The sequence below is a fragment of the Archocentrus centrarchus genome, chromosome 24 (assembly GCF_007364275.1).
Source record: "Archocentrus centrarchus isolate MPI-CPG fArcCen1 chromosome 24, fArcCen1, whole genome shotgun sequence".
Taxonomy (NCBI): domain Eukaryota; kingdom Metazoa; phylum Chordata; class Actinopteri; order Cichliformes; family Cichlidae; genus Archocentrus; species Archocentrus centrarchus.
In genome coordinates, this window is record NC_044369.1 from 23,485,106 (window position 1) to 23,629,284 (window position 144,179).

Here is a 144,179-nt window from a genome sequence, read left to right on the forward strand (position 1 = left end):
AGATTGGATGATATTGCTTCTTACAATTAAAGCATAATTGAGAATGCTGAATTATTGATCCATCATAATTGAGTTCTCTTCATTTGATTTGTATGAGAAACTAATATGATGCACAGAAAATACAGCAGATTTGACTAAATTGCCTGAGAGTATTTGAGTTTAATCCAAAGATCTATAGCGTTTCTACGTGGCCTCCACTGGCCACTCAAAGGCATAAATTACAAGTGGGACAGGAGCCTTCTATTTAAATCAGTTTAAAATCTGAGATAGCTGTCAGCAGATAAAATTAAACCATGTTAAGGAATTGGATGAGGCACATTAAAATGCGTACATAAAATGATTCTGCACAATAAGTGCCAATTTAGTCCATGAGTTTCATTCGCGCAGCAGACAGACAGGGCATCTGTACCAAAGACTGACAAGTGGATGCAGCTGGTGGCCTATGGCCCGAAGCATCCACATTATCTCAGACGAGGGTTGTTAATGTTGGGCTGAATGGAGCCCCTTTTGAGATACAAAATAACATTCTGATTAGAAAGCCAGGAAATACACATCTGAAGAGCCGGAAATTGTCACAATGCAGAAACGCGGCACATTTGGCACAGTCTCAAGCTGGGAATATAGAGGGGTAAGATCTTAATGAAGGGATGTGCTCTATCAAACGCATTGAGGTTTCTCATATAGTTGTGCTGTTTATCAGTTTCCACAGGATATGTTCTTCAAGTTAAAGTTTTGTGAGAAGAAAATAAATTGCTGCACCCTAGTTTTAGGTTTCCAAAGATGATTTGTTTGGCTTAAAAAATGTTTCGGAAATCTAATATTTTCCAAGGGAGCCATGTGACAGGCCTTTTGGCATTTTAGCTCCACCAGCATTTTACACCTTTCCTTGTGTTTTAACCCAACAAAATGTTGCAGTGATTATTTATCGTTAACAAAGTAAAACTCTGCGGCAATGTAATGTACCTACTGATTCACAGAGCAAAAATAATTGCAGCTGGACCAGCTTTGACAGTTGCTTAAAATTTCAGGTTGAGGGATCCACCTTTATCTGCTTTAATGTGCTAGCAGCTGTGTATTGTTACCTCATCATGTCCTGATTGGTCAGGACAGGCCACTTGCAACATTTCAAAACCTTTGACAGGGAACCAGTGGCTGTAAAGCTGCTCATTTAACATGATGGGTGTTTGGCTTGCCTTAGGGTAAGTGAGAGGCTGTATATATATATATATATATATATAATTATTTATTTATTTATTTATTTTTTATAAAAGTTGGTTTCTGCCAAGTTGCTGTAGTTGAAACTTTTTTCTGTGTCAACAGGGCTTTGCTGTTTGTCATGCTGACTGGTGCTGGTTACAGCTACCCTGTAAAGAGAGGTGAAAGTGCAAATGCTTCCAAGTTTAAACTACTTCTCAAAATCTGCTTCAAAGTTGTGCTAATGACTTCCCTTGCTGTACAGGTAGGGATCCTGACACCACCTCCACCAGTGGTTACTTTAAAAATCCTGCTTCTGATTCTTATTGGGAAGTACCTTCTGCTGTATTTGCACCTGTGTCATCTGGTTCATGGGTTGCCCCAAATTCAGATGACCCTGAAACCAGTGCTGAGAGTGGATTGGCAGGTGGCTCATACAGCTATAGTTCTTACGCTGTGCCGGCATATTCAGGATACAGTAGTGGTTCCCACACAGACTGGCCACAACCAAGTTTTCAGCTGGACTTAGATCAAGGTAACTAGTGCCAATGTGATTTAACAGTAATGTGTAGATCACTGACTGCTTTACTTGAAAATTAACTCATAATGTAAACTTGCTGCAATACTCAACATCCCTCTAACATTTGTACTTAGACTTCAACTGGGCAGTTGCACCTCCCAGCCCCCTATTTGACACAACTCCACCACCTAGCACACCCATGTATGCCTCAATAGAACCTGAGCTGTTGAGTTACAGCTATGTGAGAACACCAGGCCCTCTCCCTCCTGCGTTCCAGGGAGGTGAACTGTCTCGTATGGAGAAGGCCTATGAGCAGGGCAACTCTGAATCTGAAACTGAAACACAAGGCTTTAAGTCTCATTATCCTGCTGTTGAAGGATTTTATGATGATCTCTTTATCAATGACCATCTGCCATTAGACCTGGATGGGCTTTGGTCTGGGTACCCTTATTTGGACTACATGTTTCTGACTAGCCAGTATCCTCCAGGCACAGTCACTCACTATAGTACTAGTTTTGAACATGGGAGCGAGCACACACATGACACTCACTACATGAAGGACTATCCTGCCAGCTCCACTGATCAGCTAGTCGCAGCTTTTCCTGATGACGTTATACATTCGAGCCAGTCTGTATAGCAGCATGTTGGGAGAACTGGCTACAGCAGCTTGGGAAGTGACTGGACAGCGCCGGCCTTACAAGGATTCCACTCTCAGCCAGGTTGATTTGAGCAGCCATTCCTGGGGATCCAAGCAGGGAGACGCCGCTTCAACAATGGCAGCCCTGAGGACACGCTAAAGGCTGACTTTAATGTTGCCCAATAAAGATCTAATTCTCTAATATTCTGTGGTGTTTGTCTGTCTCCCCCTCCCCACCATTAATACAAGCATTATCTAAATAACTTGACATGGCTAAAGACATTGTAACTTGGACTGACACTTAAGCTGACTAAAGTTATGGTTTGCAGTGCACTCGCAAATTTCAGCAGAAGCACGTAAAGGCGGGGATATGAGTTCACGTATCCAGTAATGATGGAAGCCATTTAATGGGCCAAATGCTAAAAGCATCTCTTCTAACTATTTTCTACAACACCCCTAGAATTAGATGCTCATAACACTTGAACTAACGGTTCAAAGCTTTTGGGCTTGAACAAGCAGATTTATTAGAATCTTGCATTATGTGCACTTAATGGTGCACTTCAGCCCACACCAGATTAGCTTATGAACTGCAATGAATTTTATTAAATTCTGAGGTGGTCTCATGTCAAACACTAACATGGCTTTTCTCTCTGCCTTGCCCCCTCCCTCACCAAGTTGCAGGACTATGGTGTTTGTGTACCAGTACCCCTCCACCCCCTGTGACTTGTTACAAATACCTCAAATCCAGCAGAAAGACAAAAACTGCTTATCAATCTTCTGATGACTTATATCTCATGCATACATGCATGTGCAGACTCATCCAGGGGGCTGCTAGCAGTTTACCATGCTATGGATAAAGCACATTAATGAACAAATCCTCATGTCATGGAGCTACAGTTTAAACAGAGGTATTTTTCAAACAAGAGTACATCAATACCCGGTCTTACAGTGATACTGCCTGACGACATTAATGGACAGCATTCTAATTCACATAACAAATCAGCTCAGAAAGACTCTCCATTGATCTTTAATTAGAGGCAGCTGTTAATCACCTTTATGACTCCTCCGTGGCACCATAATAGTTTCTGCAGTGAAGTCACGGCAGTCTGTTCTAGCTAAAGAACGGCATCATTGGGGAGTGTTTACTGTGTTTATGTACAGCACAGCACATTGCTAATGGATCTGCTTGGAAGATTTTGACTATTTTATCATTGTGATTCTTCTTCATGAGAGAACGAGAGAGCTGCAGCTGAAACTCTGCCACTGTAACAATCTAAGAATCCTCTTTCTCTTGGGCACAGGGACAAGCAATGACCCACAGGAGAGAAATGGCAATTACCTCTAGTAAGATGTCCACTTCACATACCTGTCACAACACTGATGAACCCATCTTAAAAGACCGGCAGAGAGGGACAAAAACAAGGCGCTTTTTTTTCCCTCGGTGACCCTTCAGCTTTCATAGTCGCCTTTCTTTTTCATCTATTAAGACATGAAAAGGGTCAGACCGTAGACAGATCCATCCTTTGTCCCTCCCTCCCTCATCACTAACATAAACCCTGCCATATTCTCTGTAGTATCATTAGCCGCTGACCACTGATCTCATGAGTATAACTGTAGCTGATTGTTGGTGTAATGACTTTGTCAGCTGTCTTTGGGTTGTGATTTTTTTCTGAGTCGCAGTTTCATGATTTAAATCAGGGCCCAAATGTAGGGACCTGAACCAGTTTGTCAGCAGCTCCAAACCAGCCCAGCAGTTAGCTTTGCAGAGGGTAAAAATTACTTTTCACTGTATTTTACACCAAGAAATCTTGAAGAATGGATCACGGCACGAGTGTGGCTCTCAAAACCCATAATTTTTATTGGGGCCAGAGGGCTGAATAATTATCCATTTCACAGCTTTCATGTTGACAACTCATCTATGGTCTGCCATACTAGACCGATGTACAATGATTAAGCCAAGAAACCATGTTATTGGGACTCTTTGATTTATGAAAGTACCAAATCAGTGAAAAAAACTACACTTACTGTTGAAATAGTTATTTATTTTAAAGACAGCTGCCGTTTATCATGTGGTTTGCAAATGCATTGCCCATTAAATGTGAACATTTTACGAATCTACTGTTCTTCTTTAAGAGATAAGGAAGAATTTGAGGTGTTTTAGTCACTGGTTTTCATGCACAAATTACTGAGATCAAATTTGGCCACGTGTGAATTTTACACCGTGATTTAAATCATTAGTTGTAGGTCTTAAAGCAGGATCAATGATGGCACATTTGTGTCTGTTTGCTTAGGTATTTGGTTGCGCAAAGTGAAGGATTTGGGTTATGCAGTGTACTCAGACGTGCTTATGTGTACACCTCCAAGAAAACAACACGTAGCTTGACGGGATGGCACCGTGCTTGGTCAAATGCTGAGTGAATCTGAACTGTAACGGCGAGCAATACTTCTTGTATCAGAGGGTAAGCACTGTGTCAAAATATAGCCAAAGAAAATTCATACTTTGTAACCATATGCTGTGATTTGGCATCTGGCATCCTGCTGTGTGCATTGATGTGAAGGTGGAATCTGGTTTGACTTAACCATTTGGCAAATATGGGCCTTAACAGACGTGCATTTCAGATGTGTGACTGTAAAAAAACAGATAAAAAGCTAAAGCTCTATGAGGAAATAATTTGTCCATAAAATTCATAGATAATACACGTGTGTTATTTCTCGCATGTTTTATGGCTCCATCCTAAGATAATGTACAAGATAAAAGAGCGTTGATTTATTTGAAGATGTTTGCACGTCAGTGTGATTTCTTTTGATGAGATTTGGTCATTTATTGCTAAATTTACTTATCTGTCTGACTTCACACAGTCAATTTGAAGTGCACAAAGACCAGCAAAAAAAAAACCCTTTATTCTCACCAGAGAATTTGAATACCTTTGTGGGATGAAAACCATATCATTAAGTGCACCGCAGAAATAGAAAAGGAATCCTATTCCATTACCGTGTACATCTGCTTAACTCTTGACTTTTTTTTCCCAGAATACACAGGATGTGTACAGACCAGTGTTAAAATCTACCCTCAGCCACTGCAAGCGGCCAAATTGCCTTGTGATTAACGCACAATAAAAGAATGCGATGGCTTAAAGAAGCTGCAGGAAAAGCTGCCCAGTGAAAGATGGGTGTATGGCGCACTCTGTAATTAAGCCAGTCTGCACTTGATGAAAGTAGATCACACTGGCGGGCCATGGCTTCACAGCCAGTTTGTTTTTACGACATAATTACAGTCCAAATCAAATGAGAAGATTTAATATTGCACCACAACGAGCATGTGTCCAATGTCAACAATGACACTGACCCCCCTGAGGCAAGGTGTGCAAGTGTATGAGAGTGTGAGGATGTGTGTGTGTGTGTGTGTGTGGGGGGGGGGCAGGTCAGGCGTCAGGAAGCCGACAACACAGAAGCTTCCCCACCACAGTAGCTATCTACCTGTGTAGGTTCCTACCTGGGAGGTCTGACACCAGTGGAATTACACTGACAGTGGGACAGAAGGGAGAAGAGACGAGGAAGAGTTTGTCTGAGAAATAAAAGGACGAAGGAAGAGAGCAAGGGGACTCGACTTACGAGTGAAAGAATGGAGTTGAAGGACCGGAGGGAGAGGAAACAGAAAAACAAAGAACTGAGAATGAAAGAAGTGAGGTTATGAGCAAGTGACGAAGTGACTGAATGAAAAGAGAAAGAATCGGCAGACTTAAATATGCAGACAGCGAGGGTGTGGCTGGAGCGTAAAGATAAATAAACATTTTGCTTGACTGTGTCTCCATGGTGAGGTGTCGGCCAGTGGTTAGCAGGGCTTGTGCAGTCACGACTCACTAAGTTTGTATAGCGATAAAAACTGAATCACTTGAGGAAAAAAAAAAAATCACCGTTCAAGTGGAAAGACAGCTCACAAAAATAACGGAAACTCTAGTGACTAATTGTCAAACGATAGATTTTGGGCTTACTGTAGCTGAGGAATCCTCTGAATATAGGTTGGAGCAATTATAGCAACTCAAAGATGTCATTTCTGTTTTGAGATGGGCGCTGTTATGATGCTTGACGACATGGTTATGCTGTAAACGACCGAAACCTCCCACTGAGCGGCTTCAGAGTTTTCTTCCATCTGAAAAAAGTCTGCATTTCCTGTCCTCTAGTTAAACACTCAACACAACCACAGAGCCTTTGTTCCTCCGGGTCAGATTCTCCCAGAAGAGAGAATCATCCTAAGCCACAGCTGTTGAATGACCACGATCGACCACACTGCTTTCTGTCTTCTGACCACCCTTCTAAATTGCTCTTCCCTCTATCCATTTCTCCCTCCACCCTTCCCTGCCTCTTTCAAACTCTTTTCCCTCTTTTTCCCAAAAGCAGCCAGCTGGGCTGGATTTACTCTGGTCCCCATGTCGCAGGGCGAAGCCCAGTCTGCTCTTTGGGCGGGCAGCGTCATTTGACTGGGTACTGGTCAGGGCTGGCAGATTACTAACTGGATATCTACAGAGAGGCCAGTGGGGCCTGAGCCCTGTCATCCACTGGAAAGTAGGGTCTCTGCGGTGACCTCGTGGTTCTGTGCTGACCAAGACATGAACCACAATCCCTGCTGACACCCTGTTCCCCAAGGACGTGGTTTTACTCCAAATCGTGATTTCCCATCAACTGCTCCGCGACAGACTGTCTGTGACTGGAGGCCTCTGCCCAGTGCTTTCTAGTGAAGACGATACAACACCACCTCACTAGCAGTGCTTGTGGCCACATTTCCCGCACGAAGCTGGGCACACAGAAGGGGGCCGTCTTCTACACAAGCTTAAAAGAGAGCTTTTTCAACTCATGTGACATGTGCTATGAGCTGGTGTCAAAGAAGTGGCTGGAATGTCTCTGATTATATGGAGAGTAGCCCTATAAAGAAAGAGACAGTTCGGTATGGGCGCAAGGTTGCGCCAAAATAAGTTGTATAATAAGATGCTTAGGGCTGCAAGATGATTTACAGTTTTGCAAGCGGCGGTTCACAGCTTTGTATTCAAACTGGTTGATTCGAAAAGAAAATGTTTAGAAAAACCAAAGGAATTGCATCTGCCATATAGTTAGTGAGGTATAAACTAAGCGAATATGAACTTTGATCAATCTATTTGTATTTTATTTCAATCATTAAAAACATCTGCGGCCACAAACAATCCGCAGAGTCACGCTGTTCCAATTGTTATGTCAATAGTTATGCCATTGCTAGGATAAGAGCTGTGGGAATGTGACATCTTCTCAACATGCACATTTCTGCTGACCAGAATCATCAACATGGCACCCAGATGTCAGCCTTCAGGCACACATACACACACACACACGCACACACACACACACAGTCAGCAAAATCACAGTCAGATCGCTTCAAACGCCAAATCCATCATCTGTGTATTTGTAGCTTCTTATCTGTCAATTTAAAGAATACTTCACAGTAATAATCATATTTTTGCATTGAATCACTCGTAACTTGGGGGCATTTTGTTTTGGCCTTTGCGTGTGGCGAGAGTTGGCAGGCACTCAGAGTTCCTCCTGATTTGACTTTCTCACACAAACCCACCCTGCACAAACCTCTTTTCCTTACTTTACTCCTCTACCTCCACCCTATTGTTGTGTTTCTCCTCTCCCTTCTCGAACTTTCTCTTTGAGCCGATGCACACGCATCCTGCACGCACACCATTTCTGTTATGCTATCCAATGGCCTGGAGGCTCAAGTGAGGACAGACTTGACTGCTTTTGGCCTCATATCGAGAAATACCTGATGGGTCCCTGCACTCATGCCAAGACTCATTTATGAAGCGTGGGACTGTCAACAACTACCTTCAGAAATAAAAACCTATGAGTCACATTCATAGCATTACTCGCTATAAGAACAAAGGAGATGTACTTGCAGTTATTGCTGAAATTTAAGAAAGTGTTTTGTTTTGTTTTGGTTTGTTTATGTGCTGGTGTGGTAGCACAATCTGAAATATAATTTATCAGATTCTAATCAACATTCAGAGCTCACCATTCACCATTCTTACCCCAACGCTTGGCCAAATATCTGCAAGGCAGCAAGATTTCTCACTGACAGCATGATAGGTATTTCTTAAATTTCAACCATAAAGAAAACCATAGGAGAGATCAGGCAGAGACTGCAGACCTCTACAGTCAAAAGGGGATTGTCACTTCAGTGCAGTGATTTAAATCTGGTGGTATGGCTCTGTTCGTAGGACCTCCGTGTCCTTCTGGTCACAAAACAGAGCCGCCATCAATGACAACAGATGTGGCAGACACAGCAGAATAGGGGGACCCGGGGTGGAGGTGGGTTGCAAAGCGGCTTGCAGATGTGCAGCAACTGCAGGCAGAATAAAGCAGCTGTAATAGCACACTGTATGAGACCGGGTGCGTGTGAGGGTGTCAGCTCATGTAGGCTGGCACTGAGATCAGTTATCAGGCCTGCTTAAACTAACACTTTGGTTTCTCTATCCCATAAAAAAAAAGAAGCTTGTAGAAGCCTGTAGAAGTTTTTTTTTTATATTAGATGTGTTATAATCAGAGTACATTTGAGTGTTTTAGCATTTGAGCAGTATGGTTTTAAACATGACTAATTTGACTAATTTAGTGGGAGATTTTCCCTCCACCATGAGTACAGGAGATTGGCTTATAACTTAAAACTGGAACCAGAAAAAAGTTCAATTATGCCCTTACAGTATCGCTCAAATAATTTAACAAAAGCCAGCCATGCAGCAGTTTAACTTACCATGCCCAGTGTCATAACCCTTTTGAATACGCTTTTGTCTTCTGCTGTTGTGAGTCAGAATGCATTATCTGATCTGGCTTTCCTCTTTTTGTCTTCTATTCCAGCAATTTGACTTTTCTCCACTGCAGCGTACTTGAAAATGATCACAAGAGATGAGTCCTTGCTTTAACGTTTTACCACATCAGTAATACCCATAATCAATGACCAGATTTTTGACAAAATGCAATAAAAATATATAGGGATAAGCAAAACTTCAATGAGTCTGGGTAAAGGTCTGGGGCGTCCTGGATGGTGATCTATAAACAAATACACATAAAGACCTGAATGACTTTGACTTGAGACAAATTGTGGGTCAGAGCATCTCTAAAACAGCGAGAGCTTTTTTTCTGTTCCACAAAAAAAAACCAAAAAACAACAAGCATGTGGTGGCTGATCTTTGCAGGCAGCCTGTGAATGGCTCACAGCATATTAGGCAGGAGTGTCTCATCAATGTCGAGCCGTCTGAGCAGGGTCACGGGGGTGCTGTAGCCTAACCTAGCTGTACACCGTGCACAGGTCACAATCGCTGCCATCCAAACAGCAGCTTCAGAGACACCAATTAACCTAACATGGATGTTTTTGGACTGTGGAAAGCACAGGGAAAACCTATAAGTTCCACAGCATGAAAAAAATTTGCATTAAAGGTGACAGTAATTAGTTCCTTTTGGTTGGTGTGTGCTGTGTATAGTTTTTAAATTATATAGACATTAGTTTCAAATGTCTGTTGGAGCAATTACATTATTAAATGCTAACTCCTAACAGCAGAGATGTCTGCTGCTGCTTAGAAAACGCATGAATATTCAAATTTTAGATGAAGATTATAAGTCGCATACAGTAGTTGTTCTGCCGTGGTGCCCGAGTTAAAGGGAGAAGAAATGATTAGAGATATCAAAAGAAAATGCTTCAATCATAGAGCAATTGCAACATTTATTGAAGTGTTGGCTTTCTTGTATTGATTTTTCAACACATTACAAAAATACATATATGTTCAAAACAGCAGATGTGTACTGTTCTGAAATCACTTATTTTTTTCACAATGATGCACCCTCCTCCCCCCAAAAAGAACAAGGAAACTATTTTGTACAAAGAGTGTAAGTGAAAGTTGTGAAAAGTGAAATATGAAAATGTATTTAAAATTACATTTTAATGTGCTAGCACAAGACCTTCAACCAACCATGAGGATAAACACCAAAAAAGAAAAAGAAAAAAAAAAAAGAAAGAAAGGGAAAAAAGTCCATGAATGTCTGATAAAATGATCTGGTAAAAGTATTCCTGCACAAAACCACTGTATTCATTTTTTCTCATTTTTGAAATCATTTTATTTTACACCCGTGGAGCATAGCTTCACCAAAAAACAGTAAACTCAATCCAAACAAAAAAAAAAAAAGAAAAGAAAAAATTAGAAACAATGGGAACAAATAGAAAAAAAAATACTTGAAATACTTGAAAAAAAAATGATAACCTGGCATGATTCTGCAATATTACATTTAAAAAACTGTCCATAGAGTGAAGAAGCAATCATACAGAAACATATTCATGTAGATAAAATCCCTCCACCAGGATAATCATACAAAATCATTTGGAGAAAAAAAAACATTGGAGAAAACAATATTTTATTATCATCTTAAACACTTACACAGAGTATTTCATTAATGGCATACTTCAACACTGTAAACATATTGTAAGACTGAATGTCCATGTGTGTTTGGGTCACTGTGAGGGCTCCACTGCTTCAGTTCTACGACTCATTTTGGCTGAACTGGGCTTTCGGGGAGGGGGACGTATACACCGTGTGCGTTTACAACAGAACCTTGTTTTTTTTTTGCAGTCATGCATCAACATGTGTAGGCAAGCTGAAAGCAGCTCTTCAGGTGATCTCGCTTTTCATGTCAATTTTGCTAAAATATCTTGAACTCCCAGGTAACTGGATAGCTTATGAAGCGCTCGGCAGCCTTTTCCTTGTCGTAAAATCATAAAAAAAAAAACGAGAGGACTTTGAATTCAAGGTACAGCGTAGTTCTGTTTCTTTAAAAACAAAGTGGCACAGATAAAACCTGAAAGCAGGCCAAAAAATGGGAGGTCAGATCTTCAAGTGACAATGCTTTTGATGATTGAGATTTGCAGTAGTAAAATGAAAGACGTATTCTCAATCTCCTTTCATGTGGCTTTGCTGTCTCCCCTCCCTCTCACGCTCACTCTGTCTCACTCTGATGGTCTGTTATAAGATGTGGCGGGTAGAAGTGCATTTGGTTACAAAAAAAATACACTTTTCATATGCTCCCAATTTCATTTGAATGACTATTCTCCCTGGTCAAGGTCTTGCTCTCTCTCCCTCCATTTCTTTCTCTCACGTCTCCATTTCTCAGTTCCAATCTTTCATTTTATGCTCTGAGAATAGCCCCTACTCAAGGTCGGCCGGCCAGGCCTTAGCGCAGCTGTGCTCAAAATTATCATAACTCATTCAGCCTCTTGATACATATATATATATATATATATATATATGTATGTTTTTTTTACATTACAGATTCATTTCAGGATGAACGATGCAGAAAATAAAAAAACTGCAATCCCCAAAAGACACAAACTTGCACACTGTCTCAAAATCTGTTACCGAGAGTTAAACCCGTATCACTTTGCAAGGCAAATGAACAGGCTTCCCTTTAAAAGCAGCTCTAATACACGAATCTGAGCTAGTGAACTGTGAAAAGACGCCGTCACAGAGAGAGGCTTAGTGCGCGCCGCGCAGAGAAGAACACACGCTAACACGTACTGATACCAATTTCATCTGAAAACCATTTTGTGCACCGTGAGGGGAACACAGGAAGTCAACCTGGGTCAGAGAGAGTCGCCATGCCAGACATGAGAGGGCGATAGAGAATGATTTAGAGAGTGCTGAAGCACGTTTAGTTTAACAAATTACCTTTAAGTAAAGCACACATTAGAAGGGGTTGTGGGTACTCAGACAGTCTGATAAAGCAATAATGTATGGTAGTTACACTTAGCATATACTGTGGATGATGCAAGCAGCTGGTCTTCTGATTGTTTAGTCTTGGCCATATTTCATGGTCAGTCAGGGCTACTTTAACATATAAAAAAAAAGAATATATTTACAAACCATAAACAGGACTGTTCTCCTTCTCACATTAATCACAAGTAGTCTCAATTTATTCAACATATTAAATATGGTGGTTTTAACCTACACTGGGAATGTAATGAGCATCAGTTAAGGGTATCTCCATCAAGTGCAACCTTTATTTATGTCCTTAGTGAAGCAAGGACAGCAATACAGTAACTGCATTTTCAAATTATTCACATGCCAATGTTCAAAAGGACAAAAAACAATTCCCTGAATAAATTAATAGTAACTCACCAGATCTCTAAGGTTATGTTGGATTTTTAAAATCCAGCATATTGTTTTATTGTCAGGCTGACATTCAGTGCTTTGAGCCTGTACGAGGGAATGGATTGTAGTCCGCTGCTGCAGTTAATATAGAAAACAATTATTTTTACTTTTAAAAGCTATCTGCTTCACACAAATTTACTCTCACGTGATAATAAGCTTCCTTAAAGGAAAAAGAAAAACAGAAAATTTGTATTAAGGGTGACTTCTTTTATCACATTTTAGAAAAGAAAATTCTTTTTTTATTTTTTAGCACATTTCAAAACTAACTCCATATGAAATCCCACAAAGATGTACCTGCACATGCCAAATATCATTACAAAAATCCAATAAATACAGAAATTATTGCACAGTAGAAAGGCTCCATGGATTCCTAACTGATAAAATCCTCAGACGGTTTGCCAAGAAACACCTAGTTAGGCATTCTAGGCAAGTTCTCATTAAAGTTTCCCTTTGTTTATATTCTCAGGTGGCAGTTTCTGTGACAAGAAAAAAAGGATGAACATCAATCATTCTCAAAAAATTTTCTAGAGAGATTATCCAGCCAAGCCCCATTGCAGAAGAAAAAGTGGTTATAAGGATTGTGTGTGTGTGTGTGTGTGTGTGTGTGTGTGTGTGTGTGTGTGTGTGTGTGTGTGTGTGTGTGTGTGTGTGTGAGAGAGAGTGAGAGAGAGAGAGAGAGAGATAGAGAGAGAGAGAGTGTTTGCGTACACTGTATGCTGTATAACTAATGGTTGCTGGCTTAACTTCTGTCCGCTTGCTCCAGTTTGACCTCACTGGCCATCAAGTGTTCACCATGCCATTTCTTCATGTGTTTCTCCAGCGTGCTGTAGACACTGAAGGGCATGTGGCAGATGTCGCAACGGTATACCTCTTTTCCATATTGCCCGTGGGTCTTCATATGGCGGGTCAGCTTGGAGCTCTGGGCGCAGGCATAGCTGCACAGGTCACACTTGTAGGGCCGTTCCCCTGTGTGGCTGCGTCGGTGCACCGTGAGGTTGCTGCAGTTCTTGAACACCTTGCCGCAGAACTCACAGGTGTCATTCCTCCTCTCTTTGGAGCTTGGAGGCCTGCCAGGGCCAGGTCCCCTCAGGAGGTGTGGGGTGCTGCTGCCACTGCGCCCCGAGGCACTCCCGCCTTCCATTAGCTCCCCAGGTGGGGTGGAGAAGCGGAGGCTTCCTGTTTCTGAAGAGGAGTGCTCCGAGGAGGTGGCAAACGGCGACTGACGGGAATCAGTGAATCCCAAGAAAGGTTCTCTGATGAAGTGGCGTGAAGCAGCATAGCCAGCCAGAAGCTGAGAGTAGACATTTTCCGGGGAGATGAGAGGTATGGTCGGGGGAATCTCCAGCTGTTCTTTCTCTATCTTGATCCTCTTGTTGTTGGAGGGGCTCGGGCTAGTGATGGGGGTGGGCCGCCTCTGGAACAGCCCAGGAAAGGACTCTGCTTCAGATAGGCTGATTCTGCCATTCATCATAGGTCTCTGGTGTTCCTGCTCTACTCGCTCTCTGTCCGGTTCCCTCTCATTTTCTCTTTCTCTCTCTTCAGCCCCCTCTCCACCATCGCCATTAGGTTGTCTCTCCAAGCTCCTCTTGTTAGGGTTAAGTCTGAGGTGATTGTCCAGATGGTTGTACGGGTGCATGATGCCCACCCCGCCACTGTCATTTACTCTATCCCCGCTTGGGGGGTTCTCACTGGGAGACTGTCTCGGGCCATTTTCTCTGTTCTGTGTGAACTCCTGAGAGTCCTCGCTTAAGTTGGAATCCGGCCGACTGCCATTTCGCAGTTCTTCCTCCTCTTCCTCTTCCTCCTCTTCTTCTTCCTCCTCTTCATCCTCCTCCTCCTCATTGTCCATCCCCATTCCTCTTGCATCTCCCTCCCTGTTCTTCTCTTCACCCTCTCCCCCCTCTTCTCTATTTCCCCGTTCTGGTGAGCCAGTCATAGCCCCAGACTTGTTGTGCATATGTGTCTTCATGTGCCTTTTAAGCTTACTGGCCTGGGAGCAGGCATGATCACATAGATGACACTTGTACGGCCTCTCACCCGTGTGACTGCGTCTGTGGACGATCAGGTTGCTCTGGAACTTGAAAATCTTGCCACAGAATTCACAGGATTTGGATTTCCCCGGGGTCTGGTTCTGACCCTGTGCGTCTGGAGGGCTTGAAGAACCGTGTCCCCCCTGAGAGGTGGGTGGCTGCGGGGGATAGGTAAGAAATGCCGGGAGCTGGGATCCATGCTGGAAAAGCGTGGGACTCAGGAGGCGATGCATGGGTGGCACACGGTTGGGTGAAAGAGGAGGTGTGGGCCCACCATTGTTGGTTGTGTTGCCTGCCAGTTCCCTCAGCCGACGGGAGAAGTCCATGGAAGGGGGCTCCATGGGGGTCATCCGCATCACCCTTTCAAAGGCACTGGGGTGCTGTGACAGCAGCCCCATTTCCTCTGGGCCCAGCCGCTCACGAGGTGGTCTTGGGGGAGGCGGTGGGCTGACAAAGGGCGGTGTTGCAGGCAGCCGCGTCTCCATATAGCCCGGAGGAGGGGGGTGATCCCTGAGCTGGGGTGCAGCCATGCGGAGGAGGTGAAATGGGTTGTTGGCATCACCGAGGAAAGTGGGTAGAGGGGAGCGGGGCAAGGCGTCAGCTCCTGGGGGTGGAGGCAGAGCCATACGGGGAGTGAGGGAGCAGTTAGCTGGGTGGTTGTCCAGGTAGATGCGGATCCCATGAGTGTGTTGGGCATGCTGAAGCAGAAACCAGGCACTGGTGAAGGTCTGCTTGCAGGAAGTACAGATGTAGCTGGATGGTTCATCTTTTTCTGTGAGCAAAGAAGGGGGGAAAAAAAATCACAGTCAGTGATGAAAAAACAAATTCAAAAATCTTTTTCTTTTCCGTCAACAAATAAACAAAAGCATAATTTTTAATAAACACAAAGATATGTGGAGTTAAAGCAAATTAACTGTACATTCTGTTTGTGTCTACGTGTGAGTGTCTTCTGTGGGCTTTTGTGTGTCTCTGTGCGTATAGTGTATGAAATACATGTGCAGTCAGGGCGTGTGTCTACAGGCTAATGTAGGTGGCAGGTATTGCCCTTAGGCCATAGCATATTATGCTAATTCTAATGTCAGCTTGGCTTTAATATACAGATCCATCTCGTCTACTTTGTCATTTCCATATGAAAAAAGGGGAGGCAGCAGTGGAAAAAAAAATAGGGAGAAAAGGAAAAATGGGAGGTGGGGGCGGGAGCTGGGAAGGGGAGGTGAGATGTGAAACTAGAGAAAGAAAGCCACTCAAAAGGAAGGAAGGGAGAGACGATGTGTAAACAGTAAAGAACCAGCACTGTCTCCACATTAAATAAAGCCCGACGTCACTGATGTAATAACAACAGTAAAGTGATCTGTTGTGCATACACACGCACAGACCTATATGCCACACACTGACAAATTGGCCCTTTAAATGTTGGGACTTAATAATGCCAAATGAATCTATCAGTCACTGTGGCACGGCCCTGTCAGCCTGCTTGTGACTCATAAAAAGAGCCTTCGTAGAGATTCATCTAATTCAACACAGGCTTGCACTGGAGAGGCATTTCCACATTTCTTGTGTTTGCTCACAAACCATCTGCATCTACTTTATCATCAGTGGCTACCGCAAGTGGAGTCAAGTTGGTACGGTGGTCCCAAAGTTTGAAGCCCGGAGGGCCAAAACTAAGACAGGGGAAGTTAGTATTTCTCAAAGTTTTATGTGATCAAGAAAAGAGTCCTTAAGATGGCTGGCCACCCTTTATTATCGAATATAAAACCCACATGCAGACAGTGATACAAGCGCAGGAATATTTCCTTTTGCACTCTCCATCTCCCTTCACTCTACACCTCTGTGCGCTCGCACAAATTCACACATACACTTGTACTGTGGAGAACAGATGAGCGAAAGCTGATGTTGGATCAGTGTCTAGTACAGGAAGCTGATTTGGCGGTGTGATTGGTTTGGCTTTCCCCAGGGAAGAGAGGGTCAGAAAGAGTTAATGAGGGGCTCATTTACTGATTCTGTCTGTTTTTCTCTGCTATTAGTGGTGCTCTGGTGTAGCCATCACTCTCGCTATTTGTGTGGGGTGGGACATGACCTGACTCCTGCAACTGATGCGTATGTGTGCAAGCGTGTGCTTTTGAGCGTGTGTGTGTGTGTGTGTGTGTGCTGACATGTATGTGGATGTATTTTTGTGCTTGGATTTGTAAGTCTGTGTGTATGTGTGGGGCGAGTGGCGGGCTGCCTGCCCGTGTTTAGTTTGGCTAAGCTTCACACGGCCGCTTGGCAGCGGAGAGCTGGACAGCTTAACAGCTTGGACGGGGAGAAGAGAGCGAGAAAGGGAAGGGAAGAGGAGGAGGAGAGGGGGTAAGAAGAGAGGTGGAGGGACTTTAAGGGCCAGACGTGCTTGGCTACACACGCATGCGTGTACACACACACACACACACACACACACACACACAGACACATACACACACATACACACACAGAGGCTGTTTACATGTCCCCAGGGAACAAGTTCGGTCTATAGACTAAATAATCTCATCTACTCACAGGGATCGATATTAGATGAAAATGTGAGGTTAGGAGGAGGACTGGTGATGATTTTTCAGTGTGTTTTTTTCTTTTTTCCAGTTTTGTCTATATTGTTGTCAACACACATGGCCTCATCAGTACAACTTATCCAATCAAATAACACCAGTCCCACAACTTCCTCCCCCCAATCTCTACAACAACACATTTGCATCTTGTCATATCTTACACAGCCGTGCCATATGCTGTTAAAGGAAGCGTGGCAGCTAATAAAGTGGCAGCTGATGGCTGCTGCCTAATGACGGCCAAAGACAAATTTCATCAACTTCCCAAACAAGCAAGCTGGGGGGGTGGGAGGGGGGCACAGAGAGGGGGAAAGAATAGAAAGGAAGAAATCACCAAAGGTACACGTTTGTCTGACCGACAGTTGCCTAAATTTGAATTTTCTGCTCCTAACCAGCGGAAACATGAGCAGCAAACCAAAACCTGCAGCCTCCCTTATATGTAACATCACAGGGCACCACCTTCATGTTGCTCACTGACTACAAGGCATGCACACGCAGCTGCACAAATGAGTTATGTTGCAGACATCCTCTCACCGTTCTTTCCTCTTATATAAAGACTACCACACACGCTGAGAAGAGTGTCGCTCCTCGGTGCTCCGGCCAATAAAAGCCTTCATTAAAGAATCACGGTGGGCCGTGTCATGCTTCAGTTTGTGGTAATTACAGTCGTCTGCCTGACACACAGGCAGGGACCCGTCCACTGCTGACCGCCAAGGTCAACTACCAGTTAGAATAGTTACATTCTCCTCTCTGCGCGATCGCTGATGCTGGACCTAATCGCCCAATTTACTCCGCCACACTGTATGCACACAGACACACACGGTCTTTACACACACACGTACTATGTGTGTGTGTGTGTGTGTGCGTGTGTGTGTGTGTGTGTGTGTGTGTGTGTGTGTGTGTGTGTGTGTGTGTGTGTGTGTGTGTGTGTGAATAAGACTGAGAAGAGAGGTTAAATGAAATGGAGTCACAGCAGGATTCGGTAATGTGGTACACTGCATTTTGCTGGGTTTTTTTGTAGGTTTTTTTTTTTTGTTGTCATTTTGCTAGCAATAGCACGGTTTGTAAATGTCCTAGTGGAATGGGATTCACCTCAAAAAGCCCAGGTGTTCACTCCAGCAGACTTTCCCATGAAAGAAAGGAACACAATCCAGAACTGAGACCAGCTTAGGAGGGCAACTCTTTGTCCTGTGCAACAAAACAAGGGCTAAGGGCCAGGAGGCCTGGAGGAAGTTATTAAAACATTGGCACATGCGTGGAGCTGAGGTGGGCCAGTAATAATGCTCTCCTTCTCTCCTGGGTTGTTTTTTTTTTTTTTTACTAAACCACCAGGCCAATTAACCCAGACTTCAGGGACTAAGATCTGAGCTTTACATCAGATTTTATTCTTTCCAGATTGCCTTTTATAGCCATTATTTTGCCTTAAAAAGTACAAACAAAATGCCAGTGAAGGAAGGGGAGCCATGACATTGACTGTTTGCATATGGCTAGTGTAGAAAAGTTGGTGTGAGGCTGGTTGGGTTGACGTAGACACCAGGTGTATGGTGGAGGCATATGGAGTTGTGTTTAACTTAAGAATTCACATATTCCACCGCTCCAGCTAGTCTGATTTATATTTCAAAGCATGGGCTTCCTCCATTTACATTACACTTACATTATGAGGCCTTTATCAGGTGTGCTAATCCAGACGGACTTATAATAAGACCACAGAAGGATAACAAAATTCCACAGGCTCAGCCTTCAATAAGAGGGGCAAACAGGAGCCTCTCAGCTCCCGGAGAACAGCGAGAGGATGATAATGAATCCTCACTGATGCCAAATTAACTCTCACAAAGCTCAGGGAAGTATAATCATAACTGAAACTAAGTAGCAATGAATGCTAGTCCACCAACTTCTGGACAGCACAGAACAAAACAGCATGAATGGAGAGTGGAGAACAATGTCACTTTAATGTAGAAAAAGGATAAGCCAGTGCAGGTTTTGGTTGTTAACAAGGAAACAACTGGGGTAGAGAGGCTGTGCTATACTCGGTGTGTGTGTGTGTGTGTGTGTGTGTGTGTGTGTGTGTGTGTGTGTGTGTGTGTGTGTGTGTGTGTGTGTGTGTGTGTGTGTGTGTGTGTGTGTGTGTGTGCGTGCACTGCAGCATTCCTGGGGTTCACGTTCGCCGTACTGCTCCAACATTCCATCAAGGGCGACAGAACGCCACAGCGACAGATTTGCATACAGAACAAAGCCGCCCGCCGGCTAGGCCACTGGGACACAAACCTGCGCCCCTGCAGCCCCTCCTCTCCTCTCCCCTCCGTGCACACACTCACACTGTCTGATGCACATGCACACGCCTGCACAAGCCCTGGGAGTACGCATGTGTGCACCTGTCAGGGGTTAGCTGACACCTCTGCTGCTGGCAAAGCAGCTTCTCATTAGCATGGCTGTGATCTAGGGGTCCCCAGGGGTCCCAGCCTCCTCACCTCACCCCTTGCCCCCCCACAAACACCTCTGCTCCTCTCCTCCTCCTCCGCCTCCTCCTCACCTCTCCCATCTATCCCTCTTACTCGTCCTACTCCTCCTCCTTCTTCTTCTTCTGTGCTCCACTCCCTTTCTGCTCTTGATGGCTTGTTTGTCATGAAGTGGGTTAATCAGGAGACACAGGGCCACGCAGATCAACTGTGTGTGTGTGTGTGTGTGTGTGTCTGTGTGTCTGTGTGTGTGTGTGTGTGTGTGTGAGCGCGCATGTCTGCTTCACAGGGGATAAGGAGTTGGGACAGTAAAGTACAGTACAGCCCCTGCTGACAGTCACACATAGGTAGGTAAAGAAAGGAGCGATGGAAAGAAAGAAATAACTGGAGAGACTGCGGAGGGTGGCAGTAGCAGGCAGGGGGTAAGGCTCTCACACAGTGTGGCTGGCTCCATGCTAACTCAAACCAGCTTTAGCCTGCTAACCATATACATCTGTGTGTGTATGTGTCTGCAGCCAATATGACCAGCTGAAATGCCTGACAGCCTCAGATGGGATTTAAAGAAACAGCACTCTTTTAAAGTGTGGGGGATTGAGAGCCATGCACAAAATATTTATTATTTATTTATTATCATCTCCTTTCTTTATTTATCTCTCCATTAATCTGCATGTTTTCTCTCTTTTCCCCGTCTTTCTTTCCTGTCACGCACACACTAAGCACCTGTACAAGGTATCTGAGTACTCCACCCTGACCCTCATGCCTTTTGCTATGTGGGTCAAATGAACAATATAAGGGATCAGGTATCTCTAACAACTTTATCACACACACACACACACACACACACACACACACACACACACACACACACACACACACACACGAACACACAGACACACACGCACACACTCAGACTGACACACACACATAGACTGACTAAGTCCAGCTGTACAGCAGTGCATGAGTGGAGGAGGCTCTCATGTAGCAAAACTGAGGGAGCATGTTACTGCCATGAGGCAAGCTATCCCAGCCAGGGCACGGAGGACACGCTGTGAAAAATAACTGGCAAGACCTCTCCATCAGTAAAGAGCTATGACTTTGGCTCAGGTTCTAGGACAAAGAGGGAGAAAGAGGGAGCGATATAAAGAAAAGAGAGAATAAAAAGAAAAAGGGAGCTCCATAAAGTGCATTAGCTAAGCCCTCTGTGCCATTTCTCTAAGCCTGACTCATCGCTATCAGCTCCTAACTGGTCCCAGCGCCTGTGTGCATGTGTGTGCGTGTGTGTGCGTGCGTGCGTGTGTGTGTGTGTTTTGGGGGTCTTTGAACACACTTGTGGGGTCTGCTGTCTATCATGTGACGATGACAAATGGATGACACTCAATCGTGCTTGCGGTTGAAAGAAGATGCAAGAAAGAGGGAGCAAGATGGAGGAGAGGATTAAAGAAGAAGAAGGGAGGGAACGGAGAGAGAAAAAAAAGTGGAAAAAATAGAATTGCGCGCAGCGTGGAGAGAAAGGAAGAATTGCGCTTTGTTTTTTCTTTATCACACGCATTTCAATTTTCAGCAAAAATTACATCCACTTTAATCTCTCGTTCCATCTCCTACCCATTTTACCATGACACAGAAGCAAGGAAAACAGACAAAACATCAACTCCAAAAAAAAAAAAAAAAAAAAAAGGAACCAGCAGTGGCGTCATCACTGGGTTGAGCTGTGGGAGTGATGAGAGGGAAAATTCCGACAGAAATAATACAAAAACTCAAACCGCTTTGACAAACAGATTGAGACTGAGTTAGTGGGTTTGCACAAGGTTTGTTGAGAATGTTCTACCCTGTAAAAAAGAGCAAATAGGTCATTCATGAAAGCTGTTTTTACAACCTAAAGTTCTGCTTCCAAAGTTTAGCCACCTGTAGCATCCGTGTGAATGAATGTGTGTGTCGGTGTCTGAAGCTTTTAGGCGGCGCAGGCTTCTAAACTCCGTTAACCTAGAAAATTGAGCTTTCTAACAAACCCAAACAATATCTTTTCCTAAACCTACCAAAACAGCTTTGCCGCAATCTAATGAAACAGCAAGCGAAACTAAAAATGTGCTTCCAGACGAGACTTGAACTACATTGCACAGTCACAAGTCAGGTGTGTTGGTGCCAAATACTTTTTTACTCGTACTTTTTAAGTTTCTTAAAATGGAAAAAACTCCTGAATATTTTCATGCATTGTCTCAGACATTAGGAACAAACAGCAAACCTCACCAGTTAGTTGGAGGACTTGTTGTGTTTGCTTAAGGTTTTACATCCAAATGAGTTTCACTTATACCCACAGGGATTCTCACGCTGTCCAGAAAGTCAATTTCCTATTCAGCAGCACTAAATAACAAACTGACTTGTGGCATGTGAGCGAAATGTACATAATTAAATCAATGTACGTCTTTTCAAACAAGCGGCGTGTACTGTAAAGTGATGTGAAAATGTGTGTGTACGTTTCTCAGCTTTGATATACTGAACACATTGAAATGCAAGAGCGCATCCTTTTCCAAATGTCTCCCAAGGATGAGCCCTCTCCATAGATATGTTGCACACTTTGACTTTTACACTAGTGCTTTTGCGCCTCTCTTTGTGATGGATATGTATCTGGTGCTCTATATGTCTCTCCAGGCATATGCCCCTGCTTATTGTGTGTCTCTTGGTCCACCATTCTGTGACAGGGTGAGATGTTCTTTCAGCATTAGTAATGATTCCCAGCTGGCCTCTGCCCACTGGAGCCAAGAAGCCAGTGCTGTTTAACTAACAGCCCACAGGAAGATACCAGCATGGCCCTGAATGGAACACAAGTCCTTCCAATCTAAGATCGCAAAGGAGAGAACCTTTGTGATATAAGTTACTATTAATGCACACCTTTTCTATATGAATGATCAATTCTGGCTCCCCGATCGACATGGAGGGCAGGGGTTCAAAGGTAATATACATATTTGTCCATCAAATATGAGGCTGGAGCCTGCAAACGGTGCACTTGGTTAACAGGAAAACTCAAAACAGCAGAAAACGAGTGGCTTGGGTAGTCATTTTTGCACTTCAGCTCATATGGATTAAATAAGCACGCTATAACTTAAAAAGCTTTAAAGCTGATGGGCTTTTCTTAGATTTGTGGTATATTTGGTTTTTCCAGCACGCTCTCGTATCAGAGTCACACGCGGCCATTTTATCAAACAGGAAACAGCGCTTCGTGCCTCATTTCGGGGCCTTTTTCTTTACCCTCATTTGGCCTTTTTTTTTTTTTCCATTTGCTGTTTACTTTTTCTTCACCTTGTTGGGCTTCTTTTTTTTTTTTTTTTTAGCTAAATCTTACATTTCTCAGGTGGGTGATGTCCTTTGTGTTTAGCATTTTCTTTTGTTTGGTTAGGTTAAATCACCTGAACTATGTGGATACATTTGGGAAAACTGAGGAAGCTAAACCTGCGCTTTGAAAAATAATGCTCAACGTTACCCAAAATGCAGTTAAATGTGACGATAAAGTGTCCTGAAGCATCACAGGTACGCATGTGCCCACGTGGCATGATTTGACACCCATTCCCTTAACCAGCATGCTGAGCCACAGATGCCACTTTTTTTTTTTTAAAGCCCCGATGGCAGGATTACTACACAGGAGTGAACATGCATGGAAAATTTAACTTTTTTTTCTTTGTTTTTAGGATCTTGACAGGTTTAAATGATAAAAAAAAATTGTTCCAAAAACAAGTGAAGATGTTTTGCCTTCAAAGATCAAAGGGTGGAAAAAAAATTGTGACACACTTTTAAAATTGCATTTTTTTTCTTAAAACATTTCAGTCTCTAAATGGATGGTTTGTAAATGTGAATGTTTACTGAATGTTTTCTACTCTTTTCATTATATAAAAAAGGGAAATATTTGCTGCATGTGGTTCATGAATGAAAATGAATTACTAGATATGCACAAATGACTTAATAAAAAAAAAAAAAAATCAGCCTCTGTCTGTTTCTCTTTCATTTTTTTTCTATGTATTCATGCATCTCTCACACCTATATAAGGTCTTGTGAGCCAATTAAGGCCAGCGGCAAAATTTAAAGGTTATTTGTTGTTTTAGCTGTCGTGTCTCCAGGGGAATTCTGTTTTCTATCTCCTATCAGTTCTGCAGAACGCCTCTTTATGTCAAACCGTCTCCTGTCCCACACTGTGTCTAAAAGCATGAAACATCTTCATGCTTATGTCGTCATGGAAGCGAGCATGAAGATGTAAAAACAAGAAACAAAACTACATAATCTAAAACAAATAATCTACTTCAGTCGAGTTCTTGTCAAAACAGGATGATTTTTTTTTTAACATTTTCAAAACATTTTGTGTTTTTAAACATTGCCAAATGCATTTCATTGATTTCATACACTATACTGCCATGTGTATGAGCATTGTTTTAATTATTTCATGCTTTCTCAAGTATGAAATGCTAAAGGAATTGATGAGAACTGATTTAGCCTCATTTTTGCCAATATGAAAATCAACAGTAACATACTTTTAACACTAACAGGTTTTTTTCACTAATGTTTTAAAAGGAATTTATTTTGAATTCAATTTTAATTTCTGAAGATTACTGCTGATATAAATGACTTTAGTAGTGCCAAAGTACTCAAAATAGGCAAACTTGCTAAGGCATCTTGGAAGCTACCTTTAAGTCTCTACATAAATACATTGTTTCTCACTTATGTCTGAGCAGATAGTTGCCATCTTGCGTATGAATTAATGCAGCAGGATTTTTGTTTGTTTTTTTCCCCATTAAACTCGAGCCTTTTTGTGCTCTAACCAAATGCAGTCATTGGCTCCTGTAAGCAGGCAGGAAACGAACAGGCACAGATGAGCTGACCTTGGGTGCCTTGCTAACCTAAGACGTTTCAGGTTGGTACAGCACTTCTTCAAAAGTAAAGAATAGTCAGCATTTTCTTTGCCAGAACAGATATTTTGCAAAAAAAGAGTGTGTGTGAGTTCTGCTTCAAAATCCTGGCAGAAAAGATTTTGGGATAAATTTCAGCTAATGTCAAAGTAGACAGCGCTTTCTAAATAATGCTACAACGCTAAAGCTCAAACACAAGCTAAACGGCTAATTGTGTTCTGTGTGATTTAGACAGCAGAAAGGTGGCAAGAATGTGACTAATAAGAAAAGTTATCAAACTTAATGTTTGAATGAATTCAGTTTGGATATGTTTACTTTCAGGATCCTTTCGATCTCTCCAATCTCACTGTACATCCTGTATAATGACAATAAAGGCATTCTATTCTATTCTATTCTGCAAGATTTAGCAAAGTGGGCTGTAGTCTCAGTAGATGAGATTCAGTAGATGAGGATCAGTCTCCTTTCTATAGCGTTGACAAAATCTTAACATAGAATAATGATTTAATTTGTTTTAGCCCACATTAATTGAGTCTTTAATGCATCATTGATACCTACATCTGTTCTCTGGCAGGGTGTCTTTATCATTCTGCTTGTTTTTCCCTTTTGTAAGATTGAAGATGGAGAGTAAAACTATTTCACCCCCAGCATTTGCTTCCTAAATGCTGTAAAGTTTTGTTTCAAAGTTTCAAAATGAGCTAACGAATTTTATCCTGAAGGTGGAACCAAACGCTCAGTGAATCTTCTTAAAGTCACCCATTTATTGAAATTTCTATTTTGTTACTTTATCTCTTCATAAACTTTAACAGTGGCAGTGAAATCATTTGAGTAATTTCATATATTAGACAAATATTTGGCCAGCATTGTCACCTCGCAGCAACATGGACAGGATTCGGTCCTGCTGGCTGGGTTCTGCGTAGGTTCTCCCCCCAGTGAAGGGAAGGGCTTTAATAGTGTGGCGTACTCCAGCTTCCTCCCACACTCCAAATACATGCGTGTTAGGTTAAATGATGATTCTAAATTGGCTGTAGGTGTGCATGTGAGCATAAATGCCTTTCAGTGTTAGCCCTGTGATAGATGGGCAATCTTTCTAGGTAAGAAGCAGATAAGAGGTTAAGAAGATGGATGGATGGTTATTTTAGATGGTGAATATTTTTATCTGCACTCCATAAATATGGTGTTTTTATCCTGTCGTGTAGGTCAGCCGTGCCGGACTGCGACACTGTAGTGACTGAGTCTCCTTCACAAACCACTGTGTTATTGCCACCCTTTGAAAGTACAAGATGGCGCTTCCTGAGAAACACCTTGAAGCCCTCAGTGGAGGTAAGCTGAAGACAGAGCTCAGCTCCATCTACAGCAAGGAAAAGCTCACCACCTGTGTGCTGATGATCTATGACAGCTCCTTCTGTAAAAGAAGCTTGTGATGATGATGAGATCCTACTAAGGATCTTATCATCATCACGTGTTTATTCCATTAAAAACATGTCACTGTTTGCATCTCTCACAACGTCCTCCTGCAGCATGGTGGCAAACCAAGAGCCAGTCCAGTGATAAGTAGCAACTCAAAGGTCAAAGGTATAGGTTAACTTTGCCACTGCATGGATCTCATGACAAATGAGATGAATGATGGACTCTAATGCTCCAAAATGGTTCATGTCACTACAGGAAAAATCACAACTGTAAGCAAATCTTTTCTTTTAATATACATTTTTTTAATTTCTGGAGTTACCAGAAATTGCAGGTTTCTTGCTCACGTGCCGGCTGCTATGGTGCCCATTCAGAGTCGCTGATGTCATACCACATGTGACTCTGTCCAATGTGAACAGTATCGCTGGCCGGACGTTATTAATTTGCACATTCTTTTACATCCCAAATAGTTCGTAAGAAAGCAACGGCTCTCGGATCTGGTCAATAAAACTGAACGAGCTGGCCCGTTGCTATGTGACGCTGGCATTTCAGCACGTTTGTTTAAAACACAAGAGTCTCACAACACAACAGACCAGCAGCTCTGTGTTCTGCAAGTTAGAGGCTTTGATGAGAGAGAGCAGTATAATAGCTTTGGCTCCTTGTTGAATGGACTGTTTGTGGTAAAAAAAAAAAAAAAAAAATGTTCTTGAATGTAGCGCACACTTAAATTGATGTAAATTTTTTAGAAACAGTTCTGCGCCACTTGCTGCTTCTGTCTGCTTAAGTGTGTGCTGATCATCCGCTGTAGGGAATAAACCGACTATAGATAAGAACCTCATACAACTCCACTTCAAAGGAACCAAAGTATGCCTAACTGAGTGAAAACAGTTTACTAACTAAAGTGGTTGTTATTTTAAAAATCATGGTGATGTGTGTGAAATGAATATTGAAAAGGCTTCTGACGAAAAAAAAAAAGAAAAAAAAAAAGAACTAAATACATCCTGTAACGTTGATTTCTGGTTCTGGACACTCACATTTGCTTTGGTAGAAAATGCTGAGATTCATAGATATCGAATCATCATTCAGACTAATAACGCAGAGGAGTGATTTTTGGTCACCCGGCCCTGCATCATACCCATGACGACAGCAGAAGTTCAGAGGTATTTTCAACCCTCACAAGACTTTTCTGAGAAGTCCTGTAACCCAGGAGAGGCTGAATGCTTTGGCCATGTTGTCAGTGGAAAAGAGATGATTTACTTTTACCAGAATGCAATTGAGAAATGTGCTGGCCAGCGTTTGGGCAGCATTACAGTGCGCTGTTTTGTTTTGAGACTTTTTTTTTGGTTTGTGTTGGGCATTAAAATGTCTGAACACGTATCAAACTAATTTATCAATTTATGTATTTGACACACATCACTGGCACTAAGCATTTTTCTTCGTTTGCAAAATACACAGATTACAAATCAGTTTCCAAAAAAGTTGGAAGTTGCATGAAATGTAGATAAATGTATCAAAATGCAATGACTTGAGAAACTGAGAAATTTGCCTGTAAAATATATAAACTCATAAGCTGTGTACACAAAGAACAAGACTGAAAAGCAACACTGAATGGCAGCCCCTGCTTTAAAATTATTCTGTAATGGAAATCAACCTCAGGAATCAAACACACGGAGCTACCTGCTGTGGCGACTCCTCGTGAATAAGGGAGCAGCTGAAAGTAGCTCCTTCTTATTTAAAGGTCTTGGAGCAACATATATCCCGATAACATCTTTTTTCAGGCCCGATCTTTCTTATTTCAGCAAGGAAATGTCAAACCACATTTGCATGTATTCCAACAGCGTTACTCAGCGGCAGAGCCGGCCCAATCCGGTCACCCTCTGGAAACATGCGACACATTGTGAAACAAAACATGTGACGGGGAGGCCGTAATCTGTTTAGCAGCTGAAATCTTACAACAAGCAAGAGTCGGGAAAAAGTTTTCTTTGAAAACTGCAGCGGTGCAGAGCAGGTACAGAGAGTTATTTATGGAAAATATGCTCCTGTCCCAATGTCGAATGTGGAGCTGGCATCAAATTCAAAATGAGCATTTATAGTTTTCAAAAAGTGAAAAAAAAAACAATTCTCAAATTGTCAAAATTCAGTTTTTTATATTTACAGATGAATTACAGACTTCAAAAAGTCTGCATTCTGTTTTTACTTTAAAACTTGCACAGCATCACCAGCTGTCATATTCAGCTCCTAATGCTTCATCTCTTTAATGCTGATGTAATTACTTTCTGTCTCTCATATTGTTGGTTTAATGTTGTTTTGTGTGTTTTTGATGGTACCTTATTACAATGTATACAGCGACTCCATTTTTTTTTTTTTTTTTAGCCAATAAGCTGTGTTAATACATGGATATAACGTGTCAAGTGGATATTCGACAAATAATATCTAGTCACACATTACTGATTGGGTGATTTTCAGTGTGTCTGCACAAAATTTTTGAGCATAAGCCACCAGTTCACCTAGCACATTTTTATGAAGGGCTGAGTTTGGCTCCAAATCGCTCTCCCTCTCTCTCGTTTCTTTCTTTCTTTCTTTCTCTTTTTCGTTTTCTCTCTGTCTCTTATCACGCTGATACATTTCCTGCTCCTGGCACGGCTCCTGCATAGCTTATGGTTAAAGAAAGCTTTCATCTATCCAGTGCCTCTAGGACACACACACACACACACACACACACACACACACACACACACACACACACACACACACACACACACACACACACACACACACACACACACACACATAAACACACTCACACCTACACTCACACACACATATACAATTACTGGTACAGGCCAGCGCTGCCCTGCCAGACCACAGGCCCAGACAAGCTCCGCTGGCACCAATCACCCTGATAACATCTTAGGTTTTATTTCATTTTGGCTTGCTCTGTTTTGCTCTGGGAAAGACCGGCACATGCAAGAGGGCTTTCTGGAAAAGAATGAATTAAGCCAGTATACGGGGAGAGTGTAGCCCCTTAGCCTTGAGCAGTTAACTCCCCTGTCTTCAATGCCATCTATGGACATGACAGTGCAAGCCCTCCAAAAAAAAAAAAGAGAAAAAAAAAAGCTGATGTTTCTTCCCTATTCTTATAGATGGAAGCACAGTTTTTATAAAGTAACATAATAATATAAAAGATAATGAATAAGGCCAGAAGGACAACTGTGAGCCTTTCATCTTGAGGGTGTGTTTGCTCATAGCAGTTGAAAAAATGTGTTTGAAATATTAAATATCAATCTGTTTTCCCAGTTAAATGTTCCTTGTAGTCTGGGCTAACTCACATACATCACAGTAAAGTTTTCACCAAAAAAGTAGTCCCTAACATGTACACAGTTTTTACAAAGGGATGGAGCAATGACAAAAAAAAAAAAAAAGAAAAAAAAAAATAATTAAACAATATATTTCCATTTTTCCTTTCTTTTTTAAGCACAAATAGGAGGCTTCTCATTTCTCGTGCATTGGAGCGGAGCCATTCATCCCAGAAACCAATATATCAAACCTGAGCAAATTAAATCAGATGACTGATTCGGTAAGCGAAAAAAAAAAGAAACTACACAGTAAGAAATGAAAGTGTAAAAACAGACCTTCGCACCCAAGCTTTTTCCCTTCCCTCCTTCGTGCAAATTTTCCTGCTTACAGTAAATCGCTACTGATTATGTGAGGTTTGTGTAGCGTGTAAGAAGGTTGTATTAGTCGTATGTATATCTCAGCATCACTCTAGGAGCACTCCTGATTTATATTTAAGTGGTAAACCAACATAAAGGCAGCTTACGTTCAGCATGTGTTTGTCTGTGTCTAGTGTTCTCTGCCGGCGTAATTGCTCAAGACAAATAAGTAGATGAAATAAAAGGAATTGCACCATGAAAGGCTTTCAATATCTCTTGCGGTGAAGCAGCCTGCAAAAAGGAAAAAAAATACGACATAAACGCTGTCTCCTTATTTTCTTCTCCCAACCATCCCACCCAATCAGAGGCAGGACGCTAATAAGATAAGAGGAAAGGAACAACAGCGGTGTGGCAAGTAGGATTACCCCTGTCTGACTGGCTAACAAGCACCATCTCTTTTTCTTTTCACAAACACCTAATGCTAGCCCACTTTTCCTCCCCCAAAGGCAAACACAGGCGCAACTTTTCAATAGGAAAATGGGAGCGAAAATTTCCCCATTTATGTCTGAAAGGGGTATATGATATGTTTATACACTAATGTCTCGATGATAGCCGAACACGCGTGTGAGGATTTTATCCACATGTTTACTTGAAGGTTTCTCTGAGAAGTGTTTCCAGAGTGGGAGAAGGTTTATGTTCAAGTTCCCGTTTAGGGTCCATACACGTGTATGCTTTAATTATAAGTATGCACTGTAGATTTACTGCATTACTCATCACTGATAAAAGCACACCTGTTATCAATTGTCACCACTAGAGAAGGGGAAGCAAAGGGGGCAGCTCAAGTTCAGTCAAAATACTTTCATTACAGCTATTTAAACAAAGAACATACACACATTCACAGATTCCCACTGACACAAGACAGCTTATGCTCCATGGCGGCAAGACCGCGGAGCAAAGCTTCACTCAAACTCCTGCGTTTGTGTCGAATACCAAAGCGCCATCATCACTCTCCATGCGTATAGCAGGGACGGGGTGTGAGGTTCCTAATGCCTCTTCAGTTAGGCCGTTAAGGAGCAAAGAGTCCGCACATCTGGAAGACACAGTCAGTCAGCACATGCTGAAAGTTAGCGGTGGCGCTCGCAGTCCAAATTAGTGGCGAGTTTTATTCCCCCGCTGTGGTAGGAAAATATCAAATCTGTTGCCATATGAGTGCCATAAAGCCAGCTCTGGAGTGTTTGATGCCTTCATGTGGGAGCCTTTAAGCTGTGTGTGTGTGTATGTGCGCATGCATGCGTGTTTGGTGGGAGATGCAGGCCTTAATGGGAGATGAGAGTCACTGTATGAATTCTTGCATGCACATATGTTTTCTATGTGTGGGTGGCTCTTATCAGTTTATGTTTCTACTTTCCTGCACACTCATGTGATTGGATTTCTTTACATTTCTGCGTGTGTGTGTGTGTGTGTGTGTGTGTGTGTGTGTGTGTGTGTGTGTGTGTGTGTGTGTGTGTGTGTTGAATGGCTGTGGCAGTGTGCAGCTGCGCCGTTTAGCAGCTCGCATATAGACCTAGTTGACCCTGCTGCATGGAGCAGACAGACAGACACAAGCAGAGTCAGACAGCCCCTGGGGTGGTCCCGTCTGAGGCACAGTGTTATGGGCCAACAACACTAGGGGCCCATAGACAGGCAGGAACACATACATGGTAATTGTACACACACACACACACACAGATGTGAGTGAACATAAATCCTCACACACACGCACAGAAACAGAGATGTAGTCACTGCAGAGGATTTAATTACTTTACCTAAAATTTAAAGATAAGGCAAGAACTGTTTTGCTGTGTTTTCACAGGTTCACTATCACTATGCAGAAAACACTGCACAATGCGTTTCTTACTCTTTCATTAATATGTTAGAAGCTGAAATTGCAAATAAATAAGTGGCCAATTATATTGCTTTCAGCCTGCAACTGCCTGTCGCTGTGCGCAGATGATTCGAGTAGATTTACATGCAGCTTTGTGCAAAAGCACAAACAAATACATGCACGCCAACTGTCCAAACCAAACTGCAGAAGAAATTCTTTTTTATTCATGTACTGGATATATTTTGCAATTGACTTCAATGTTTCAAATGTAAAATTGAGCCAGACATGTTATATTTATTAATGCAATTGATACTGTGTTACTCAGTGTGCCGTATTTAAAGGGAGGAGGGAGTGCTCGCCTCTTTTTTTTTTTTTTTTCCCCACAGAGGAATAAGGAAATATTTGCCACTCATAGAAACTGGGAAACACACACACACACACACACACACACACAAATTTAAATAGATGCACATGCCTAACAGCAGACACAAGATAAATTCCTTGGCAAGCATTCAAAACACTCATGTAAGGACACAGAAACACACTCAGACCGCACCAGAAGACACACAAGTGCATATACACACACATGCACAGACTACCTCCACAACTCCCACCATGTGACCCCTAATCACAACCCCAGAGCTTGGACATCAAATGAAGCAAGTTTAAAAAAAAAAATCATCAGGAGTAATTAACGCATTTTCATATGCAAATGTGATTAATGCAAAACTACAAAGTCATTATGCAAATCGACTTTTCCTTGAGCCTCTGTACAAATATTCGCAGCTCAAATCAGGGATCAGTCTCACCATCTTTCTTTTTTTATCTCTTACCCCTCTCCCTCGATCTATCTCTCTCTCCCGCTCTGCCTCGCTCTCTCTCTCGCTCTCTCTTTTGGAGTAGAGATAATACATAAGTAGCATGTGAAGTTATTTCTAACTCACGCAGTGTGTGTGTTTTCATGCGATGGGCCGGGGCTATGGCATTACGCCGCCTGCCTACTGATTACTGGCTGCTTGGCACTGGAGCGAGACAGGGAAGCCGGCGAACAGGGGAAGGTATGAATATGCAAAAGCCTGATTGCTTTTCATGATTAAAGCCTATTTAATATGGAAATGAGAGCAAGCCAGGTGATTAAAGGAACATTGGGTGGTGGGGCAAAAAAAAAAAAAAAAAGCCGGGGAGGGAGAAACAGAGAGAGAAAAGAAGAAGAGAGAGGAGAGGGACACCTTCAAATCTAGTGGAGAGGTGTGGAAACTGGAATGTCACCGTTATTTTGTGGCAGATCTGACCTCTTTGATAGCAAAGGTCACTGTTGCTTTTGTAGGTAATACCACACACTTTTATCTAGAAACCATAATGACTCATTTCAGGTAAAAAAAAAAAAAAACCCTCTTTGTCCTTTAGTTTAGGACTAAAAAAAAAAAACAGATCTTTCATGGTAAAATGCTCCTTTGTGTTTCTGCACCTGCAGATAATGTAGGTGTGACAGTTCTAAAGTGGCGGGCATCTCATTTGAATTCTTTGATCATGAATCCAGCGCCACTGTGGTTCACTTAAGAAAAGAAGTATAGGTATCGTATTGAGTTTGTAAAAAAACAAAAAAAAAACTTTTTTTGTTTTTTTAAATCAGCACAAAATCTTTATCTCAATATAGTGATATGCCCACTAAAGTGAAAGCAGGGAGATCAGAGGTGGACCGAAGAGAGAAACACAGAAAGATGTTTGAGGATGTCGCTGTCGTTCACATTGCCTCATGAAATATTTACTCTGAGCTCCTCGCAACGTGTTTGTGCGCGAGAGAGAATGAGATAGAAAAAGAAAGAGGCTGTCATGATGCGACTTCGCCCGTCTGTACTGGATGTCTTAAAGTGCTCCGAGGGGGCCCAACAGCAGTCCTAGGAGGAGTTCAAAGCGGGGCCAGGGTCGTCTTAGTACACTAACACTCCCCTTGCGACAACCTCTCGCTTTCTGGATGACACGCATCATTCTTCACCCACACATACGCATATACAAATTCATACCAGGCACACATGCGCACATATTAACATAGTCTGACAAAGCTCTGACACACATGTGCACACATAGTGCATGCATTAGCAAGAGAAACTCTGGAAAAAATACAAACAGGGCACAGAAGGGCCATAATTCATTTACACCGCTGAGTATGCATTTGCGTGTGCGTGTGTGTGTGTGTGTGTGTGTGTGTGTGTGTGTGTGTGTGTGTGTGTGTGTGTGTGTGTGTGTGTGTGTGTGTGTGTTTGCAGCTTTTGGGGTTGAATCTGCTAGCCTTGCAGCATGATTGCAGTTTAAGCAAGGAAGCTGACAAAGAGGCCAGACAGGATGTTATAAAACGCAGCCAGGTGAGAAGTAAAAAAAAAAAATCCAGGAGGGGAGAGGAAAAGAGAGGGTTAATAATGTTAGATAAGCGGCTACAGGCCCAAGCATTTCATGCATTATTAGCATGCTTATATTAAAACTTGTTTCCTCAAGTCGTGGACGCACTCTAATTGTGTGTGTGTGTGTGTGTCTGTATTGTCTCCTGTGCTGCAAATATTTGTGTGCATCTGGTTGTGCACGCCTCAAACGTCCTCAATACCATGTGCAAGTGAGTGCGATATTTCCTGACAGTATGCATGTGTGTGACTGTGCATATTTGTGCATGTACAAATGCGAGTGCTGCTAACACACTGGACATAATTAGACCTAATAATGTAATCTAATTTGGTTGAAACTTGAGACTGCCTTGAGTGGCAGTATAATGTGTTGAACAAAGCTCTCCTCCTTTCTTTCATTTGGGGCTTCGAGTGCTTTCATGTTCTGTTCTCTTAGTGATAAGGCTGTCTGTCTGAATGACTAACTGACTGCTGCTGTAACAGGTTGACTCAACCCCCCCCCCCCTTCAAACATTCACTCACCACCTCTGTAAAATGTAAAGCTTTCTTTTTCCTTTTTTTGCAAAGCTTTCAAATCACAGTTTTTGCTCTCATGTTGCTACCGCTTGTTTCACGCTCAGTTCATTTTGGAAGTCTAAATGACAAAATATACAGTTAATTAATATACAGGTAATTAATATTTTTTTTTCCACTGCTGGGAAATAATAAAGTATTTTGTACTTGGGAAATAATGTCTCTTATTTGCTGAAATGAGCAGGCACATCACGTTTGTGGTCAGCAGCTATTACCCACTTTGCATGATAGTGGAACATGCAGCTGCTAGCTGTCATAGTCTTTGACTCTGCAAAGTCTGACACGTTACATAATCTGTGTTTTGAAAATATATTTTCAAAATGTGAAAAGATAAAAAGGAATCATGATTGATAATTTTTTTGTTCCATTATATTTGATACATAAAGGTATTCATAGTGCATTATTGTTCACAGGCGAGTATATTTCTAAAGATCAAGATCAAGAATGTTTTTGCATGTTTACAGCACCAAAAAATGTTGCATGTATGAAAAAGACATAAAAATCTCAATTTATATAAATAGGATTTTAATAATTTTCTCAGTAAAGGAGACATTTTAGTTGTCCTTTTAACAGTTGCTTTATCCAGCTAAAGTTTATGCAACTTTATGCAACATTTTTTAACCAAAACAAGAAAAACTTCATTTATTTGGACAAATGTTTGTTTTGTATTTTGTTTGCACAGTTTGTTACTGTGGACAGTCTTATCATCTTATATCAAGAATCTTTTGCTTCTTAATTAGAAAAGCAAAACAAAAGATTTACTTTTTCTATTTTTTAATTTATTTATTTTATGTATTATTTGCTTTTGTTTACTGTCTGCAGTTCCTATATGATCCATCAGTGGGCAGTAGACATTTATCAGATTGTATATGACAGGTTTTTCAATATGACCTTTAGGTTTATAAATTCTAAACTGTATTTAAAATATGATACAAACTGTTACAGGGTTAAACAATCTGATTTCAATCCGGCCAAGTTGGGCATTCACAAACGGAGGGCTGGAAGTTTCTGGGCTGCCTGCTATCACTTCTCTTTTGCGATGGAAATAAAAAGGAAGGTATGAATTTGTTTGTACTTTATCACAAGATCATTTTTAATGCACACTAGCCAAAAAGATAGCATAAATCATTTCATGGCATGCTTATTGGAAGGACAGAGACGGAAATGGCTGTAATTGTGCCTCATATAAACTTCAAGGAGTGGGGGGGGGGGGGGGCACTTGCAGGAAAAGGTTATATTGCAAAACGGACACACTGGGTCTAAGAAGGGAATTTGGAAGTTAAAGGAACCGCTATGAGATGCTTGGCCATGGAGAGACTGAGCGAAGGTAAACTACGCAGTCAGAAAAAAAAGGACAAATATTTATGTTTCTGGACAAAAGGGAGCTCAAATTTAGGGGACATTGTAAAAGTTAAGAGCCCCCAAACTGGTGTAAGCTCATTATGTCTCCATCTAGGCCTAGTCTTCATAGCTTCTTCAACTGCACTGGCAGATGACAAACGATATCTGACGGCTGTCGTCATGGCTTGCACAAAAACACATCATAATATAATTGCTGTGGGTGAGGTTTTTTCCGCTTTTCGTGTGCGTTTTGGAACACTACAGAGCAAATATGTACGGTTTTGTTTTGTCTACTGTAAAACAGTCACTTATCCAACACACACAATGAGTGTCAGCCTACCTCAAAGAATATGAATCATATATGTTTGTTCAGAAAAGTAAGATCCTCCGAATAATCTCAGACACCTTAGATTGCTTTTTTTTGGGGGGGGGGGGGGGGGGGGGGGGGGGGGCAAGACATGGCATTTAGTTGTATTCTTCGCTCACTGCATTTAAGCTTTATGTATCTGTAGGAAGAAATAGTGAGTCGAATTGTGCTTAAATGTCCACGCGCTGTCCACAGTGCTGAAACAAAGCAGCACAGCAGCCTGTTACTGGCTGTGCCTGAGTTATTGCTGTTGCTTACATTAGAGCAGTACTGCTGGCATGTATGATGTTCAGGTTAAGTAGCCTGTGCGTCTGACTGTGTGTGTGTGTGTGTGTCTGTGTGTGTGTGTGTGTGTGAGAGAGAGAGAGAGATCTGGGTTTAGGCAATGCACCTGCTCCAGCCGAGTGTGTTTTTTTTTTTTGTGCCTTGCATCTTTGCCTGTCTGCTGCTTCTATAAAAGTTACTGATTGTTGTGAGTCTGTACTCGTTTGTCTCGTAATGACATTGATTTGGCCGTTGTGGTGTCTGTATGTGATGCAGCATCCTGTTTTACTGTGATAGTGGTGCATCATTGATGGTTTCACTACAGTGCATGCATGTCTTTGCAGTTATTCTCACTCATAGGAGTTGTGTTTTGTCTTTCACCCAATTCAGGTTACAGTCACTGCAAATATGGTGTGGTTGTCAAATTATAGCAGCCCATAGCTATATAATGTCATAGTGAGTTTATTGGGTAAGATAACATTTCACATGCCAGCTCGGTTTCTACAATATTTTTTAAAAATCCCAATTTAGTGATGCTTACTCACCTACCTGATTTGTAATTGTGGTGAGTGGAATCGCATCAAATCTGGTGCCAGATAGTTAAAATAACTTTCTACCACTTAAATGTGTTAGAAAAATGCTGTGCTGTGAACCTAGAGAGCCACAGCCTGCTGTCATAAGTTCACTGTCACATCTATTGTACTTGTGTAAATATGTTATAAATCAGTGTAAACGCTCAGGTAATGTGGATGCGTTATGGCACTTGTTAAAGGCTCCCTTTTACAGGAGGACATAACAATATAACATTGTGCTGACCAGTTCCTGCATTAACTGTATAATCTTGCATGTAATTCTACTTGGTAACTTTCACAATGTAGCCATCTTCCCTCTTCTAACCAGCCCTCTCCTACTCTGCTGGAGTCTGTGTAATCCTGGATAGCCTTCCCTGCTCTTGGGTGTGATAGTGACTGTCTCTCTTCAGATAACTTTGAATTGGTTTCCCTCCAGTGCTGGCAGTATCCGGGTCTTGCCCCCACCCCTCCGCCTTTCCCTTCGCCTCATAGCCAGATGAACGGCCTTGCTGCTTTATTAATCCCCTTCTCCTCACCACGCACACAGATGAATTTTAATCAGCTTTCTTAACCTCTTCATATGCTGCAGGATTTCTATACAAACGCTCACACACGTGATGTGCACTCAAAAAAAAAAAAAAAAGAAAAGAAAGAAACAGGCACACACAAATAGACACACACATTCTGGGGGGTGGCTCCTCTATCACCTTCTTTCACAATTGGTTTCAGCTGAAGAAGTCCTTCAGGCCCGCAAGTGTGTGTATGTGTGTGTGTGTGTGTGTGTGTGTGTGTGTGTGTGTGTGTGTGTGTATGTGTGTGCATGTGTGTGTGTGTGTGTGTCTGTCTGTGTGTGTGATGTTTTACTTAAAATGGAGCAGAATAGACGCACAGTGCAGCTCTCACTCACTCTAATAAAATCATCTCGGGCTACATTAATCCCTCCTGAAGGCCACTGTCAAAATAACAAACAGCTGGGATTCTTTAAAGAGAGCTATCTGTCTCGGACAGGTGAGAGATATGTGTGTGTGTGTGTGTGTGTGTGTGTGTGCGCACGTGCGTGCCTAATCCAGGTATTACTCATGTTGTGGGGACCTAAATTTGTTTGCACTGTCAGTGTCTTCCTTGTGCGGACAGGAGGTAGAGCCCAATTATCTTAATGATGATATTTTCAACATTAGGAACAGAGTAGGTTATGGTTTGGGTAAGTCTTAAGTAAAATGGAAGCAAGTCTAGATAAAGTACTCTGAAGTCATAGATATAAAACTGTAAGTGTGGATGTGTGTGTTCATTTGTGTAAGTGCACCTCTTGTGCAACAAGAGAGCTCTTTTCCAACCTCTGTGTTTATAGTCTAAATGTGTACTGGTGTGTTCCAATCTCTTTACCTCCTCTCTCCTGTTTGGGGCAGATCCCTTTGGCCGGGGTCAGCCTCCTCTCCTCATCCTCCTCTCCTCCAGGGGTCACCTGGACGCCCACTTCCACCGGAACAGCCCCTCTTCCCAGCTCCAGTGACCTGCCCCTGGGAGAGATGGGAAGACCCATAACCCCGCCAGCTTCCCCAGGTTTGGAGAAGGACCCCAGTCCGCCAACAGGCCCCCGGCACAGACGGCGCTTGTGCTCGATGAAAACCAGGATATCACCCAGAGGGAAGTTAGTCTGGCACTGGCCGCAGGTCAAGAGATCATGCTCTCCAGATGCTGTCCTCCGAGGGCTGGGGGTGGACAGCTCAAGTGATGGAGTTCCTGCCGCTGAGTCATGATTGACCTCTGCTGCAGAAATAAGAAGAGGAAGGTAAAATATGTCAGTCAGTGATGTTCTTTTAAGAAAGAAATAAGATAGTTAGAAACAAATATACACAGGTAAAGAAAAAATACCCAGCGAGGTTAGTTATCCCTGAAACCATTACCTGATAAAAGCCAACTCTTCCTACCACACAAGATGATCATTACAGTCACAACTGTGTGGCACTTTCATGGCATAAAACAACGCCGCTGTTAAGTTGCCTCGCCTAGGCAAACACCTGCACTGCTTATCCGTGAGAGATCTGCGTGGGTTGAACCCAACACATAAACTACACATGTATGTGTGTCTATGTGCATATCAGCCTGTGTGATTGTGTGTGTGGCCAGGAAGCTATTCATCTCACAGTGCACAGGCTGGGTTTCCGGTGAGGGCCTTTTGCTGCACTAAGCTGTCATAGCTAGACGGCTCTCTACACCACGGGAGCCCCAGCTTGTGCAGAACAAAGTGTAGTGTAACGTAGGCCACATCCACCACCGTGTGTGTGTGTGTGTGTGTGTGTGTGTCTGTATGTGTGTGTGTGTGTGTGTGTGTGTTCATGTTTGTGTGTATCCTAGAATAAGACGGAGAGAAGAAAAATTAAAAGGAGAAAAACACGTACCATGTCTAAATGTGTGTGTGTGTGTGTGTGTGTGTGTGTGTGTGTGTGTGTGTGTGTGTGTGTGTGTACATGAATGGATCAGGTGAGTTTAAACAGTGTATTCTCCACAGACAGAAAATCTATAAAGGCAAACCCAGGGTCCCGTTAAGAGAGTAAATCTCATTCTTTACAGATCTGACACGGTCATTAATAACCATTACACATTCTTCCCCCTGCTCCTCCCCGATGGCGTAGACTCTGTCCCTCAGCTTAACGTAAATCCCTCATGGACAACCTCCATTTTTTTTTAACACTACCCTGATGTACCAGTATGGAAATGTGTCTTCTTCTAAAGAACCCTGAGGAAACCTGAAGCTCCAGAGACTAAGGCGTGTCTGAGTGAGCGGGTACCCAGGGAGAGGTGTTGATGCCTGGGAGAGAAGCATAGCAGCACTTCCCTGTCTGCTGCATCTCCACTTCTAGCACCCGCACCCGCACCCCCCCCACCCCCGACTGCCACCCCTTCTTCTTTGCCTCTCTTTTCTCTCTTCCTCCAAACATGACACCCTAATAATTGCAAAGATTAGACAAAGAGGGTGTATGCTCTGTCTTTTTTTTTTTTTTTTGTGCTGCTGTATTTATCAGAACAAAGATCCTAAACCTTCTTATCACCCATTTCAAACTGTCAGGGAGGCACTGCTCGCTGTCATAACGGTTAAACTCGGGCAGAATTTTTGGGGTGCATATTTCTCAGCCTTTTCACCATTTTTTTTTTTTATCATTTTCAAATATTTCTTTGTATCTGTGATTCACCCCCACCACCCACCCCACTTTAACAAATCACCCATCCGCCCACGTATACACTCATACACACTTTCCAGTCCTCTCATTCCGCCCTGGAGTGATGATCCGATGCCAAATATCTTTTCTCTAAATGGCGATGGCTTCCTGGATGCCCGCCAAATAATTTCCATCTCATAATCTTTTGGCGGCAAAGAAGGAACACAACCGCATATTTACCTACAGTTCACAGCTTGTGACCATGATTCGCTCACACAGGCAATGTAACTCTGCATGTATGTGCAATGCATATAAGTAGGACGATGCAGGAGATCTTTCTGCTAACATTATGGCGTGCTCTCATTTTTTTTTTTTTTACTAAAAAAAAACAAAAAAACAAGACAGGTGGCAGGAGACACAGATCCTTGTGTGAGAAATAAAAAAAAAGACAAGTCAATGAGCTGACAGACACCTGGGCATTTGAACTCAACTCTTTCCCTGTGTGAGACAGAGACAAATAGTGAAAAGGCCTGTTTGTTAACCTATGGTTGAGTAACATGGCCCGAGGCAGAAAGCAGTAAATTAGCAGGAGTTGGCACCGTGACTATGCCACTGGAATATCAGTCGGACATCTTCTGAAAACCGCACCCCTCTCTGAAACCCGCTCACTCATCTGTCCCGAGGCTCACCTGAGTGAGAAAAACATGTGCAAGAAGGAACCGAACATGGAATGCTCGCAAGGGGGAAAAAAAAAACAACAACAAAAAAAACCCCTTGGACACAAACACAGTGAAATGGAAACACGAAAGAATAACAGACTAATGTAGCCTATCGCGGTGACAGACAATGTCTAATTCCTCTGTATGAACTCCTATGTGAGAGGAACATGCTTGATAGGTAAAGGAGCATAGCTGACGCGCTGTCAAACATGCCATCGTTGGGAAGGCGTGATGATGGCAATGAAACCGGGCTGTCTGACATGATAGCACACATACTTTATTTCTGTCTCTTCTTCACTTCTGTGTTTCTCACACTCATATAAACATGGAGCAATATTCACCCTATGACAGTCCTGCTACTCTGCCTTATCAAGTATGAGTTAAGTCAGGCAGCCTTAGAGCACCCCCTATCAGTTTGACGAGGAGAGAGTCAGTCACTCACTCCACTACTGCTGCTGCTGCTGCTGCTGCTGCTGCTACACACAGCCACTGCACAATATGTACCAGATGGGAGCTCAAGACAATGGGCCTCTTTCACCAAAATTTCCATCTTTGTAGAAGGTCAAAAAAAAAAAAATGGTTCAAACGCCTGGCCAGAAAACACTTAATAAAAAAATATTTGGGGGATTTTTTTTTTTTAGCTACTTTTAAGTGCAAATGCTAAAATTGATCCCATTAATTTGGTTACACTTGAATGGTGATTAAACTGGCTAAACTAAGTGGCAAGGTAAAACTAGGTAGGTAAAACATGCCAAAGTGCATATAGGAGGACTCTGGCCTCCAGTCATGTCCTCAGACATTAATTGCAGCTATAAGTCCCTCTAATCCTCAATTATTGTGTCTGTTCTTATATGTTCTTATACATGACGACTCTCTTGCAGTTTCATTGTGCCTGAGGTGAGGGCAAAAGCACGGTTAAACAGGTTCTACTCTTCCCAACGTGGAATAAGAGAGAAAAAAAAAAAGGAACGTTAATTTTTTTTTTTTTTTTTTTTTTTTTGGGATGAGATGTTTGCTTTTTTTAATTTTATTTGAATTTGACGGAATGCTCCGAAGAAGCGGCGTCAAACAGAAACCATGAAACTATTTTCCGCTGGCCTTACACAACACTTTAATACCAGCTGCACACTCTGCTCTGCAGTTAAAGGCAGAGGAAGGCCATGGGCACTCTCATGACAGTCGGCCATAGTGTATGGGTTCAGACCTGTCTCCCTTTCTTTGTTTTCCCCCTTTCCATTTTGCTGAGCTGGGAACACATGCACACACACACACACACACATAAACCCCAAAGGGGAAAGTTGGGGAAGATTCACGCTGTCATTGAAAATAAATGACACCAGCAACGATGCAGATGGTTGCAATCAAAAATTCAAACGACAAGCGGCCTCGCTTAGCCTATCCCTTTTTCTCAGCAGCGATTGCCAAGGAGAGCTGCAACAGTGTGTGTTGTGAAAGGCCAGGCCTGTGTGTTTCATTATCATATCACCATTTAATCTGTAGCAGCCCTATTTCTTATCATAAATCTTAGATTATCAGCCTGAAAGTGAGCAAAATACGACTCTGCAGCTGACTGTGACTTGTCACTAAATCGCTATAAATGACTTGCAACCTCTGAGGCATGACATTTGGCGATATAAATCAAATTTGCCAAACAATTTTAGAGATATCATAATAAAAAAAAGACGCTTTATAAGCATTGCAAAACGGATTAAATGTGTTTAATAATATTGAAATATAGAAAGAGAATCGGCGAACAAACTGCAGCACTGCCTCACAGTAAATCATAAATCGCTCACTAGTCATCCCCTGTGAGATTATCATCCGGTTACCACAATGTGTATGCATATTTACTGTGGCGTAAGAGTGCGTACGGTGGGTTTCTCCCCATCATTTGACAGCCATATGGTGTGCATAAAGAAGAAAACATTAACTGTTTCACAAGTAGCATGCCAATTCAGAGGGTAAACAGTTATCATGAGGCGTTTCCATGCTTGAATCCAGGGAAGAATTCTCTGTAATAAATCTGATATGAGATTGCAAATACACCACTCTCTGAATGAGGCGAACCTGCGATGCCAGTCGTTCCACATTAATTTGACTAATTCATAAGGATATTTGTGTGACAAGTCTCTCTTTGTCATGGATGTGACTCCGAGCTGAATCATTGAGCCTAAAAAAGCCTATAGGGATGATTTCCCTGTAAGGAAACAGAAAATGAAATATAAACCGATTGTCGAATTCAACGCTGACACAATCGGCCTGCTACATATGTGCTGATGTGTTCTCAGTGTGAGTTTTGCAGTTGCACAGTATATGCAGAGTCTACATACAGTAAGTGTGTACCTTCCTTGCTGCATGCTTAGGCACTGAGTGCCTTTGCTGCAGTTACTGTCACTTGTACATCCCTCTAGATGTCTGCCCTGGCAAGTACATATTCTTCTGCTAAGCCTGTCCAGAAATATGCAGATATTCAGGTTCTGTTCAGTCCTAAATAGAGCATGACCCGTAGGCCTGCAGCTGGCAAAAGGTTGTGTTCAGTTACAGTGGGCTGACGTGTTTTGATGAATGCTGGTGCCCTGCAGAAACTTCATATTATTGCTTTCATAAAGAGATACTTTGCCACTGGTTTTGACAGTTGATACGGGAAATGTAACACTGTAGACCTGCAAAGTGATATTAAAATATAAGCATTAAAATCAAACTTTCTTTTTCAAAATTTACTCTTTTTTTTTTTCTTTCTTTAGCAGTATCGCTGCACACATGTTGTCTTAATCAAATAACGATTTGGCTTTCCCCCAGTGCCCCTCTCATCCTCCGGCCTGAGTTGCGGCCACAAGTCCAGTCCTTCCTCTTTGAACCTGAGCCTCTTTGCTGTGAGGCAGTGCTGCAGTTTGTTCACCGATCTCAGGTCTTTGCCACTGCTCGACTTTAAAAAGCAGGAGACAGTGTGAAAGGAGATGTGGGAAGAGAGTCAGGCCCTCTGTATCCTGTACTTGTCCACTCCTGCGTTTTTAAGCTGAGCACCAAACATTTGTCAGCATTTGCAGATATTAAGTTGTTTTGTGACACTTGCAAGTTTTTTTAAAGACCAGGCCAGGGATGATTAAAATGATGTCTAAATCCAGTCATTTAAAGCTTCAGGCAAGAGCAAATGAATCCTGGGGACATTCGATCGCAGCTTGAGCTTGGACAGAGAAATTAAGAAAATGAAAGCTGATCTGTGACAGCTAATTATCAGCCTAATGACATTCAGCAGGTGTCTTTTAGGGTTTGTGAAACTGTATGCACAAGATGGAAAAACAAAGAGAGCCATGGCTGGAAGGAGGAGCAGAAGCAAATATTATTTTAGCCTTAATTTGTATAAAAAAAGACAGGGAAATGCTGCAATTATTAGTCAAATTGTATCCAGCTAAGTGTTAAACACACGAAACCTGCCTGAGGTGCAGCTGAAGTTTTGCTAGATTTTGTTGTTGTTGTTGTTGTTGTTTGTTTGTTTTTTGCTCAGTCGAAAATTTATGATTGGGGGTGAACTCATCTCCACCTTAATTAATTAACAGACAGCCACAGTGACAACAGAGAGAATCAACCGTCAGATCAATAGCTGCATCAGAGCCAAGCAGTATTTGTCATCAGCTTAAAAAGTGCTGACGGTGCTGCACAGTATCACAAATTTTAAAATAAATACATAAAATAAGCCCGGTTATATTTGGGTTGCTGATTGCTCTTTATGTTTGAAATTGGCGAACGTTTGTCAGACGAAACTATTTCAGCAAAAACAACAAAACAAAAACTTCAGAAGGGAAAGTCAATGAGAGAGTGACAAAGTGAATAGTGATGAGTCTAAATGTTAAATGTGTCGGGTGGGACGGAATGCACCTAACCGTTTTCAACACAAAACAGATTGGCCAAAGATTACATCATGAACTTCTGCAATGAATTACCCAGATTAGGCCTCTATGAAATTGGATTTAGGCACAGCAGAGCGCTGGGAGATGAAGGTTAGATTGATATAATTGATTTGAAATTGGATTATAAGACTTTTTAATCATTTGCTCGCCTCCGAAAAAAAAAAAAAATCCTGCCACGAATTTTATCTGCGTAATTTAATAACTTCTTTCTTTTCTTTTCTTTTTTTTTTTTGTCGCAGTCGTTAAAAGCTTTGAAGAAGTTGTGACCCTCCGCATTCTAAATGTGGCCCATGTAATAATAAGAATAGCAATAATAATATAAATAAAAAAAACTTAGATTGTTTTGTCCCTATGTGTGTTATTACAAGCCTAATCCGTTTGCGTGCCCAGCTCCATTCTTAAGTATTCTTCCTATGGGCCGGCATGTGTCGAGAAAAAATAAATTTATGTTTGATGTTTTGCGTTAGAGTGACAGAAATTGAGAAGTGAAGAGAAAGAGAAAGAGGTTCGTTTAAAAAGAAAGAAAAAAAAAAACTTTAATCGTCCAAACTCACCCTCTGTGAAAATGTTTAACAAAGTAGCCACACGCAAATTTCACACATCTTGTGATATCCCAGGGAAAAAAAAAGTTAAATTCTGGCGTTATGAATTGTTAGATTACAAGCTCAGTGCACGTGTGTGTGTGTGTGTGTGTGTGTGTGTGTGTGTGTGTGTGTGTGTGTGTGTGTGTGTGTGTGTGTGTGTGTGTGTGTGCAAACACACACATATACACTCACACACATTCAAGCAGACACCCAGTTGTAGCTGTCACAGGATCGTCCCCTGTAGTGAAGTCCATTGAAGCCGAAAAAGGCGCACGTAAAAACGGCTGATAAATTTATAAAACACCTTATAACTCATTCAGTCCCTGGCGTTGGGTCTAAAAGTTTATTTAAAAAAAAAAACAAAAAAAAAACGAGCAGCATGGTATAGTATTTTTTAATTGTTTGTGCTTAAGTGATATCACATTATTTATTTTCACAAATCTGCTTCTTGTTCAGCGCATTTTCAAACACTGAAAACAACGACTGGTCTTCGTGCTTTACTAAAAATGTGTGTTACTATTTTTATTTTCTGGCCAGAATGTCAGAATAAGGCTTAATAATATCGACCAATTGTAAAGCAATAAATGTAGAAAAGGAAGTAAGAAGTGTGTAAAGATATTAACCTCACCTTGTATTGTCTCCCGGTGCGTCAACGATAAGTGCTGCGGGTTCACCTGCTTGCGGCGGGACATTGCCCCGGCATCTACTCTGGCATCGCCCGGTGAACGGCACTTGGAGTCGGCTTGGACCGTGGTGTCGGTCCTCTCTGGATCGCAGGTGACCAACTTCCCGCTCCCTTTGTATTCCTCTCCTGCTTTTCACAGTCTTTAGCTGTAACTTTGATGCGTCTTTTGGAAGATCACCGGTCGGTCAACGGCGCGATAAGGATGGAGGACCACTCTGTCCACAGTGTCCTGCTGCGTCTTCGGAGGAAGCAACACTTGGATTAAAGACGCCAAAGTGTAGTTTTCGCAAGCAAGCGTCTACAGGCAACCGATGAGCTAATATGTGCGCCGATAAAGTGAGCTTTTGCAGATTAAAAAAAAAAAATCCTGGACTGTCCGCTTCTGCAGCGACCGCGGTGGTAGATTAAGTAGCCTACGGAGCACTCCACCAGTGATGGATGTTGTCACCTATTTAGCTCCTCTCTCTTTCCTTAATTTTAATGATATAATTATATCATCTGGGTTCAAATGGTAGCTGTTTAGTTTAGGATTCCCTACAGTCCTTCCATCTCAGCAGTGGTGCGCTACAATGACCCTTTGGCACTGACTCCCCTCGCGCGTTTTGGCATCGGTGCGCAGAAACGGCAACTCTTGGCTCTCGTGGCAGTAGCCGCGTTGATTGAGAGAGGGAGAGAAAGCGACATAGAGAAAGAGAGAGAGAGCGCGCAGGCGGGCAGACGGACAAGAGACACCTCCTCCCCTCCTTCCAACAAGCTCCAGTGTCTCCTATCGAGCCGTCTTTGCAACTCACACGACGAAACATGCCCTGTTTGGGGCGACCCCGCATGTGTGTGCGTGCGTGTGTGTGTGTGTGTGTGTGTGTGTGCGCGCGCGCGCGCAGACAATATTCAGTCTGTGTGTGGTTGGTGTTGCCTCATTCAAGTTTAAGTGCGTCCGAGACGTTTGCGCGTCAGCCTCCATAGAGGTGTGGATGCGCGGACAATACAGAGACAATTTGCGGGGCAGTGGCTCCCCAGAGCTCGACGATGAGCTTCACACGAAAACATCACTCTGCAGTGGCTACTTCACAGGCACGTTCATGTCTGGCAATGCAAGCAGTGTCAAGTTACCACCCCAAATTCACCCCATTACCTTCACATTTTTGGTAATTCCATCCGAAACAAACAAACAAACAAAAAACATTATGAAGTCAAAGAATCTGATCATTTCACCTTTTGCCTATTTAGGACCCCCCACCCCCACTGCTGACAGAAGTCTTCCAGACATGCCCAATGGAAATTCTTTTAAAGCAAGAGCACCAACACCTAGATCAAGCACCAGTCAAACTTGGACCAAAGATCACCTTTAATTTATGACAGTTAATTCGTTATAATTCTGTGCGTTTCAGGCTGTGTGGGAAAAAAATGCACAGGACATATGGCACCATACATGCAGTATTTACACCCATTTGAATCAGAGGGTGGAAAAGCCATGTTGTAGCTTTGTTGTTGAGCTAATTTAAATATGTTGTGAGGCAACAGTACCCTCTGTTGGCACAGTCAGGAGAACCTGTTTAGGTGCTGATACCTTAATGCAGCGTTACTAAACTTCACTCCTATTTTTAGAACGAAGCCTCCTTAATTTGCCATTTATACAATTCAGTGTCTGAGAGAGTCCTCGAAGAGCAGCTCGGGTTCACTCAGAGGCAATTAATAGCACTAATGGGCAATAATTGCGCCCTACCTCGACTGTATTCATGTGCACAGATACAGGTTAGTACAGCTCAGCTAGTACACACTCGAGACCTTTTTTCTTTTTTTCCTGCCATACCATACAGTTCAAACTTGTGCTGCGCCATAATTTGCTTGAAATACATTGTTGAATAAAAATAATAGCCTCATATGGCCATTTAAAGTTGACACAATTTCCTCTTAGATCAGCAGAGAAGTGTGCAGCTATAGCAATACATTTTACAGCCCGCCATTAATAAAACATGGTGGGCAATTTTAAGAGCATTAGAAGTTTGATTGCTTCAGGGCAGGCCTAGGGGACTTTCAGGACAGTAATTATTTATATAAATGAAATGTCATCTCAGCTCTGGCTCAAGCAGACATAACCTCAGCAGACGCCACATGGAAACACTACAGCACAACAGCTATCTTTCACAGATAGGCCAAGCATGTTGTCGAGCATATTGCTTTGACTGGAGCGCATAAATTCGATATGTGATATTACACGAAATGTCTTCTACTCCGCGTCGGGCCAAGAGAGCAACAGCAGCCGCGGACATATTGAACACTGAAGGAAAACATTATCCTGAGTTCACACACTCTCTCTCTCTCTCTCTCTCTTGCCATCCCTGCCGGCTGCGAGCAGCTCCTTGATCCTTACCCATGGGTTTCTCAATAATACATCAATGTCTCCATTATAGCTTGTAACTGCAGGCTCTGGGCAATGGCAGTTTAAAGCTGGGTTGCATGGGGCCAACATACCACAAATACCCTGCTTGTGGACACAGGAAAGGTTTTAAGTCAAAATGTTGCCTCTAAGGAGACATGCATCTCTCGCGCTGAGTGCGGTCGCTCAAGAGGAGGTACCTGAACACACCACAGGGCAACATCTGCACGAGAAATGAAAGTTTTGTCCGGCTTACAAGGGGCACCGTGTTGACATTTGATCTGTTTTTCAGAATCTACTGGATGCACCTCGCTTGTAACTTACAGTTCAACATAAAAAAAATAAAATAAAAATGTAGCCAAAGTTAAAAAGAGGAGCTTTTGCACATGAGTGGACAAGCAGCATACCCGGCTTTGATTCTGGGTCACCTTCATCACAGCAGTTTTTTTTGTATCTTCCATTTTTCATGTCCCTCCTGTTTATTTACTCTCTAAAGAGTACAACAAAGATGTTAATACAGTATCTTAAAATAGACTAACATACATGACAGAAACTGCACTTTATATTGTTTTTAAGGTTAAGTGTGCAAACCTTTCATTTCCATGTGTTTAACCACAATGTGACAGGGCTGACATAAACAATGAAAGGTCCACTCCAGGAGAGCTGGGGTAATATGAATATTGCTCTGGGATTTGCTTATAGTCGGTGCTTCATTATGCAATGTTTAATATTAATAAAGAAAGTATAAGTATATATTATTCATAAGCTGATTTACTGTGGCTGGTGTGAGTGTGTGTGTGGATTTGAGTGACAGATTGAGATGCTCCCTTGCTACAGGCAATACAACTAGACAAGGCTCTTACTTTTCTACAGGACACATCCTGACAATTTCTCCCACAGTTAAGAGGATTTGTCCGAGCAGGGGTGAATATATAATGCATGCAGATTCCAAATTTTAATTTGGACGGAGTAAATGATTCAATGCTGGCTTTTCTCAGAAGTGAGACCGGGCGGGGAATGAAGAGGGCACGAGATGTTACTTGCGGCCCGCTCTTATGCAGTGACATTTGATGATGGTGCATGTTTCGCATGCTAACAACAAAAGGAAAAGGAAAATGAAGTTTTCTACTGCAGCTAATAATATTTTTTCTTTTTTCCAGTTAAAATTCCCTTTTGGTAAATGGGATAGCAGGTTACCGTTACCAGTAAACACCTCAAACAGCTTCCTTTTGGTCCCTTCTCTCTTTCTTCTTTGCAGCAGGGTTGGTTTGTAAACGCTCATAATCTACCTGTCTCACAATATTCACGTTTTAACTTAGATGCCATCAGTACAGATAATAGATTCTAATTGTTTGCAGTTTGAATGTCACATGCATATTGTTTTGCATATTAATTAATACATCATCATATGCATACAGACAAAACCAATATTTAAGGTAAATTTTAAACTTGTACGTGTTGTTTGATTAGATATAAATATCTCATGACTGATATTGAAGACAATGCCAGTACTGAGTAAAAAAAAAAAAAATCATTTTCTTGAGTTTAATCAGCAAAATAAACCAGTGATGTTTATTTTAGAGACTCAAACAGGGTAAATTTGGACCCAGTGTTCTTTAGTATGCACACTAGTACCTACACCTGCCTCAGAAATCTAGTGCTTTTAATGAATACAGATATAGTTCTAAAAAATGGAGGGATGGATGGATGGATGGATGGATGGATTATCTATAACTATCAAAAGACAAAGCAAAGCTGCTTCCATTGATGGCAGTATTATAAGTGTTTAAACTTGTCAACTATAGAAACTAATTTTTTTAATTATATTTTTTGATTTACTGGCAGATTCAAATGTATTCTGCTCACAGCCCATACTCACTCATATAGTGCTACCACTGCATAGAGTAATATTTTCTTGTAAGAAGGATTTCTAAATTGGGGTTACCTGCAGCACTGCAGGCTCAGCACATACTCACAGTGTATGTTAAAATAACGAAGTGATCATTCAGCAGATTGTTGAACAAATCCCACCGCATGTGTTCAAAACTCAGTCCTGACCACCACAGTCTAAGAGTCATTCTGTGTCTCCCTCTAGTGGATACTCCATGGGAATGACAGCGTTCGCTTTATCATCCAGAATATAAGAATTTTAAATGTTTTCAGGAAAGGGGGGCGTTTGCCAGCAGCGGAAGTTAGACTCAAAACACGAGTGAAATTAATTCAGCGGTGGAAATATAAAGGCAAATTTAACACAAGAGCACGTGTACCTGAGTCCCTGCGTGATGACGTCTCCCAGCGGTCTGACGTACCGCAAAATGGTGGTGCCCTTGTTACAATGGCGACCGTTGGTGATCACTTGTTAGCCAACTTATTGTGATTAACTGTGGATTATTCCTACAGCTGTCTGTTTTAGGCGATTTATTCGGACGTCTACATGTTAAAGGTAAGAGCTGCGTGTCGTTAAAGCAGGAGGACGACGAACGGGCTGAATTCTGAACTATTTCTGACATGTCGGAAGCTTCGGCATTAAGACCGAATGGAGCAAGTTCGCTAACAGAGGTTAGCTAGCCGAGGCTGTTTCTAGAGAGTCCCCCCCCGGCTGATGTGACAGCGTTGATTGCCTTCGTTTTGAACGTTTCATAAATGTTAACATGCGAGCACATTTAAGCGACTTCACACGTGCGGCTCATATTATCCTAACTTCCGGCCCTAGCTGCTATTGTAGTTTTACGAAGCTAAGATAAGTTATCGAGCGCAGCTAACTGTACTATCAGGAGCGGTTTCGTTACGCCAACTCATCCAGAGCATTTTTTATTGTTTTGTATTAGACTGTTAATTCTGCTCGCTTGCTGCATGCACACTGATATTTACAGATATATGAAAATAATAGAAATATTATGTCTTTGTCTGAATCCGCTTTAATCGTCTAATTGTTTGCAACTAGACTGGACTTGCGCACAGTGTAGCTCAGAAATGTTAACAGTCCTCAGTATTTAACACTGTGAACTACTGGCTAATTGCACAAGTTATAAATCGATGTGTGGATGAAATTGCCCTATGGCGTATACAAGTGAAAGTTAGGTCGTGGTCAGGTTGTAGATACTTTACTGATCGCACAAAGGGATTTAGTGTGCTACAGTAACAATAGAATAGAATGGCTTTATTGTCGTTATATGTCACATATAATGAAATTACAGGTGCTTCTCCCATTGTGCGGCATATAGTATAAAGTATATAAAAGCAGAATAGAATAAGAAGAAAATAGTCCGGTCTACAATAAATAAACAACAAAGTGAGAGTAAAAGTGCCACAGGCCACAGTGTGCCATTTATATTATGAGTGCAAAACTATACATATACAACAGTGATAAAAAACAAAATAAAATATTAAAATGTAGGTAAAGAAGAGTAATGGTAAGACTGACATCATGCAAGAGAGTAGTGCAACTTGCATTAATAAATAATATGTACACTAGGACTCTCAAGACAGCTGCAAGAAGGTAATACAGAAATACGTGTGTTGGATCTTATGTCCTGACAGGTGTGTTCACCTGTCACAGAAAAAAAGAGGAGCTATACAGTTTTATAGAGAACAGTAGGAATGATAGACTACACACTGGAAAAATTGAGTTTTTAAAGGGCAAGGGAGCTTCTAATAGACACAGGGTTTCTGATAATATTTGTCGGGACATAAGCTATATGTATGTACTTACACACTATACTATATACTTTAATGCTTTGCTGGCCATAATGATGATCCTTTGCCTCCCATCTCAGCAGTCCAGTGCAGCGGGTCCATCCAGCGCCTCTCCTCAATCAATGAAGGAATCCAAGGAAAACTTGTCAATGACGGGCCAGGCAATTCTGGACCATATCAAGCCATGCTGGTACTGGGACAAGAAGGATTTAGCCCACACACCCTCTCAATCTGAGGGTCTGGACGCTGGTACAGAGGCGCGGTATCGCAGAGAGGGGGCTCGCTTCATATTCGATGTCGGGACCCGACTTGGCCTGTATCCTTGATTGAGTTATTGATGCAGCTACTAGAGAAAGGGTTGGAACATTAATCAGTTCCCCATGCTTCAGTTTTTCCCTGATGAAGTATGGTAAAAGAAATGTCACATCTGAAAGGCTTTTTATGCTTCTCTTAAACTTTCTCAAAGGAATTACCTAAACATGAATGTGAACATTTTTACAGGTGATAAGTTGTAATGATTGTGGCACCATCTTTAAAATAAAACACCTTTTTTATTTATTTTTTTTTTTAGGATTTACACTAAAGCTCACTTTTTTCAAATAAGCATAAATAGTCTCTGTGAATCCTTGACCAACATTCAGACACTATGACACACTGGCAACGGGCATCATATATTTCCACCGCTTCTACATGTTTCACTCTTTCAAGCAGTTTCCCAGATATGTAAGTTTAGTTGACAGTTATCCTGATTTGTTTCAGTCCTGGGAGTGGATCTAATGTGTGGAAGTAATGTTGTGATTTGTGTCTCAACAGGTGACAGGGGCTTGCTGTCTTTTCCTGGCTGGTAAAGTAGAGGAAACCCCAAAGAAGTGCAAAGACATCATTAAAACGGCCCGCAGCCTCCTGAATGATGTGCAGTTTGCCCAATTTGGAGATGATCCCAAGGTGCAATTCTTTGTATTCTTCTTTGTCTTGAGATGTTTTCCCTTCTGATAATGGAAGCAGAATGCATGGGGATAAATGTTTAAGACGGCTTGCACGTGAGATTTATCGCATAGTGTGGTTAAAAGTGGTCACAGTCAGACTGCAATAATGACAAGGTCACAAAAATTTGGAAAAATGAGGTCCCGATAAAACTAAAGGCCTTTATTCGCCTCCGCTGCAGAAGGCAACATGCCTGTAATTGAAGCAGGCTTGTACTGCAGACAGGCTTTTATCCCTTGCTTTTATAAGAATAAGTGGCCAGGTTCACTTGTATACAAAGCTTTACTCAGACACAGTTGCGTTTCTTTTAGCTTTAAGCTTCTGTATTATGCTTATTATATTGCAGTAAGCGATGACTCATTCAATTTCATCAAAGAACCTTTTTTTTTCCCTCTTCAGTAACAAACAGAAAATCTCTCAACACAGGTTTATCTGCCCTGACACAGAGAGACAATAAAAATAGACATGAACAAGCAAGCTTTAAATGTACTGGACTATCATTCTTTTACCTTCAGAGCAGTTTGGTCCATTTACATCTTTGCTACTGAGCACAGAACTCCCTCTAAACATTCATGTAACCCAGTGGGGGTTTTTGTGCCTATCAGTTGTTGAGCTAAAATTTCTGAAGGAGCGCCTGTGTTGATGATGTCATAAAATAGCTTCTGTTTCATTTGACTGTATAGGGCTTTTATGGAGAATCATTTGCAGGCATGTCAAATCAATAGTATTTGGATATTATAGTTTTATTTGTGAGTCACTATCAGTGACCCAGCCTTTGTCACTGGCTACAGAACTGCACATTAAGTTATTTCTTATGCAAGTGTTTTTAAATTAAAAGTTCAGAGCAGTCAGTTGGCATCATTCTTGTAAAGCTACAAAAATAATGATTTTTTTTTTTTTCTTCAAAATACCATATTATTCTTTGTATTTTTAAATGGAGAATTCTTGCTTATAAGGGGATACCATTCCCGCTTCATATTTATTCTTTAAAACCTAAAAAAAAAAGAAAATCACAAGGACTACAACAAGACAAACACTTTGTATGGCATTGAAATTATATTTAGCAAAGAGACTTAAATGTGTAAAATAAAACTGGATATAGGAAAGGGTAAATATTACAAAGCCCCCCACCAGTCCTGTGTAGCAATACTTCAATTGAATGGTAACATCCAGAGAAACCAGCTAACGCCTGATCTAGTATTGAGCTTTTACAGTGAGGGAAATAATTATTTAATCCCCCGCTGAATGTGTAAGTTTGTTCACTTACAAAGAAATGAATTGTCTCTAAGTTTTACAGTAGTTTCATTTTAATGGAGAGAAACAGAATATCAACCAAAAATGCGGAAAAAAAACACATTACTTAAAAGTTAGCAAAAGCAAAGCATGACTTAGTACTTGGTGGAGAAGCTTTTGTGGGTTAGCACAGCAGTAAGATGTCTGTAGTTGGTCACACATCTCAGGAGCGGTTTTTACAGAAACTCTAAATCCTTTGTTTCTTGGCTGCCGCTTGATGACTCAAAGCTACGGCTTCCTTCACAGATTTTCTATAAAACAGATCTGGAAACTGGCTGGGCCACTCTATTAACTTAATGTGCTTCTTCTTTGGCCACTCCTTTGTTGCCTCGGCAGTATGTTTTGCAATCATGCCTACAATAGCAATCCATTACAATGTGTGGTCAGTGTGTTACCAATGGTGTTCTTGGTGTCCCAACTGCCTTCTGATAATTAAGAAGCTGATCCACCACCTTTCTCATGGTCATCCTCACCCAGTACTGGGTTTAGATCGGGAATCTCTGGAATCTCTGTGGGATAAAGAATTCTGTCTGGGTTGTAGGGGATGAAATCAATGTATAACTTTTATGTAATGTGTTTTTTGTGGCTGATATTCTGTCTCTGCCTTAAAATGAAACTACCATAAAAATTAGAGACTGTGCATTTCTTTGTGACCAAACATACATATTCAGCAGGGGACTGAATAATTATTTCCCTCACTGTATGCTTCTAAAATGAGCAGTAGTTGCAGCACCTACAGCATCTTATGGAAACGGTCTCCACATTTATTAGTGAATATGTTGAGAAGAACAATACTCCTACACAATGGGACACAGTGAGTAACCCTTTAATTATCCTACTTGCTTTAACAGGAAGAGGTGATGGTGTTGGAGAGAATTTTGCTCCAAACTATCAAGTTTGACCTGCAGGTGGAGCACCCCTACATGTTCCTGCTGCGCTATGTCAAGCAGCTCAAAGGTGAGAAAAAGGAAGCCATCATCTCAACACAGTCTGATTAATGATGGTACTGTGGAGCAGTAAAGCACAAATTCTGGTATTTCTTCATGTTACAGGCGAGAAGAATAAAGTCTGCAAGGTGCTGCAAATGGCTTGGACCTTTGTCAATGACAGGTGTGTATTTTGTGCATTTTTAGCGTAACAGGTTTTACAGTCTGGTTAGTTTTCATGTTTAAGGAATCAGTTTTATGGTGTCGTCACAGTGAGGGTTACAGATGGTCTGACACGTCCTGATTCAAATGTTCTCATTTCTCTCTTGTTTGTGTTAACAAAACGGCAAGAAGCATTTTTCCTTCTACCTGACAAAACTCTAAAAACTACATATGTTTTCCGTGCAGCCTGTGCACCATGCTGTCTCTGCAGTGGGAGCCAGAGATCATCGCGGTCGCCGTCATGTACCTGGCTGGCCGCCTGTGCAAGTTCGACATCCAAGAATGGACCGCCAAGCAGTCTTCACGCCGCTGGTGGGAGCAGTTTGTCCAGGATGTTCCAGTGGAGCTGCTTGAAGGTACTCAGCATAAAGACATCACACTTTCATGCCTCTGTGATATTTGTTCTTCTCACATGTCGTAACAAAACGTGTTTTTGCCTTCCAGACATTTGCCACCAGATCCTGGACTTGTACTCCCAGGGAAACAAGCCAATCCCTCAGCAGATGCAGGAGAAGGAGCGGGCACCTGCTACTCCAACCTCTGCTCCACCAGTTTCACAGGGACCACCTCCAGCTGCCAACCCCCCTCCCCCACCACCAAAGAAGACTTCCCCTCAGGGTGGTAGCCCAACACGTCAGCTTAAACGCTCACATGTGAGGATACAGTTGAACTGCAGTCTTACTGGTGTTAAACAGCTGATTGTGCATTGTGTTTAACAACTTTATTTACTTTTTTGCAGACATCCCCCAAAGACGAACCAAAGGCTCCAGGTAACATGTTGATTAATGGCAGACACAAAAATGTTGGATTTTAAAGCTCTTGAAATCTGATAAACTGAAATATCTCCAAGAAAACCAACAAATTAATGTTAATAAACATCAGTTTAGAGACAACAAATAGATTTTCTGGGCAGGGTTGATTATCCAGGCGTACAGAAACATTACTTCAAACAGTTGCTGTTTTTTTTTTTTTAAACAAAAGCTTATGTTTAAATTACAGAACAAGTTGGATCAAAAATTCCTAGACTGGAGAGCCCCATGCCACCGCTGCCCACAACCCAACCTCCCCCAGGTAAGCGTGACTTCCTCTGTCTCTGGCGTCATCTGCCTTCTTTTCCCTGTCCAAGTTGTGAAGAAGTTAGAATGATTTAAAGCTGGGTTAGAACATTGGGAGTTGCTGGCCTCCCCTTAATACGCTGCTGTTTGCGTGCGCCACCATAATAACCCGTAATAAGCAGCCAGGACCCCCTGCCTGCAACTCAAGCTTAGAAAGCAACCCAAAGTCGTTAGTCCTCTCAGTCTGCTTACATAACCACAACTCGTCTGGACATGGTTTCCCAACGCATGCATACCCCTAACCTACCCCAGACCAATCTGATTAGTGCTTGAGCCTCATAATGAGACCTCCTATGTGGCTGAAGCCTGGTAGTCTTGGTTTGCCCATGTGCTCACTGTCTGAGAATGGAGAGGTTATTTTAGATCTTTGCAGCAGGAGCATTCTCAGGGAAGGTGATTTTTTTTTTTTTTTTTTTCTTTAACAAGGTGTTTCTCTTTGCTGTGTCCTCTCACTCTAGCCCCTCCCACAGAAGCAGAACCAGGAAGTGAAACAGCTCCTCCTCCCCCACTGGCTCCACCTCCACACCACCCTCCTCCATTGCCCCACCGCCCTCCTCCACCTCCACCTTCCAACTACTTGATGTCCACTACCAGCTCCTATATGTCTGGAGAAGGCTACCAGAGCCTACAGTCCATGATGAAGACTGAGGGTCCCTCCTACTCCATGCCGCCCAACTACGCACCCCCAATGTATCATGTTTATCCACCAACTGCAGCACCTCCTCCTGGCCCGCCACCACCTACCTCCAACTACCCACCACCCAGCTTGCCACCAAACTACCCACCGTCAGTCTACAACAGCTACCCTCCGCCGCCACCTCCACGCATGCCGCCAAGTCACGTACCCCCTCCAGGAATGGCTCTACCACCCACTGGGTACCCCCCTCCACCGCCAGTGCCCCCGGGACAGTCACATGTGCCCTTGCCCCCTCCACCTGGCATGCCTTTGAACCGTGGTGGTTGGATGAGATGAGAATGTGATAAGTCTGTGAACTGAGGTCATACAGAGCCACAACTGGGGAGACTGAAAACAACCAGGAGCTTGTTACTTTGATGCAAAACACAAAAATAAAGGGAGCTGGTTCATGACTCATACAGCATCTGACAGGGTTGTGAATGAAACCCTAAAGGTAAATGGACTTCAGAGAAAAAGTGAGGTCTGGACAGTATTGTTATGGGAAGTGATAGTAAGGTTTCAAGTGAAGAATCTTGAAATCTTAATGAATATGTACAGGATAGGTACTTAAAGTGCCCAGTTCCAGTAACTTATAATAAACACTGTCCAGTCATTGTTTTTCTTTTTCTGGGAATGTTTCAGGAAATAAATTTTTTTTTTCCATTGTAAAAAATGCGCTCTAACTGTGGGGTGGTGACATGCTCCATTTTCTTACAGCCTTTGAGTGGATCTGAGGTTGGGTCTTTATTCTTTCACCCTTATTGGTTTTCCTGAATGCACCCCTTCAATCTGTTTTCTCCGCATTCCCATCGTTTTGCTGACAGTGTAATAACATCTTGAGGTGGTTGAATATGCAGTGGTCAAACCTATAAAGGACGGTTATGTTGAAAGACCTGAACAGAAACATGCTGTATATTTTTTTATTACATTTTACTCTGATAACACTGAGGTTGTGTTGCAAGACATTTCTGCTGCCATTTTATTTTTTCATGTCACCATCCATTTTGCTAACCGCTTCTGCACCCAGAGCAGTAGACATTAAAACAATCAAAATAATGTCTCTCATTCACTTTTTTGCTGATGTCACTGCTTCTCCATCGATCTCACTGAGCCACCCCAGGATAGGTACTTTCTCCCTGATGCACCTTCTGTTTCTCTAATGTGAAATCTATTTTTCATCAGTGATGTAATAAGTCACAAAGTGAATTCTGTTGTTCATCTGGCTTTTGCTATGTTAAGTTTTTAAAAATGGTGTTTGTGTGGGAGAACGAAGCACTTTCTCTGGGGTATTTACCTCTGAGTGGCACTAAAGGAAAGCTTCCTGCAGTGTGCAGACCACCTTAAAATGATACACTGCCTTTTAGGTGAGAGGAAGGTTACACTTTGGACAGACAACTCTCCCTCCTACATCCACACCTACCAACAATTTAGAATCAGAGTAAATCTGAGCTCTCAGGGAAAAGCGACAGACACAGGAAGAACAAGCAAAACCAGGGTGTGGGGTCACAGTGCTAACCACTGCCTTATTTCTAACACTGCTCTTTATTTCCTTTCCAATTGTTAGTGAATTTGCGCTACAGACAGTATTGAAGCACAAATCAACCATGTCTCACTCTGGACAGCGTGATTGTATAAATCAGTTTGAGTTTCTCTACATGTGCCTTAGTCGAGCTACTCTAATACTCTATTTGGCTTTGGTTTAGGTATAAGAAAAGTTCACATTACAGAGCTGCTCTTCATACTTGAAAATGGAGACTGTGTTGTCAGTCAGCAATTTAAACTACACTCTGCCTTCTTCAATAGGTACACCTGAAGTTTAACCCAAGCATCAGAATGGGGAATTAGTGATTTACAACCAAGGTACACAAATGGTCACCTCTGAATGCACAACACATTGAACCAGCAGTGTAGCAGGTGGGCTACAGCAGCAGACAACCACACCATCCCTTTATGACCAGTGTGCGCACCCAGGATAGCGCACTGTCTCACAAAGCTGAAATCTTCTCAAACTGGTTTCTTGAACACGACTGAGTTCACTGCACTCAGATGGCCTCCACAGGAACAGGAGATTCACATCATGGATGTTCAACCCACAAATCTGCAGCAGCTGTGTGATGTTATCGCACCAATATGGATTGAAATCTCTGGGGAATGTTTTCAGCATCTGTTAGAAGAATTAAGGCAGTTCTGAAGGCAAAAGGGGGTCCAGCCAGCTACTAGGGGTACTATACCTAATAAAGTGGCCAGTGAGTTCCTTGTTTTTTGGTTCCACCACTGTTCTACCATCAGAGGGCAGTCTACCTCATTTAGTAAAAAACCAAAAGCATGCATGCTTCCTCAAATAAAGACAGCACTTCACAGCAGAATTAAGCAACTTGTTTATTTTCTTCCAAATCTTTCTAAAAGTGGCCTATTTCATGTTTTTGTTTTCACCTGCCAAATATTCATCTTACTGGTGAATTTCAGGAAAAGAAGTTCCAGTCATGCTAGTTACTACAGGAATAGACATTTACACTGTAGGTTCTAGGTTTCTGTACTATGGATTTAGCATATAGGCAAAAAAAAAAAAAGTAGTAAACACTACAGATGTTGATTTTTTTGTTGTTTTTTTTTTCATTTTTTAAATAGACAGTCGGGTTCCAAATTAAAACAATGACAAAAACAATGTGGCACGTTTCAAATCAAATGCCATATATAAAGTATTCAAAATTGTATCATGGCTTCAAATTGGTTCCTAGAAAAAAGGACACTTTTAAAAATCAGACTTTGATTATTATTTTTTTTTTTAACCCTTTAATTGAGAGTACCGAGGTGCACAAATGAGTAACCTCAGAAATGTTCTAATTTGGAACAAATAACACTAGAGATGGGAGAGCCTGAGCCGTCAGTCACTCTGCAAACTCCTCAGAACACTTTATACATGGAATAAAATCAGAGAAGTTTAAAACGTGACCGTGCAGTTACCAACTGCGCTCCCATCTCTATCTTACTATGTTACACCTGGCAATAAATACACTGACAAACAGTATTTGTTCATTCTGACATCAAGAAATACTCATTTTTTAAATGTTAGTGTTTTATGGTATGGAGACATCAAAGGGAAGACTTACCTCATATTCTAAGAGAAAAATAAAGAGATTCAGCTTCAAGAGAACATGCACTGCATAAACACACCTGCTGAATCCATGATGAGAGGAAAGGTCTAGTATCTAAGTGATCCCCCCCCATCCCATCGTAAGAGATTTATGATTCAGAGCAGATCAAACTGAGCGGGGAGGTTTAGTGTTTTACCTTGATCCAACAAGGCTCGTTTTGGATGGATTCAGAAAATGTCTTCAGCAGCCTTCAGTTGGGTTGTAACCAGGGGTTCAATGGCCAAAAAGAGGATTCACAGGCAGATGCTACAGCTCCGAGAGAGCCAGTCAGTCTCCTCACACACACACACGCGCACACTCACAGATGGACAAAGGTAAAGCTGTAGCCCTCCCAACCTGAGAAAATGATTGTCGAGCATGCACACAGCATACAATTTTAGCTTGTTTCACAAAAGTAAGAAAATTGATCTGTCCATTAAACAGACTGAGACAGCAGATTCAGAATGGCCAGGATACGTTTTAACGAAGGTTACAGAGAGAAGGAGTAAGAGCAATCCATCTGGAAAAGAATAATAATAATAATAAAAAAAAAAAAGTTTATTACCAAAAGCAAACCCTGTTTAAGGTCTGGTTATATGTGTGTGTGTGTGTGTGTATGTGTATATGTGTGTGTGTTTTAAAACTCAATTATTGATCACATGGCCGCGCTAGAATACAAAATAAAGTAAAATCAACAGTAACAATGAAGTAATGTTATGGTTTTATACATAATATACACGAGTTAACAGTGATCTCTAGACTTTATTATCCATAGACTTGTCTTACGAGCAAAAGGCGCTAGGTCACAGTGGGTTTCACATAGCTATAACATTATAGAACGCTAACGCTAGTTATACTCATTGACCACTGGAGGATACATGTGACAAGAGCTTTTGGGGGGGGGGGTGTCTCTATAGAAGCTACAATTAAAACTCATCTGAAGGACGTGCCTCATTGATGCTGACTTCTAACCCCCCCTGTGCTTGAAACCACGTCTTATTCCTAGCTTATTACAGCACAGCTAGGCTCTAAAAGGACTAAAAAGCAGGGTGTGTTTGTAGTTGTTTACAGAGAGAGATCTTTTGTGCATCTGAAAACCTCCGAACCAAAGCAGAAAAGCGGTGAATCGGTGACACTAGCTGCCGGTTGTCAACAAAAGCTCAGTGACTGAAAAACGTATACAGGCAAAGCTGTCCACGTGAACAACAGACTAACAGGTCCATTCTGTAGCCAGTCTCACGAGAGTGTTTGTCGGAGGAATGCTGGGTGCTGTCGGCAGGAGGGAGCATGGCAATGATAGGTCATGTAGGCGCAGGTAAGAAGGTGGTATTTCAGGTGAGCGTCGATCCTGACATCTCTCTCCCTTTCTATGGTTGAAATGCTACAGCGGGCCTTTGAACTGGTTCCCAGAGAGGTGCTGTCTGATGGACAGCTTTGATCCTGCTGCATCACCCAGTTTTCTCCACACCACCTGCAAAACAGAAGCGGCGTTGAGAGCGGAAGAGGAACAGCGAGACATACAGGAGGAGAGAGACAGGCAGAGGCTGGAGAAAAAAAGACTTTCTTCTTCAAGAGTGAAAACTTCAAATGCCCACAGTTTGACTTTGAGCTGGGAAGACTGAACGCGCGCACACACACACACACACACACACACACACACACACACACACACACACGCGCTTACAGTAGAGTGACAGTACTGTGCAATAGTCTTGAGCCACCTCGCATTTCTTCATATTTCGCTTTCAAAGAGCCAGATTTTCATGCTATTTTTTCAAAGCGGTCTTGAGCAATCGCTCTCCGGGCTTTCTGAAGGTCTTTCAAAGTTTTTCTTTGGACTCACCCTTCTGTTGATGCATCTACTGCACACTGAAGCCTCATCAGAAATGGCCTCCGCCTATTCTCCCTCAGAGAGAAAAGGCTGAGGTACATCAAATTATAGAAAAAAATTGGACAGAAAAATCAGGGGCGACAGGTCTTACAGAGTGATGAAACCAAATTTGCAAATTTTGGTGCAAATCGTCGTCAGTATGTACAGACGAGGTCAGGAGAGAGTGAGTGTCTACAGCCATCTGTGAAACACAGTGGAGGCTCTCTTGGTTTGCGGTTTTGATCCACCATGCAATGCCACCTGGAAAGTGGCATTTTTCAGCATGACAATGATCTCAAACACACTGCCAATGCAGTAAAAGCATACCTGGATAGAAAAAAGACACACTGGATGGAGTCATGGATTGGCCTCCCCAGAGTCCAGACCTCAACATTATCAAAGCAGTGTGGGAGCATCATGATCATGATGGAACAAAAGGCAGCCAACATCTAAAGAAGAGCTTTGAATGTCCTTCATGAAGCCTGGAGAACTATTCCTCAGACTACTTAAAGAAATGATCTGCAGGCTCTTGTGAAGAACAGAGGCGGTCATACCAGATATTTACTGGTTGGAATTGTACAAACTCTGTTTTCCTCTTATTTACTGTATTTCCATCTGTGTTTGCACATTTCAATAAATCTCTTCACCTATTTCCCATTTTCCTAGCAAAGTATAAAGAGAGGAAGGGTGGCTCAAGAGTTTTGCACAGTACTGTATCCGTCTGTGTCCTCTCTCCAGTGATGAGAGTGGCCCCCCAGGGGAACCCAGTGATATTACAGAGGTAGTATTGTAGTGCTTCCCCATTCCTAGCCCGTCACATACCTCTGCAGGGCCCAGATAACCCGACTCTCGTACCCTCTCTTTTATCCCGGACCAAGCCTTTTCAACACAGACAGAGAAAGATGCAGGGAAACGAGAGAGGCGGAAGAATAGAGGGGTGAGGGGGAGGAGTGCTATCGGGAGGGGGAGAGTGCTCTTTTCCCTGCCGCTCCAATTTAATTGCTTTGACAGTTCAACTATGAGCCTCTGTACTTTGGGCTTTCAGTTTGGAGTTGGCTTTGGAGGCCAAAACAGAGGCAGAGGGAAAGATAGATGGAAAGAAAGAGGGAGCGCTGCTGTGTCATTCTGAACCAAATGAGTCTAAATGAGTTCCTGATTAGCAAAAGAGGCTCAAAACTGACCTGATTTGCATCTAGTAGAACGAACTAAAAAGAAAATCTAATGAACAGACTGACTGAATTTACAACTATAACATTTCTCGGAATTTCACACTGATGTGTGCTTATAGTGCTGAAAAGGTTTTACATTTAATTGCATTCCCACTGCATCAGTGATAAAACAAGTGGTTCTGCTGTGATGACAACTCATCTTGCAGGTTGTAATGGTGTTCATGCGATGGCACACTCACCTATCACCCCCACTTTAAGGTTCTCCGATATTTATGAAAACACACAGACAACTAGAATAAAGACAGGGATAGCAGAAGGAGTCTATCTGTGGGAGCAGGAGGTGCACTTACATTACACATCTCTCGAACAATGGCCTTCTCTTTCTCACTGAGATCATCCTCATAGTCTTCAGGAACCTGCTTGTCCAAGTTCTCGTGGACCTCCAGCACCTGATGGCAGACATAGGGTTGGACGTGTCATCTTTCTCCATGGATGCTGTAGCTAAACAACTACATCGAGCAACGCTGTTGTTATCTTCTAACCTAAATGCCTCCAATTCTTGTTTGTTTTTTTGCAACACACCCGGCCTGACCGAGTTGAACATGGTTCAGCACTTTTAGGCATGGTGTCATACTCACATAATCAAAGAGTACAGAGTACACATAATCAAAAAAAAAAAAAAAAAAATACTGCAAAATGATTTCTTGTACCTTGAGGAGTTTAAGAACATTTCTGAGAAAAGCCACGCCCGTTTTTGTCAAAATTGTAGCAAAACCTGACCAGGCCCAGTTTCATTGGCACACATCATCTTCGGATGACTCACTTTGAGATGCTATGTATGATTTAATGCTTCACGATGGGCTAAGAAACATTTGTAGGTGCAGTCAATTCCAAATAATGTTTCAGTTTTCTTTTACTGTTTAAAGCTGTTTAGTTTACCAACCATGATACCCTTCAATAATTGATTTTACTGACTAATATACCTTCATGGCATGGACCACAGCCTCTGGCTTTTGGACGCAGGACAGATAGCCCGTGGCTGGAGAGGACTCGCTGGTTGGTAGACGGCCGGTACCCTGAGGGGACAAAGAAGAAAAATAACAAAGGTTTTGTGACATTTCTTTTGTGCTACATGGCAACCGCAAAGACATCAGGGAGCGGGTAAACTGTGGCAAAGGTTAAGAGCCAGGTGTAAACCCGCAACAGCTGGGAATCTTGCACTGCAGCCAGCGTGTCGTCACATCTGCAGAGAGCTCTTCATTTGAGCCAAGTTACCAACAAAATGAGCCCCACTCCTCTTATCAGTGGGCATCTGCTGGGAGTATTCCTTTACTGTCGCACTGAAAATGTCACCCCCTTCATACCAGCTCAAATCACCACTCCTCCACTTGTGCTTTTCTTCCCTTTTTTTGTATTCCACTCCCTCCTCTGGTTTGCTACCTGCACAGTGTGATTTAACCTGGTGTGATGGGAGCAGCCAGCCCAGAAGGGGACCAGGGGGGGTTTGCTTGACTCATCACACCCCCTGGTTAGTTCCAGACAGTGGCTCTCTGTTTGAGGGACACAGAGATCTCTGGGAGACACAATGGTCCTATTCACTGTAACCTGGCATCGGGGTCCTGCATTAGACACAGCTCCCTGGCTATGTTAGCCTGGGTTAAATTCTCTCCTCACTAGTGATGCGCTTGTCAGCTCCCTCCGTGCCTGCTGGCCCCATTTGGGTGCCAGAATGATCCCACATAACCCGATAGCACAGAGATAAAATAATAATCCCACTGCAGCCAAGAGGACTGATTTGTGGAAACTGCCCAGCAGTTCATTCATAACACACCATCCACATGAAACATTGATTTACTTTGCTGGTCCAGAGGGGTTTTGGCCAGACACCCGCTAACCCGACAACCATTTAAACCAATAAGAAAAATATTTTTTTAACCTTTAGATAGTAAAAGGCCAACATGGCAGATTTAGGAGGTAGGGGAAAAAGAGCTTAGTGATTTTTTTTTTTTTATTATTAAGCATAAGTTGATGTTATCCTCACAGAGGCTGAGATCCAGTCAACAAACAGCATTATAGTCACAAGCTTTGACATGAGAAAAATGAAAGTGAATTGAATTTCTATTGGACTTTGTGAACACAGTGTCTTAGTTTAGTAACGATGTCAAAACAATACATTCATGACAACCACTGATGATTTAAAGCACTCTAAGGTTTGGACTGCTTTGATACTTGCAATCCAGTGCAGATGCCGGTCCAAGCCCCTTTTTGGTATTCTTCACTGCCCTTATGCACATATTTAGTATATTAAATTTATTCCCCTGTTTGTCTGTGTGGAGTCCAAGGTTTCTGTTTAAAACCACAACGGTCTGATCAAAGAACAGCTAAACAACACAGCAAATTTAACCAGACGTCCGAGGAAAACATTTTGTTTAGCTTTCCACAAACACCGTTCAGTTCAGTTATTACTCAGCGCTGCTCGCAACTGCTGCTCTCTCATGTTTGACCAAAAAAAAAAAAAAAATGAAGTTTGCAGAACTCTGTGTGTAAAAACACAGAAAAACATGCAAAACACAAATGAATTTGCTTTAAAATAGGGTTGGAGTAATGTTTAGGATACCAAGGCCATTTCCATATTTATGGAAAATCATAAATTACAACCCCTTATATTTCCCATTGAGTTAAGTGTGTTTCTCATTTAACCTCACACCAACAAAATGTGACGGCTTAATTGTCCACACAGCTCTTTAGCAGTGGACTGTACGAATATATAAATCACTGTGGCACCTTTTATGATGTTCTCTTCTCAGGATTACAGCTCTATTTGAAATATGTAAACATTTGCCAAGAGCTTTGCGGTGAAAAAAAAAAAAAAAAAAGGATGTGGTCACAGCTAGCTCCAGGAAGTGTTTACTGCTCATATGACTGGACATTTAGGGAAGACTTCCCTGCATAATCAGGCCTGATTTAGCCTTTCAGCAGGAGGCAGGATCAATAGTCGGAAGTTTAAACATAAGAAAATGAGCGCAGACTGCTGAGTGTCTGTGAGAATGACGCAGACTGGCCGCTTCCTTTCTCCACCCATTGTTTCTTCTCACGCCTCATCTTCTGACAATCTTCATGCACGCTCACTGACCTGAGACTACGAGTAAGACAGAAAGACTGGGAGGGGCACACACAACTAAGAGTTCACTTCACTAAAGTCATTCTGAAGTCCCACATCTCATCTTTCCTGAAGTTCTTGGATATTATGGAATCACATGAACTTCCAGAAGGAGATGGGTTTGACCCTCAAGCTTGAAAAATGCAAGCTTACGTTGAATGCACTGATGTCCGTGCCACACACTGAGCCTCTGATTAAAACACAATATTGATTTTTTTTTTTTTTTTTTAATTTAAACACGAGGAAGCTTTAGTCTTTTGAGTAGTGGCATAGCCCGACTCTGACCTTCCTTAATTGCCAAGCCTTTTCTTCCCAGACATTGGCAGTGTCAGGGGTGGAGGTGGAGCTTAGAGGATTATTGCTTTCATAGTGGGATTCGGTTCAAACAAGCTCCAGGGAGGGAGAGGATATGGGAGCAAGAGAAGGGAAGGCTGACCATGCTAAATTTTCTATCCTTGTCTGTCCCACAGTTTTTCTCCTGTCTAAGAGGCTCTGTCTGTCTCATCCTCTTTATGCCCCATTTCCTTTCATTCCTTTTCTTCTCCCCCCTTTTTTCCTGTGTGTACTCTTCCTGTCACGTGTATGAGAGAGTGAAGCTGCATGTGGAGGTTTAATTGGAGAGTGAGAAGTAAACTGAATTAGAGCTGACTTGACTTGATTTTGCTGTGGAGGCACTGGCACAGCGCTCCCTGCAATTAAGCATGTGCATGTCTGCGCGCAATTAAGCCCCGTCTCTTTATGTAACCACATCTGTATAAGCAGTGTCACAGCGCTGATCGATTGCTATGACGGTTAGTGTGAGTCTTTGGTATAGGTGGTTACCCTTCTCCATATATGTGTGTTGGTGTACGTGTGTGTCAGTCTCCTGCTTACTGACCATGTGCATGGCTTCCTGGCGCTGGGGCAGTGAGGACAGCTGGGACTCTGAGTGGTACAGAGTCATTCCCTTCCTCAGGGCACGAAGGTCACCTGGGTTACACTGCTGGGCACAAACGGTCACAAAACAAACACCAAGGGGGGGAAAAAAAAAAGAAATATAAGATTTAATTTACCTAAAAGTCCCCAAAGAGTGGCTTCACTGCATGCTAGCAAATCAAAGTTAATAATCCAAGACAAAGCGCAAACACACAGGTAGGAAGTCCTGTCATTTTTAATCACTTCTGGGATTTTGCACTCATTTGACTTTAATATTCATTTTTGACAATCAATGTATTTGTCTCTACGAGTGATCTTTTAACCCCAGCACCTGGAGTATTTTAGCGTATATTATCAGTATTTTAAATACTGGCACCTTCCCTCATCACTCTCACGCCATTGCTCGTGTGACTCTCTGCATGTACACCAATCCACAGAGTGTGGATGTATCGTGTTTTGCCTTCATCAAAGTTCCTTACGTAGGGACAGCATGCCTAATATTTGTCCTCATTAGCAGCCAAAGACCACTGGTTCCTGGGGGGCAGTTACCAGCCTAGTTTCCCTCTGTAGGCAGGAACACGGCAAACACCACTGTTGCTTGTGACATTTCTCGTGTCGCACACTAGTGTTCCCTCTGTGTGAGGCGCGGCGTGTGAACGCACGTGACGCCTGGGAGCGCTCGGCTATAAATAACCCGATGAGCTGTGGGTGTGGGTCTGAGAATGCATGGACATTGTGCTGTGTCGTCTGCCTCCGTGTAACACACTCAGGTGTACGCTCACATACAGCTTGCATACACAAAGCCACAATCAGCATTCCCCTTGTATTCTCTGTCCTTTGATATCCCCGCTCCTCTTCTCTCCTCCAACTCGGTATCCTGTTAGTGTTCCTCTAACCTTTTCCAGTCCTCCCCCTGGCACTTCTTGATCTATCCTTTGGGTTTCCATACTCATGCCCTCACTTGTGCACCTTTTCTAACATCTCTATAAGTTGTGTGTCTGATAACCTTAAATGTCAAATCAGGAGGAGTGACTTTACCCCTTCGGTCACCGCGTACACAATTGTGTACATCACTTTCTACAGTTATAAATTGTACTGTAATTTTCATTTTCTGACATCTCCTAACTAAAAAGATTATGTAGGCAGAAGATGATTTTTTTTTCCCACTAAAATTCCCGAATTGTGACCAAAGGAGATAATCACACATTTGACCAGCTGGAAAAGAAGGCTTGCTGAGAACAATAAGAGTTTTAAATCACCATTAAAGACCTTCCCCCTGAGTCTAGCTTTTTATAAACCTCCACACATCTCCAACTTTACTTTCCACCCTGAGATGACCTTGACCGCTGAGACCAGCAAAGCTATTTGTTTGCCAGACAGCTGAGGACAGTTGGCTCTCTGCAGTCTTCCTGGCTAAAATTCAGGGCCCTCCATCTTATCCATCCATCAATGTTCTTGGTGCTGACGGGAAGATGCTGTGGACGTCTTGCATCGCTTCCTGTGTGAGTTATGAGGGGCAGGGGTGATGGAGGTAGGACAGCAGCGTGCTCCTCGAGAGCCGTGATTTAATCAATGCAGGATAGAAACAATTTAATCTGAGTAAACTGTGGTAGACTGAAATAAGAGTCTTAACACAGTTACGTTGGGATAATATGCAGAGGTTACTATAGTGATTGAGAGGATGGAAGGAGCATCATCTGGCATGTAAATCTTTACATTTTCAGAGTCACACACACGGAACTTGTTCATTTAAATTGTCAGTGTGCAGGGAGGGCGAGCGTGAGCGCTTCACACTGTAGTGAGTCAACAAAAGTCGTTTTCACACGTGGACTGCAGCTCTTAACATTCATCGTCATTACCCTTTGGAACGCGCGCGGGAGTGCAAATTTCTGACATCGAACATTAAAAGTGCTTTGACACGCCGACTCCCAAACACCAAGTCTGTGAGATGCCTGATGTGCGCTGACGGTGAGAGTAGCGCAGGTAATATTCTGCTGAATTCACAGTGACTAAATGCACCTTCGCCTAAAGCAAACAGTTTTTCCAGCAGTAAACTTCTGGCTAATTTCCTGACCAGATTATTTCAAAATTGTCATTGTCCGGAATTCATGTGCAAGCTCGACTAGAGACAAGTTCCAGCTAGAAGAAATGGGAGAGCTGAGTGGGAGAAAACCTAAAGAGGATGCGCGTGTCTGAGCATGTTTGCGTCTCTGTGTGTGCGCGCACACACACCTGTTTTTCTAATTGTGTTTACACCTGCGCTGCGTAGGCCCTTGTTAATGTTAATATTCACTGTGAGACCCTGTTGTTAACGCCCTCCGTGCTCCCTTTAGTACAGTTAAATACTTCAGCCAAGCTGGTCTGGAAGGTCAGCATTCCTGCACTACGAGGTTTCTTCTAGCTTTACACAAGTTTCGCTGGGCCGGTTTCATAACACAGGAAGTTAGGCAATAAATCTACTAAGGCAGCTAATCCCTTTTAACAATTGAACCTGCTAATATCCATGCAATCCCTCAGGTGGGATATTATGTAATCCAACTAAATGGCAAACATCACATTTTTCTTTGATATCCCCTCTGTCATGTTTAATACTAATGATCATCAGGATTACAGATTAATATTTATCAGCTCCCTCAGTCTCCAGTTGCACTCACACTACAGTTGTTGGCCATGCATAACAGATGCCTGAATCTACCTGCGTTGTCCCCCCCGATCTTTAATTATTCAGCCCTCCAGACGTCTCAACAAGCTAGGACAGGCGTGTGTCATTTATGCACCGAAGCACAATGTAGCATTCATTCACTTAAGTTACTTTGTACCCAACGCTGTGCGGTGCAGCTCCAAGGACAGATAAAAGCTTTCTTGCCAAGAAAGGCCACATACAAGCAGGGCCACCTGTGTTCATTCATCAGCATAGCATGCTAGCAGCACAGGGAGGGCCCCCACCAGGAAACAGAAGCCACAACTCTTACAAGGCAATGCAAATTCACTAACTTTGTTCTCAGAAAACCAACACTAATCACAAGGCGAATCATTTCTGTGGTAATGTTTGACAATGCACTTTACTGTACTGCAAAGATCAAGATCACTCGCGGGTATGGATGTTATGAAGTCACAGCCAGAAACCAGTTTGTTTAGCGTAACAAGATGAGAAGGACTGATGGGGACAAAGCCTGTCTGACTTCTGATAACACTCTCACTGTTTGACCACCGATGACGAGAAATTTATAAGGGATCAGAATTTAAACTTTTAATGTGTGTTTATGTTCTTTAAAAAAAAAAAAAAAAAAAAAAAAAAAAAAGTTATCCATTCAATACTTTTACATGCCATAATTTCTTTTCTTCACCATCAGCCTAAATCCACTTGAGCTACTCTAACCTATTTACCCTTGTAAAATATAAATGAGAGCTCCACAAAGGACTATTTCTTCATCAGGTGAGGTGACTTCCTGGACCACTGTGATTTCTGTGAGTTGACTCCAGCTTATTTGCTGTGTCCTGAAGTGCACACATTTGTACTTACACTCACTGTTTTGAGTGCATAGGAGTGTTGCTACACACAGTAAATGACACACACTGACATGGTGTACTTTTAAGAGTATAAAGGTTGAGTGTGGCGCAACCGTAGGCTAAAGCTTGACTGTATAGCAGAAGGGGAGTGACTACCAACCAGTTTTCATCAGCACAGCAGTTGCCTAGCTAGCTCGCTAACGGTGGTAGCTTCATCCATTACAGTATTGTCACCTGTGTCACGTGTTTCATGTTCTGACACAAGTAACATACCTTGCGTAAGGTACAACATGGAAGTATACTTATATTAATTATTTGTTTCTTAACTTTTTTGGTATGGTATAAAATCACAAGACATATTGTGTTAATTAACAAGTCTGAAGTGTTACCAATGGTAGCAAGTTGTGTTAACACTTTGGACCACAAACAGTATAAAACATGGAGGTCGGAAAAGTGAGGCCAATGTGGAAGTACCTAAGAACCGTGCAAAAAGACTTCAAGTCCTGAAGAAGTCTCTGGGAAACTTATTTCCCACTTGACTTGCCTAAATGCTTTTCAGCTGAGTTTATGGGCTCAGTCACTCATTTTGGGTCATACTGATTGAAAAAATTAAATCTGCTGTGCAAATGTTGGTTATGCTATGTTTCAAAATGGAGGATTATCTGTGGTACGCTCGTGGCTATTGACAAATCCTTTGCCGATGAGCAAATGGTTTCACAGTCAGGCTCCTCATCATATCAGGTGTACTGAAGTCAAGATGGAACACGCTAATCTCAAGGCTTCAATAAGGCTGTCTTCACTTGTGATGTCATAGTCCATCTTTTACACCGTCTATGCCAGAGCCAGTTCATTCCAGCCTTTATGCTAAGCTACACCAACTACAGGCTGTTACTTCACAATAACTGCAGACATGAGTCGCACTGATCTTCACATCTCACTCTCATCAGGCAACAAATAAGCATATCACTCAAAATGAAAACGTGTCCTCTAAACATTACCACAGAGGTGATTCAGCCCGTCTGACTCAACACAGAACATTACTACAAATGATTTGCATTACCTTCTACAGCTGCTGCTTTGATAGTGTCAGCCCTCTATAGAGGAGAAAGCAAGAGGCTCAAAGATGTGAAAATTCCCACCACCAAACAAGTAAAAAGAGTGAAAGGGCAAAAGAGACTGAACCAACAGGTCAGCAGCAGCAAACACTGACATCACAGAAGGTTACCTTTTTCGTCTGTATTTGTGATAAGCTATATCGGCTATAAGCCTAGGGAGAGAAAAACATAACGGTGGAATGATTCATTATTTTATTTTGCTCTGTAAGGAGCCATTAATAACAGCAATGGAAGCAACTGTTTTACTCATGGGTTTAAACAGAAAATCAAGGTAATGCATGTGAAAAAAATTAATTAAAATAAATTAAATAACTGGTTTAAGTTTGGATCCGATGATTTGACATTTGAACCATTTCTACCAGTCCCAACATGACGTAAACACATTCTTATCCCAACTGCAAATGTGGAGAAAGAAAAAGCATCAATGTGAGCAAAAAAATCTATTCTTCAACTATAAGAGACAAGTTCATATTATATGCCTCGGCTGCTCTGAGACAATGTGTAGCACCTAATTGTAGCACTTAAGAGATAATTATAAGGATCGCTTAGGTTTCATGTCACTGATTCCAGCCTACACTCTGCCTACACATGAATCTGCTGGGAGATAATTGGGAAAAGAGAAATCAGTTAAATAAAAAAAAAAAAAAAAACTGTAGACTTCAAATTTAAAAAAGCTATTTAAAGTGTAATTTCCCCCCATGTCACTGAGCAACCTGAGTTGTATTCAAATGAACTGACTTGCATCAGAAAAGAGGGCAAATTCTAAACTAAAAGACTGTGCTGTTTACGTACGTTTATGTGAGGCTTTTACCAACAATTCATCATATACTTCATGAATTTGATTTCCCCCATGTGACCTTTGGTTTCATCATCCCCTGTTTGTGCTCGTCTGCGTAAACACACCTCTGCAGATTGGCATGTGGCCTTCTGGTGAACCACACCAGCATTCCACCCCCTCCTCCTCGCACTCCCACCTCCCCTCACTGAGCCCTCCATCCTCCAAATTTGGGAGAAGTCAGAGCAAGGTCAACTTTGGGATAAATCCTTTGCTCTGTCACTGTCACTTAATGCCTCTTTTCCCCTTCTTTTTCGCTCCTCTCATCTCGCCTCCACTCCCACAGTTCGCCTCGGGGGCTAACATCAGTGCTTGCTACTGAAGCTTACTGACTCCCTATGAATTAAACATAGATAAACATATTCTGCAACTAACAGGGAGCCTGTTGTAAGGAGTGGCTTCACAGAGGCATTAGGCAACGAATTTATGTCATCACAGCTGCCTGTCACATGTCTTGGATGAGCTAAAAAGTTGCACAAGAGGAGTTTAGTGAGGGTATAAGGTTAGTCGGAAACTGAAGTGGGCTAATTTCACATCTGAAACAGAGAAGGAGCGAGCACACCGGCGTGGTCCCTGCTTGTATGCGTGTGCGCAAGCCTCACCTGTGAGAGGAGCTTATTGTTATCATCCTCCAGTATCCGCACTTTCGTCTCCAGCTGCCTGATGTAGTTGGAGGAAGAATCTGGAGGAGAGACGGAGAAGAAAAGAGAGGAGGAGAAGTGATTAGCATTTCAAAGACCTCTAGCGGAAAACAGGCAGGCAGGGCCACTGAGGCAGAAGGACCACATGGAGCTCAAAAGGTTGCTGTGCAGTTTGAGAAGCACATAATATCCTTGTGAAAAAGCAGTCTCCAAATGAGGACTTTTCACATCATAGTTAAGCTCCAGTGTCTTATATGATATTTTTCTTTGAAGCTCCCCTGACTTCACCCCAAAACTATATGGAGAAGTCTCATTTACCTGCTCTCTGACTAGAGGACAACCATACAGGATGTTTTTTAAGACCGATAATGATATTTGTGATTTGAAAAGCTGATATATCGGCCAATTTTTTTTTCCCCTTTCATACCTATATTGGGCAAATATATTGATATATTGCTAGATATTACCTATCAGTCAGTCAAAATTTTAAGATATTAATTTGGCAGTAATGCAAAAAAACAAAAGCTGCAAATTCTCCTTTTTAAAGTTTTGCACTAGAGATACAAATATTGGTATTGGCTGAACTCCTGGTGACTTACACTGGCAAATAAAACAGTATCAATTTTGACCTAGCTAAATGTTTTAAAATAGTCTAATCAGGAGCTACACAACTTTAAAAGTTTCATTATTTTTCTACTAGAGATCTCACTGTTTCCCCACACTGGGAAAAAAAAAATCAATCAATAAATAAATATTTTAAACAATGTCACTGACCCGGAATTTCACAATTTGTGCAACCGTGTTTTTTCACTTAAGATTCCCTTAAGTGAAAAACAGCCTATTAAAAATATGCATACAAACTCCCAGCACTACATAAGATTCTTGCAGCGGCTGTCGAGGGTCAAGCACAGAGTATTTGCGGTGACCCACTTTTTGACCCCACACTTCACTGCTTTTTCTTTCTTAACTTGGCGCACATTTCTCCTGCGCCACCTACTCTGTATGAAAAAGAGCTGTCATATGTGAGATTCGTCACAGAACTGTCTCTATATTCTACATCTGACAGCGTAACTGCAGCCTAATTATCCCACAGAGGTTTACACAACCACAGTTGATCCCGATAAAACAGCACTCTGTGCTGACATGAATCGACTTTACAGAGTTCAAATCAGGGACGGGAGCTGATGTGAAGAGCGGAGGTGCAGTTTGACTCCGCAGGTGCCAGGGAGCCTGTTATCTAAAAAGGCATGTTTAATTTACAGAGAGAGATCAAAGCCGAGTTACACGCGCTCCGGTAGCTGCTCAGGAGCACAACGCTGCGCGTTTTGTTTTGTTTTCTAAGTGGAATTCCAGAGAGGCTGTGAGTGGAGACGATGGAGAAGCTGCTGATGAAAATGATGGGTTGAGGTTTAATAAGATGCACATGAGGACTCACAGCTGCAGGGTACCGCAAACTCAAGTGAAACAAAGCTTCTTGCATCTGTTTGGTAACTCGCTGCCTTAGTTTGCCTCGACTTAAATGACCCTCACAAGTCCAACCTGCATTTGTGCAACACAAATCGACAACCACTTTCCAAGTAGGGGGCACCACTGTTCACAAATCAGCCCAGTCAAATGGCAGCCAGGATTCAGTAGGTTTGCAGTTACATGCACAGAGTCACAGATGCTACCAGTTTCAGACATACTTTATGCAAAGAATATGTTTCTAAACACTTCAGACAGCATGCACAGTGCATCATGGGAAACATGTTTCTAGAATCAAGGTGACAGATTAGAGTAACCAAGCTAACATATGGAGCTAGATTTCTGCCTCAGTCAAGCGAAGGGTTAACTGGTGTCCTCAAGCATTATAACTGCTAAATCCAAAATATGACTTTATATATATATGATTATAGATGGCACCTTAATGCAGAACATTTTCATACCTGAATATGGAGGTTGAACTACAGACTAATAGTGAAAAAGAGGCTGTAGGTGTTGTCATGTCAGAACCTGTGTTCTATAGTAAATGCACTTTACTAGAACAGCTGTGGCCAAGGAGATAATTACTGACCAGCAGCATGTAAAAGGAGGTTTAACAGTACTCAGAATACAGTGATTTTGTTTTTCTATTTCCCTCTATGTTTATGAAATATATCCTCATAAATTGTGTTTTTGTGTGCATGTACTGTAAAAATGTAAAAACAAGGACTTTTTAAAATTCCCTATTTCACAATGGAGCAATTTTTTTCTCACATTTCCAGCATAATTTCAATGTACAAAAACTGATCCTTTTCCCAAAACTTGAGTACACAGAGCCAAGTCCAGTAAGTCCAAACTCATGACTTTTTTTTTTTTTTAGAAGGGCCAGATCAGACAACGCTGGTTAACCAACGACTGGATGGCTACAGGAGGAGGCTGCAGTAGGACACAGGCCAGAACTGGTAATCCTCTCTTACTGCCTTGTGACACTCTAATCTGTATTCATCTGCTTGCCTGACCTGCAGCCAGATCTCAAGCTGATTAGGATGAAGGTTCCTCAGCGTTCAGTCAGCAAACAACAAATGAAGAAGCCTCAGAAAGAAGGGGGGGGGGGGGGGGGGGGGGGGGGGGGTAGAAAATGCATGTTAACCTCCCCCTGTGTTGTCTATATTGAGATTATTCACAGAGATTAGGGTTTAACCATCAGTGTTCCAACAAACTCTTCATTTTATCTTCTTAATACCAGATAAATAACAATAAGATGTACAATCAAAAGGTAAATACTGATGCAGCTTTCCATTTTAACTAGAAAAATAGAAGAAAACAGCATGGGCCTTAAGTGATGGGTTCCACAGACGTGAGCATGAACAGCCTCTTCACAGACCACAGCACCATCCCTCCCCTTCCACTCCCCACAAGCCTTTGATGTGTTGCAAGGGGCTAAATCTCAAAGTGCATCCCTCCAGCATCATGCATGACATGATTAAGTCGTCTCTCTCAAATATGTGCAGAGCTGCTGTGGGAACATTCACAAGAACACACAACATACATACACACAGAGTGCTGATGCACAGAGCTGCAGGGATCTGCTCGTGGAATCCGGCCGTCACCCCACTGTCTTTAACACCCAACTCCAGAGAGTGGTCCTGGTGGGAGAAGGGTCAGGCAACTAAACTGTTCCCTGGCTCCCCTGCTACTCCTTCATCCTTTTATCCCCTCAGCCCCTCCAGCAACACATCCTCTCCTCTCCACCACTCCCCCGTGAAGAAAAGCTACAGATCATACAGAGATCACACAGCCGAGCCAAAATAACCGCCCTGCGAAACTCAGCTCTGTACATCTACTCTTTCATCAACAAAAAGTATCAAGGGAGAGGCCATTATTACTTATGCATAACCTGAATGAAATCTTAACAGGTGATAAAGTGAGTAGAAGATGCTGTGAAGAAGAGAAATATGTCCAACTAAGCTGTAAACAATACAGCAAGATAGAAAGCGGGAGGGCCCAGAGAGACAGGAAAACCCGGCCTTTACATGAGCTATTTTTACATCTGTGCAAGTGTTGTTTACCCAGTGAACTGAGCTGATGTGAGACCGTGGATGTATCTGTGTGTGCGCAGGACAAAAGGTGACGCAGACGGCGGCGCGAGTCCATCCCCCTCTCAGCGCGTCACTTTGTATCACGTCAGTGCCACTGTGACCCACTTCCAGCAGCCACTCCCTCCTTTACCTCTGTTCCACTCCCTGTTTCCCTCCATTTCTCCGTTTTACTACATCTCATTACTTTAACGACTCTCTCCATTATGGCCCTTTTGCTGCTCTGAGGGAAAAAAAAAAAAAGTGCAGTTTTGAAGAGACTGGCCTGTTATGATGTCATGACGATAACTAAAAAAAATTATATAAGACAGTCTGACTGAAAATTGACTTACAAAAACTTGTTGCAACCCCTTAAAAAAGGGCATGACCTCCACTAGATTGCCTTTGTTTGCTCTAAGGCTCCAAGCAGCCTATGCCCCTCTGTCTATAACAGCCCATCTTGTTTCCTTGGCTGCATGCCTCAAGCAGACAGTCAAGACGTCTGCAAGCCAAATCACAAATGAAACAACTGTGGAATTCAAAACTAAATAAGTGGGTTTATGTGTTAAAAGCATGAACTGAACTTGAGCCATTTCATTCATAATAGTTAAGATAAGTCTACCTCATAACCGCCCTGTGGTTTTCTTGAAGTTGTGTGTATTCAGTGTTACACAGCAAAATGCACTGAAGGCTGACAAATGTTTTAAATGGACTTCTGCTGATATAAATCAAATAGCAGACCTTTAAAATTATTTTAAATCCATGTTGGAACCTCTGAGGCTGAAACCTGAAGCTGGTGCATTAGTGCAAAAACTGCAGTCCCTCAACTAGCCACTTGAGGCAGTCTCCCTGTTTAAAATCCCAACTTTACAGCACAAATAAACATGTTTAATTTAAAAAAATGTAACTTTTTAATCCAAGTTTGTAAAACTGTTTACAAACATTAAAAAAAAAAGACAAGACAGAAACAACCAAACTGCCATACTTAAGGCTTCAAAACTATAGTCCACAAACCAGTGACCATTACAGTGTATGTCCATCAGGGTTATAATAGTTTTGGATTTTACATTATAGTTTAGTTTTAGTTAGTTTTTACTTTTTTTTCTTTAATTCAGTTAGTTTTAATTAGTTTTCAGAGTGGTTTTTCTCGTTTTTATTAGTTTTTATTTTTGGTTTCATGCTTAGTTTTAGTTAGTTTCAGTTAGTTTCAGTATTAGTTTTAGTATTTTCATACCTAATCAGGTGCAAGATTCAAGGTGCAAAAGTGACTATTGTGTAATGAAAACTTGACAAAAGATACAGTTTAAAGAAATATATTCAACAGCCAGCTGTTCACAAGACATGCTAAATGTATGTAATATTAAGGACACACATGAACATCAACAGGGAGAAACAAAGAAAAACATGAATTCCCAAACTCAATAAATTCTACAATAAACTCCACAATAAAGTTCAGCATCAGTGCAGCAGATTAATAACAGCTACATGTGGTGTTTGACAAAAACAAACTCTTTGAAGGAGTCAAAGCTCAAATCCAGCTGCATCCTGATGTTCTCACCACCTGAAGCTGCTTCTGTTTTGGAGCTAGCTTGGTTAGATGCTCGCTGATTAGACTTGCAGGGTCTTTGCGGCCTATGTAGCCTACGGAAGTTGCCGACCTCATGTCCGCATTTATGCTTGTGTAGCTGGATTGTGTGTGTTAATTACCTTGTGGTCGTGTGCAGGTGTTTTATATGCAGCGCAGGCTGGGACTTCTTTTTTGGTCCTCGCTCTTTGTGCTCAGTTTTTTGGCTGCAAACATATTTGTCCCTGTTTTTTTTTTCACTTTCTTCATTCCTTCACGTCCATCCTGATAGTTTCAGCAGTCTCCTACCAGGAATTTGCTGACAGTTGTGAGTCCTTATATTAATGCTTTGATTATTATTCCTGATTGTTATTCTCTCACTGATAAAACGCACAAAGACTAAACAGTTTAGTCACAACTTTCTGGGCTGCGTGGACCCAACAAGTAGTCCCGTTTCTCAGAGGCGCAGGCCAGGTTACCTGGTAGGATCAGAGCGGTTTCTGTAGCCGTTGTGCGCTTCTCAGCTGGACTTTGATGTTGCTGGTTTTTCCTGACTGAGAAATGTTCCGCACATTTTTCATCATCCACAACAAGACTTTCGATTCTATCTGTGCTCTTGTACTCTAAGAACCTCCATACGGGACTCTGCCGCTTTCTCGGCAGACCGCAGCCATTACTTTGCGGACCAGCGCGGTGAGCGCACGCACATGCGCACACACTCACACAGTTGTCCGATGGCGCTCCCAGCTTAAACTCGGAGAGCGGAAAAAATGATTTCATATCAATCCACAAGGCTTAAAAAAAAAAAAAAAAAAAAAAAAAAAAGTAAATGAAAGTCAGTTTATCGATAATTTCAGTTAGTTTTAGTTAGTTTTGTAAACTCACAATTCAGTTTTAGTTAGTTATCGTTTTTTCCTTTTAATTATAGTTTTTATTTATTTCAGTTAACGACAATGTTTTTTCAATTTCAGTTTTCGTTATTTCGTTCGTTTTCGTTAACTATAATAACCCTGATGTCCATCAATTATATTTATATACAGTCTTTATCTAAATTTAACCCTCCTATTTTCTACATCTGTGTAGAATTTCAGTAAGTGTGTGACTTTGTACATTACTGCTGATTCGCAGGATAAAGTGAAACCAGTTGCTGGATGTAGAGCTCATTTATGTCTATGCACAATACAAACAAATGAGAGCCTCTCAAAGCGCTACAATTGGTCAAAGCTCCAGAGAGTTCCTTTAGTCTCTGTCATTGTTAGAGTACTGTTATCTCCAGGATGATTTATATAGCCTCCACTGAATCACCTCATAATGATAATGTATCATCCACAAGAAATGGCACAATTAGTGTCACTGTGATAGATAGCATATGTATAATATCATTCACCTCCTTAAATTTATAGCCTGCTTTTCCATCTCTATATTAGTTCTTTGTCTCCATTACACCCTGAATGCATAATGCTTCAAACCCCAGAGTGGAACAGGAGGTACGCCCGATGTTATCGGAGGTCATGGCTGGCTCTTTTAAGAGCAGACTGGGGAATTGGAGCAGAGAAGAAGGAGCCAGGCATGCTTTTAAAGTGGTGTTGCAAGAATTACGTTGACAAGTGTTAAAATTAGACCACACGTATACATTTGCACTCAACATTACACAGATAGTGGCGGGAATATCACAAAACCAGCCTCCACCCTGTTGGCTCCGAGGTCTTTGCTCCATCAAAGTAGCTTTGGTAAAACAGTATGGTTAAAAAGGACCAGGCTTTGGAATCCCCTTATGTTTTCAAGTCAGATCCCAGGGCTGTTTAGAAAGCCTGCAGTGCATTGAAATCACTCTTCTTTTATTATTCCTGGCTCGGCTCTGGCTTTCATCTCCTATTCACAGCTGTATCTCAGTGTTTTAGCACAGAGACATGTATATTCTCTCAGCAACGCGCATGTGCATGTGTGTGTAGCTTATGTACAGCATTTGCAAGACAGGGAATGCATGTGGGTTGCACGGGTGTCTAAGCTGACAGCGTGAGCTTGTGTGGGAGTTTGGGAGAATGAGTGAGAGGGTTCGTGCGAGAAAGGGGATTTTTTTTTTTTTCTTTTCTTTAAACCATCTGTGATTACACTATATGTGTGTGTATGTGTGCTCATGGCGGGAATAGGTTGGGTCAATTACCTCAAGATGTTGAAGAAAGAGCAGAAACAGCCCATGCTGTTTCCCCTTCTTTTCTCTGCACTGACACATGTCAGCAGTGAATTCCATGAAATCAGATCCACCGGTTACATAAAGCCCAATCGTTACACTAAAATAGCTCCATTAACCAGCAACTTTTAAAATCTCAGTTTGGAACAGACCATATTCATGCTGGGATGTGGAATCTGAAAGAGGCCCACCCTAAAAGCTGAAAAAGCGAGGAAAAGAGGAAAGGCGGAGAGGGAAGAGAATCAAAGAAATGGAGAGGCGCCACTCCCTCCAGCCAGACACTGATGGCAGTCGGAGCAGCAAGTAAAATTATTTTGGCATTAGGGCCACAAAAGCAATTACTTTATTGTTTCATCACCCTATTGTTTTTGACTATTCATCCCTGAATTTATGTTTAAAACTAGAATTACCGCCTTCCATTTATATACCTACCACCAACCAGTCATGATTCAGCTTACATCAATGTGTTTCCAGAATGTGTGTGAAGAACAGCCACCATCTCCCTTTCACTTCCAGAGTTAAGGTGTTTAATAATGGTTAGAAATGTGTTGTTTGTATAATACATCACAGAGTTTTTGGATTAAAAAAATAAATAAATAAAAACAACAAAGATAGCATTAGTTTAGGCAGGCAACAAAATTCAGGCTTTGCAGCAGATCAGCTGATCTAATCGAGCGTCCATACCCAACATAAAACAAAGTTTTGCCTCAAGTTAGCCAAGTGAATTCTGTTCCATTGGTGAATACTCACCCCTAATGGCCAATGGGACGAGATGGAGTACAACAGACAGCTGGAATCAAGTACAGTTTAGAACTTGCCATCAAGTCCAACAGTTTCACTCTCTTCTCTCTGATCCCTCGCCTTTTTCTTTCTCTCTATCTAAAAGTGAAGTTGCACCATACAACTTCAGCTGCTCTCAAACAATGCGAATAAGCTAAGTTGAAAATTTTTAACTCATGCAAATGCAGATTAGTCTCCCTTTGTGTTGCCAGGCGCAAATTTGCGTCAGTTCACTTGATTGTGTAGGTTTTGTATGTAATCGCACAGGAAGAAAACAGGTTTGGTGTAAAGACACTATTTAATGCTAGCCCACATCTAGCTACACACGTGATGGCTCAGCTTTGCAACCCAATCTCTTAACGCTAACATTTTTCTTCAGTTTTGGCTTACAAACAGCAAGATAATGGAATTAAAACGATCATGCCACACATTCATTTTCACAGCACTGCTCCCATTTTGACTTGGTGCTATGAATCCAACACACCTCCACTCTTCCCTAAAAAATAAATAAATAAAATAAATCAAATTCACTTATTGCCTAGTTCAACAAGATGATGGAGAGAGAGACTTTAGTTAACAACCAAAGAGAAGGAAAAGTTCTATGGGAGGCCTTGCAGAAGGATTAATGACATTTGCTTGCAGAGGCTCTCTTTGCTCTTGTATATAGGCATGGCTGTGTACTGTCAGTTCAGTAAGATGCTACAATCATTCAGTTAGGCATCTTGGTTAGGGGAATTCCTTCCCAAAGAAACTGGTTAGCGTGGTCAGGAATGTCAGACTAAAGATGGAAAAGTTGGGCTATAAGAGTTATCTCCAAGTATTTGACCACCAAATAATAATCACTTCATTTTTGATTACTTCCAAACCTGAAATCTCCTGGAGGTGTTTGAGATTTTTTCCCCTCTATGACACTTTCGTCCAAGGGAGGGATGTGAAACCCAAAAACAGAGTTAATCCAACACTCCAACCTCAGCTGCTGACAACATGGAGACGTCAAAAAAGTTCCAGTAATAATTCAAGTTGAAGCTGAAAATGTGCACGCTCTTCCACTGTGGAAGCTGGAGCCACCGAGTGTTTGGTGGATTTTTTTGGTGAATATTGGAACTACTAAAACGACTGGCACACTCGCAGTTTTCTGTCAAGTGACCATTAGCTAAGCGCTTTGGTTACTGCTACATAAGTCAGGCTTTCCATTCTAAATTAATAGGTTTCATTTATCAGTTAACTTTATATAAAGTGCAGCAAATCAAGCAAATATTTTGTGTGGTGCATTCTGCATGTACATATACAGGCATGCACTTAGCCAGTTAGTGCATGCTTCCTTTGCTTGGATGCACAGTAATCGGTCATAGCCAGGGTAAACTGGCTAGGGGCACAGAAAAGAACAAGTTAAATGGGCACCCATGCTGCATTAATGAGGGGGATGGCAAGACCTGGCAACCCAAGCACGTAAACCACGGGGCTCCTGGAAGGTCTTCAAAGCCTCGACTGGCTCATCAACTGGCGGGGAGCTAACCCCATCTGACAAGACATGGCACCCACTCCGAGGGAGCGAGAAGGCCTCACCTCCCCGTGTACTCTCCAGCGCGCGAGTGCATGCATGTGTACGTGGGTGAATGTGTTCTGGAGGAAGCAAGACATGTTTTTTTCATGTGCATGAAAATGTGGAAGTGTGTCTTTGCGTGTGATAACAGCACAGCATTACTTTGCGCTTGAAGGGAGACAACCCCTGCTGAGTGACTAGTGTGAAAGTTAAAGTGTCAAATGAATTACGCTCCAGAAGAAGGCTTGTGCGTATCAACTCTTAAACACTGACCAGGTGAGATCGGCCCTTTAATCATTTGTTGCTTATCGGCTGCAAAACCAAGCAGCACTAACCAAACAAATAGCAACAGCCCGGCGCAGGTTTAACAGAGAGAAACTACTAGAGGAGATTTTTTGCTTCAGGGAGCTTTGGGTGGCATAAATAATTCACGCACTTTGGTGTATCACATGAATATCATAACCTTATGAAGCATTGTGTGGCCATGCAGTGGAAAGAAGACGGCTGATTAGCGGTAAAGTGCACCTTGGACCTTGACTACAATACAAATACTGAATATACAAGCTTTGTGTTCTGTTTAAGAGTAACAGTAGGGTTTTCCTCTCTATTAAACATCAACTTTCAGGTCCTATCAAGGGAGAAATTTTTTGTCCCACTGGAAGTTGAGTTTTAGGTCCAGTATCCCATCCAAACAACAAAAAAAGAACACAAAAACAGTGTAATCCTTTCTTCCAATATACTCATCGCATGCCTGACAGTGAAACACCAAATCACAGCAGAATACAGCGTCCCATTGGCTGATCCAACAACCCCTCTTCTCTGATGGAGTGTAAGCACTTTTAGCTTTCAAAATAAAGGCCAAAACATCCAAATAAAGGACTTGCAAGTACAAAGTAAAACTTAAAAAAAAAAAAAAATCTCTCTTTTTTTTTTTTTTTATTGACAAAAGCACACGCATACCGTATTTTCCGGAGTATAAGTCGCACTTTTTCATAGTTTGGCTGGGGGTGCGACCTATACTCCGGAGCGACGTATATGTGAAATTTATAACACATGAACCAAAATACTCCAGCCACTTGACATCTCCGTGAACCGGAGCTTTAAGGCAGTCTTGCGTAACCTGTGGGCGCAGTGGATGATGGATGAAGAGCACAGCTTAACGGCAACTGGGAGAATGCGCCACCCAACTTTCCTGGAAGTCATTGGATGGATCAAGAAAACATGGGCTTCAGTGACAACCAAACCATCCTGTTGGGATTCAGAAAGGCTGGAATAATTGGAACTGCAGCTGACGACGAGTCTGACTAACGCGACACAGAAGAGGAAGCGGCGCTTCGTCTACGGAGTGTATGGAATTGTTTAGAAGTGACACCGAGGATGAAGAATTCAATGGATTGATGGTTTGGTTAACTTGTTAGTATGTTCTTTATGCTATGGTTATCTGAATAACTTAATGTTACGTTAACATACCGAACACGTGTTCGTTGTGCGTCATGCAGCTGAATGTGTTACGTTAGCATAACGTAGGCGTAACCGTGTTCGTCCTGTTCTTTAATCCATTATTATTTTAAATTGCCATTCAAGATGGAATTTCTGCTCTGAGTCTCGGATTCTATCAACCCCCCCCCCCAAAAAAAAGTGCGACTTATAGTCCAGTGCGACCTATATATGTTTTTTTCTTCTTTATTATGCATTTTTTGGCTGGTGCGACCTATACTCCGGAGTGACGTATAGTCCGAAAAATACGGTAATTAAAAACATATGCAAAGGCCGACCCTCCAAAAGCTTGTTAGAAACAAGTCTGGAGAGGATTCATGGAATGTGGAGAGGGAAGTAGTAGGACACCCAAACTGCTCTTCAATTACACTAATAGGCTTCTGCCAGTTGGAAATGTTCTGTCTGTCCAGAAGTCTAAACAGATTACAAAAAAGGCTTTTCTCTTGTTTCCTGCTTCTTGCCTCCTCATTTCCCCTCGTGTTTTCCAGTATAAATCAATCTGTCTGGATAAAACCAAACATGTTGGCATGGAATCCCTACCGACTTCATCCAATTTGATAATCACTTCATGTTACGTATCTAATCGTGACCATTTCAGACATTCAAAGCTGTGCAGAGGTCAGCTGGGGCTCTTTAAGATGTCAGAGGTTATTAGCTTCTATTGAGTGGAAATTGGCATTTTGAAAACCGGTCTGGATCTCTCATGTCCAACTATTGATTGGTCTGTCAGCTTCTACAGTGGCAGAGAAAGAGAGAGAAACCCAGTTTATTTATAGGCAATCCAGCAGACAGCGACGCTGACGCGTGTCTTGTTCCTGTCGCACATCCTGTCCGACAAAGTGATGCCTCCCTCCGCTGTCTCCTCAGCTCGCCGTCACCACCCTTGCAGGGTCAGCGGATGCCTTTGCTATGGGCGCTGGGCTGAAAATACGTGTGCATACAGTATGTGTGATATCTGCGTGCGTCACTGATTACATATGCAGTGTGAGCCCATGCATTAATGCATGGATATTTTTGTCGCTCTCGATGGGAGATCTCCACGGTGACTGTTAGCAAAAGCTGTCAAAAAATGAATACGTATGGTTTAGCACTTGCATTACTTCAATACTACACAGTAGTAGGTCACTTCTGAGACTAGTGTCCCATGCCCTTAATCTTTTGATTAGGCTAGAACGAAGGCAATCAGGCAGCTAGTTGAGTTTAATCCTATGAAATCAAAGCTGCAGGCTTAATTTGGTCCACACCCTTACTGTCCATGTGTGCGTGTGATGGCTATTCACTGCGAGACAAAACAGAAAAGATTAGTGGCATTTGGAGATGGATTAGCTGGTAGCTATTGTTTACCTACAGCTTGCTGTGCTGCAACTCTCCAGCCTACTCATGCATAGTGTATATGTTATGTTATTTAGCAGATAATGCTTTTTAATCATGCTTTACCCCTAGGTTTAATAAGCGATCAAGGTCAGGAGCCAAGCTAATAAACGGACATTAAAGCTGCTCATGTACTAATTGAAGAAGCTGCCGTGGGCTTGCTAAAGCTGTCAGGAGTGAGCCGTATATATTCTGTTCAGTATTTTCCAATTCCAAGAGGACCAAAAAAAGCTTTACCGATATCTCACACTTGGCAGCACTCAAGGCCCTTGACAATGAAGGTCAAGGGTTATAACTCTTGACTGATTCAGGGATTGGGGCACTACATTCCTCTAGATCAGCAAACCATTTTGCGCTGGCCCAGAAAAAGATGGTGGAATTGTCTGTGTGTATTTATTTTAAATAAAAGGCACACAAAACTGCACAATCCCCTTTGTCTGAATACATTCCAGTAAAATGCAGCCATTTAGATGAGATGATTTGTTCTGAGGATTAGAACTCCTTTGTTAGCAGGAATTATGAATCTTTACTTGTTGAGTTAAATCATGTTTTAGTCAACAAAATAGAATTAAAAGAAAAAAAGTTTTTGGAAATGTCAGCGAACACAACAATTCAGCACGTGAGTTTGGATGACAGATTCACAGATATGTTGCCTGTAAACGTCTGGATGTCATCAACATGATACCCCACAGTGCCCATGAAAGGCTTTGCAGAAGAGGCTTAAGAGATGGCTGGCTTTACTTCGCACAACCCACAACCCACCGCAGTGTGTAAACAAACACCAGAGGGCATTGTGGGTAGAGAACGTCCCCCCAGAGCCCACGGCCCTATTTAACCTCATTCCTCTCCCGTTACCACGGTTTTGCCACCACAAACCCCATAGCAGCCTCATTTGCATAAATCTGCATTCTTTTAAAAGCCCGTCTGACTGACTGCTGAGCTGGCAAAGGTTGTGCTTATGTAAGCAGAGTCTAACAGCGAGCAGTTAGATGGTAAATACAGGGGACGTTCCTTCCATAAGTACAACACTGAAACCCCTTCATTATCGGCCTCTGAAAATCCCATCTCCCAAGTGGGTTCTGATGCAATCTGCAAAGCGGGGCATTTTTTTTTCTTCCAATCCTGTGAAAAGAACATTTCCAGTGACATCATATAGTGGTTTCATTACCGTTTATGCCAATGTTAACCACAGATGATTTCATTCTAATGTAAATCGAAGAGAAAAGGAAGGGCAGGCAAGATTCAGCTTGTGACTGCGCCATTTAATCTATGAGCCGACAACATCTGTCTTGCTATGTGTTGACATGGAGTGTATTTATGTTGACATCTCAAAACAAAGAATTACCTGTGTCAACATGTAGGAAATCCCAAAAACTACTCTGCAAAAGAATAAAAGTAAGCAGGGTTTTGGCCATTAAGGATCTTAGATCTGGCGGCTGCGACTGGCCCTGTAAGGACATGGGGGTGGGTGGTATTGCATTTGGTTAAGTTAACATTGTCCACCCACCACAATGCAGAGCTGTATAGGTGCAGCTCTCACTACTTCTGCGTAGACAAACTGCTGCTGGTGTAAGGACACAAAGAGAAGCAGGGGAGTTTGATTCCCCCTTCCTCTATTAAAAAAAAGAAAGTCAAGCATACCAGCAGAAATCACATTCAGCACTGTTCACAGGCATAGATGAATAATGTAGAGTCAGGGTTAGGTTTGAAAAAAGCTCACTAATGTAGAATGTTTAATATGATGTTGCCTCACCATTTGCAGTTATAACATCTTCAACTCTCTGGGAAGGCTTTTCACAAGGTTTAGGAGTGTGTTTATGAGACACCCTTCAACCTGTTATGAGTGTTGATGTTGCATAGTTTTCTACCAGAAGGCACTCTGCAACATTCCTGTTTGAATGCCACAAACACCCAGAAGCTGATCCGAGAGTCGGCCAAAGAATAAATAAGTAATCCACAACTTGCTGTGACCAAAATACTTTTTTTTTTTTTTTTTGATTTTTGGCCACAGCAGCTTTTGTTCACAGTGCAGAGACAGGAAATGAGGTAACAACATGGGGGAAGACATGCAGGCAAATCAGGCCACCCGGGCGCCCCCAAAATATTAGTTTTTAAACGTTTCTATACAGTCTTAGTAAGGACTCATTCTACACATAACAGATGTTAGGGAAATCTGTATATGTTTTGTATGTCTGGAAAAAAAAAAAAATATCGGCCTATATATCAGATTTCTAAATCATCGATATTCGTAATAGTATCGGTCTTAAAACTCGGTAATGCAAGAATTTTTTAACAGCACAAAGACAAGTATCTCAAGTGAAACGACAAGGATAAACAATAAACCCTGTTCATGCACTGGTGTCATCTGGAGGTGCACCAACTATTAACTGACCACTGCAGGATAAAAGGGGCTATTAGCACAGTAACTGCCACGAAGAGGAAAAAAGTCTTATGTAAGAGCTGTCCAGAAAGACAGTATCTCATCCAAACCACAGCTTAAAATTGGATTGATATCAAATCGGAGTTCTGCAGTCTTTCGCTCTCTCCGACAACAGTGATTTGAGACACGATGAAACTAAGCTAAGGCGACAGCACTTATAACTCTGCAGTCGTCAGGAAAGAGGGCCATTAGAAAGGAAACAGGAGAATGACAGCAAGGCGTACAGTAGGGAGACAGGAGATACTGTGCAGACAGGACAGAAACAGGCATAACAACAAAGGGAATTCTATTACAGCCCATTATGAATGGTTAGAGCTGGCTGGACTCAAGTCTCCACTACAGAAGAAAACAAGGCTAGCCAGGAATCATTATCCACACCACTGATATTATCCCTTGAATTTTCTTTTTTAGCTCCAAGTAAAACTGACCAGTCTGTCTAGCTTTGAGATGTCTGCATCCTTCTCTGCAAGAGCACAGTTTATAACAAGTCCAAACAGGGACACGCTGCTAACAAACACATTCGCCCCTCCCCGACGTGAGACTCCTGTAATAGGCATCAACAGCAAAGTAACAATTTAATCATCGAAGGGAACAAATACACCCTTTCCCTTCTTGATGGCAAGAAGACGCCTAACTGTTCCAGGGGGAGGGAGGAGAAAAAAAAAACAAAAAAAAAACACCTCTTCATCTAATATTTGAGCGCGTGAAAGATAAAGTCAAAAGGTGTGAAACTTGAGGGAGACGGGGAGAGGAGGAGTCAAGTGAGCGGAAACGCCAGCGACCTTTCAAGAATAAAGTTTTACGAGCTGTGACAAGCAAACATTAGGCTACACTCCTGGTTATTTTTGTCGCGTGGCAGGCTGAGGGAGAGGCTGCACTGAGAACTTGTTTTCTTCACACGTCCTCTGTTTGGTTGGAGCTGCCAAGCATTACTAAAGTGTTTGATCTTGTCTAATTGTGTGCAGTTGAAACTGACCTGGAGCCCACTGTCCTTCAAAATGCTCCAGTAGTCTCTTTGCAGCTCTGCATCTGCAGCACCTTTAATAAAAATCCCTGCGCTGACTTAAGTGAATGCTGAAATTTGTGGCTTCTCTCTTACAAAATGAGTCCGGACCTCCTAGTTGAGAACAACTGCTTTCACATGAGAGATTATTTCAATATGCCAATAATGATTTGTTTCCAGACAAAGTTGAAAAGGTTAAAGAGAAATGGAGCCTGTGGTGACAAATACCCATGCTGTGCCCTGTTCTGGCAGGGTGTTAATACTTTGTAAAGCAGCCCAATCAATAAAGTCAGCAGCTCCAATCACGTGAGGGTGATTAATTATACGAGTAAACACTTAACTAATGAAGCTAATGAATGGCTTCATGAAGCAGCGTTGCTACAAACATCAACTCTATTTCCGCCCTTGCGGCAATAATGACATTTACGACTGCTGCTGCCACCACCAGCGTCGGCCAACCTTAAAATTTAGAGCATTAAATTCAGTTGCATAATGGAGTGGATTAAAGCATTACAGGTATTCTGTAACCCAGCATATGGGGAGAATTTAAAATGCCATCACACACCATGCATGTGGTATATCAGAAGGGTCCCAATTCCATAAGTGCCAGTGTAGAAATGAAGCACTCCATCCTTTTAATAGGCCTAAACCCTGCCTCGGACTCTGCAGTCATTAGGTTTATTAGTGTAGCACACACACACACACACACACACATGCATGAGGAGAGAATCACCGAACAAATTCCATTAGCAAGGAAGACTAGAGGTTTATAGCCAGATGGTTAACCTGCCTTGAATCAGCCTACAGTAAGCCACACATAGACATAAACACACACACACACACACACATATATATATATAAATACCTCATAAAGCTTAATGGAAACTCATCAACTGGTAATTTTATTATACAAGACCTCCCCGGCACCCCATCGTCTGGTCGTCAAGTCACACTTTCTCCCGGTGTGATGCACGGCTATCATTTGCACAGCGGGGTGCTTACACAGGCTGTTTGGTTTGAAGCCTCCGCTGACGGGGGCAGGATCAGTAGCCTGTTTCATGTCAATCTAACAGATGCCAACTTTGAAGATGGTTTTTAGGGTCTGGCTGCCATAAATAAAATGTAGAAAGAAAAAAAAAAAAAAAAAAGGAAAATTGAGGGGACAATTTTCCAGTGAAAAATTAGAACTGGCAGAAGCTGCCACTGGCTTGTGAAACCACTGAACTTTATAAGGTGGCTGAGTAAAATATGCACTTCACTGGTGTAATTTTAACAACCAGGATCATGTTTTTATTTGATGAATCGCTCAAAAACGTCCCCAGAAAATTAATCCAAAAACTATTTCAAACTGTCTAAAATGAACAACTTAACAGTAACATCATCTCCACATTAGATGAAGCAACAGTCGGCCTGCTTTAGTTGTCAAAATCTAGCTACTTAAATCAACTTATCATTTTATACGGGTCCTCGGTGCAGCCCTTCAGTTCATCAACTGTCTGAATCAAACTGTTTAGCTCCCCTCCTTTTAAAGCCATTCTACCTTTTACTTCTGATTGGCTGCCCCTCCTAAACAGAAGGTTTGAACAATAAGGGAAGCTAGTCCCTCAAAGACATCTGCAACCACGGAAAAAGGCACCAAAGTCAAGAACAAAAGCAGGACTAACTTTATCTTTGCGAGCACAGTCGGGTCACACGCTGCTTGGCCTCCATTGTCGTTTGTGGAGCCAGCTGTCCTTAGGGAGCCGTCGTGTCAGCTCAGATTAGGAATGAGTGACACAGATCAGAAAAAGACAGCGGTGACCAGGTGGTCTCAACTGATCGTGCTAACAGGCCTACAGTAAAAACAGAGGGTGGTGAGCTGTAAATCTCCAACAGAATCCAGTTTTGTTTTTTTTTTTTGGGGGGGGGGTGGGGGGTGGGGGGGGGGGGGGTGATGGTCACACGCTGGTTCCAAATACATTCTGATACATTTACAGCTGAACATAGTGCACAGTGCTAAAAGGTGAATCATTCTAACTGGATTCAAACAGCCCTCAGCCATTTTTTTTGTTTCATTTTTTAAATGGAGGCTTCTCAAACCTCTAATCATCTTACTGTAAAAGCTCCAGATTAGCAAACAGGAACACATGTTAGCTTTTCGTCCTTGACAATATTCTCATGTCTGTCTCCGTTTAAAAATTCCACTTAATCCAATGTGCTCAGCGAGAGGAAGCTTCTCCTGGTGGAGTATTCCCCCCCCCCCCGTTCTGCCTTTGTTCCTGTGCTCCATGTGCTCACATTTCCTCTCAGTTTAAGAACATGCAGGCTAGGCTAAATGGTGTGAACGTGTTAGTCTTCTTGTCTTTGTGTCAGCCCTGTGATAGACTGCCCTTTCACTCACTGTGTGCCGGGAAAGCTTCCAGCAATCCTGCACAGGAAGGGATGGACGATGGTGTTCAGTCTGTGTGGTGTCAGCGCAGTGACCAAAGAGAAAGATGCAAGGCGAGCTTCTGACCACACAAAAAGTAACTAATTAAAACTTAAACCGCTGCAGGCTGATGTTTCCTTGTCAACCTGGGGGGGGGAGAAAATTACTACGTGCATAAAATTCAACACTCCCACCCTGCACTGAAATTCAAATGACTAAATTAAGGCAAACAGCCCGATTTCACTTTCCACCTGGTGAAATCTGACCTTTTCTGTCACATTCTTCTTTCCGCATGTGGAATCCCATGAGGCAACTCAGCAAAAGGTTATCTTCACAGACACACAGTTACATAACCAACTCACAAGTGGTTGTTTTTTTTGTTTTTTTAAAAACGACATAACAACAAAAGCCTGCACTCACTGCACTTTCCATCCAAGTTCATGTCAGCACACTATCTTTATTGACATTCCACAGAAATGTAAAGACTCAGAGCGGTCCCACCCAAGAGTTATTAACATCTGCAGCCTTGCAGCAATCACAATGTCACATTCCATATTTTACAGTGAAAGCTATAACTCATATAGAAAAAGATGTAAATAAGTCAACTTCAGACCACCACAGACACACAGCTGGATCTCCTCCAGGCCAAATCGGTTGTGAAACACGCTGATGACAGTATGCAAGTCTATCAAAGACCGGCTACAGCAGAGATTTGCGTAGCATTGCATTTGCTGGATTAAGCTGCCAACTGGAATGTGAGAAAGGGAGTGTACTAGCCAGACTAATTTATCTGGCATTGTGACACGACTTCAGACACTTCAAGTAAAACGGCAATCATTTAAATCGGCACTGTGGGAACACTATTGATGAGCTAATCCATCGCCGAGGCTGGGACTAACACCACTGTCAAACTGCTGTGTGGTGGAACACTAGTCTCCAATGGTTGGTGACCATTCGGCAGCTATTGAGCTAATGCCTCCATTAGCAGCTCTTTGGGCAGTTATTTCGGAGATCCTAGATGAATGGGGAGAGAGCTACAGCTGGAATTTCAGTGGTCACTTGAAACTAAGACTGCATGTATCAAATCTCAAGGGAGACTTGACATACAGAAACACAAAACACCTTAAAGCAATTGCCCAAAAATAAGGTTTAAAAAGCGATTTTCCCCCTCACAGGTTATCTAACTTTAGAAACACTAATACAAGCAATAAGCACACTTCCCTGTAGATATGCCTGGCACCACACAGTTAACTGTTGTGAACCTTTACTGTGTGCACGCATCAGTGCAATACCCTGACTGACTCATGTTTCCAAGTTAGGCTGCTGAGCGTCTCTGTCCCTGATATCAGGTAAGAGCTGCACAGTGTGGACCAAAGCAGGGCTAATTTACTAATGCTAAAACTATTATACTGTAAAATATGATATTAAAATCGATTCCTTGGATTCCTTCTGAAATACTTTGAACTTTCCTGTGTTGAGTACTTGGTAGAAGAGAATATCAGGAACTCAAAACGTGACTCAAAAGGTATGCAGGGCAGAATGCAACTTGCACTTTGTACCTTGCGATGTAAAACACAGTGAGAGTGGGAGCTGTGCGAGCAGAGATAAAAGGCTTTTTCTGGTGAAATATTTACCTCTGTGAAAATGAAAGTATGTTAAGTCAGTGCCAAGTCCTTTTTCACTGCTTAGTAATGTGCGCTGTTCAGTGCTCTGCAGGTGTAGTGGTATTTCTAGCTCCTTAGTCTTTTTCTGTGTGTGTTCAGAAGGTTTTCTCAGCAGGAGCAACAGAGGTTAGGTATGGATAGCCTTTTTTTTTTTTTTTTTTTTTTTAAGCTGTGACATCCTTCTCCTTTTTTTGTATACTTTCTTTTATACTTTTGCTCTCATCAGCTCTACTAATAATCCAGTCTCCTCATTTTTCAGCCCTTTCATGCTCTTGGTTTTCTCTCCTGTTCATGTTTCTACATCCAGCATGTGTTCAGATCTTCTTCCCTTACCTTCCATTTTCCTCTCATCCCATTTCTCCCTCTTGCACATTTTTCTTAAGTTTTATAATTTCTCAGATTTCCCCACATCAGCTGATTACCACTGATGTGGACTCCCTGAAAACCTCCTCCGTCAACCTTTCCACTGGCTCGCTGAACCGTGCTGCCACGAACTGCATGTCTCTGCTTTCATTTTACTTTGTGGCTTCTTATGACAGTGTTATCGCATCCAGTATTTTCCAAACAGTAGATTATTAACTTCTGCATGGAAACTGCTTACACTGTACCTTTCATTTTGTTTCATGTTGCATAAATACTCCACCTTACGTAGCTTAACTGAACTCAATCACTACCACATGGCACAGCCTCCCTTTTCATCCTTTTCCACTGAATGCCCACTGTTATTGTTTACCACACGTGTCGACTACAAGGAGGCCCTGCAGGTATGGTGCACGCATTCCTGCTTAGGGGAGGACGTGATTTAAAGTTGCCAGCTGCCGGAAAAAGCCTCCGTCTAGATGCATTCCTCTGCTGCACGATTCAACTTGTTCAGAAGTTTCTCAAAACAAAAATAAAGTTGGCAGGAGATATTTGTCAAAATGTGAGATGTACAGCAGAAATGAGCATGACTAAAAGAGGTGCCTCTCTGTGGAGAAAGCGCGTTAAAGCACACCCCATAATGCTGAATACAAGGGGATAGTATCCTAGCAACTGGCAAAAAAGGGAACGCTGCTTTTGCTCTGCAGTGTCCTCTGTTGCTCCTGGATCTTCAACCTTCTTACCGAGGTTCCCCTCAGCAATCCTGTCAGAAACACTTGTCTCCTTTCCTCTCATACGCCATCCTTCTGCTTCCTGTTAGGATGCTACTGCAGCCCAGTAAGGGCACTTTCATCAAGTGCACATGCCATTTAACACTGTTATGTCGTCTAAAGGGTTTAAGAGAGTGCATCGGTTTATTCAGCTCCTATCATATGCAGGGCTACGTGCCACGTATTTGAAAGAGTGGTGGGCAGAGATATAGCACTGGAGCCTGCTCTTCAAATCCTTTTTAACAGAAGCCCTTTCCTCCAAACCCTCTGTTACGTTTGAGATCCGTAGCAGAGCTACCACATCAGTGGTTTAATCCACTTCCATGTTTTGTTGACTGAGAGGAGATTTAGCAAGAAGGAGTGGACATATAGCAGATATCATACAGTAAAATGTCTCCTGATATTCCCCGTGGCTGGTTTTGTTACTCTATCTACTGCAAATTGCCCCTACAAAAATAGTGATGTGTGACTGCAAAGACAGACACAGGTCAGAGTGGATACCTTAAGGAAATGTGTGGTATTTCAGAATATGAGGCAGAGGTTGGTTTGTTTGGGAGCAAGAATGTGCAAAAAATTACCAGGCTGAATGTCATGAAACTTGATGGAGAGGTGGCAGAGGTGGAAAAACCCATCAATTCTGGTGGAGAACTGAATCACTTTGCTTAAAACCCCCCCCACAAAGTAAAGCTTTGGCCTTGGTGAAGGACACACTCTGTAAGTGCCCTTTGAGTCATTCTGTGCAGTGGTGTCTGCATATCAGGATGTGTGGGGTCAAACAGTTCACTCAGACAGCTGGCACAGAAAATGTCCCAGTGGCTGCAGCATTTCCATAAATTTTTAGTTACAGTTGGTCTTTGATTGTGTTTTTTTTTCCCTCTATTTTTGACAACTCTGAGATCATGCACATCTGGATTCCTAGTTAAATATCCTCAACTATCTTTAAAATTATGTGGGCTTTATAACAGTTTATTGAAATTTGAGTGTTTTCTATGACTAGCTGGTTTAAAACATTTTGTCTTTGTCATTTAGTTAATAATCCATAACCATTAGCCTACTATTACAAACTGCTGATTTAACCTACTACTTTTGTTTACAACTGCTTTTATCAGCAAATTGCTTCATTAAGAATTCCACACATGTACCCGTTATGTTCAGCCAACATTTATTTCTAGCGTTAGCTAAGAATGAACTATTTATCCATGCTTTTAGCTAGTTTTTTAACATTTATTTCAACTTGCAGCCATATTGCAATGTTTTATTCATAATTTCAGCTAGCTACTGTATTTCAATATAATATTTTCATCTCTTGGACTTGTTTCCTGTGGGTGTTGCACTTCGTCAGGGCTGCCCTTTGTCACCGATTCTGTTCATAATTTTTATGGACAGAATTTCTAGGCGTAACCAAGGGGCGGAAGGCTTTTGCTTTGGTGGCCTCAGAATCGCATCTCTGCTGTTTGCAGATGATGTGGTCCTGTTGGCTTCATCAGATGGTGGCCTCCAGGTCGCAGTGGAACGGTTCGCAGTCAAGTGTTCCCGGCTGGCATGAGAATTAGCACCTCCAAGTCTGAGGCCATGGTCCTCAGCCAGAAAAGGGTGGAGTGCCCACTCTGGCTCAGGGACGAGTTGCTGCCCCAGGTGGAGAAGTTTAAGTATCTCGGGGTCTTGTTCACAAGTGACGGGAGAAGGGAATGGGAGATCGATGATATTTTGACTGTTGGGTCTTCTCAGTAATTGTTGTAGGGTCTTCACCTTAAAATATAAAGTGCCTTGAGGTGACTGTTCTGATTTAGCACTATATAAATAGAATTGAATTGAATTTGGGAGAGGGAGGTCTGGGCTTTTCTGCTTAGGCTGCTGCCCCCACGACCCGGCCCTGGATAAGTGGAAGAAAATGAATGAATGAATTTTCATCCGTTTATCCTTTTGTTTTGTTTTTTTATAAGAGAGTAATTTCAACAGCTATACTTTTAGAATGCTTTTCCAACAAGACTGTTAAGAACTCGCTGGCATCTGTCTTTAAAGTCACCAGAAGTTGCTAAAGGGTGGGTCCCCCTTGGTGCGAGGTCCAGGCTTTCTGGGCTGTCTCCAAAAGTCGCCGAAGTCACTGGAAAAAGTCACTAGATTTGTCCCCCTCTGTACCAAACAACCACTTGCTAATGCTAATGGCCACACCTGCAAACTGTGATGTTAGCAATCCATTCTGGTAGCTAACAGCTAAAATTCTCAGCCTGGCAAGACGGTACCTCAGCCCAGGGGCAGCGGCAGGCAATCAACTGCTTGCTAGAACCCTGCCGTTACTTATCTGTTTCAATTAATATAACCAGTTTTTCACGTTTTCTGGTTAAATGCATTTAGGTCAGTCACTGAATTCTGTAATTAACTGTAATAGCTAAGCTAATCTTTCCACATCACTCCTTTGCTATTGCAACAAGACCCTACATTGACACCAGTGGTTAGAAATCACTGTTTCAGTCATGCTCTGACACTGATTATGATGTTCTTGTAGTGCCTTGTGAAAAACACTCCAAATGAAGTGCTAGCCAACCTCTTTTGCCCTGCAAGCAGATGTCTGACTCAAAATGTGCTGATGCTAAACTCTCCCCAAAAAAAGCAGCAGCAGAGGAGTACAGATCAGAACCAACTAGGCCACAGAGCTGGGGAGGAGAAATAGGCTGGCTATAATTGGCTGTCATAAGTGTCATCTCCTCTCAGTGTGTGAGTGAGAAGAGTTTTGAAATATGATGTGTGATGCCCCTCTGAAGATGAATAACTGCCTCCATTTGCCTCACATGACGCCTACCAACTTTATACCGAACTCAAAACCCATCTCTATACAGAGCGTCTGGAAAAGAAAGAAGAGCGCGGGAAATTTCTCTTCCCTCTGTTTCCCACCACAACACTTTTAAACCAAATTCTCTCACATCCACTTTTAAGAACCATCACTGCGGCCAACCAGAGCCAGGCAGCCTGCGCTTAATCAGACATTATCTGTGCATCTGCTGAACCCACAGCTAACTCTGATGGAGTCAAAGAGGATCGGAGGGAGACCCAGGAACATCTCCAGATTTTTAGATAATCACGCAGACATCCCTGGTGGTTATTCCATTACCATTAATACCAGCACAAAAAACAACAAACACATGCAAACAGATGAGAAGATTAAATGCATCTGTATCACTCTCCCTCTGTTGCCAGTCATCAATTCAGTCAGGTAAACTCCTTTTTTTCCCCCGTGAGTTTGCATTTTCATGTGATTATCAGCTTTCATGTAAGCGCTTTATGATCGCCACGGCGGAGTCAAATGCACCACATTTGGCTCGGTTTGAATACATAATTTGATCAGGCTGTATAATCTGAGGCCAAGCTCAGTTAAGTGGGGTGGTCTTAATGCCTTTTTTTGATGGAATGTCAACAGCTGTCAGATCACCATTGAGCATTTGTCATGAGAAGTGGGACAAGGCAAAAGACAGATGAATACATATTTAATGTGTTGGGAACATGTTTGATGTCTTCACAGGATTACAGCTTCAAAGCTGACCTCTGACCTTCTACATTCTGACTTACCTTCTTTTTCATCTGTTGAACTTGTCAAAACAGACACACATTTCTCAGCACATCTAGATTTATTTATATGTCTGGCTGTTCAGCTGTTTGCGTCATTGTCTAGCTTGACCACTTCACCATTAAAGCTCTAATGAAAGCATTACCAAATGTTTTCAATTGCACTTTCTTTCCAGAGCCCAAGTGACAAGAAAGAGTCAAGTGAAATGTGTTTCTCAAAGTGCCGTGCCAAACCACAACAGAAATGTTTAAGTTACACAGTCGAGCCTGCAAGAGGAAATTAGCCTCCCGAGCAAAGCAAAAGCAATGTTACCTGAAACCCCCCACCCCACCCCCCAAAAAAGAAAAAAAAAAAAATTCCTGAGAATGGAGCAATACTGTTGTAGACTGTACGATTGATTCCAGATGCTTTAGCCGACAGTCAAAACTCCACATTATCTCATCCATCTCGATGGCTCGTGGCCAGTTTCATTATTTTACATGCGCTCCAGTTATGCAGTGAACATCCGACTAAGAATGTGATGCCATTATCATCCGAGCAGCAAAACAAGTGGTTCAGGCTTCTTTAATGCAGCAATTTTTCTTTTTTTTTCCCCTCCCCCTCATCATTCTCTTGTCTCAAAAACCAAAAAGTCACGCAGGACCAGAAGCTGCCACATTTTTGAAAAAGGAAAACCCAAGCATTCACAAAACAATCTAACTGTTAGAGCAGAGGTTGGAGTAAGGTGACAGCACTGTGTAAACCGAAGCAAGGTGAAGACATCTGCTGACTCCAGTCTCCAATGTCACAGCAACCAAAACGGAAGAGCTGACAGGCAGAAAATCCAGATAAATGCTTTACTCCTCCCGGGCCTTGAAAGGAGCTGATGAAGAGGTGTTCTATCTACGAGTTGCTGACTTTTGGCAACCTGTTCTTCTCTTGAAAGGTCACTGGCTGTGTTGCGTAGACAAAATCAAATTGCTGATGGTGACTTTACAGTGCGGCCCAGCCCACGCCACTTGCACCAAATCACTCCTTTGAACCCTGTCCCGCATCCCTCATTTGCATCCTAATCGGCCGTTTAGATCTAGTGGATGTGAAACATGAATCAATAAGGGTCTCGCCAGGGGTACGGTGCCATTCACTTACCTCAACCTTAATCAAGGGAAGGTCGCCAACCAGGGACGAGTAAAGATGTAGCTAAACTACACTGCAGTGGAGTTTAGCCAAAATACTTTTAAAGAAAAGAAAAATATGAAAATAAAGCTGTCATAAAATATAGTTCAATATTAGATTACAATGCCCACAACTATATAAAAGCCCAGGGATGAGTAAGTGTACAACTCTGACCACGCCCTGTTTGTCTCTTATGAGTGAGTAACTTTGAAACAGCAGACAGACAGACAGTCAGACACACACACACACACACACACACACACACACACACACACACACACACACACACACACACACACACACACACACACACACACACACACAGAGCTGACCTCACTGGGGCTGGCATCATTGTGCACGGGTCAACCACCATGGAGGCCAGCCATACCCAAACCAATCCCCATCCCCCTACCCCTAAATTCCCTCCGCTTCAGTGACTCCAAGGCTAGGCGTGGGAGCCATCGACTCGCCCCAGTGATCACCGCTGTTGCCTTGGCAACTGAGCAGCCCAGCCCCTCCAGCAGCCCGCTGCCCAATGATCAGAAAAGAAGGACATCCACTTACATCAGCACCGTCGTAAACGGAGACGCGGCGTGAGGAAGACAGAGCCGAGCGCTTTATTAATTGTATTAAAACACGGCACAGCAGCACCTTTCTACATTCCACAGAGTCAATGGCAACCACACAAACATTAAGCATCCAGGACTTGTAAAACTTTTTGTTCTCTTAAAGGCCCTCGCATTAGATCTCTAAGCAAGTCGATCTGTGTGTGCAAGCCTCGTGCTGGCTCTGTAACCTCATTCTGTCGGCTGGGTGCTGCGCTGAAGGGAATGAAAGGACACTGAATAAGACAAGCAGGTTCACAGAAATCGGTAGAGAGATGGATGCAGACAGAGGGAAAGACTGGAGAAATCTGTCAGGTGAGAATAGGTAGGGAGGCAAAAGTTCAATTAGTGGGCTAGAGACACACTTTATTCGTTTTCCATCCTGCTGCTTCTCTCTCTGTGCACTCTCATTCCTGCTGTGTCACAAAGAGTAACGGGACCCACTTCCTCTTTTGTTTATTCAGGAATGTGGGACGTCCTGACAGGCAGGCTTTTCATTGACAGTGCACAGCTGAGAGTTTCCCACTGAGGCCCTTTCTCTTAACCTCGCCGGTGTACGTCAATGCGTTTCTGTTTCTTCTCCATTATCTGTGTTATCAACCCACCGGGCCTCACGCAGATACAACACAAACCAGAGATGCCGGCTGCACTCTAAGGGACACTCAAACTGCATGTGATGCAACTGAAGTCACTGCTGGGTCTAATTATGTTTTACGGGGTATTTTGCAAACTGCAAAACTACAAGCTAAGGCAATTATACGCAATTTCATACAAGTTTTAATTTGATGTGGTGTGCCTGAAATTGCAGTTTCAGTTTTGCAGCAAAGAGCAGCTGCTCTCGTTCTAAGTTTTGACTGTGCACTGCGGAGGTGTTGCTCTTTATGAGAAAAAAGTACAACCAAGCAGGGGTGAGGTTACAAGAAACCAACTCAGCATCTTGGAACATGAATCTCAGTGTGGACAAACAGGATATTGATGACAGAAACATCCTATTCCTGCTTAGACGCCCTCTTTATACCGCACAGATTGCCACACAATGAGTTGAAACAACAGTCGAGAGGAAAACACCATTGTGTTGTTGGTCCTACGGTTTCCTTTGAAACAAGAAAGGAGCTCACACAGAGAAACAAGACTAGCTGGCTGTGACTGGCTGAGATTTATTTAAGAAAAACACAAGAAATATTCAAAAACCCAACCTTCCTTTGAAGCGACAAACTCTCCCGTATGAAGACTATGAACTAATATAGTCTATACAAAGTAAGCAGAGACTTTGATTCTCTCCCACAAAAAGTGACCCTAATGGATGTTTTAGTTCAAGACTACCGCGAAGAGATGAAAATGATGCTTGATGTTTGCTTTTAAGGTAACTGATAAACCACGATACAGAGAACTGCTTCTGTCACACGTGAATGTGGACATTACTATTTGCTTTAGTATGATGGAACACACACACACATGCAGACACACACACATGCAGACACTGGTGGCCAACAGGGAGGGCTGGTTCTACAGTTTCATTGTGAGCTTTTAGGTCAGGTCACTCCCTAAGGGTAACAAAAAAAAAAGGAAATGAAAATAGAGTGAAACAGCGAGCAAGACCCTTAAATGAGAGAGGGGAACAGTTCACACTGACTGTGGCACCTCATATATTAAAGACACACATACACATACAAATGGCAGGTGCTAAATACCCCAGTTTAAACATGTATTTTTATGACTTCTCGTGAGTTAACTAGGACTAATTTGAACCTAATTTCAGCCCAAGCTGGTTGGTTTAGAGGGTGACTCAGCAGAGTAACTAAACAATGTACAGCTTCTCAGGAACAGCATGTTTTACTCCAGAAAGTAGCTGAAGGAGATCAGAGCAGGCAGTCTACAATATACACAGTACTGTGCAAAACTCTTGAGCCACCCCTCGTTATTTTATATTTGTAAATCTTGTGCAAACATACATGAGAACACAGTATATAAGGCAAAAACAGAGTTTGCACAATTCCAGCAAACTTTAGTGTCAGTATTTGATATGACCACTTATTCTTCCACACAGCTTTCTTCTCATTTCTTCAGTAGTCTTCAGGAATAGCTCTCCAGGCTTCTTGAAAAATGAAGCTGTTGCCAATCAGATGCTTTCCAGATGATATTACATGGTGGATCAAAATCATTCTCTGCATTCATAATTCCAACACCACTGGGGGAAATGCAGCCCCAAACCATGACAGAGCCTCCACCGTGTTTCACAGATGGCTGCAGACACTCACTGATTTTCAGTCCAGCTCTTGTGTAATGTGGCATACCTCAGCCTTTTCTCCCTGTTTCCCTTCCTTAAGAATGCCTTCTTGACAGCCGCCCTTCCTCAGAGCATTTCTGATGAGGCTTCAGTGAACAGTAGATGGCTCTGCTTAAGGGCCAGATTAATCTCTCAGGTCCTGTGTCAGGCTGCATGTTTTCCTATTTCGTAAGAACTTGATTTTCAGATGCTGTTTTTTAGGCCTGACATTTATTCTTTTGTCTTCCACTTGTCCAGTTCTCTCAGATTTTTTTTTTTTAAAGGGACAGACTGCACACCACATACACCAAGTTTTCAGCTAATAGCACTTTCAGAATCACAAAAATACTATTTTATACCTGTCAAACTGTTACCTTAAGCATTTTTTATATAGATTTACCTAAAGTAATGGGAAAAAATTATGTTTTTACAACATGCTGTTAGTAACAAAGTACCTAAAGATACAATTAAAAATTGGTCCTTTGATAGGTTTTCTCTCATGTGTAGATACAACACTGATTCATTAGGTTAGGTGCGCCTTTTGTATGCTTGAATGAGTCATAGGTCAGTGCTGGGTGACTTAAATAAAATAAAAAAAAAAAAAAAAAAAAAGAAATTCCTCTGAAAATGAGTCCAGTCCTTGGACTCATAAAAGTAGCCAATGTCCCAAGAAAAACTTTGGAAGACCTTCAGAAAGCCTGAAGAACTATTGCACAAGACCACCTTTAAAATAAATAAATAAATAAATGGAAGTCAGGCTCCTTGGAAGCGAAATCTAAAGAAAAGAGGCATGACTCAGAATTTCTGCACAACCCTACAGATCAAATTCAAAGTAGTATCTTGACAAATCTTAATCTCTGGTGAATCACCAACCTATCTAACTGGTTTCTCAGAGCTGTACACACAGCTGTGAGTGAGGTGACAGACTGGGCGGTAACAAGGTCTAAAGAAATGAAAGGAAACTCATCCCAATTCTGTGATGACACAGAGCTGATGAACTACTGAAGCTATCAAGCCAAACCACTAACATGTTAGCCAGCCACTACTGTGTTTTCTCTGCACTGTGGCCTTTACTCCCCTTGTGATGTTTTGTTCTCAGGCTTATACACTATTCCACTCAAGACTTTTATTGAACAAGGAAAATAATCTCTCCAAGCTTGCTAATTGCTCACTAGCCAGCTCATTAACTCAGCTGCTAGCAGGACAAAGTTCTCATTGTTTATTCAGCAGGCAGACTTTCTATCCGCTCTCTTCTTATAAACACTCTGCAAATTTATGCCGCTTTTTGTGTTTATAATGTAACAGAAGAGGATCCACAAAAGAAAATGATGCTCGCAAACTTACTTCCTCCATTTTGGCCTCTCAGGCTCAAAGGTCAGCTCGCTTAAGGATGGCTTGCTGTTAGTGGGGGGTCTCCCATTTTGAATGGGAAACAAACATTTTTGCATTTTGCTTTACTCACAGCAAATAAACCCACCCAGTGCAGCGATTCGACTGGAATGATATGAACTGATGAGAACAAGCCTACGGGAAAAGGGAGGGGAAAACTTTAGTAATCGAAGTAGCCAGCGTTTAAGTATACGTCTGCGGCTGTCAAAGATTGGGCCTGATTCCATATTTCACTGGCCCCAGGCACACACACAATTAAAAGAAAAGCACTTGTGTACCAGGCTGTGTGAAAGTAAAGGATTAACCAGTGGCGCCTACATAGCTGGACTAGAAGTATTTACTGAATCAATGTTTTATTTATTACTATATTAATCTGTATTAGCATGTACATGTCAGCCTTCCGGTGACCATACCGTTATCGCCAAGATGAGTTCATTCCAAACTTCATGAATCGAAGCTGCTAATTTACAAGACTGGTGGCACAATAAAGGTGATAAATGGGGCATATTTTCTGTAGAATGGGAATAATTTATGAGAAGTGAAAGCCACTGCACAGTGGGGCCTGCAATACAGCAGATAGATCTTAAAATGTTACAAGCAGCAAAATATGCTGATGACAGCATAAAGTTCTGTTTCTCCAACTGAGTCTGAGAAACCTGGTCCTCTGGGTTATTTGGACTGCATCCACAGTAAACTCTCTGTCCAGATGAATCTGGGTTTCTAACAACACATCATATCATAATGATGATTTGTGTATCGAGCATCATGTGGCTCCATGGTGGTTAATTACATTACACATGAAAGATCCACAGTTTGATTCAAGGAGGAGACACAAACCCAACCTCAGAGGGCCACAAGCTAGTGCACTCTTTATACCAGTCCCAAGCCTAGAGAAATGGGAAAGGCATCCAGTGTAAAATCTGTGCTAAATTAAATACATGGATCCATCCATTGTGGTGACCCCTTGGGAACAAAGGGAGCAGCTGAAAGCACCTAACTACCATGTAGTGGGCATCCTTGTATAATAGAGGAAAAACATCAATGATAAATCTTGGGCAGTTCGAGAGTTATCAAACTAAAACTGGTTCAGAAACTTTAATTTTAAAGCAGAAAATGTCTTCTGTCCAGATGAGAGTTTTAGCACCTTATTAGATTAGAAATCTCCATAGATGCAGCAGCACAATGAGAAGACATGTGTCTTTGTTTTCCAGAGAAAGAAGGACACGGAGTAACTGACAGGATCCAATCAGAGAGCAAACATGCCTCATTTTCCCAAAAAGCTGGAGTCTGTTGTGTCTGCAGTTTTCAAACTGAAGCAGGTTTTACTAAAAAGGGTTTTCTAAAAAAAAATATATAAATAAATAAATAAAAAATTCAAGAAATTGTGGACACTAGGCATAAACACAGCAACAAGTGCGACAGACTGAGTCTTCAAAAATCAGAGGCGGCTAAAAGGCCAGTGGAATGTGTAAGGGTGTCTGAACAGGGTCAAGGAAGCACTGTTGCAGAGAGGATCCTAATCAGTTCATCTGGACAATGTCAGTGCAGAATTTACCTCTCATTTAGCAACTCTGAGTGTAGCTGTATGAGTTTCAGACAATCTGTGTGGCACTGTAATAGGGCCCAAAGCGAGCTCTATGTGACAGCATCGTGTTTCAGGCGGTCTTTGACTGGAGCTGAAGTCCAGACCACCATAAAGTGAATGCAAACGTTAAGAAGTCTGGAAACACAAGTCACTGTTTTAGATTACAAAACCAAGTGGTACGCAAAGCAACCCCCCAATGCATTTTCTTCTAGTACTTCTAAACAGAAGCCCACACTCTCCTCACAGTTAACAGCGCACACCCTATCCAAGTAAACACACACACACACACACACACACACACACACACACACACACACACACACACACACACACACACACACACAGCTTATATCCACAAAAGAAGAGGAGTTGATTGGGGGAGTAGGGTGGGGTGAATTGGGGTGGGGGGTGAGCCATGTCAGTGCACAAGAAATTCAATTAAGCAGACAGCGGGATAGCTCCGAAACCCAACCTCCTTTGAGCACAATATGCCCTCCAACAATCCCAAACACTCCACTCCCAAGATTCCCAGCCAACCCCTTACCGCCATTCAGCCACTCCCCCAACACCACCATGACCCACTAAAGACCCTTTGCTAGGCTCCCTTTCATGCACCCCCTCTTCCCAGTTGTCTCTTTTGCCTCCAAAGAGATGGAAATCTTTTTAGATGTGCAAGGGCCAAGATGAAAATCTAATTTAATACTTCGCATAAAAACTATGAGGCAACGACATTTAGCTAAAGAAAAAAAAAAAGAAAATAAAAGAAAGTTGCGATAAACACAAAAAAACGTTTTGTTTTTTGTGCACACGCGTGTGTGCGTGCATGTGTGCGTCTGGCAACCTGACAGATGCTGTTCATTTAGCACTTGAGTAGCAGTCCTCGAGCTTGTCTCCTAAATGCCCAGGGGAGCCACTGGCATTTGGACAGCATTAAATAAAAAGCCACTCTGCAGACCTCACACCACGTCCAGATCTGACCTCGCAACATGGCCACTCCGCTCGGATTTCAACCGGCCAATTGAGTAAATCTGTGCCGGTGAAGAAACCCAGTCTCTTCCCGGTCTGGCATGTAACAGGTAGCTTCAGCCAAGTGGTTATTCAAGCAAGGTTTTGAGAATTATTTACTGGGGGAGCGGGGAGAGGTAATGAAACACCTGCTTGTTCGGCATGCTCCTGGGTAAAGCAATCCAACGTGTGTAAATAGCAGCTTAGTATGAGAATAGTATTGCTTTTTCCGACACCTTAGGAAATGTCAATAGTTGTTCTGTTGCCAGACTGAGTTGTTTTACAGCACAAGAACGATTTGTTTAGGACGCGCTAGCACCGGTCTCATTACAAATGCATAGTTTTAACAATGAGATAATAAACCTCTCAAATGAGGCGGCCCTTTCCCATGCCAGTGTATTGTTAGGAATGTGTACATCATTGTCAGTGATGAACACGGCAGAGCCTGAGACTCCAGGCGCACAATGTCACACACATACACACACTGGCTGAGAGAGGCGGTAGGCTTCTGCAGACACAATATGGATGTTACATAATAGCAGCCGAACACAGTCCAAAATGTTGTGTGTTAGCGTGCGAGTGCATGTGCGTGTGCGTGTGTATTTACGGATCAAGGGCTCCCTTATGCATGCAACCGTTCTTTTGTGTTTGTTACCTTCACGGTTTTCCTAGCACACAATTCCAGGAATGTCAATGGATAGCATGTGACCAGTGTGATCTGATTTGAAGCTGCTTGCTTTGAGCCTACATTAGGCTGCTGTTGCCCTGTCCTTGTAAATTGGGGGAAAATAAAAATAAAAGTTTCAGCTAGGTGGAGGATTCCCCCCACACCCACACACACCTCCTACCCCCACCCAATGCACACACAGACACAAACACACACACACACACACACACACACACGTGAGACAGTTTTCTCCTCTTGCCAAACATATCACAGTGGGTTAGGGCCCCATGCGCTTGCTAAACAAGGCTTAGTGCGCTCCTGTTCCATCATGGCTTTTTCATCCCTACATTGCAGCTTTCAGCCATGTATTTAGGTCTTAAAAACAGGGATATTGATTTATGGTCCCAAGCCATGCATTTCAAACGGGGCCCTAAGCAGATATGAGTGCTCTTCCACAGCCAGAGACAACAATGATAATCAGCGAATAACCCTAAGGAGCAAAAAAAAAAAAAAAAAAAAATCAATCTGCTTGATCCCACTTTGAAAGCTATTAAGATAAGTCCCCTTCCTTGAGAACCACAAGTGCAGTGACCTAAATCAGCGCAGACTCAAATGACAGGTTGATGTGGGGCTGAAACAGCCACTTAGAGATGCTGTGTGTGTCATAATCACCCCAATCAAGACTTTACAGTGAGGTTAAGCCAAGACCCCACGGGTGTTAATCCAGCCTAACAATTCTGATCAGCATATGCTGCCACAGCAAGCACATATGTGCACTAACTATACAGCCTGACTGTAGTCATCTATGAGCAGCAAAGCCCAGGAATACAGATGTGATGGCCAATTAGTTATGGCTTAATGAAAGAAGGGTCCAAAAGCTTTTATTTAGGAACTTGTCAATGGCCTGATAGCTGGGATTCTATGATATGGGCCATGCATGATGATTGTGGCACCCACGTGTGTTTACAAGTGCATGTACTCACCGTTAAGTCCATTGGGGATGCTTCTGTGATGATGTGGTGCCGACAGGTCGTCCATGGATCTTCTCATCGTGGGGCCCAACTTACTGTTCTCTGAGGGCTTGTGTATGTGGTTGTGATTGTGGTGGTCGGGGCTGCCAGCGCTACCTGTACTAGATGTGCTACTCCCATCTCCAACATCTCTGACCGTGCTGGTGCCCCCGTTCAGGTTGGTCAAGCTGGACTGGCTGTCTATAGAGCTCCTGGACCCTGCCCCATTCCTCTCTTCATCCAGCATGAGGATGATCTCCTTCAGTTCAGAGTTCTCCCTCAACACAGTCTCCTGGTTGGCCTCCAACTCCTTCAACTTCATCATGTAGGTGCCCACCTCCTTCCACATGGCACTGGCGGTGTAGCGGCCAAAGCGTTGCCACTCCCGGGACAACTTCTTGCCCTTCTGTCTGTCGTCGTCCAGGAAGCAGCAAAGCTCCCGGAGCTCATGGTTGTCATCCTGGAGCTTCTGGTTGATCTCCTTGAGGTTCCGGATCTCATGAAGGTGCACCTGCAGCCGCCGGTTGATGTCTTTCATCATGTTGCCATGCTCGATCATCAAGTTCATTTTCTCGCTGTCAACCCTCCGTAATTTCCTAACCAGTTCCTCTTTGCTGCACCGCAGCAGCTCGTCGTCCGTCAGCTGGCTCAGGTCATCCTTCGGCCCCTCGGACGGATTTTTAGCCATGACTATCGCGGCTACGAGTCTCAGTTCGTTTATGCAGCTGCTTGAAATTAACTCTCAAAACTCATTAACCTAACCTCAACTGCGGAATTGTGTTAAAATACGAATACATTGTCCAAAATCTGAAAGTATCGTTAATGCCCTGATCTTCAACAGGCCGATAATAACATGGAAAAAAAAAATATATATATATATATGACTATGATGCGACGGCAACCCGAGGAATAACTGAATGCCACAGACTAATCTGGCAAAAAATACTCACAGAAACAACAGTTGGTACTCACATTCCGTCAGTAACCGACACAACCGACGGGAAATCGATTAACTGTGATTTCCAATCAGGTACCGGACGCAGAGTCCTGTCAGCAAAACACACCGCGACCCATAACAGTGAGCACCGTCTCTGCTGGACACCACTCCATTCAAATGATGGAAAACATGAAACACAACAGCCTGGCTCTTCTTTCTGTTTTAAAAACGTGAATGAAATCAGATTTCACGCAGAACAGCGAATGTTCGCGTAAACACGCAACCTATAGTAAAGCCACTTTTCCCACGGCGGAGCTCTCTCGGACGTGTTTTACCGTCTCCTCTGCTAAACCTCTTTAGTGAGGCGGTGCGTTAGTGGACGGAGGGCTCAATCCTTTCCACCCAGCCAGCTCGGAATTATCAGTGGACCTCCGCCTCCCTCCTCCTCCTTCTTGTCCAAACACTCGGGTTTGAAATCATTCAAGTGGATCTGGCTCAAGACGGCCAATCAAGATGTGCGAGAGAAGTGGGCAGCAGGTAGATGAAAACGTGCGGCGCAGCCTCACAGCGCTCAGGCTCGGCCTTCTTAAAGGTACAGAGGACACGCTCGGGACCGCAAACACAGTGGATTCATTAAATTAAATAAATAAATAAATACACAAATAAATAACAGTCGGACTATGGCTCGTGACTTTTATTTTTTATTATTAAATCAAGCAAACATGTATTATGTACTTTAAAAGACGGTGATTTTCTTTTGATTGCACAGGCCAGTTGAAACGTCTCATTGACGGCATTTAAGCACAGGAAAGCTGCGCTGATTTATTAAGTGGTTCAAAATAATCATTTATTTAAAATGGAAAAATACTTGAACCCATATTGAAAGCAGACTTCAGCTAGAACCGGATTTATCACTTGCAGCAAAGAACTTTGCGATTGCAAAATATGACAAATTATGTTTAAGTGAGAGAGAGCTGATGAGACTTGATGTGCTGACAAGTGTAGTTCTAACAGGCGCTTTAAAGACAGGCTTCTCTGCAAGATCTCAGCGCCCTCATGTGTACATATGAAATCACTGCACTGCAAACGGACTGACGCTCACATTCACCGTTTACAATATTTGTATTACACGCACTAAAAGTTTTGTGGCTCGCTGGTTATAATAAAGTCACTACACAGAGTTTTATGATGACTTTGTGCAAGATTAAATGAACAAGTGTAAATGGCACTAAACCCAGCCCTCCTCAAATTGTTCCTATATTCTCATTATTAATGGAGAAATTATTATTACATTCATTTCATGTGACTATACTGTGTACTTCATTCATGCCTGATATTGTTTCATTAGAAAGATTTTTGAAATCACAGGTTTGAGGCAGTAGTACAGATCAGCCCAGTTTTACCCTATAGACCATTATGGCTTCTTTTTATGTCCTTTATGGCCTTTTAGTCTTTGTAATCCCTGTGGCTCAAAGTGCACACCACTCCACTCTTTGGTTTGAGCGTGGCAATATCCAGGATGTCAAAGGTCTGTCCCGGGACAAGAGTGAAATCAAACCTCTGCAGCAGTTTGGCCAGCACCACTTTAGCCTCCATCTAAAAGAACACAGCAGCACCCACAGAGTTTAGTCAGTGCGTTTATAGGTGAGTGGATAGGTGAACGCTGACTCATTCTGCCATACCCACCTGAGCAAAGTTCTGTCCCAGGCACGAGCGAGGACCGAGGGCAAAAGGGTAGTAGCAGTAATAAGGCCTTGTTGAACAGATAAGAGGCAGCCTCAGTTACTGCACACAATGTTTTATTTTAAATAAGGAATGGCTGCACATAAAAAATGTCAGCATGGTGAAATATTGTGCTACTTACTTGGGAGCATCTGGGTGAAATCTGTCTGGATCAAATTTCAGTGGATCCTTGAAGAATCTGTCCAGCCTCCCACACACATAGGAGCTGAACTGAATATTAGAAGAACTGATTTCACATATTTAATCCATTTTAAACATTTGGTGCCAATTTAGTTTACACATAAAGCTAAAATTCACTTTCTGTTTAGAGCTTGAATCATATTAAAAACAAATGACTCACAACAGCACTGAACCCCCCAGGGATGTGGATACCATCAATGACCATGTCTTCAGCCACATCACGAGATGTGCCCGGAGCTGTGGGGTAAGTTCTCAGAGTCTCTTTCAGCACCTGGGGGGAGATTATGATGTGAGGTGAACACTTTGGGTCACCAACCTATAGTTAAAAAAGTAAAGCACACTGGAAAAGTTCAGAGGAAAGGCAAATATTCCCAAATTGGACTGAGCCCTTTTTCATAAAGTTTTTTATTGCACGTACCTGCGACAGGTAGACCAGTTCTCCTAAGTCGTCATAGCTTATGTCACGTTTCATCCCAATGACATCATCCACCTCTTTCCTTGCTCTGTCAGTAGATAAAGGGAAGCCAATTAAACAGATGAGACAAAGACATATATTTCTGAAAAAAATGCACATGTATTTACACGTCTTTGGGTTTCAGAGATAGCAATATCTGAAATTAGGAATATATTTGATGATGAAATTAGAATAAGGTTTTTTAAGGTCTATCAAAGTCTCAGTAAGACACATCAAGTCCAAGTGTGTCATGACGAGAAGATTTCTGAGGATCTCAGAACTTTTGCTTATTTAGGTCCTCTTTTCTTTACTTGCAGGACATAGGTTTAATCATATATTTCAGGTTATAGTCATGCAAAAATATAGAAAATTTTAAATAAAATTGTTGAGTTCTGTATGTGTTCTTACTTCTCCAGGATTTCAGGATGTCTACCAAGCTCCATGATGCAAAAAGCCAGTTTATTAGCTGTTGTTTCTTGCCCTAGAAAGTTATCAATTTGTCAATATTGCATCAGAAAACCTCAAAATGGACCAACAATGCACAGCTCTCACTTAAAGGTTGTATTCTTAATCTTTATCTCTCTATATTAGTTCAGCATGCTTTGCAGTTACCATTAAACTCCAGCAAACAGCAGCAAGTTACAAATTCACACTGACACTAGTGAGCATATCGTGTAAATCTGAAAATTAACTCGACCCTTTAATGCAGTGAGCTTCATCTTGTGCTACAGAGCAGCACAGCCTTCAGTTTCTTTGTTTGATTTTGAGCATTTCACACATAAAGCTGAAACAAGAGCGACTCACCTGCGATGAAGAATGTCACAAAATTATCCAACATAAATTCCTCGTCTTCTTCAGTCATGCTTTCCTCTGAAATGATAAGAAAATGGGCATATATATTCATATTTTTCATAGTTTTTCACTTTGTCTGTTCACAAAGATGCTATAATGCTGCTCTTATCAAGTCTAATTAAATGTGAAATTTGGTGACCACAACCTTGGCTGGCAGATTTGATGATCTGTGTCAGGATGTCTTTGGGGACCTCGTCACCGTTTTGTATGGCGGTCTTTCTCTCACTGATCCACTTCGCTCCAGTTGTGCGCAGCAGACGGGCCGCTTCCCTCACCTTACTAACATATGCTCTGTTCTTGGGTTTGAACTGGAAAGGCAGACTCAGGGGTTTAATATGTCATATTGTTAACAAAGTTCATGACAGACATACTACGTATTAACAAACAGTGAAGTAATACCTCAAAAAAAGCGTCTCTAATATAATAAGCTATTCCTCTCAGACATGTCTCAATGGCTTTAGGGAAAGGTGAACTATTCTTCAGGAGGTCCAAGTCCACCCCAAAGGCGACCTGAAAAGTATCAAGGACAAACATGCACAGACATGAACTCACACCTAAAACATGATTAGAACCTTTCCAGCTTGTGCCTTCTACAGAGTTAAGAACATGCTGAGGAAACTGTAAAACTTACTGTACTACAATACCTTACTAATAACATCCAGGGTGACACAGTTGACCAGGTGGAGCATATTAGCTTCTGTTTTACTCTCAGCAACCTCTGTGAGTTTATCCATCAGTTTCTCTGCCCTCTCATTGAAGGTTCCCATTAGACCTCTCAGATACCTGGAAGTAACACAAGTTTGAGATGAAGGAACAGCACATAAACAACAAACAACAACACTGATTTTTATCCACTATGACTGTAAATATGGGACATAAACGGGTGGCTGAGCAGACGCGTCATTCTGTCATTTTGTTCTGTTTAACTCACAGGCTGCTGAAGGCAGGGTCCATGATACGGCGCTGTTTGTACCACTGCTCATGATCACGTGCTGTTAACAGACCATTGCCAAAAAACCTTTAAAAAAAAAAAAAAACAAACAAAAAAATAAATAAATAAACAGTTGAGAGAATTTTTTCAAAACAGCAAAAATCTGATTGAAAACCAAATAATTTCACTCAACTAAATCAGATGTTTGACACACTGTGTTATCATAAAGCATGGTTTGTTATTTTCATTGTTAAGCTGGTGCAAGGACAGCTTTACAACATGTTAAGTTGCTGTCGAGTTGCATTGGATGCATGCTTCCCACCAAGCCATGATCTTCAGTGTTAAAAAAATATCCGTATAAAAACAGAAAAATGCGCTGCGGCGCGAGAAAAATAATTTTTTTTTTTTTTTTAAAAGGAAAAATTTCCAATTCATATAAACAAAAACAAACAAACAAAAAGAAAGTAATTGGGCAGAGAGGGACTGCCTCCAGATTAGTAGGCACTCTACTCACTAAGATAGCACCAGCCCACACTTAACCAGGCCCGGCCCTGCTTAGCTTCTGAGATCAGAGAGCAGATGTGCTCAGGATGACGTTTTGACAGGGTACTAATACTTGCTGATGTTTTACACTCATAAAAATAATAGAAATAAAAATTCCTGCTCCAGGTGGAGGAGTTTCGGTATCTTGGGGTCTTGCTCACGAGTGAGCAGAGAAGGGAGCGGGAGATTGGCAGACGGATTGGGGCTGCAGTGATGTGGATGCTGCACCGGTAAAGAGAGAACTGAGTGTAACAAAGAAGCTTGATCTATGTCCCTACCCTCACCTATGGTCATGAACTTTGGGTAGTGACTGAAATAACAAGATTGCAGATACAAGCGGCAGAAATGAGCTTCCTCCGAAGGGTGGCTGGCCTCTTCCTTAGAGATAGGGTGAGGAGTGCAGCCATTCAAGAGGGGCTCAGAGAAGAGCCGCTGCTCTTCCACATCGAAGGGAGCCAGTGGACATCTGACTAGGATGCCTCCTGGACACCTCTTGGGTGAGGTGTTCTGGGCATATCCTACTGGGAGGAGGCCCCGGGGTAGACCCAGGACACGCTGGAGAGATTATATCACTCGGCTGGCCGGGGAACCGCTCGATAAACAGGAAGAGGTGGCTGGGGAGAAAGAGGTCTGGGTTTTACTTATTGGGTTGCTGCCCCCGCACCTGTCCCTGAAAATGGTTGGAAGGAATAAAAAAAATAACCCCACCATTTTTGCAGTGAAAACTTCCAGAATGACACATTTTTGTTATTTAACAAAAAAATACATGCAAAAATTACTTTTTAAGTGTCATTTCACACTCAATGTATGTATTCACAGCAATAAATTAGTATTTAACAGTTTTATCTTTAAAATAAACATGAGATATCTGTGAAATTATGTTACAATTATTTTGTGTGGAGGAAAAAAATCATGTCATTCACAGGACTTTTTCACATAATTTTACTTTAGACATGTTAATTCAGTCTGTTTTTTTTGGGGGGGGGGGTGAGTATTGATAACTTACATATTTAAAAATAACAGGAAAATTCTGTAAAAAAATTATAGACAAAATTCTGTTACATTATAGATTTTTATTGATTTTTACAGTGAAGATGGGCATGGATGTCATGGTAATTTGGAACTTTTACTGATTTATTCAAACTGTTCGCTTTTCCAGGGTGGAATGACTGTACAGAATATATCTTTAATGATTAAAAAACAAAATTAGGCGCAAAAGTTTGAATTGATAATAGATTCTCTCTAATCTACACGGGGTTCAAGCAAATACAAACCATTAAAAAGCCCCAAATCACCATGACATTCATGCCCATCATAAGGATATGTAATCTTATGATCACAACTATACAACAAACCAACTCAGATATTCTGATCAATAACCTGTGACCAAACAGGTTAAAAAGTTTTTTGTAGCCTTGTTTATCTTTGGGGTACTTTGGGGACATCAGGATTTCCTGAAATCAGAAATAAATAGACACAAGCCATTGACAGAGAGGAGAGATAAAACAGCAGAGAAATCGCAATAAATCTCAGATTTCTAGACATTTGTAGACCTAAGCAGACCCTTCATTAATGACACCTAAGTATCTAATGTCAAAATGGCTGTTTTTGAAAAACAGTAATGAAACAGGAGTTTACCTTGGTGGTCTCTGGACAGTACGTACACACTGTGACATAGTGAAGCACATTTAACCTGTAGACAGGCCCATACTTCTTGGCCCTGCAAGTGATATACATGTTCATTAAACCTTTTAACATGATATTAATGGACATGATATCAATAATGCTGATTCCAACAGTTGGTATTGCAAAAGGTATGCAGCAAGTAGTGTAATGTATTTGTTATAGGCAAGAATTAAAGGCAAAATAGGCACTGGAAACAAGAGACAGCAAGCACACAAACTGATTTGTGCTTAACTCACCACTCCAGGAATTTGTCGTGTACATTTCCGTCATTTTTCAACATCTTCACAAGTGTTGGCGACTGTCCGAAGAAAAAACTGGGGAGACAAACTGTACGTCATTCTCAGGTAACGTCCGCACACCTGCTTTAAAGGACTGCTTCACTTACCTGTCTCTTGGCGGCCCGGGTATGTGGTCATACTTCATATGAATGTATTTAATGTACAAGCAGTAGCCGAGAAACGCAATGATCAGCAGAAGGAGCAGAAACATCAGAGCCGGAGCAGCCAAACTCAGAAGTACGCTGAAAACTGCCATCGTGTCCCACAGACGTTTGCGTCACAGTTGGATGACCTTTATGTCAGGCAGTCCACGGTCAGACTGAAAGAAAGAAGTTATCAAGCTGGTTATCAAGCACACTAAAACGGAAGCAGCCTACACTGCTCAAATAATAATAATAAAATAAAGCAACACTCCATCATCAGTATAACACAAAGTCAATCAAACTTCAGGGATATCAATCTGTCCAGTTAGGAAGCAGAAACCACTGTGAATCAGTTTCACCTACTTTGGTGCAAATCAAAGTTGCCCACACGTTCACTGGAGAGGCAACAACGAGAAGACCCACAGAAGGAAAGTGGTTTTGCAGCTGGAGCCCCCAGACCACTGCTCTCTCCTGATTTATCTCAAGTTTTGTTTTTGTCACTGCTGGTAAGCAGGGCGGGCTCCTCCTGCTCCTCCTGTTCCTGGTTCCTCTCCTCCTCCTCTGTGCGCTCTCAAGGATGGAGATTTTTGGTAAAGCGACTCATTTATCCAGGTTAAAAAAGAAACAAACAAAAAAACTCATTAATGTCTTCTTCAAGAGAGATCTGGGCAATTTGCAATTTCTAGCAGAAATTGCAAGAGACACATCACAGTTCTATGAAGCTATTTTAACTGGTCAAAAAGGTCATTATTGAATATATTACAGAACACAGAGTAGAGGAACAATAACACAGTCATAAATATAATTGCAAAACAGGTATTTTCTTTATTTTATATATAACCCCATAAATCCTGTTGACTGCAACCTATTTATCAATGTAAGCAAAGATAATCAACATAAAACATTGGCAATCACTTTTTGGCACAGATGAGGGCAACATTGAGCTACTGGACAAACTGTGGTGTTATTTAGATGCACTGAAGTAGAAGCTCCCAGAGGTTCTCAGATGGAGATGCATATCAAACATGAATATATACTGATCATTTACGTATGCACAAATGTTTACATTCACAGCTTAACAAATCTGCTGAAAAGCTTCCCATGCATACACATGTATAAAAATATTAGTGACATCATTTTTGCTCACCTGCAGAGAGAAATACTCCTGCAAGGTTTTCTTGTATCCCCTCGGCTTGCTGCCTGTACATTAGGGTTTTCACAGGTAGATGAGAGGGTTGCTTCCCTGCACCTCTGCACTGGGGAACGAGTCCTAATTGTTGTTTGCGCTTATACACTGAATGACAGTTCAGAGAACCCAGCCTTCTTGGAGTTGCTGGGTGGGGTGCTCGAGGATTCTCCACCCAGTGACTCCAACGTCCTGCTGGGAGACTGCAATGCTGACACGGGCAACAACAGTGAGACCTGGAGGGGCATGATTGGAAGGAATGGCCAGCCTGATCTGATCCCAAATGGTGTTTTGTTATTGGACTTCTGTGCAAACCACAGTTTGTCCATTATGAACACCATGTGTGAACATAAGGATGTTCATAAGTGCACATGGCACCAGGTCACCCTAGGTTGCTGGTTGATGATCGATTTTGTAATTGTATCATCAGATCTGCGGCCATATGTTCTGGACAGTCAAGTGAAGAGAGGAGCTGAGCTGTCAACTGATAACCACCTGGTGGTGAATTGGATCAGGTGTTGGGGGAGGATGCTGAACAGACCCAGCGCACCCAAACGTGTTGTGAGGGTGCATTAGGAACACCTGGCAGAGGCCCCAGTCCGCAAAATCTTCATCTCCCACCTCCAGCAGAACTTCAACAGCATTCTGAGGGAGGCTGAGGACATTGAGTCTGAATGGACCATGTTCCGCACCTCCATTGTTGAGGCTGCTGCTCAGAGCTGTGGCTGCAAGGCGGTTGGTGCCTGTCTTGGTGGTAATCCCCAAATCAGATGGTGGTCACCGGAGGTGAAGGAAGCCATCAAGCTGAAGAAGCAGTCTTATCGGGCTTGGTTAGCCTGTGGGACTCTGGAGGCAGCTGATGGGTACCAGCAGGCCAAGTGGAACACGGCTCGAGCGGTGGCAAAAGCAAAAAACTCAGGTGTGGGAGGAGTTCAGTGAGGATGTTGTAGGGCTGTCTTAGTTGACACGCCTCTGCAACATTGCACGGAGATCCGGGGTGGTGCAACTGGATTGGCAGACTAGAGTGGTGGTCCCCATCTTTAAGAAGGGAGACCAGAGGGTATGCTCCAACTATCGGGGGATCACACTCCTCAGCCTCCCCGGTCTATGCCAGGGTGCTGGAAAGGAGGGTCCGTCCGTTAGTCGAACCTCGGATTCAAGAGGAACAATGCAGTTTTTGTCCTGGTCACGGAACACTGAACCAGCTCTTCATCCTCTCAAGGATATTCAAGTGTGCGTGAGGGTTTGCCCAAACAGTCTACATGTGTTTTGTGGACTTGGAGAAGGCATTTGACCATGTTGCAGTATCCTGTGAGAGGTGCTGTGGGAGTATGGGGTGTTTGGCCTGTTGTGGCGGGTCATTCAGTCCCTGTACAACTGCAGCGAGAGCTTGCCCCGTATTACTGGCAACAAGTCGGACTCGTTTCCTGTGGGTGCTGTACTTCACCAGGGCTGTTCTGCTCTTTGCGGATGATGCAATCCTGTTGTCTTCATCAAGTGGTTACCTCCAGCTCGCAGTGGAGTGTTCCCAGCTGGCCTAGGCCTTGGGGTCCCCCTGGATGAGCTGGTGGAGTTGGCTGGGGAGAGGGACGTCAGGACTTCTTAGGCTGCTGCTTAGGCTGCTGCCCCAGCCCTGGATAAGCGGAAGAAGATGGATGGATGGATGGATGGATGGATGGATGGACAGTAGGTATATGTAGGTATTTTCTCTTCTGATAAGCAAAATAAAAAGACAGTCAAGTAAAGACCATTAAACCTGACCAGCTGAACTGGGTAGCAAAGAAATTGCAATATTGTCTAGATACTTTTTATTTTGGGATTTTGCATTTAGTTTATTCCACTGCGCTGTACTGAAAAAGTGATCGTAGCACAGTGCTAAAATCTATCATCTTTTGTTTGGTGTCTTATATGGTGGATCTCTTTTAACCAGCTTTTCTCAGTATTTTTGTGGTTCTTAAGGACCACGACTAATGCACTCACATTTGAAAATGGAGAGAAATCAGCAGGATTTCTCATTTCATATAATTTTTTTTCTTCTGACAGTGTGACCCCCATACACAAGTTGGTTAAAACAGTTCAGTAACAGATTATGTCAAGCATCAGTTTATCACACTAATTCAAAGGTCTGATATCAGTACAATGGGGGATTTTTTTTTTTTTAACCACTGTAAGCCATTATTTGTCCTCTTATCTACTGTGGTTCTGATTCCATAGGTCTCTTTAAAGCATACACAAACATCCATTATAGAGTAATGGCATTTCTCTCAGCTGTGTATCTGCTTTTAGTGCCATACTGTTATATTAAACAGGTTTAGGACCTGAATGCAGGAATCTGAGGCAGGCAGATTTAAAACAGAAAACTACCTTTATTGAAGGCGAAGTAAATCTAAAATACAAAGCCCCAAGGACCAGGAAGGGAAAAACAATAACAGAAGTCCAACTAGAGAAAGTGTTAGTCACAGGGATGAGCAACAGCCCTCATGACAAGGACAAAGGGATGACTGAGGCTATATATACACAAAGGGCTAAGAAGTAGACGCAGCTGGGAAAGCTGATGTTTTTATGACTTGTCTGTTTTATTTTTCTGACCTTGTGAACTGTTTTGCAGCGTGGATTCTGAAAAGGGCTCAGTAAATTATTTTTTGATCACAGACAGCAGACTAGCACAGGTCCTCAGGACTCTGGAGCCTGCAGCTTTGTGTAGTTTCTCCAGCTGTCTCCTAACCCTTGTGCTGTTGGTCTCTCCTCAGTTTCTGAATGCTTTCTCTTTTTATTAAGGATTTTTTTTTTCAGGTGTCTAGTGATGCAAGACTTGTTGTTCACAAGGTAACATATGGTGACCATAAAATGGGGCGTTCACAATGGTGGGTCACAGAAACATCCCATCTCCAGGACTGCACCGCAAACAGTGCAACTCCTCTCTCCTTCTCCCATCTCCATCTGCCCTGATAAATTCTGAAGGCAGGTACTATCACTAACTATTACACTGGGAAGTGTTTTTTGTGAATCATGTCATACTACACTCATGATATTCCCTCTAGGTCTTAATCAGCATGCCAAGCTCTATCCATCTTATTGCCCAAAGGCATCCACTTAATTACAGACCTGCAACCCATTACCTTCTCCATAGCTCCTCAGAGATAAGAGGTCTCATTCCACTCAGTATCACTGGTCTACTCAGCGCCATCAGTTGGTCCTGTGTGTAAACAATGCAGATCCCCACTGGCCAAAAAAGCACCACAAACAAGAAAAAAAATATGATTGAAGTAATAAAGTAACAAACCGATTAGTAATTAAGAATAATTAAGTGATTAAGAAAACAGTGACAAACAACAAAACACACAAGAGCTTGTGCAGCAGGCTGCCACTCAGCACAGCAACATGCCACACACCAGGAAATTATGCTGCCTTTGTATTTCTCCTCAATGTCTTTGTTTACTCTTTGGTGTACTATTCACAGTAATTTAAAATCTATGCACCATCCCATGACAAAGGTTCTATAATATTGCTCTTATTCAGTCCAGTCAAGTGTGAAATTTGGTGACCACAACCTTGGCTGGCAGATTTGATGATCTGTGTCAGGATGTCCTTGGGGACCTCGTCACCGTTTTGAATAGCGTTTTTTCTCTCGTGGATCCATTTCGCTCCAGTTGTGCGCAGCAGGCGGCACGCTTCCCTCGCCTCATTAATAAATGCTCTGTTCTTGGGATTGAACTGGAATTGCAGATTGAAGAATTTACCACGCTGTTAACAAGGCTTGCGCTGTACAAACACCAACTGAAGTAATGCCTCAAAAAAATTAAAAATAAAATAAAAATAATGTGTCTCTAACTATATAGAGTAATACATGGTGTTAAACCTAGTTCCCTATTTGTAAAAGCCACTTTAAATGTTTCTTTGATAATATGCATTAAAAAGCTGCACTGTTTAAGTGGCCCTAAATAATCTTTTTTTTTAAATGAAAATAAAAAAATGACAAATTATGTTTAAATGACAGAGAGCTGATGAGACTTGATTTGCTGACAAGTGTAGTTCCAACAGGTGCTTTAAAGTCAGGCTTCTCTGGAGATCGCAGCGCCCTCATGTGTACATATGAAATCACTGCACAGCAAAATAATTGATGCCAACATTCAGCATTTACATATTACATGATGACTTTGTGCAAGATTAAATGCGTCCATCCATTTTCTTCCGCTTATCCGAGGCCGATTCGCAGCAGCCGCAGCCGCAGCCGCAGCAAAGAAGCCAAGATCTCCCTCTCCCCCGCCACCTCTTCCAGCTCGTCTGGGCCAACATTGAGGCATTCCCAGCTCTGGGAACCAGTGTAAATGACATTAAACCCAGCCCTCTTCAAATTGTTCCAATGAATAAATTATTATTACATCAATTTCATATGACTATACTGTGTACTAAGATTTTTTCAATCACAGGATTGAGGCAGTAGTACAGATAAACCCAGTTTTACCCTATAGACCACTATGACTTCTTTTTATGTTCTTTAAGGCCTTTTAGTCTTTGTAATCCCTGTGGCTTAAAGTGCACACCACTCCACTCTCTGGTTTGAGCATGCCAACATCCAGGATGTCAAAGGTCTGTCCCGGGGAAAGAACAAGAGTGAAATCAAACCTCTGCAGCAGTTTGGCCAGCACCACTTTAGCCTCCATCTAAAAGAACACAGCAGCACCCACAGAGTTTAGTCAGTGTGTTTACTGGTGAGCGGATAGGTGAGCGCTGACTCATTCTGCCATACTCATCTAAACAAAGTTCTGTCCCAGGCACGAGCGAGGACCGAGGGCAAAAGGGTAGTAGCAGTAATAAGGCCTTGTTGAACAGATAAGAGGCAGCCTCAGTTACTGCACACAATGTTTAATTTAGATAAAAAGGAATGGCTGAACATTGAATTAAACATAAAACATGTCAGGTTAGGATAGGCTCCTCATCTTATCTTATCTTATCTTATCTTATCTTATCTTATCTTATCTTATCTTATGTTTTAAATGACTGTTGGAGCTATAATCTGTCAAACATTTCTCTCATGAATGATATAAAGTCATTTTGAGCCAGAAAGAACATTCCTGTCACAAGGTCGAAGCTACTATCAGTTTTTGGCAAAGTGATGTTAATAGATCCTTTATTTATCCAGGTTTACAAAACAAAACAAAATCTCAGCAGCCCGAGCCTGACCACAAATCAAGATGGCGGCGCGCATAGTCGCAGCGGCTCAGTGCTCTCCTTTTCGGTGCTCTGTGAAATTGTGTATGTTGTTATGTGTGCTTCAACTGTGGCTCAACACATCACCATTATGTCGGGCGGACATTATAACATACAGACGGCACGAACTCCTACATATAGGAGCACAAAGTGAGCAGGCGGTTATGGCTGACTTCCTCCACTCTCACAACATCCCGGTGGACATCGCCAGACCACCTGGCTCTTTGTGGTTCATCATCCCTGTGAGGGGGGGTCGCAGACGGAGACGGCGCAGAGAAAGGAGGCAGAAAAGAGGCGGCAGAGCTGGCGTTTTGGAGAGGCTACGTAAACGGCCTCATAGACCTCCGTTACCCAGTGTTTTCCTCGCCAATGTAAGATCACTCCCGAATAAAATGGATGAGTTGAGACTGCTGGTGGCTACAAACAGGACCGTGAAGGACTGCTGCGTTTTGCTCTTCACTGAGACCTGGCTTCATTCATCCATTCCTGATGCAGCCATCGAGCTAGCCGGCAGGACAACGCACCGGCATGACAGAATGCGGACCTCCGGTAAGAGCAGAGGAGGGGGTGTGTGCTTGTATGTAAACAACAGCTGGTGTACAGACAGTATGACTGTGAACAGCCACTGCTCTCCGGACCTGGAGTACATGACTGTTAAATGCAGGCCCATCTATCTGCCCCGTGAGTTTACAGCTGTCTTGATCACTGTTGTTTATCTTCCCCCTGATGCTAATGCTAACTCGGCTGTTAGTCTCTTACATGACACGGTTTGCAGTCAACAGAGCAGATATCCTGAGGCTGTACACATCATTGCAGGAGACTTTAACCATGTCGATTTAAAGACTGTTCTACCCAAGTTCCATCAGCATGTTAAATGCCCTACAAGAGGGAACAACACACTGGATAAAGTCTACTCTAACATCAAGCTGGGTTTCAGGGCTGTGCCACTGCCACATCTGGGCCAGTCAGACCATCTGTCCCTGCTTATGATTCCAGCATACACCCCCCTCAGCAAAACTGCTCTTTCTACATCTAAGACTGTTCAGACCTGGCCTGAAGGTGCCTCTCAACAGCTGCAGGACTGCTTTGAAACAACTGACTGGGACGTATTCAAGCACCAGGACCTGGAGCAGTACACCTCGGCTGTTCTGGACTACATCAAGTTCTGCACCGACACTGTAACTGTGGACAAGAATATCCGGGTTTTTCCAAATAGAAAGCCATGGATGAATGGAAAGGTGCAGAGCTTACTCAGAGAAAGGAACATCGCCTTCAGAGCTGGTGATGGGGCGCTTTACAGCGCTGCCAGAGCCAACCTGAAGAGGGGCATCAGGGAGGCCAAGGCTGTGTATAAGAGGAGGATTGAGGACTGTTTCCAGAGCCACAACTTAAGGCAGGTGTGGCAAGGGGTTCGGCATATTTTGAACTACAAACCCAGCCTGTTAGTTGATCAGCGTAACATCAATCTGGCAGAGGAGCTGAACAGCTTCTTTGCACGCTTTGAGGTACAGCAATCAGAGACAGCCATCCAACATCCCTCAGCAGGCAGCAGCAGCATCCTCAGGCTGCAAGAGCAAGAGGTGAGGCGTATGCTGGAAACTGTGAACCCCAGGAAAGCTGTGGGGCCCGATGGTGTCTCTGGACGGATACTGAAGGTCTGTGCGGCTCAGCTGGCTGGTATTTTTACCAGCATTTTTAACCAGTCCCTGAGCCAGGCTGCTGTCCCTTCCTGCCTGAAGTCCTCCATTATCGTCCCCATCCCCAAGAAGAACACTATCAGAGGTTTGAATGACTACAGGCCAGTAGCACTAACACCAATTGTTATGAAGTGCTTTGAAAAGCTTGTCCGGGCTCACGTCATCTCCAGTCTCTCTCCCAGACTAGACCCCCACCAGTTTGCCTACAGAGCCAACCGGTCCACAGAGGACGCCATTGCCACGGCCCTCCACTCTGCCTTCTCTCACCTGGAGCAGGGGGGGAACTACGCTCGGCTGCTCTTTGTGGACTTCAGCTCGGCGTTTAACACCATCCTTCCTGGCAGACTGGTGACTAAACTGTCAGATCTGGGGATACCACGCTCCACCTGTCTTTGGATCAAGGACTTCCTGACAGACCGTTCCCAGAGGGTAAGAGTAGGTCCCCACCTCTCTTCAGCCATCAGCCTCAGCACCGGCTCTCCACAGGGCTGTGTGCTGAGTCCCCTACTCTTCACCCTCTACACACATGACTGCACCTCCATACATGCCAGTAACTGCATCATTAAGTTTGCGGATGACACCACTGTGGTGGGGCTCATATCAGGCGGGGATGAGTCAGCATACCGGGATGAGGTGCAGCGGCTGTCAAGGTGGTGCAGTGAGAATAACTTGATCCTGAACACCACTAAGACAAAGGAGATGGTAGTAGACTTTAGGAGGACAACACATGTCATTCAACCTCTGTTCATCGAGGGGGATGAAGTGGAGCTGGTTTCAGATTTTAGGTTCCTGGGAGTACATCTGCAGGATGATTTGACCTGGAGTATCAATACGACCAGCATTGTCAGGAAGGCCCAACAGAGACTGCATTTCCTGAGGGTTCTTAGGAGCAACTATCTGACCCAGAATCTGCTGGTGTCCTTCTACCGTTGCTGTGTAGAGAGCATCCTGACCTACTGTCTGTGCGTGTGGTTCAACAGCTGCACAGCAGCAGACAGGAAAACACTCCAGCGAATCATCAACACGGCTCAAAAGATCATAGGCTGTCCCCTGCCCTCCCTCCAGGAACTGTTCAATGCCCGCTGCCAGAGGAGGGCACAGAACATCCTCCAGGACCCCTCACACCCTGGACACTCCTTGTTTCAGCTACTGCCATCAGGCAGACGTTTCAGGACAATGAAGGCCAGAACAAACAGACTGAGGAACAGCTTTTATGCCAGAGCTATCATTGAACTGAACTCTGTGTGGTTTGGACAGTGATGTGGGGTGGTAGTGCTGACTGTGTGCGTGCGTTGGTGTGTGTATTGGGGCTAGATTCGTCTTAATTTACTATTGTGCACTGTATTTTAGTAATCATTTTTATCACTCATATTTTTATTATTTTATTACTTATTGTCTGAGGCACCTAGAAAGGAATGCATTTTAAATTTCGTTGTGCAACTTCTGTGTACAATGACAATAAAGATTCTGATTCTGATTCAAACACAATGTAGCATATAGCAATACTGGACAATGAGTAATATCAAGGTGACAAACCACATTATCTGTCAAACATTTTAGATCTTCCTTTGACTTTGTTGCATCTTTTTTTTTTATTATTATTATTTATCTATTTTTTCATTTGCTTGTATGTTTCTCACTACTGGTGTGCTTGCTTGTGTGACTACAATGTAAAAGTGCTACTGGAACTTGAATTTCCCTGATGGGACCATCCCAAAGGGATTAATGAAGTCTAATCTAATCTAATCTAAAGACAAACTTCTCTGCAAGCTCTCAGTGCCCTCATGTGTACATATGAAATCAGTGCACAGCAAACAAATCAACGCTCACATTCAGCGTTTACAGATTAGTGTTATAGACAGTAAAATTTTGCAGTTCGCTGGTTATAATAGTCACTACACAGTTTTATGATGGCTCTGTGAAAGATTAAATGAATGACGTTAAACCCTGCCCTCCTCAAATTGTTCCTATATTCTCACTGCAAATGAAGAAATTATTATTACATTCATTTCATGTGACTATACTGTGTACTTCATTCATGCCTGATATTGTTTCATTAGAAAGATTTTTGAAATCACAGGTTTGAGGCAGTAGTCCAGATCAGCCCAGTTTTACCCTATAGACCATTCTGACTTCTTTTTATGTACTTTAAGACCTTTTAGTCTTTGTAATCCCTGTGGCTCAAAGTGCACACCACTCCACTTTTTGGTCTGAGCGAGCCGACATCCAGGATGTCAAAGGACTGTCCCGGGACAAGAGTGAAATCAAATCTCTGCAGCAGTTTGGCCATCACCACTTTAGCCTCCATCTAAAAGAACACAGCAGCACCCACAGAGTTCAGTCAGTGCGTTTATAGGTGAGTGGATAGGTGAACGCTGACTCATTCTGCCATACTCACCTGAGCAAAGTTCTGTCCCAGGCACGAGCGAGGACCGAGGGCAAAAGGGTAGTAGCAGTAATAAGGCCTTGTTGAACAGATAAGAGGCAGCCTCAGTTACTGCACACAATGTTTTATCTAGATAATAATGAGTGGATAAATATTAAACTGAACATAAAACATGCCAGGATGGTGAAATATTGTGCTACTTACTTGGGAGCATCTGGGTGAAATCTGTCTGGATCAAATTTCAGTGGATCCTTGAAGAAGCTGTCCAGCCTCCCACACACATAGGAGCTGAACTGAATATTAGAAGAACTGATTTCACATATTTAATCTATTTTAAACACTTTGTGACAATTTTGTTTACACATATAAAACCGAAACTCACTTTCTGTCTTGGAACTTGAATCATATAAAAACAAATAACTCACAACAGCACTGAACCCCCCAGGGATGTGGATACCATCAATGACCATGTCTTCAGCTACATCGCGAGCTGTGCCTGGAGCTAGGGGGTAAATTCTCAGAGTCTCTTTCAGCACCTGGGGGGAGATTATGATGTGAGGTGAACACTTTGGGTCACTAACCTATAGTTAAAAAAGTAAAGCACACTGGAAAAGTTCAGAGGAAAGGCAAATATTCCCAAATTGGACTGAGCCCTTTTTCATAAAGTTTTTTATTGCACGTACCTGCGACAGGTAGACCAGTTCTCCTAAGTCGTCATAGCTTATGTCACGTTTCATCCCAATGACATCATCCACCTCTTTCCTTGCTCTGTCAGTAGATAAAGGGAAGCCAATCAAACAGATGAGACAAAGACATATATTTCTGAAAAAAATGCACATGTATTTACACGTCTTTGGGTTTCAGAGATAGCAATATCTGAAATTAGGAATATATTTGATGATGAAATTAGAATAAGGTTTTTTAAGGTCTATCAAAGTCTCAGTAAGTCACATCAAGTCCAAGTGTGTCATGACGAGAAGATTTCTGAGGATCTCAGAACTTTTGCTTATTTAAGTACTCTTTTCTTTACTTGCAGGAAATAGGTTTAATCATATATTTCAGGTTATAGTCATGCAAAAACATAGAAAATTGTAAATAAAATTATGTTAATTGTTGAGTTCTGTATGTGTTCTTACTTCTCCAGGATTTCAGGATGTCTACCAAGCTCCATGATGCAAAAAGCCAGTTTATTAGCTGTTGTTTCTTGCCCTAGAAAATTAACAGTTTGTCAATCCTGTATCCAAAAACCTCAAAATGGGCTCACAATGCACAGCTCTCACTTAAGAGTTTGTAATCTTAATTTTTACACCACAATTGTGTCTTAAAAAGCCAAGTTAACTTTGAATTGATAATATCAATATGTAAACCAAAAAAAGATGTTTTTTTCCCTGATAGCTATATTATTTGTTACACCTTGCTTTTGTAATCAGTTAGTAATTAATGTGCAATTACATTTACAAAAATCATTCTCCTTTCACAGAGTAATGTATATTTTTATACCTTTGAGGTATGAGCACTCTGCATATATCTAACAATGCACAGCTCTCACTTAAAGGTTGTATTCTTAATCTTTATGTCTCTAAATTAGGTCAGCGTGCTTTACAATTAACGTTAAACTCCACCAAACAGCAGCAAGTTACAAATTCACAGTGACACTAGTGAGCATATCGTGTAAATGTGAAAATTAACTCGACCCTTTAATGCAGTGAGCTTCATCTTGTGCTACAGAGCAGCACAGCCTCCTTTTTTGAGCATTTCACACACAAAGCTGAAACAAGAGCGACTCACCTGCAATGAAGAATGTCACAAAATTGTCCAACATAAATTCCTCGTCTTCTTCGGTCATGCTTTCCTCTGAAATGATAAGAAAATGGACATATACATTCATATTTCACTTTTTCTGTCTTTTGTCATTATTCGCAACTGTGTGTTACATTTTTGTGTCTTGTTTATCACTTTGAATCAGAAAGACACTATAATGCTGCTCTTATTGAGTCTAATTAAATGTGAAATTTGGTGACCACAACCTTGGCTGGCAGATTTGATGATCTGTGTCAGGATGTCTTTGGGGACCTCGTCACCGTTTTGTATGGCGGTCTTTCTCTCACTGATCCACTTCGCTCCAGTTGTGCGCAGCAGACGGGCCGCTTCCCTCACCTTATTAACAAATGCTCTGTTCTTGGGTTTGAACTGGAAAGGCAGACTCAGGGGTTTAATATGTCATATTGTTAACAAAGTTCATGACAGACATACTACGTATTAACAAACAGTGAAGTAATACCTCAAAAAACATGTCTCTGACATAGTAAACCATTCCTCTCAGACATGTCTCAATGGCTTTAGGGAAAGGTGAGCTATTATTCAGGAGGTCCAAGTCCATCCCAAAGGCGACCTGAAATGTATCAAGGACAAACATGCACAGACATGAACTCACACCTAAAACATGATTAGAACCATTCCAGCTTGTGCCTTCTACAGAGTTTAGAACATGCTGAGGGGGAGCAGGGGTGGCTCAGTGGGTGAGCAGGTGACCATATATGCCGCATGGCCATGGTGCACGTCCAACCCGTGGCCTTCTGCAGTGTGTCTTTCTCTCTCTCTCTCTCTCTCTCTGCCCGTCTTGCTGTTTATCCTCACTGTTCATCCAATAAAGGCAAAAAAAAACTATGTTGAGGAAACTGTAAAACTGAGTGTGCTAGAATACCTTACTAAGAACATCCAGGGTGACACAGTTGACCAGGTGGAGCATATTAGCTTCTGTTTTACTCTCAGCAACCTCTGCAAGTTTATCCATCAGTTTCTCTGCCCTCTCATTGAAGGTCCCCATTAGACCTCTCAGATACCTGGAAGTAACACAAGTTTGAGATGAAGGAACAGCACATAAACAACAAACAACAACACTGATTTTTATCCACTATGACTGTAAATATGGGACATAAACAGGTGGCTGAGCAGACACGTCATTCTGTCATTTTGTTCTGTTTAACTCACAGGCTGCTGAAGGCAGGGTCCATGATACGGCGCTGTTTGTACCACTGCTCATGATCACGTGCTGTTACCAGACCATTGCCAAAAAACCTTTAAACAAAAAGACAGTTGAGAGAATGCTTTCAAAAAAGCAAAAATATGATTGCAAATCAAAGAATTTTCACTCAGTTAGATCAGGAGTTATGCTATCACAAAGCATGCTTTCTGTTACTGTCAATGTTAAATTGATGCAAGTTTTACAACATAGTACATTACTGTCAAGTTGTATTCAGTAAGAACAATAATGTATGGATACATCCTTTCCACCCATGCATCGGCATGAACATCATGGTAATTTTGGACTTTTATTGATTTTTTTTTTTTTGGCCTGTTCTTCTCCAGGGTGGAATGATTCTACAGCACCTACCGTTAATTACTTTTGTAGCCCAGTCCATAATGATTATGGGCATGAGTAATTAGTTTTAAAATGTTCAAATAACTAATAGTTCATGTACAGTTTTTATAAAGTTCATAAGTGAGTTGTGTTAAAACAATAGTGGACCAAATCATTTTGTTTGCTAATAAAGTAGTATGTCACTTTAATTAGTTTCACTGCACTTTCACGCATTTTGTGTTGTGTGCAACCTATCCTCACTGAGCATCAGAATGTCAGTCTTGACTTGTGTTTATTTGTATTGGTTGTTTGTGACCTATGTAACCAATCAAGGGATTGTGGGGGCGGGATGTGAGGTTGACCTAGTAGAGGGCAGGTGCGCGAGAGGTACAGAGATGCCACAGACGTACATCAAACGTGTGTGTTGACCGCTGATCGTATCGGAGTATAAGTGCCTTTCATCGTGGTGAATGCAGAGTTTGCCATTCTGTGTTAAGGACTTTGAAACATCCGAAGGTAAATATTCCTTTGAAAGTTGTATTGAACTGTTTCTGTCAGATGCAGTATGTTAAAATGGAGATGCTAATCGCGGATAGCATATTAGCTTGCTAGCCGTGTCGCACATGTATAATATAGTAGCTGTCTAAGTTGCTAAGTTGTTAATGTGTGCCGATGCTGTTAGTAGTTTAAATGAGAGCGATTATAAAGCAAGACTAAGATATTTTATATGCTCGCTAACGTGTAGGACCAGGAGACTATCCTTGGACTTTTTTTTCCCCCTTGCTACGTGACGGAGCATAGAAGTATCCAGGAGTCGCAATCTTGCTTGGATTTTGTGTCGGAGACCGAAGCCGTTGCCGGACGCCCTCGTCGCCCTCACGAATGATTCCCTAAAGGTTACCAGCGACTAATATTAACCAGGTTGCTGACTGACTGACTGCTCGAGGTTGTGAGTACTCAAATTGCACGTGCTTATTATTTTATTGTTTTGTTCTGCTTGCTTTGCAAGGAAAAGGGTCATAAAGTTTCTGACCACACCGCACCCCAGCGTCGACACAGGCCTGCACCGTTTGTTTTATTTTATTTCAAAGGACTGATATTGAGTTGCAGCTTGAGTGTGTGTGTGAGCTGCAGGACTATTGTTTTCACACGTAATTTGATTTATTTACAGGTGTTTTGAAGAGACCCTAATTGAAGTAATTATTTTGTACTCTTATTGTGTTTATTTGAAGTTGCAAATATTAATTTTGATTACTAAATTCTATATTTTTGAGGTTAAGAATCCTGTGTGTGTTATTTCTTTCGTGTAAGGATTTTCCCCTGTTTATTAAATTTGAATCAGAGAAACGTGTTTCAACACTGGATGATAACAATTCTTAGTAGGATTAAAGGCCAAAGGGTTATATTCTGCTAAGTGGAGGCACCAGTCACCAAATTTCTTATCAATACAGGTTAGTACGGAAGCCAATAAATTAAAGAACCCAGGGCCCCGCCCATAGTACTACAATACCCCTGTCTTTAAATGATGTTTACCTATTAGCTACATGGGTCGGGTGCTACACAAATTGGAGGCACCGCTGGGATATTTTCCCTAATAAGGTATAAATTTTAATGTCAAGTAGTTGAGACTCTTTCTCATGGTCAAGCCTGCAAGCACATAAGACAAAATAATGGCAAGTTTGAGTAATTCCTCGCAGTTGGAGTTAAGTACCTGGTGTAGAGGGGAGGGTATAGAGCTAACACATGCCCTTATGGTACTTGGAGTCCCCGAAGATGACAACATCTCTTGCACTGAGGAAGCACTGGAAACCATAAAAGCACTGGGAAAAGTAAGGGTAAGAGGAAAAATGTTTGACGCCAAACACCAGGCATTAAGCGTGCTTTGCGAATGTCGTGAGCCAATCGATCCCTCTAGAGTCCCATGTGAAGTCTTCTTGCCTGCCAGGGGGCATGGCTGGAAGATAGTGGTAGCTCAGCGCAAAGAGAGCAGTGCAGATGATTTTTCAGAGAAACTAGCACAGTTCCTCCAAGAACAAGGAAAAACAATGGAAGACATTTATCCAATGTGTGGTTCCGCCACAGAAGTGAATAGCACTCCAGAGTCTATTATTCGCGCTGTAGGGGAAGTGTTGCATAAAACCACAAAACCCACTGAAAGCAACAACTATAGACGTTTAACCCCTTAACTGGCAGCAAAAAAATCACCTGACAAAAACTACATAACGCCTTCTGGTTATTATTGGCTCTGAACAACCCATTTCATAGCCTATTAATCGGCTGCGTCTGGTCCGCGGGCCGAATGAAGTGCATTTATATGGCAGGCTAGACCCGCCCATTTTGACTGACACCTCATTCGGCCAATCATGTTAAGAAATGGGTTTCCCAGAGCCAATAATACTCAGAGGGCGTCACGTAGCTTTGTCAGGTGATTTGGTGCAGCCAGTTACATGATTGGCCGAATGACGTGTCAATAAAAATGGGAGGGTCTAGCCTGCCATATAAAAGGGACTACAAACGGCCCGTCACCGGGCCCTTGCCAGTTAAGGGGTTAAGGACTTTTTCTGGACTCAGCCCTGTTCCACTAGGTGAGGAGTGTTTGGATAACTGGCTTGAACGGGCCAAGCTTATGGTAGAAGAGTATGAGTGTTCAGAAAAAGAGAAAAGACGCAGGATAGTTGAGAGTCTCAAAGGTCCGGCTTTGGAGATCCTTCAGGCTGTACTCTTGTCGAATCCTGATGCTAGTCATTTGGAGTACATAGAAGCAATAGAAAGTACTTTTGGAACCTCAGAGTCAGGAGAAGACCTTTATTTGTCTTTCAGGTCTCTTTGCCAGGAGTCTGGTGAGCCCTTGTCAGAGTTTTTGCGCAGACTTGAAAGATCCCTCTGTAAAGTAATTAAGAGAGGTGGTCTCCCAGTTAGCGCAGCCAACAAAGCTAGGCTTGAGCAGCTTATAAAAGGAGCAACTGAGTCTGATCTCATGTTGCTTAAGTTGAACTTGCGAGAGAGGAGGCATGATCCTCCTGCTTTCCTAACCTTGCTCAAAGAAATTCGTGCGGAGGAAGAACGTGAAGCCGCCAGGCACAGTCTCAGCAAACCTGTGCACCGCCAGCGTGTGCATGCAGTGCAGGTGGAAAAGGAAAACGAGTTGGCAAATAGTCAGCAACTTGAACTTCGAGCTGAGATTGAAGAATTAAAATCCGCCCTGAGTGAGCAAGTGAACAAATTGTCTAAATCAGAAAATGATAAAACTACAAAAAAGTCCAAGGATAAGAAGAAAGTAAGAGCTGAGTCAAACCCCGAAATACAGTCTTTAAAGAAAGAACTGAAAGCTCTAAAGGAACAGATAAGTGTGATGACTGTGAAAACCAAATCAGGCTCAACCGCAACAGCGAACTATTCTAGCCACAAAACAGCTGCAAATCCACAGTGTGCTACTTCTGGAAGCCAGTTTGTAGCAGAGTCTTCTGAATATTTCTGCTATAGATGTGGTGAAAATGGGCACATTGCATCAAAATGCACAGCTCCAGAAAATACACAGAAGGTCATAAAAAAGCTCATTCGCCAAGTGCGCAGAGCAACTTGTGGACCAAAAGAATCCAGCAAAGGTTTCGATGAATCTATTGCTAGAGTCAATAAAGTCCATATTCCAGAGACAGACACTAACTTACCTGAAGGTCTGGTAGGTCCATCATCTGTGGTAAAAATAAAAGTTAATGAACTTCCTTGTGATGCCCTCATGGATTCTGGTTCCACTGTAACCATTATCTTTGAAGAGTGGTACAAGAAACATCTGTCACATGTCCCTATTCATCCTATTTCTCATCTAGTTATATGGGGTCTCGCTGATTCAGAGTACCCTTACAGAGGTTATGTGGTAGTGGACATGGAGTTCCCAGAGGACTTGGCAGGAGTAAAAGGGCCAATCACTGTTCTTGCTCTTGTGTGTCCCGAGCCACAACATTGCAGCCAAGTGCCTGTCATTGTAGGCACTAATGCCTTTCTCTTCCGCAGACTGTGGGAGCTTTCAAAAGAAAGTGGCAGTCAGAGCAAAGTACACTCTTTGAGAATACAAGCAGTCTATGAAAAGCTACAGACACAAACCCTGAACCCCCAGTCAAAAGCTATTGATGAGGCAGTTGGGCAAGTGAAATGGCAAGGCCCAGGCCTACTGTCCATAGCTCCTGGTGAGAAGTGTTATGCCACCTGTAAAGTGGAGAAACCGACTTTCTCTTCTCAAGACATTATTCTTGTTGAAGCTCCTGTGACGCAGCATCTTCCGGCTGGTGTATTTGTACAGCCCGGAGTGCTCCCTAACAGAGACATTGACTCCAATAGTTTCACTGTCCTTTTGCACAATGAATCACAAAAACCCACGTCTATTCAGGTTGGCACTGTCATTGCAGAAATGTATGCAGTAGATACTGTAGCCTTACCTCAGCCTTCCAACTCAACCACTGACCTCCTTGACCCCGAGCTCTTTGATTTTGGAGACTCACCAGTTCCTGAGGAGTGGAAGAAACGGCTTAGCCGAAAACTTGCTTAGAGACGAAATGCTTTCTCTCTCAATGAATGGGATGTTGGTTTGGCACGAGGAGTTGAGCACCAAATACGTGTCAGTGATCCCACTCCTTTTAGAGAACGATCACGTCGCTTAGCCCCAGCTGATATTGACGACGTAAGGCGACACATACAGCAGCTACTGGCTGCTGGCATTCTGAAAGAGTCCCGAAGTCCTTATGCCTCACCCATTGTGGTAGTGCGCAAAAAGAATGGAACCATCAGGATCTGCATCGATTATCGGACCCTGAACAGTTGCACTATACCGGATCAGTACACAATGCCGCGCATTGATGATGCCTTGGATTGCCTCACAGGCAGCCGATGGTTCTCAGTACTGGATCTTCGGAGTGGATATTATCAGATAGCCATGGCTGAAGAGGATAAGGAGAAGACCGCATTCATCTGTCCCCTCGGATTTTATCAATTTGAGAGGATGCCCCAGGGCATCACTGGAGCCCCAGCCACTTTTCAGCGGCTTATGGAGAAAGCCGTGGGTGATATGCACCTTCTCCAAGTCATTGTTTATCTTGATGACATTATTGTCTTTGGAAAGAGTCTTGAGGAGCATGAACAACGATTGCTGAAAGTTTTGGATCGCTTGCAAGAGGTTGGCCTAAAAGTGTCAATTGACAAATGCCAGTTTTGTCAACCAAGTGTTAAATATGTGGGCCACATTGTCTCAGAATCTGGTATTGCCACTGATCCCGAGAAAGTGAACGTGGTAAAAGACTGGAAGGAACCCACTGATCTCAAGTCTTTGAAGTCCTTCCTTGGTTTCTGTGGCTACTATCGGAGATTCATTGCGAACTACTCCAGCATTGTTCGCCCACTGACTGAACTTACAAAGGGCTACCCCCCAGCTCAGAAAGGGAGACAAGCACAAGCCCCAGGCACCTCTAAGGTGCATTTCAAAGCATCTGAACCTTTTGGCGAACGGTGGGACCAGTCCTGTCGAGATGCATTCAGAAAAATCATTGACTGTCTCATAAATGCTCCAGTGTTAGCATTTGCAGACCCAAGTAAACCATACATACTGCATGTTGACGCCAGTATGAGTGGTTTAGGTGCAGTGCTATATCAGGAACACCCAGAAGGTCTACGGCCTGTAGCATTTGCGAGCCGAAAACTTAGCCATTCTGAACTGCGATACCCTGTCCATCAGCTAGAGTTTTTAGCGCTGAAGTGGGCAGTGGTAGATAAATTTCATGACTATTTGTATGGAGCTAAGTTTACTGTAAGAACTGATAATAACCCCTTAACCTATGTGCTGTCCTCAGCCCGGCTAAACGCCACAGGACATCGCTGGTTAGCTGGCCTTGCTACCTATGACTTCAGCATCCAGTACCGTCCTGGCCGTCAGAACACTGACGCTGACTTGCTCTCCCGACAGTATGCAACTGAAGATGTCAGAAACTGGACAGACATCCCACCATCAGGCATTAAAGCAATCTGTAGGCGAGCTTGTGTTGTTGAAACACCCAGTGTCCCTACTAGATTGGCTGACCAACTTGGTGTCCCACCGACGGTCATCCCTGATGTGTATGCTGATCCAACGCACTTGAGCTCAGATGCCATTGATCAGCTAAGCCCAAGAGAGCTTAAGTCTGCACAAGATTTGGATCCTGTCATCGGTCCAGTGAAAACAGCTCTTGAAGCTGGCAAGATGCATGTTCAATCTCAAAATGATCCCCCCGATGTTGCTTTGCTTAGCAGAGAAATCTCTAAGTTGGAGCTAAAAGATGGAGTTCTATATAGAACCAGACAAACACCATCAGATAGAGAGATAAATCAACTTGTTTTGCCAGAGCGATACCGAAGTGTAGTACTCAGGTCACTACATGATGATTGTGGACATTTGGGAATAGACAAAACCTCTGAGCTGCTCAGAGACAGATTCTATTGGCCCCGCATGATCGCTGAAGTTGAACAATATATAAAAACATGTGGAAGATGTGTCTCCAGGAAGACTCTTCCCCAGCATTCAACTCCATTGAATCAGATCACTAGCAATGGTCCCTTAGATTTAGTGTGCATTGACTTTTTGCAAATAGAACCCGACAGTAGAGGGGTTGCAAATGTGTTAGTAGTGACAGACCATTTCACGAGATATGCACAGGCGTTCCCTACAAAAAATCAAAAAGCTACTACTGTTGCAAGAGTATTGTGGGGAAAAATACTTTGTGCATTATGGTCTTCCCGCAAGAATCCATTCGGATCAAGGCAGAGACTTTGAGAGTCGCTTGATAAAGGAGCTTCTCTCTATGCTTGGCATACGAAAGTCTCGCACATCCCCATATCACCCACAAGGTGATGCTCAACCTGAACGATTCAACAGAACACTCTTGTCCATGCTTGGTACGCTGGACACAGCAAACAAAAGGAACTGGAGTCAATACATCAGTCATCTAGTGCATGCATATAATTGCACAAAAAATGATGCCACAGGACATTCTCCCTATTTTTTAATGTTTGGACGTGAAGCAAGACTTCCAGTTGACATTTGTTTTGGCACAGTTGTGGATGGGACAAGTGAAGTGTCACATCTTAAGTATGTCAAACAGATGAGACAAGATCTGCAACAGGCTTACAAACTAGCAATGGAAGCCGCAACCAAAAATCACATGAGAAACAAGTCTCGTTATGATCAACATGTCCGAGATCAACCATTGGCAGAGGGTGACAGAGTGTTGTTAAGAAACCTTGGCCTGAAGGGGAAACACAACATTCAAGATCGTTGGAGATCTACTCTCTATGTGGTAGTCAAGAAGTTGCCCAATCTACCTGTTTATCAAGTGAAGCCAGAACAAGGCTCTGGAGTCATTAAAACCCTCCATAGAGATCATCTCTTGCCAATTGGTTACCTGGTCAGAATGCCACATTCAGTGGAAAACGAGAAAAAAGTCACAAAACCAGCAGTCACAAGGCTGCAGAGTGTAAGGAAAACCCCCAAACAGTCTTCGTTGTCTGAGCAAGTAACCAGCGACTCTGCTTCATCAGACTTGGAATTTGAAGGTGTGCGTGAGTACTCATCCTTGGTTATGGATGAGGTGAAACGACAGCTTTTGCACACCCACCATCTGGAGAAACCATACCCAAGTTCTGTTGATGAGAGTTCACAGGCGTCAGACAGTGAGCAAAGTGAAACTGACCCAGTTAGACAAAGAGAGGAGTTGTCGGATGACACTAGCTCTCAAGAATCGAAAGATGAAGAGTTGCAGTCCCAGCCTACAGAAACTGAGATGACGCAGGAATCTCCTTCTGTTTCGAAAAGAGCTGTGAAATGCAAAGAGACACCAGTAGTTAGGAAATCTCCGCGCGAAGTTAAGCCAGTCATACGCTTGACTTATGATGAACCTGGACATCCTACTGAGGAACCTGTAACCATTGTGCATCATGGGATGGTTATTCAGTTGAACCTTGGTTCACAGGGCGAAGGTATTAATCCATTCAGAGAGTCTACACCTTTCAAGAGATCAGCAAAACAAGAAAGGAAACCCTTAACTACCTCAGGCAGAAGAGCCAGGGTTAGATGAGGACATCTACCTTTTTAGAAGAGGGAGGGTGTAGCCCAGTCCATAATGATTATGGGCATGAGTAATTAGTTTTAAAATGTTCAAATAACTAATAGTTCATGTACAGTTTTTATAAAGTTCATAAGTGAGTTGTGTTAAAACAATAGTGGACCAAATCATTTTGTTTGCTAATAAAGTAGTATGTCACTTTAATTAGTTTCACTGCACTTTCACGCATTTTGTGTTGTGTACAACCTATCCTCACTGAGCATCAGAATGTCAGTCTTGACTTGTGTTTATTTGTATTGGTTGTTTGTGACCTATGTAACCAATCAAGGGATTGTGGGGGCGGGATGTGAGGTTGACCTAGTTGAGGGCAGGTGCGCGAGAGGTACAGAGATGCCACAGACGTACATCAAACGTGTGTGTTGACCGCTGATCGTATCGGAGTATAAGTGCCTTTTATCGTGGTGAATGCAGAGTTTGCCATTCTGTGTTAAGGACTTTGAAACATCCGAAGGTAAATATTCCTTTGAAAGTTGTATTGAACTGTTTCTGTCAGATGCAGTATGTTAAAATGGAGATGCTAATCGCGGATAGCATATTAGCTTGCTAGCCGTGTCGCACATGTATAATATAGTAGCTGTCTAAGTTGCTAAGTTGTTAATGTGTGCCGATGCAGTTAGTAGTTTAAATGAGAGCGATTATAAAGCAAGACTAAGATATTTTATATGCTCGCTAACGTGTAGGACCAGGAGACTATCCTTGGACTTTTTTTTCCCCCTTGCTACGTGACGGAGCATAGAAGTATCCAGGAGTCGCAATCTTGCTTGGATTTTGTGTCGGAGACCGAAGCCGTTGCCGGACGCCCTCGTCGCCCTCACGAATGATTCCCTAAAGGTTACCAGCGACTAATATTAACCAGGTTGCTGACTGACTGACTGCTCGAGGTTGTGAATACTCAAATTGCACGTGCTTATTATTTTATTGTTTTGTTCTGCTTGCTTTGCAAGGAAAAGGGTCATAAAGTTTCTGACCACACCGCACCCCAGCGTCGACACAGGCCTGCACCGTTTGTTTTATTTTATTTCAAAGGACTGATATTGAGTTGCAGCTTGAGTGTGTGTGTGAGCTGCAGGACTATTGTTTTCACACGTAATTTGATTTATTTACAGGTGTTTTGAAGAGACCCTAATTGAAGTAATTATTTTGTACTCTTATTGTGTTTATTTGAAGTTGCAAATATTAATTTTGATTACTAAATTCTATATTTTTGAGGTTAAGAATCCTGTGTGTGTTATTTCTTTCGTGTAAGGATTTTCCCCTGTTTATTAAATTTGAATCAGAGAAACGTGTTTCAACACTGGATGATAACAATTCTTAGTAGGATTAAAGGCCAAAGGGTTGTATTCTGCTAAGTGGAGGCACCAGTCACCAAATTTCTTATCAATACAGGTTAGTACGGAAGCCAATAAATTAAAGAACCCAGGGCCCCGCTCATAGTACTACAATACCCCTGTCTTTAAATGATGTTTACCTATTAGCTACATGGGTCGGGTGCTACACTTTAAAAAAAAAAAACAACAAAAATTGATAATAGAATTTCTCTAATCCACATAGGGTTTGAAAGAAATCATTAAACCCCCCAAATTACCATGACATTCATGCCCATGATAAGTGTATGTGAGAGGCTAACTACGGGAGGCTGGTTTGATAGCTCCTTTCAGGACTGTGACTCTGGTCAGAGAGCAGGGCACAGATAGTCAGTTCCAGATAGGCTTTAATGATTGTCTAAAGGATGGATCACAGACAAGTAACATGGCAATTATTGTACACAAGTCCATGGAGTGGGTGGGCATGTGGTTCTGAATAGAACAGGAAAGGGAAGAATACACACATGAACTTTCAATGTGGGACACCAACAATCGACCCATCATTCTCAAATAATTAACTAAATAATCTGGTTACATTACCTCTAACAGTGCCAGTTTCAACAGGAGGAAGTAGGAATATCTATATGTCCCAATGGTAATACACATTATCTCCAACTTGGCCAGACTAAAAAAATTTGGTGGTAAAGGTAAACAAGATAACCGATAACCCATCTTCTCCTAACCTAACCTCATTGGAAATGCGCAAAATGAAATTATTTGCGCAGATTATGTTTTATTCTCACGCGTGACCTTTGGCCTTAATATAATTCCATACGCGACACTTCGCACGGGGCACTGTTGTGAAAACATTCAACCCCCTCACTTAGGGCCAAAGCATCAAGAACAAATTAAAACTTGCCAGACTATACGGGCATTACAGCCATAACCCTTAGCAATGAAAACTGAAATATAAGGAGACTTTCTGACAGACATTCTGATCAATTACCTCTGACCAAACAGGCTGAAAAGTTTTTTGTAGGCATGCTTCTGTTTGGGGTACTTTGGCGACATCAGGATTTCCTGAAACAACAAACAAAAAGACATTAACAGAGAGGAGTTTAAATGTAACTCATCAGTTCCCAAACATGGCAGTGACTGGTAATGTTTATCAGCAGAGACTGCTGCCAGGTGTTTTCATGGGTGAACTTTCACACTCAGCAAGTCTACTACAGTGTAGCCACAAAAACAGCAGAGAAATCACAATAATTCACAGATTTCTAGACATTTGTAGACCTAAGCAGCCCCTTCATTAATCAATGACACCTGAGTATTTAATGTCAAAATGGCTGTTTTTGAAAAACACTAAACAAGTGTTTACCTTGGTGGTCTGTGGACAGTGCGTAAACACTGCGACGTAGTGAAGCAAATTTAACCTGTAGACTGGCCCATACTTCTTGGCCCTGCAAGTGACATGATAACACCATTGTTAACACAGGTGGTATTGCAAAGAGTACACAGCCAGCACTGCAATGTATTTGTTATATAGGCAAGAATTAGCACGTAACTGGAAACAAGAAACACCCAAACTGGTTTGTGCTTTTTTTTTTTTTTAGCCTGTCATGTCTGGCTCTCTGGAGGCAGAGTACACAGTAAGTACTGCAGTGTATTTGTTATATAGGCAAGAATTACTAAGCAACTGGAAACGAGAAACACCCAAACTGGTTTGTGCTTAACTCACCACTCCAGAAATTTGTCGTGTACATTTCCCCCCTTTTCCATCATCTTTACAAGCGTTGGTGACTGTCCGAAGAAAAAACTGGGGAGACAAAGCCAGGTATGTCATTCTCAGGTAACATCCGCACACCTGCTTTAAAGGACTGCTTCACTTACCTGTCTCTTGGTGGACCGGGTATGTGGTCATACTTCATATGAATGTATTTAATGTATAAACAGTAGCCGAGAAACGCAATGATCAGCAGAAGGAGCAGCAACATCAGAGCCGGAGCAGCCAAACTCAGAAGTACGCTGAAAACTGCCATCTTGTCCCACAGACGCAGTGGCGGTTTCTGATATGGGCGACATGGGCAGCCGCCCAGGGCGGCATTTCATCTAGGGCGGCATGACCGCCCCCCTCCCCCCAACGCATTGCGATCGCCGCAGCAACGCCTACCGCACTGCTCCACTTGTGGGATAATGGGCGCCCTCTATTTGCTGTGTATTGCATGTAGCTTTCTGCCATGGTCAGACAGGTTGTAACAGAAGAAAAAGGGCAGGCGGGGGATTCTCTCTCTGTCTCGCTGTCACTGCTTCACTCGATCGTCACACACACAGCGCTGCCCCGCCCCCTTCTCCTCTCAGCCTGGGGTGCGAGTCGAGTGAAGCAGTGATGGCGTGAGAGTGAGACTGTCAGCCGGGTTCATTCATTCATGCCTGTACAGTTTGGGCCTGGTTACAGCCAACAGTAACCGCTGAATTATAAATAAAGGCGACTTTTGCTGGCAGTCTCTTGCCAAACCTTTTATCCTCACGGACACTGCCATATCAAGATTAACGCGAAGTGTATGTCCTAATATTGAAAAGTTTTGCGAGATCTCGCAAAAGTAACTCAGGATCTCGCAAAACTTTTGCGAGATATGCAAAACTGACTCTTTTTTTTTTTTTTTTCCTCCCATGTTCCACAGAATGAATCTGTGCGTCTAATAAAATTAGATGCACACAACTGATAGAACACAAAGCCAATTTCATTTATAATACTGTAAATATGGTCATTAAATCACAGTATTTGTGTGAACCCGAATCCTGATAAAAAAAATAACACAAATACGAATCTAGACAGTTTGGACAAATGTTGGTGGATGGCGCAGTGTTGCCAGATTGGGCAGCTTGTGAACACATTGGGGTGGAATATTATATAGATATTTCTATATAATTATAAAATTATATAGATATATAATTTTACAATAAAAACTTCCTAAAAACCTACCAAATATGGTGAAAAGCAGCCAAAATTTTAACAAGTTACCCAAAGCTTGTATATTTAAATATATATCACACCTGGTGCTATTAACATGAGTTTCAGTGGAGGTTTTGTTGTGTTGGGCTGGCAACTGTCAGTCAGATCTGACAACCCTGGGGATGGGCGGTGGTGGTGGCGAATTGTGGCAGATGGAAGGGAAAAGGTCAAAGCCATCAGGTGCACAGTTTAGGAAAAAGAGAAAAGAAGAAGAGGAGAAACAAGCAAAGATAAAGTTAAGCAGAAGCTGTGTAATATTTCAGTTTCTTCCATGTTTTTTCAAATAAAAATTTAAAAGAAATTCTGAGTGTGCCTGTGATGGTGGGGGGACCTTCTGTTAAAGCCTGTCTGTCAGACCATGGCAGAAAGCTACATACACCACACAGCAGTCGCTCATTACCCCCCCAAGTGTAGTAGTGCGGCGATCGCTATTGTGTGTGTGTGTGTGTGTGGGGGGGGGGGCGCCGGCGGGAATGCTCGCCCAGGGCGCCAAACAGGCTAGGACCGCCACTGCACAGACGTTTGCGTTACAGCTGTTTGACCTTTGTGTCGGGCAGTCATGGGCAGCTGGTTTTCAAGCACTCTAAAACGGAAGCAGCTCAAAAAATTTAAAGCGGCACGCCATCATCAGTTTAACACAAAGTCAGTTAAACTTCTGGCATATCAATCTGTTCAGTTAGGAAGCAGAAACCACTGTCAATCTGTTTCTCCAGCTTTGGTGCAAATTGCAAGAAACCTGTAGGCAGGCCCATACTTCTCGGGTCAATAAGGTCGTGACTGATTATAATACAGCACACAGAGAAGAGGAACAATAACAGTCATATTGTAAATTCTGTTGACGGCAACCCTATTTATCAATATAAGAAAACATATTAGACATAAAAAAAAAAAAACACACCCACACAGAGACACTGACAATCACATTTTGACACAGATCAGGGCACCACTGAGCTCAGTCTGTGGTGTTATTTAGATGCACTGAAACAGAAGTTCCCAGAGATTCTCAGGTGGATTCAGGTCTGGGGAACTTAAAGGTATCACTCAATAGCATCAGTGCCTTCATCATCCAGGAATTCTCTTAGATTTTTAATCACGACTGTATTGGTTATGCATGGAGAGACATTAATCTCAGATTCAGCTTAACAAATCTGTTGAAAAGCTTCCTGTGCATACATTAAAAATATTAGTGACATCATTTTTGCTCACCTGCAGATAGTTAAATACTCCTGCAAGGATTCACTGATGTGCATATCTTTTGTTTGGTCTCTTTTAACCAGCACCTCTCATTGTTTTTGTGGTTCTTAAGGACTGCGACTGATGCACTCACATTTGAAATAGGAGAGAAATCAGCACGATCTCTTGTTTCAAATATGACTGTTCACCATATCATTGTTTTTCTTCTGACAGTGCAACCCCCATACACAAGTTGGTTAAAATAGTTCAGTAACAGATTATGTCATGCATCAGTTTATCACACTAATTCAAAAGTTTGATTTCAGTACAATGGGGGAAAAATCTTTTTTTTTTTTTTTTTTTTTTTTTTGAGGGGCCAGACAAAGAGCAATTCTGAAGACCCATATGGAAGCTTCACCAAGGGAAGTGTTTACCCTGCTCGGGATAGGGTACTCGAGCTCGAGGGAGAGTGTCTGGTGGCTGGGAATTAGCCCATGGTGCCTGGCCAGGTACAGCCTGAAGAGAAGACATGGGCCCATCCTCCTGTAGGCCCACCACCTGCAGGAGGCATTGTAGGGGTTGGGTGCAATGTGTGTCAGGCGATGCCCAAGAATGGGACTGGTTATTGGAACATGGAATGTCACCTCTCTGGTGAGGAAGGAGCCTGAGCTAGTGCACAAGGTTGAGAGATACCAGCTAGATATAGTCGGGCTCACCTCAGTGCATGGCCTGGGCTGTGATACCAGTCTCCCGGAGAGGGGCTGGATTCTGTTCCAGTCTGGAGTTGCCCTTGGTTAGAGGCAGCTAGCTGGCGTGGGTATTCTTGTATCCCCTCGGCTTGCTCCCTGTAATGGTGTCACCGGTAGATGAGAGGGTTGCCTCCCTGCGCCTTTGGGCTAGGGAACGGGTCCTGACTGTTGTTTGTGCTTACGCCGAAAGACA

General features: G+C 42.5%; 5 protein-coding genes and 1 long non-coding RNA gene across 13 annotated transcripts; 2 read left to right on the top strand and 4 right to left on the bottom strand.

Moving 5' to 3' along the window:
* Positions 1–10,078: 10,078 nt before the first annotated feature.
* On the bottom strand, positions 10,079–46,651 carry LOC115774919 (B-cell lymphoma/leukemia 11B-like). 2 transcript variants are annotated; one of them, XM_030722386.1, is made up of 3 exons: positions 45,954–46,651; positions 38,340–38,720; positions 10,079–15,373 (listed from the first exon to the last, which is right to left on the bottom strand). In XM_030722386.1, exons 1-3 carry the CDS (start codon positions 46,015–46,017, stop codon positions 13,311–13,313), a joined length of 2,508 nt encoding a protein of 835 aa, XP_030578246.1. In that variant the 5' UTR covers positions 46,018–46,651; the 3' UTR covers positions 10,079–13,310. The 2 variants fall into 2 exon arrangements, with proteins under 2 accessions (XP_030578246.1, XP_030578245.1); XM_030722385.1 differs by having other exon boundaries at positions 38,340–38,723.
* Positions 24,407–38,739, top strand: LOC115774920 (uncharacterized). Its single transcript, XR_004019228.1, has 3 exons — positions 24,407–24,527; positions 25,719–25,842; positions 38,363–38,739. It is a non-coding gene; the product is annotated as an uncharacterized LOC115774920 (long non-coding RNA).
* Positions 46,652–50,664: 4,013 nt separating the features above from the next.
* Positions 50,665–58,355, top strand: ccnk (cyclin K). 2 transcript variants are annotated; one of them, XM_030720982.1, is made up of 11 exons: positions 50,665–50,830; positions 52,164–52,399; positions 52,725–52,806; positions 52,897–53,028; positions 55,212–55,317; positions 55,413–55,470; positions 55,695–55,864; positions 55,953–56,161; positions 56,248–56,278; positions 56,508–56,579; positions 57,082–58,355. In XM_030720982.1, exons 1-11 carry the CDS (start codon positions 50,822–50,824, stop codon positions 57,594–57,596), a joined length of 1,620 nt encoding a protein of 539 aa, XP_030576842.1. In that variant the 5' UTR covers positions 50,665–50,821; the 3' UTR covers positions 57,597–58,355. The 2 variants fall into 2 exon arrangements, with proteins under 2 accessions (XP_030576842.1, XP_030576843.1); XM_030720983.1 differs by having other exon boundaries at positions 52,167–52,399.
* A 1,310-nt stretch (positions 58,356–59,665) lies between these two features.
* Positions 59,666–109,483, bottom strand: ccdc85cb (coiled-coil domain containing 85C, b). 6 transcript variants are annotated; one of them, XM_030720985.1, is made up of 7 exons: positions 107,992–109,483; positions 73,610–73,689; positions 72,283–72,324; positions 67,510–67,611; positions 64,456–64,548; positions 63,823–63,921; positions 59,666–61,904 (listed from the first exon to the last, which is right to left on the bottom strand). In XM_030720985.1, exons 1-7 carry the CDS (start codon positions 108,704–108,706, stop codon positions 61,815–61,817), a joined length of 1,221 nt encoding a protein of 406 aa, XP_030576845.1. In that variant the 5' UTR covers positions 108,707–109,483; the 3' UTR covers positions 59,666–61,814. The 6 variants fall into 6 exon arrangements, with proteins under 6 accessions (XP_030576845.1, XP_030576844.1, XP_030576847.1 ...); XM_030720984.1 differs by having other exon boundaries at positions 67,510–67,614; XM_030720987.1 differs by lacking the exon at positions 72,283–72,324.
* A 918-nt stretch (positions 109,484–110,401) lies between these two features.
* Positions 110,402–115,878, bottom strand: LOC115774358 (cholesterol 24-hydroxylase-like). Its single transcript, XM_030721592.1, has 15 exons — positions 115,730–115,878; positions 115,581–115,658; positions 115,297–115,378; positions 115,039–115,112; positions 113,116–113,202; positions 112,829–112,967; positions 112,584–112,694; positions 112,330–112,492; positions 112,137–112,202; positions 111,741–111,813; positions 111,297–111,381; positions 111,039–111,149; positions 110,820–110,908; positions 110,642–110,708; positions 110,402–110,551 (listed from the first exon to the last, which is right to left on the bottom strand). The coding sequence occupies exons 1-15, from the start codon at positions 115,876–115,878 to the stop codon at positions 110,402–110,404; spliced, it is 1,524 nt and encodes a 507-aa protein (XP_030577452.1).
* Positions 115,879–125,642: 9,764 nt separating this feature from the next.
* Positions 125,643–141,090, bottom strand: LOC115774652 (cholesterol 24-hydroxylase-like). The gene is made up of 15 exons (XM_030722008.1): positions 140,942–141,090; positions 140,790–140,867; positions 140,430–140,511; positions 140,058–140,131; positions 129,237–129,323; positions 128,950–129,088; positions 128,527–128,637; positions 128,273–128,435; positions 128,034–128,099; positions 127,382–127,454; positions 126,929–127,013; positions 126,671–126,781; positions 126,450–126,538; positions 126,258–126,324; positions 125,643–126,167 (listed from the first exon to the last, which is right to left on the bottom strand). Exons 1-15 carry the CDS (start codon positions 141,088–141,090, stop codon positions 126,018–126,020), a joined length of 1,524 nt encoding a protein of 507 aa, XP_030577868.1. The 3' UTR covers positions 125,643–126,017.
* Between the last annotated feature and the right edge of the window lie 3,089 nt (positions 141,091–144,179).

What these genes read in the sequence shown, in the direction of transcription:
- ccnk (XM_030720982.1), top strand. An exon ending in TCCAGTGGAGCTGCTTGAAG is followed by an intron (nt 55,865 to 55,952) that starts GTACTCAGCATA and finishes TTTGCCTTCCAG; the next exon opens with ACATTTGCCACCAGATCCTG. An exon ending in GTCAGCTTAAACGCTCACAT is followed by an intron (nt 56,162 to 56,247) that starts GTGAGGATACAG and finishes ACTTTTTTGCAG; the next exon opens with ACATCCCCCAAAGACGAACC.
- LOC115774652 (XM_030722008.1), bottom strand. Translation starts at nt 141,090, where the DNA reads ATGGCAGTTTTCAGCGTACTTCTGAGTTTGGCTGCTCCGGCTCTGATG. An exon ending in TTCAGCCTGTTTGGTCAGAG is followed by an intron (nt 129,324 to 140,057) that starts GTAATTGATCAG and finishes TTTTGTTTAAAG; the next exon opens with GTTTTTTGGCAATGGTCTGG. An exon ending in CCCTGGATGTTCTTAGTAAG is followed by an intron (nt 128,638 to 128,949) that starts GTATTCTAGCAC and finishes GATACATTTCAG; the next exon opens with GTCGCCTTTGGGATGGACTT.
- ccdc85cb (XM_030720984.1), bottom strand. Translation starts at nt 108,706, where the DNA reads ATGGCTAAAAATCCGTCCGAGGGGCCGAAGGATGACCTGAGCCAGCTG. An exon ending in CACAAATACAGACGAAAAAG is followed by an intron (nt 67,615 to 72,282) that starts GTAACCTTCTGT and finishes GTTTGTGCCCAG; the next exon opens with CAGTGTAACCCAGGTGACCT. An exon ending in CTGTGGTCCATGCCATGAAG is followed by an intron (nt 63,922 to 64,455) that starts GTATATTAGTCA and finishes GTCTGCCATCAG; the next exon opens with GTGCTGGAGGTCCACGAGAA.
- LOC115774919 (XM_030722385.1), bottom strand. Translation starts at nt 46,017, where the DNA reads ATGTCCCGCCGCAAGCAGGTGAACCCGCAGCACTTATCGTTGACGCAC. An exon ending in GCACCGGGAGACAATACAAG is followed by an intron (nt 38,724 to 45,953) that starts GTGAGGTTAATA and finishes TTATTTCTGCAG; the next exon opens with CAGAGGTCAATCATGACTCA. An exon ending in CCCCAAACAGGAGAGAGGAG is followed by an intron (nt 15,374 to 38,339) that starts GTAAAGAGATTG and finishes CTTTGCTCACAG; the next exon opens with AAAAAGATGAACCATCCAGC.
- LOC115774358 (XM_030721592.1), bottom strand. Translation starts at nt 115,878, where the DNA reads ATGGCAGTTTTCAGCGTACTTCTGAGTTTGGCTGCTCCGGCTCTGATG. An exon ending in CATCAAATCTGCCAGCCAAG is followed by an intron (nt 112,203 to 112,329) that starts GTTGTGGTCACC and finishes TTATCATTTCAG; the next exon opens with AGGAAAGCATGACTGAAGAA. An exon ending in AACTGGTCTACCTGTCGCAG is followed by an intron (nt 111,150 to 111,296) that starts GTACGTGCAATA and finishes ATCTCCCCCCAG; the next exon opens with GTGCTGAAAGAGACTCTGAG.